Here is a 129,619-nt window from a genome sequence, read left to right as displayed (position 1 = left end):
AGCTAGACAAGTCAGCAAAAAACCCCAAAAGCAAAACTACACCAATGTACTGTTCACCCCCTCCATACAATTCAGCTTCCAGTAAATAATGAAATCCACTGAACAATAAACCAATAGTCTTGATTCAGCTCACCAATTCCCCTGACACCTGTCCACCACAGACTTCAACAACTTTTGAAAAATCATTAAGCATTCAAAGTCAGAAGAGAATTCAACCATTCCAAATTTCTTAATTTACAAAATCCTCACCCAAGATGAGTACACAGTCCAATTCTCTAGAGAAATAAACATTTGCTAGATGTTTTATTCATACCTTTTCCCCTAGAAATTTCAACCAAACCACATTATTACCTTTTTGGAACAGTATGAATGAAACAAGTCGTTAATTTTATATAACTCTTTGGAATGCAATTCTTTCAGAAATCAGTTTTTGTCATTTACAAAGACGCTCTCAACAAGAGGTCTGCATTCAGCTTTGCTGGGTCTTCCCACTACAGTTATCTCAGCAGCTTCATCAGTTGCTTCCTTGGCAGGTTAAGGCCAATAAAGCCTAATGAAGGACCAGCTCCACGCTTGGAAATAAAATGTTTACTAAATAGGTATCTACTGACAGCACCTACCCTGGTTGCATCACTTAAACACCCACCTGAGGAATGCACCCTCCCTAACAATCAACAGGTAGACTTTCATAGGGCAAATAACTGCATCTAAGCAAGGAACTCTAAACCGAGTTTTCTGCAGCGCTCTCACAGCCTCTCTCCACTGCCCTAGAGACTATCACTGCAATAACTTCACCTTCACCTACAGGATAACCAGTATGTATTTCTAACACACTATTCTAGAAAACCTGAAACAACAAAAAAAAACCCCAAACACACCCCAAAAAAAGGGGTTGGGGGGCGATATTTAAGGATGCCTAGAATTCTAAATTACTTAACATTTCTTGGAAATCAGACTTCTTTTGAAGCTGTATTTTTCATAAAAGCCTACTAGTGATATTTAGTACTATAACTAGATCATATATATTACTACTGTATCTTTGGTGCTCAAGTGGACGTTCCAAATATCTTCCAGTATGGTTTTAGAGAAGACATTCCTCACATTCCTGTACATACCATCTGATACCCAATTACTCCATTGAAAATTGTCTTCGATTCGTGTGTCTGACTTTCTATCTCATCCTAATCAACTTACCTTCTTTTCTAAGCATTCTGCAAATTTCAACTGCTTCAACAGCTTCTTCTGCTTGTTGCTGAAGCGATTGTCCTGTTCTGCACTTGTTCCCTAAAGCACAGGAAATAAGATTTTTAGTCTGTATGACATTCAACTATCTTCAAGTATTAGTTTCCCATGTATTTGCACTGGACAGTGCACAGCAACACCAGTCACACCATTCTGTAAGCAAATAAGCCTTTTCAGGTGCCTTTCAATTTTAGCACTATAGTCTTCATCTACTGATGAAGATTTAGGGGTAAGCAGGCTCCTGAGCTCTACAGTGACACCTTAATCACATAATCTCCCTGGCATACTACCTACAAATTTAAAAGTACAGCAGTATCAAATTGCTATGAAAAGGACTTATGCTGGAATTCACAAACTCCTCAGAAAGAATCAGCTCTTTTTCTGTCCAAGAACAAAAACGTCTTATTTGTATACAGTGGCATCTATGAAATCTTTGGCTAAAATTCTCTGAAGCAAATCAGCCAACATGGAGTCAGCAAGAGTACGGAATACTATTTTATTGATCATGCTCCGTTAAAAGTTCACCAACTCATTCCACTTTCATGAACAGAAACTATAGGTTAATTCATTTGGAATTGAAAGGCTTGGAAGTCCAGTTCTGGAAAATGTACTTGCACAGAAGTAAACAGAACCACACATGAACAAGAGTATGTGCAGAACTGCATCCAAATACTGATGACCTGTTAATGATTCAAAACAAACCCGCGGTTCACACGTGAAGTGAAGTTTATTCAGGAAACCAACCTGACTAATGGAAAACATGAGAATTTAATACATGCAATTTCCTATGCACGGAAGAAGGGGCTGAGTACCAGCAATAATATAAGCTGCTAAGGAACCAAAAGAGAATAAATAAGAAAAAGCTCAAATTCTAAGGTAACCTAACCACTTCATTTGATCAGAAAGTACGTTGAATTAGCAACGTAACATGCTACGAAGTCATCAGATATTGAAAGGGAACAAACTGTTAACATTCCCATTTGTTATTCTGGAACACGTTCTAAAGACTGATTGTGGCACAGACACTTATCAGGATTAAATCTGTTTAAAAGCCTTTATAATATTTGCAGTCCACTGTGTGGCTTACACATTAGCAACACACGCAATAGTTGTCAGATCATTCACAAATTTAATGTTCTCTATTTTTTTTTTTTTAATTCTGTCTTTCACAACCCAGAAGTGAAATGGAAAGGAATGAAATTTTTCTTACTCTGCTTGTAACACATGGCAAGCAGCAAGGGTAACCAACCAAGACACAGAGCACTGTACCACAAGAATTTCAAGGCAGAGACAAAATAGTTTGCACTGACAACTTTACAGAAGTGCGAAAAACTGAAAGAATTATTACTAGCAGCTTTCTTGATAAGGTGAGTCCAAACTGCTGCTCTGCTGCACTTTTGTAATTTCCACAAGAACTTCAGTTTCTCCTGAACCCAGACTAAAACCACGCCAGAACACTGTTTACAGCCCCATTTCAGTACCACGTTGCTTTTGTTTTTATAAATAGCCACCTTTCACAGGCCAGATTAAAAGAATATTAGATTTCTAATTCAGTGTTTTCAGTCCCAGTAATTCTGCTGACAATTACAACTACTTGATTTGTAAACTTTTTAACAATCGCGTTAGACAGAACAAGTGTAGATTTAACTTGTAATTATTTTTCTCAGGCTAGTATGTTAACACAAAATTGAATTAAGTGACGGGTTATGTGTGCCCTTATGTTTTAAAAGCATCCTAGTTGCAGGAATAGAAAATAATAGGGCTGAACAGGTGAATGAATCTTGGAAAATTAAATTGGTTTTCAAAATTGTCAAGGAACCCCCAAAAAATAGGTCCATTCTGATTAACGGGAGAAAAGGCTGAAAAGAAGTATACCCTAGGTACGTTGCTGTTTAATAGTCTCTGCAGAAAGTGCAGCACAGCTGTAAGAATAGAAAAGAAAAACTCAATGATTAAAAAAAAAAAATCAAAAACCCACCTAAAAATAAACCATAACTTCTTTTTGCTTTGAATACACTTAATAACCTTCGTGTCGCTATTTAAAAATTACTCTCTAAAAAAAGGGCAGTTTTGTTTATTTGTTTTGAGTGTAGATACCAAAGCGCCTTTCACTGCAAAATCCGGTTCACCTCCCATCTGCCCCTCGGCCTTTTCTCCCCCGCTTCCTCGCATTTAAGGCCCGTCAGACGGTAGCTCGGGAAGCAGCCGTGAGACAAGCCCGCACAGGGCAGGCCCCGAGGCGGTGGGACCCCTCTTCCTCCGGCGGGGACAGAGGCCCGGCCGCCCCGAGGCCTAGCGCAGGAACCGGCGGTCCCAGGCCGCACCGGGGTGCCGGGCCGGGTCGGGCGAGCACGGCCCTCGGGGGCGGCGACGGAGCCCGTGCTGCGGGCACGTGTGCCCCCGCCGCGCACAGAGCGGCCGCCCCCTCCGGCGAGCCTGGGCCTGGGGCGACCGATCCCCTCCGGGCCGCTCCCCTCCCTCTCCCACAGCCCCACGGCGCCGCGGCCTCGCGGATGGGCCGAGCCGCACCGGCCTCCTTCCCGCCGCCATTTTCTTAGCGGCGGCTCCTCACAGGAGCCTGCGCAGGGCGGGGGCGGGGGGGCACGGCGGCGTTCCTCGGAGGAGCGCGGCGCCAGCGGCTTCGCCCGCGGCGGCGGGGCCTTCAGCGGCCCGTCTCGGCCGTGCAGCCCCCGCCGGGGCTGGCCTGCCGCCTTCCTCGCCCGCCCGGCCCCCCCTGAGGCCGGCACTTACGCGGAAGAACCCCGCGTCCATCTTGCCTCCTCCGCCTCCTCCTGGTCGCAGCGCGCTGCCGTCCCGGCGTGCACCGCGCGCCCGCAAGCCCCCTCGCACGCTCGCTGCGCCTGCGCGCGGAGGGAGAGCGAAGGGGCGGAGCCGGGCACTCCGCAAAGGTTCTCCGGCGCCTGCCGATTGGTGGCCGCGCCAGCGGAGGGTCGGTGCGCGCGCGAGAGCCGGCCAATCAGAAAGCGCGGCGTTCCACCAGGGTGAGGGAGCGGCTGTCAGACGTCCTTTCACGGCGCGCGCGGGGGGAGTGTGAATCCTCCTCTCGCGAGATGTTGACGTTCGGCGGAGTGGCCCGATGCGCGCGCGGGGCGCGGGTCAGGTGACCTCGCGTCCTACGGCGCATGCGCGGGCGGGTAACGGCCGGGGGCGCCTCCCTCCGCCTCGGCCCCGCCAGCCGCCCTGCGCGGGCACGGCGGCTCCTTCCCGGCGGCCTTCCCTCGGGAACGGCCTCCTCGCGGCGGCTCGCGTTCTTCCTCGGCAGAACAGGGGTCCCTGGGCCGGTGCGGCCCCGCAGAAGACGGCGGGACCTCGGCGCCACCGGGGCCCGGAGGGGTCACTGCTGTGAGGGGCCGGGACGGCCAGGCCTCTGCCCGCTCCGGCCCTGTAGCCCTGGCCTAGCACATGAGCACCACGGGGTGGTGGGTGTTCGCCACTCTGCCCGGTCAGTGAACGGAACGGGCTGTGTTTGGTTACCCTGCCCAAGCCGTCATGAGCAGTCTGGCCGCCGTCCCGCTTAACGATAAATTGGCGTGTGTCTTGTGCAGGAGGAACTCGTGTGTGGCACGTTACCGAGCAAAAGAGATGTGAGAGAAAAGGAAAGTAAAGTCACGGTTCACTGGGGTTAATGCAAATTTATCCAAACAGCCCTGGGCTTTATCTAAAAGAAAGTCATACCTCCTTTATCTTTAAAAAAGAAACACTAGGTTCCTTTAAATAAAGTTAGATTATACTTAAAAGCACAAGAGCTGCTTCCTGCTTTATCAGCAGTCATTAGTAACTCACACGTGAGAGACACGTGGTTTTACAGATGATTTTTTGGAAAATAAATTGGTTATGGAACTCCGGAAACAACCCGAAGAACATTCTTTTATTTTATCTGCAGGCTTCCAGTGATCATACCTCTGCATTTTGCACAGCCAAACGGGAGAGCGTTCAACTCGGCTACTTAACGCTCTTGGCACCGTGGAGTGAGGGGAAGGAGGACTGGGCTGGGGGTGCAGGTAGTTTCTGAAATTCAGTAAGGTTGGTAACTGAACTTGGAATTACTTTATGGTTTTCTCTGTTGAGAAATACGAGTTGCAGCCTGTAGATGGGAGGAGGACGCTAGGTGGAGCTGCGTGCTCTCTGCTGAAATGAGGCGGGTGACGGATCCAGAAGGGGTGAAAGCTGCCTTGCAGAAGTTTTGGGAAACGGGACTTACCCAGAAGTGAAAAATTCAAACATTTTACTAGTGTACTTGCATCAGTAAAGTGCCAACTGTGAGGATCCAGCGTGCTGAAGCCATAAATTCTACAAGACTTTTAGGAGCAACAAAAAAAATACTAATTCTTGCGAGACCCACTGCAGACCGACTATTGAGCATGCCCTTAGAGAAAAAAATTAGCGGTGTTTCATTATATGGTCTGCAGACCAAATGGTCTCATTGTCACTGCTGAATAAGCCCCGCTGGTGTTTTGTAAAGAGAGAAACTTAAGCAAAGAACAGAGTAAGGAACTAGAAAGGGTTGCTTGTATCACGTTGGTGAGCAAAAGGTCACTGTGCCAGTAAGTGTTCAATTTTGTATTAATTTGCAGAGCTTTATGGATCATCTCTAATCAGTTTGTGTGAATCAGCTAATGCTGATTAATGCAGTTACACTTACATTGCCTGTTCCCGCCGTAGGCTTACATGGTCTGGGATTTCTTTAATAGACCAATTTGCAATATCAGCTTTCAGTTGTGTTTTGTTTGGGTTTTTTTTTTAACGAGCAGGTTTACCTGATGGCAAGTCTGAACACAAAGGCAGCTAAAGGGGAGCTTTTTCCAAAAACTGGGGGTTTGAAAGTGGAAGCCGGGTGCCTAGACAGGGCAGGTCGAATCTGTGCGAAAATTCTAATATTACAGGACCAGGACAGCATGGGATTGTTCCTGGAAAACTCTTAAATCCACAGCAAATTACACAAGCGTTATAGTGATAGTGCAGTGGAAATAGAATGATTTTTGTTTCTTAAGAAGGTGATTTTGCTTGGTCAGCATAAGCTCTGGATTTTGCTGTCAGGAGTCAGAACGGATGGTGGGGGCCTCCCAGGCTGTGCCAATATAAGGCAAATTTTACTGGTAAAACAGCACGCTTTGAATTTTTCAGATTAAGCAATGCTAGTGTGGTCAAGGCAGTAATTCTCCTGCCAAGAATAGTAATTCTACTAATCTAGAATTGCTTATAGAAGTATTGCTTATTCTGCTTCAGTGAAGCAAAGTGAACTTCATTGTTTTGAAATTCTGTAAATGGAAAGTAAACAAAATTTCCTGGAAGTAGATCTGGCTGGTAACGTTAAAAAATAACAGTAAGATGGGGCTTATCTTTTCTAAAGATCTTGATTTTGATACAGTGGAACATGCTCAGAAAACATCCTTAGCTGTCCAGAGATAGGAACAGGAGGCCAAATCCTTTACATTTTTAGAAAAAAAATTAAATTGGCACCTGCAGTCCCTTCTGAATGATTATATCAATCATTCCTGCCACAAAAAATAAGTTAGAGAACTAGGACAAGTAAAATATTTACAACAAGATGTAGAAACTTCACAAACAGCTGTCTCAATATTTAGTTTGGAATTCAAACTATGCTCCAGTTTCATACAAAAAAAATTGCAAAGTAATTGAATTTAGTTTCTGCACAAAAATACCAGTCAGTAAAAATGACCTGTTCAAGAGCTGCATTCACATCTTGGAAAAAATATATCAACTTACCACACCGGTCCCTCATCACTTTACTCTGAGAATTGGTCAGCTTTGTTTTGGCATCGCGTGATTTAAGGATGTAACTATTGGTGACGAGTGACGGTATTGGGAAGAACAGCAAGTGAACCGCTGCAGGACAAAAAGCTTTAAAGCTGGAGGCTCTCTGTGATCAATTCAGTTAGACAACAGTAACTCCTTTCTCTACAGCTCCCAAAAAGGAGTTAAAATACCCTACTGACAGTTTTACTAAGGTCTACGAATAGGCTGGAGCCCTCTAACGCCCGCCGTAGCTTGGAGCTAACTGCTGGCAGTGTCTCTGCAAGACACACACGACACAATAAATCCAGACTGCAACGGTACCGCTGTATTCGCTTCACACTCACTCTGGCCGTTCAAGTGAGTGGTTCCGTAAAATTTAAGAGGTGTGTGTCAGAGAGTGGAGCTGTTTCTCAGAGCTTCACGTACTTCTATTTAAGACAAGGTTTAACTCCCCAACTTCTTCCTAATCCTTCCTAGCTGTCCCGTCAGCCAGCGTTTCAGGGCTGCTTTGATACGCACACTTGAGACAATCAGCCACTGAACGTCTGACAGTGCTGCTGTGTGTTCGCACTCAGTGGGCTGTGAATATCCTTGGGAATTTCTTTGTTGCATTACTGTACACCCACAATAATCACGCTTGCAAAACAACATCACTTTCGGTTACTTTCTAGAATAAAAAATTGCTAAAAATAGCTCAAGCCTAGTCTGTGTTAGAGAACAAAGCATTTCAGGATGCGAGTTGTACACAGTAGCTGTATAAAGCCTCGCTTGCTTTATACTGCCTTTCTATGCTTACTTCTTCAATTAACAAACTTCTCCGATTTTGTGTAAGACAAAACATTCTAACGCAATTCCAGAAATGAACCTAAAGCGATTCTTGGCATGAGAATGAAAACCCTTAGACGTTGAGTTCATTTGGAAATGGAGAGGTTACCAAGTTTATAGAAATACTTTAAAAATACTTGAAAATAAAAAGTAACTTTTTCTCTTTTGTCTAAAACCATTCATATGTGGCATTAGAAACACGAAAGATGAGTAAAGATAAATACAGTTTTGATACTTCCTGTACTATCCATCATGTATAAAATAGACTACAAACCTGTTTCACATAAATCATAACAAACCCAGGTTCAGCCTGAGCTGTAGCTTGCATGTCCAAACTTTTCTTCCTGTTTATCATCAATCATTGCCAAACAGAAAAAGCTCAAACTCTCCAAGTAAGCAAAAGCTCCACAAAATGCGAGTGTGAATCTTTTCTTCCAACGAGTGGGCTTGGTTTATTCGGTTTCTCCATACTCAGAGCTCTGTAAGAAGGCTCTCTGCGTTTCTGATGATTTGTATGCCTCCACCAGTTGATTTCAGTCATATGAAAAGTGTCCAGAGCTTTTATTTTTCCTCCCAAAGAGAGAAAGCAGGATTAATTATATCTATAGACAAAATAACAGCTCATTGCTATTCCAAACGCAGCATCGCTTTGCTGAGGAGTCCCAGGTCCACATAAATAAGAATTCCATCTCTCTTCTCTTGGAGGACGAGCGTTCCCAGTTACCTGTTCTGCATGTGGATGTCCACAGGTATGAAAGTCACCGTAGGGTGCTGCGACATGCTGTTGCTGTTCTGCCCCAGAGCAGGTGGCATTGCTGTTTTGGTGGTTTTGGGTTCCAGCTCCCGCTTCACTCTCATGCGTCTGTAAAGGTGAAGATAAAATTGTCACCAGAGCTGGCACGTGTTGTGGTCTCTCCCATGGGAAGGTTCCCATGGAAACAGGTTACATCAAACAGCTCCTCAAAAGTCAATACAAGCCAGGATTTCATCCCAAAGATAGTGAGCGGCAACTCAGTGCTTCTAGAGCAGGTAAGCCTAACCCAATGCCCTGAAAAGTGAGAAATCGAGCTCCTCTCTGGCAGCAGCCTTGATGCACACTGCAGACCTTTCCTATGTCAACAGGAATCCCTAAAAAAAGCTTCCATCAAGCGTCCTCCATCAAGAACCTCTTTCTGCTTCCTAGCAACTCAATCACAGAATGCTGACGGTGAGATTGAGGACGCTTAAGTCAAGCACATTATAGTTTGGATTCTCCTGGAAGGTTTCAGCAACAAATACTGAAATGGTCTGTTAGATGAGAGCACACCTAACAGTGATTTTGGTTCATCTTGTCTCGCCTTAGTGAAGTACAGAACTTGGCCACATACCTGTTATATGTTTTCAATATGAGCAGAACCACTGTAAAAATAATAATCACTCCTACAACGATGGCAGCGACTATTGCTCCAGAACCTAGCAGGGAAGCGGAAAGGAAAAATGTCTTATTTACAAAGTTGTCATCGTACTGTTTGACATTTGCTAAGTTCAAGGTCCATTTAAAAAAAAAAAAAAAGCATCACCCCACTATTTTTCTTACTTTGATAGAGACTTTGTTCTTGAGACTTTGTGGTCACATTTACTGAGAACTGAGTATTATTGATCAGCGGTGCGGCTGTCGTCATCTTGATTTGGCTACAGAAGAAAAAAGGAAGAGTGAGTTCATAAAATATTAACCAAAATTTGACAGCACGATTCACTGATAATTAGGCAACAAGCCATTAAAGATTCAGAGCTCACTAAGTGCAGGCTCACTGAACTGGGGTTCTTAATATTTTCTTAGTGGTGAAAATCTGACCCTGCTGAAGTCAATGGAAATTTTGCTACAATCTAGTCTTGAGCAATTTGCCTTACAATATACGCTGCTGATATTAATAGGATAAGATAAGATATAAACACAATAATGCATTGTTACCTATATTTTATTGCTGTTATACAAGTTTTGGATAAATATATATTTTAAATGCTTTAGGATTTTAGTTTATGATTTCAGGCTGAGATTCAGATCACTGAGCAAATAAGTGTGAAGAGTAATATGTCTTTAAGGAAGGAGAAAAAGTCAGCACAGAAAGGTTTAAAAACTCCTTTATAGAAGAGAATTTAAAGTAGCTTCATTCCTCTAACATGGAGAAGAAAAAACATTTAACCCCCTAACTTGATGCTCCAAAAGTTCATGACAAACAACGGCTATCCCATGACAGAAAAAAAAAAATATTGCGGTGTGACTGTGACAGAAAGTTGAGGTGAGTTCGGACCAGCACCTCCCTCATGCCAGTGTCATTTCAGGTCTATTACTGGAAGGGGACAAGCCTGCAAGCGGATAGCTGAAAATATGCCTGCTCCGGCATTTTGGTAGGATAAAATTCTAGATCTAGAAAGAGCAGCCTGTATGTTTACTGATTTTAAAAGCATTTTCCAAATGTTTTCTAAATGTGAGTAGTAACCTTAGCCGTTAAAAGACTTGTTCAGTCTGAGAAGGGTGTGAATACCACTTCAAACAGACCTCTGAAACCATTTCAGCTCCCAGCTTCAGAGAGCTAATTCCCTCAAACTATCCATCGAAAATTAAATTATTCTGCAACACCTGATACGGGAATTGATTTTCCCGTTTCAGATGCTGCCCAGTACACACACCAGCCAGGACTCTGCTCTACTCTGTTATACTCCATTAGGATATTGCGGACCTGTGGCATGTTCTTAGTAGCCTTGATTTTACAGAGCACAGGCTATAGAATAGCCAGAAAACTACTGAGTGGATAGAAATCAGTCAGTAATAAAGAGAAGTGCAAATGTGAAAGGTGGCTCCCTTCCCTTCCTCCTTGTTGAGGCTTTCCTGAAGGTTTCTGCAAAGTAGCATCCATCAGATAAAACCATGTAGTGGCAGGGTACAGGTTTGGGAGGCAAGGAGGACACAGCTCTGATTGCTCTCGACAGGCAGGGTGTTGTTTCGGGGCGGGGAGGTCGGTACCGGCGTCAACACACGATGGGTACTTGGGAGCATATACGGGGAACGAGGGAGATCAGTAACCAGCGGGAAGGGAAACGGTGAACGTCTGCCTGGGTATGAAGGATCAGAACTGCAAGGTCAAGTCATCAAATACTTCGAGCCCCTTAAGTTAAAAAGGTTTGGGTTTTTTTCTTTTAATTTAAAAAACAAAAATAACTCTGTCTCCAGTCTGTAACTGGGTCATCCTCCTCTGACTGAATGATTCCTTTGTTTAGCCAAGGCCAAGTTAATTCAGCGACATGATCATCAATTGTAGTCGTAGACCTTTCCACGCTGAAAGAAATCTTCTGAGTTTAGAGGTTGCCCAGCCTTATTGTATAGCACAGCGAAAGGATTTACACACGCCTTGGAGGAACCTGTGAGAAGCACCGAAGCTCGGGTAGCAGCGCTGTCCCGTCTGTCTCCCCACCCATCCATTTGAAACCACGCTGATGAAGGTTGAACCATTGGCAAGCAGAGGCTGAAGAGACTCTCCGTCACACCGCAGGCTGGGGAAAGCTGAGCAAGTATTCTGACTATGGACACAATTCAGAAAAAGCCATGTCCAACTTCTACCTTGTTGCTCCTGACTAGGAGAGCACAAATTCCAGATTTACAGAAGCGTTTTTCTCCTCCTCTGGCTACTAAAATAAAAATCCCAAATAAAGGCAGCTGAATATTTCGCTATTAAGCCATGTAATATTCATACTTACTAACTTCCATCTGGTTCAAACCACCTTGGTAATGGTGAGCTATTTGTGCATGAGTCACCTATAACTAAAGAATTTTTATTGTCAGTAAAACCGCCTGTTTACAGAAAGGATGAATTTATCCAACAGGGTGTAACAATCTAAGATGCAATTTGAAAAATGCATCAAATCTTTGTTTTTCTCCATTGTATAGCAAGTAAAGAGGTCCAAGGTCTGCGTCTCAGGCCAGGGTGGGAGGTACCAGTCCTTAGTTCTGCTGTTTTACCTACAGCAAGTCTCGGCTCCATTCCTCACCTATGAATCAGCAGGGTTACGCCTGACCAAGCCTCTGCTGCGAGACTCAAGGACCCAGCAAAGTCCAGCGAAATCCATGGGAACCTACTGGTTTCGGGGTATTGCAGGCTGGATCCTACTCGGTTTTGAAAAACATCTGGAAAATCAAGAGTGCTCCATAAAAGCTCTATAGCAGGGGAGAAGAAATGGACTTTGATACAGCAATCACAGGACATTCTTTCTTTATGACACACGGCAAGCACTTCCCCCTGTGCACACACACCTGCCTGGGGTTTCGAGAGCCACTAATTCACCCGTAGTTCTCGAGATTGGGGGTGGGGGCACACACTGCTGGTTATTTTTGCATCCCCATATTATGGAGCTGGAAATGTTTCCATAAAGTTAAGCTTTGGGCACGTTTCCATTTAAAACACCTTTGCAGATACAGCGTATGGGTTGTTTTGGCACGGGGTAGCAATGCCCCCATTGATACAGCCATCCTGCCTCCCCCGACCCCGTCGAATTTCAAGCTGAATGGCCGTGCTCATTTACAGCGAGGGGGGGATCAGAGCTCATCTGTCAAGCGGCTCCTGCAGCACTCGGCAATTACCGGAGGGGGGTGACGGGGAACAGAGGGGTTTGTTCAAGTTTTTCCAGGAGAGCCAGGTCCCTGCCAGGGAAGGCAGGTGCTGGGTAGGAAGACACACAAATTCAGCGCTTTCCCACCCAGAAAAAGGTGGTCTGTGCATCAAGCTGTGTTGCAGGCTTTAAACGAGACACAAAATCAGCTATTGTTTCTCCAGCAGTAATAGATACTAGTTTTGACCCAGAAGCTCGATTAGAGAATTCATTCATCCTTTCAACTGCACTGCTGCACAGGTAGCATTTTCATCTTACATTGTGGCCAAACACAGGCTGAAAACCAGGTGATTTTTCCCTCCTGACTTATCCAGGTCTAAGGTAGAGCACTGCTCAGAGCTCTGCTGCTCTGAGACTTGATTCCCTTCCCAAAAATGTCAACAGGGCAGGGTCTTAAATCACAAAAACCATTAAGGGATGGGACAACAAAACCCAGCACTGGTTTGCTTGATTTCTGGTTTTCTTTCTCAGTATACCGGCCATGACAGCTGCTAGGAAAGGGAATATTCTCTAGAATATTTAGAAATAGACTGGAATTTGGGCTCTTCTCTTCCTCTTGCAGATGTGTAAATGCGCAGTGCCATGTGAGAACCATCTTACACGATCGAAAGGCCACTGAGAGCTGAACGTACATGAACAGTACCAGGGTGCTGGAGCTGTGTGAGGAGAGGCAAGTTATCTGAGGTATAAAGCATTAAAACGCCAAGATGCCATCGAAGAAGCCCAAGCGGCAGTCAGATCCTATTAAATAAGACTTCCTACCACATGAGCAGTAGATGTCCTGACAGTCGATCGCATCTCAGATTCATTCTCTCCTGCAAGAATTCCACACCACAGACCCATCACCATCCTTTATCCTGCGAACAAAGAGGCTGAGGAGTCGGCTGCCGTCCACATCCACCCTCCCACCGCTCCGAAGGAGCTTTGTGCTAAGGCACGTCTGTTTGAGGCTCCGCTCAAGCCATTTGGGCTCAGCTCAAGCCATCTGGGCTCAGCTCAAGCCATTTGGGCTCAGCTCAGCTCACACATCAACCTAAGCAGCAAACTCACTCCCATCCAAGGGAGAAATTAATCCTTCTAAGTAAGTCCGGAGTTTTTCTCCCATCCTAAAAGTAACGGGGCTCAAGAGCGAGGACCTGGCTTGCGAGCAATCCCCAGAGGAAGCGGATGGGTGTTTCAGCTCCGCTCCTGCCTCCACCCGAGCAGCCTGACCTTCCCTGTCTTTGCATCGAGGTTCACCTTGTCTGATCACGGTGAACACCGAGTGCTTTGAACCTGCGCGTTTCATTGTTCCCTGCTGTTTTCCAGCAGCGGAGGAATCAATTGAGCATTCATGGCACAGTGCGGAAAGGAACTCGGCTTATATTTAAGAGTCACAAACTCAGCTTCCATTTAAGAGTCACAAACTCAGCTTCAGCTCCCCGTAAACTGGCAAACCATCCATCTTCGATCCAAACAGCTCACCTTCCAGCAGCATCGTGAGCCATGAGAACCGGGAACATCGCCGGGCGGTTAAGGCAAACTGTAATTTCAGAAAGTAATAAAAACACAGTGTGCTTCAGTGAGACCTGAATGTGCCTGAATTTACCTTGCGAGGCTCTAAAGAGGGAGGAAGGAGGAAAAAAAAAACCCAAGTTGAAACCGGCTAGCGGGAGTTAAGGCATGAACGTGGCCGCAGGCAAACAACCCCGCTCTGTATGGAGCCTGTGTATCGGTACGTGTCCTGATGTCAGACCAGCACCTTTATGTAAGCATTTGTCTCAGGCTCTGGCATGAGCTCTCCAGGTTTAGTTGTCGTTAAAACACATATTAAAAGCATTTCATTTCCTTGCCAAAACAAAGTTACACAAACTGCGGGCAACTCTACTGTGCAGTAGCAGCACCAAGAAAAAAAACCACAGTAATTCTACCTGCGTGACTTGCATCTTGAGAGGGGCTAAAAACCCACAGATGGCAAGAACTGAGGAAGTGAAGGCAGGTCCCCAGAAAGGAATGCCCTTGTTTCGAAAGCTGTGCCTGGAAATATGAACCAGAAAGACTTTGTCGTTGACTTGCCCAGGAGCAACGTCTAAACCGGACCGTGAACTGCAGATTTCCCAATTCTTATTTTTTGCCTTAAAATGCTGGGCCACACACATTTCTCCTCTCCCTTTGTCTGAATGAATTTATTCATGGGAACTGCAGGAACTCCACCACGTTCAGCAAAGTGCATCCGCATCGTAAAAACACTCAGGGAAGGTCTTCAGGGAAGGGCTGTCTATGCAGACAAGCCAGGGTTTGGAAGCAAAACAAGCCAGAGGTATTTTCCCACTGGTTACAGGCCAGGATCTAAGGCACACTCGGATTAGAAGACTGGCTTAGACACTTGTGAAATATTTATCAGAACCAGGATTTGAACTTCAAATGGAAAAACCCCACCGTGCCACCAACCGCCCTGCTGAAGTTCCTGCAGCTCAAAGCTTGCGCTGCTCCAATGTAACCTCCAGTCCGGTTACAAAACCCTTCAGTGGGGTCTGTCAGGCTGAGCTCAGATGCCTGTTGTTGAATTTTTTATTTTTTGAACACCCACTAACTCGCCCTCTTTCACTGACGAGCGTCGTGTGTGTCACCCAGAGCTCCCCACTAGCTCTGGCCGCTTGTCTGGGATGTCCCCTCCTGGACCCAGGCACGCTTTACCACTTGTCTAAGTTTCCAGGCAGACCCGCGGAAGTCGGGATGCATAAAACCCCCTCCATCCATTTAGCATTTAGAAATGCTAAATTTTAAACTAATACATCATCCAAAAGAAAATGGCCCGTTTAATGTGCTGTGATTCTATGGTACGGCTCTCTAAAAGACATTTACAATAAATCATTTGGTCCAATGGTTGCATTTGCAGAAGATGGAGTTACTTCATTATTTAGATCTGAAGTGATCCATTTAAGAGGAAATGGAATAACATTTTAAAACAAAACTGCCATTTACACGCAACGCACAGATGATATATCAGGTATCAAGAGAGACCTGGGAGCAATTTTGCAGCTTATTCCTGAAAGGAATGCTAGAGGTTTTCTTTTGTTGGCAGCTTTTTTTAATTATTATTAGAAGGCTCTTATTCTACATTTTTAACTTATGACTGTACACACACGAGATGCTAAATTAACCAACTACGAGTGGTGTAATCAAGAGCTGGCAAATAAGAAGTCTCACGGGACCCACCTTATTATAACGAAGAGGGAAAGGTGCGAAAACTTGCTTGGTCTTTTTTTTGGAGAAAGGATTCCTTCCTTTCCAACAACACGGAACCTCGTCTCAAGACTTAAAGCAAAATAACGCGCAGACCGAGCACACCCATTTCAGGTTCATGAGGGGGTCCCCAAGGCTCAGGCAGTGTCAGTAATGTCTCTTGTTTTGCCCCCGCACTCAGGAAAGCCTTTTCTAACAGTGCAGCACGACACACGAGTGATTTGAACCTCCTTCGGGGCCGGAGCTAGCTCACAGTTCTCTGCACCGTGTCAAGACCACGCGTCATTTTTTTCCTCAGATACGCTCTTCCACCAGAAGGCTTTGTCCGAGCAGATATTGAGGGTTTTCCACCCCTTGGTACCTGGGCATCCTCCATTTCAGTCATCACAGATTCCGTAGCTCTGCCAGTACGGCTGCACATCTGGAAATCTGGGCTGCATCCCCTGTGCAGCACGTCCCACGCTTTCTGGGAGGGATCGGATGAACTTCTGTATTACATTTTACAGCAAATGGGGATAGATATACCACTGCATCCCAGAAATGCTGCTGATGTGCTAGAGGCAGCTCACATGCACACAATTCAGCCAGGAAAATCAACACGAGGGACACGAGGGACAGCCAATTCATAGTACAGAACAAAGCCTGGGGCTGATTCCCAGCTCATCTGGACTCAGCAGGAGCTGGAAGCCCCTTCCGTGCACAGAGATATTAGCAGCACCGTATTTCTGAGCGGCAGCGCCCAGCAGTGCCTGGCAGCATAATTAACCTCTGATTTGGGAATGAAAAATGCGGTCTGGTGGATTACAAGACTCACCACAGCAATGGGCGAAGAAAATCCACCCGCGCTCACGCACTTAAAAAGCAACGACTCTTGCAGCAGGTAGAAAGCATCACCGGAGCCCAAAGCCCAGCTGGGCTCCCCAAACACGACGCTTCGCTTGCAGGAAGGTGGCTCTGCCCACTCCACACCGATAAGGTCCCACGCACCGTGCGTGCTCCTGGGAGCACTCAGGTGGGGGGCGCAGGAGGGAAGGATGTGTAATTAGCAGTTAAATATTACCCAGAAAAAAATTATTCCGAAAGAAGAAAAATACCTCCGGGCACTTGTATGAATCTCAAGGCAGGAATGACTCGTGGGGGAGGGTGAACGAGACTCAAGGTGACAAATTTTAGAAACCATCAACGTGTGCACTCAAATGGAAAGCAAGAAAATTAATCTGAGCTGAACCCGCGGTTAGAGTCTGGCAGCAGTCGGTGGCATCGAGTCACGCATCCCTCAAATCGCACTACCCAACAATTTGTCTCTGCTGTTCAAAGAAGTCCCAGCAAAGTGCATGTTGGTGGCAAATTCAGTGGATCTGGACAAATAAACCACAAAAAAGCAGCTTGCCCCTGAGGACGGTCTGCTGCTGTTCTTCCAGGGGAAAATCAACCCTGCTTTGTGCGTGTAATGCTCTAGAAAAGGCCCTCTTACTGCGGGACTCATTGCAGCTCTTCAGCAGTATCTTTGGAAAACTCCCTACAGCTTTTCAGATTCCTAGAGAAGAGAGTTTAAAAAAACCAACATTGCAGATTCAGCAGTGGTTTTGCAGAAGTGATCACCAGGCTGTCTACCTTGCTGGATCTGCCGTTTACTGAAAGGCTGGAGCAGTTCAGGAGATTACACTGTTGTAGAAATCCTCTCTCACCTGGATTTTCCATCAGGGCATCTGCTTTACTCCGGGCACAACCCATAAATGCTCCAAAGCAGGAGAGAGGGGATTAGGGCTGAAACTCTGAGCGTGGGAATTGCAGCATTAACCCTTTTATTTAAAGGTCAGAAACAGGCATCTGTCTGAAAGTCCAGTATTAAATGGAAGATCCCAAATAGTTCCTAATGAGAAAGGAAGAAAGCAAAAACCTGAACAAAAACCAAGGAACTGTGATTTGGAAAAGGAATCCAGGAAGGGATTGGTTTCATTTAGGGCCAAAGTTTTCAATAAACTTTAAATGCAGTATGTAACTACAGTCACTTAGAGAAAGAAAACGTCCCACCACTCCCAGACCAACCCCCTGACTTCTGGGCTCTAACCCAGACTGAATTGGTCTGAATCTGCGTTCCTGCTCTGCAGCGCAAGGTGGGTTTTCTGCATGCTCCCTAGAGCTCCCGAGCTCCTCAGAAGAGACAAGGCAAATTTTGCTCGGGGAAGAAAAAGAGGAACCAGCAACGGAAAACAGAGGAGCATTTCCCTGCTAGTCCAGAGCTGGATAAACTCACGTCTCGGTGTGGTCTTGGACCTTCGAAACATCACCACTCCGGCCAGCTGAACTGCTCTGGGAGACAAAACATTTCCCTTTGCTCGTCAAAACTTGTGTCACAAAAGATAGATATTGCAGCTCTGCCGTCCTACAAGCAGAAGTCTCCACCGAGCCGAGGACATGGTCCAGACATCAAGACCCGTGTCACCACTCGGTGTCTGTAGCCAGGCTTGGCACTTGTTGACAGTGTGACCAGGCAGAACAGGAACACTCAGGAGGCCCTTACACATCAACCAGGAATCTGGAGAACCCAGAGACGAAGAGCAAATGGCAGGGGAGAGGAGCCGGAGCGGGGCGAGGACGGGCTTGGAAATCCCGGGAACAAGCTGCACGGTGCCCTGTGGATGCCGAGCCAGGCAGCGGCTTGCCGCTGCAAAGCGCTGCAGGACAGACGTCACACCTCGGCCCGGTTCTCACGGGCAACTCAGAGGAGAGGAACTCGATGGCCCGTTTCGTGTTACTGGGACAGGACCGATAGAAACCACAAAAACAATGTCAAAGCATCGTATCCAGCTGGAGAACAGCGTGAAATTAATTAACATCAGTAGCACAGGGCAGATCTGGGCTCCTGCTGTGGCATGCGGATCTGGAATCAGATCCAATTCCAAAGTTAGCCAGAGTTCAGGGAGTTTTTATATCTTGTCTGGCCAGTTTGCATCCCTTCCCTGTAAAGGGTTGGCCGAGTTACGTGCGTGCAGCAAAGCAGCTTCCCGTGGTGGTTCTGACAATGAAGAACAAGAAGGAGGTTTTTAGAGACACCGAAATATGTTCGTATAACCGTATGGTATACACACAACCTCGGCTCCCCCAGGTATCAGTGACCTCTCGTGAAGAGCCCAGCCCAAAGGGAAGAGGGGAAACCCAGTAGAAACATCTTGTGCTTTGCCAAGCCATATGGGAACTTGTCTCACGGGACAAAGAGCTGCTAAAATACCTCAGCCACTTGCGACAAGAGAAGGAAAAAGGAGTTACCTGGAGCAAATGAAGACTCTTAAGGACAATAACAATCAAAAAAAGCAGACACACAAGTCAAATGCGTTGAAATCTATAGCATATCCTTTACCTTCCTTCCCAGCCAAACCCAACCGCGGCTGGAGTCCAGTATCATTTGTGAATGATTTCCCCAAACCAGGACTGGGATCCCAGGCTGGAAAACCACTTCTCCCAGTTCCCATACCATCGCACACCTCCCTGGCCAGTCCCTTCTGTTCTCCGAACCCTCCATTGCCTGCGGGCAAGTCACTTACCCAATGGCACGGAGATGCCAGGAACAAATCCAGGGAGGAAGGCAATCCCAGATGTGCCCTCGGGCACCCCTCGCTATGTCCAGCGGAGCCAGAGAGATGGGAACAGCTACTTCGGGATTTACTTACACCGAGATTCCCATGGGACAGAGCAAACACGGTGGCTCGCACTGTGACCCACCGCCGGCTGGAATGCGTTCACACCCTGAGCTCCTTTCACGTCAGAGAACGGCTCTCTGCATTTATCGGCACAAACCGTAGCACGTGAATCAACACGGCTCCTGTGTGCTGGCAGACGGGTGTTCGTTCTTCTTTTCTAAAGACAAATACATTCGCTAGGTCAAGACTTTTGAGGCTTCCATTACAAACTTGTAAGTAAATAGGAAACTTTGTCCTTCCAAGTAATTATTTGGGTTTCTATTCTGCTCCGAGCAGAAGCACGAAACAGCTGTGCAGCACGCGAGGCTGCGGCGCTTTTGGATCGGCACGGCAGATGATGGGCAGCCCCAGTCCCCCAGTGCTGCTGCGACGATCCAAGGGCTCGTTTCACCCTCCTCAGCCTGAGCACTGCCAAATCCCACCAAAAATCACCTTCTTTGCAAGCGCGCAGTTGAGCGGTTAGATGTTAGGTGGGATGAACCTAGATGTGTGTTTGGTCCAGGGGGCTGTCTCCATCCAAATGGGGGGATGTGATAAAGGCAGAGCCCCTTTCCTCTGCCCCCTCGCCCAGCCTGGCACTTGAAGCAACCGCACCATCCACCTCGTAGCGGGGCAGGGGGATCCCCAACTGGTAGCTGCCCCCGAGCAGCTGACGGTGAGGAAGGACCAGGGCCCCTGGAATTAGGTTATAACTTTGTTGCTCCATGGTGGTGGCTGTGAAAACATTAAGCTGTGTATGTCAGTGGGAAACTGGATGACTCAGACATCCCAGCAGCTTTTTTTTTTTCTTGCTTTCCTCCTCTGTGATCTCCATTCACGCCTCGTATCATCTCTCCCTGCAAGAGGCTTAACAAACACCATAGGCTTTGGTGCATCCCCTGATCTCCGTGACTCTCAACAAAAGCAGCACACTCATCCCCGCCACATTTTTCTTCCTCTCCCATATGCCCAACAATAGGCCAGGTCAAGGCTAACTCGCCGGCCCCCAACCCCCTCCTAACACAGCCGCTCTTCAGGGATGCTGATCCCAGCCTGGCACAAGGGCATGAGATCCCAGCAGATGAGGTATCACCCTGGCAGATGCCAGCGCCCCGCAGGGTGTTCAGCATTGATGCATTTAGCCCGTGAGCAGAGAGGTGCTGATCTGAGCCCACTGTAGGCGCTCGGCACATCACTCGCGGGCTTCTCCAGCTCCTTTGTGCACTAAATCCTGACTGATTCGTTGTTTATTACCGTAAGTAAGAAGAAGAATTTAGTGTAACTAATAAAAGTCACGCTTGCAGCAGCAGCAGACAGATAGGAGCAGGGCTGGACTGGAAACCTTCATGAATTACTGCCAGCAGAGGAGCTGAATCTACTGCCAGTGGTGGATTGGAGTTTTAGGACTGTTGTCCTCTGCCTGCAGCTCACACGTGTGGTACAATGCGCTCCCCAGCTACTGGAGTGGATCTTCTGCAACTGAAGCTGTTCATCTACCAGAAAAATGCAAAGCTCAATACTCTTACAAGAACCTCTTCAAATTTCATATCCTTCAGTTTTTTCTGTATGAAAAAATATACAGAGAATTCTGTATGCAATATAGCAATGCAACTCCTTTCACTTCACAAACAGCAGGACGAAGGCAGTCGCAAGATTTCTTCAAGCACTGCATATGCAAACTTGTTGAATCGTTGAGGCACATTCCCCTCTTCCAAGAACACTGTGTAGACAAACACGGACCCCCCATCAGAACCGTTCAAAGCTCTTGGCAAGCCCTGGGTGTCTAAACCTGGCATCCACAGCCCAGTTACCTGTCCACACAGCAAGACAATAATTCTTACGGGGCCATGAAGTCATCGATTACCGCACTGCCTTTGTCTTCTGGTTTCTAATCACTAAATCAAACCCTCCTGCCCAAACGCTCCACCCAGCACAATGTATCACATTAGTGAAATTTGTTTATAAAATACTACGCTTCCTTTAGCAAGGACTTCCTGGGGCATTAAGTACATTAATTACCATGAAAAACCCGAAATCGCAGTTCAAATCTGTCAGCAACTTCAGCATGTTCCCAAATAATGAAAGCCGTATAGTTTTGTTCTGTGCTGGAGACACTCAGCGAACTGTAACACAATGCGCCCAGCTTTCTAGTTCTTTTCATGTTAAATATTAGCCTGCCAGCCCTTGCTAGCACGCTGCTCAGCAGATTTTAAAAAAAAAAAAAAAAAAAAAAAAAAAAAAAACCAAACAAAACAAAAAAAAATCACCAACAAAACATTATTTGTGGTGCTGGGGTTGAACAAGGCAGGAGAAGGGATCAGCATGTCCACAGGGATGAAAGGACGCTGCTAGCGAGGGAATAATCTCCCACGCAGACACGCAAACTTCTCCCGGGGGGGAAGCGACGCGCCAGATCAGTTCCAGTCCCCGTACCTTAAAGGTTTCTAATTAACGAAACAACTGCTAAAGCAGCAGTTTAGCAGAAAACCGTACGATGACATCTGCTCTGCGTTTCTTTCTGGTTTAGAGTCACCGATAAAGAACTTTGCTGCGTGCAGACGCGTTTACAGTCAGAGACCCGGAGTAACCCCACCGAAACGACTGTTTACAGCCATTGCACTGCCAGCAGAACGTAACTGAATTACAGCAGAAAAGCTAAATTTGTACCAGTTCAAAATACATACGCGCATATCCAGCCTCCGCAAGCTTCTACCCGCCCCGCTGCCGCGGCTACTCACGGGGGATGCTGCCGGCTTCAGGAGCTCAGCCCGGGCCCCGCTTTCCCGCAGAGGGGGCGGGCGGCCGTTCCCCCCGCTCCCCGCCGGGGCCGGGGCTGCCGCCGGCTCGGCCCCCGCCGTCCCGCTCCCTCCGCAGCCAGGCCCGGGCGGCGCCGGGGCCGGGGCCGGCTGCAGCCCGGCCGCCGCAGGTGGTTTCCCGCGGGGCCGCCCAGCCCAGCCCCCGGCGCCGCCTCCCCGGCCCGGCCCGGGTGGGGGGGGGTGGACGGGCAGAGCCCCCGCTTGCGGCCCGCAGCCGCCCTGCTCCCGGCGGGGCTGGAGGGAGGGACGGGGAGAGGGGCCTGAGGAGCACGGGTCTGATGGGGAGCGGCTGAGGGACCTGGGGCTGCGCAGCGGAGAGGAGGCTGAGGGAGACCTCATCGCCCCACAACTGCCTGGAAGGAGGTCGGAGCGAGGGGGGGTCGGTCTCTTCTCCCCAGTAACAGCGATAGGACGAGAGGAAATGGCCTCAAGTTGCACCCGGGAGGTTTAGGTTGGACATGAGGAGAAATTTCTTCACCGAAAGAGTGGTCAAGCACTGGAACAGGCTGCCCAGGGCAGTGGTGGAGTCCCCATCCCTGGGGGTATTTAAAAGCCGTGTAGATGAGGCGCTTAGGGACATGGTGTAGTGGGTAGAGTGGTGTTGGGTGGACGGTTGGACACGATGATCTTAGAGGTCTTTTCCAACCTTCATGATTGTATGATTCTATGACAAAGCCCAAGTTGAGCAGTTTAAGAAACAAACCCGGCGCCCCAGCTCAGCCCCGCTCTGCCGTGAGAAGAGGGAGATCACCTCTAACCTCGCAGCCGGCACAGACCACTGAGGGACGGAGCAAAAAGAGCAGCTGCTGCCTCCTGAAAAACCCGGATCCAACCCTTCTTGAAAGAGCTGTGCACGTCCTCTTCTTGGGACCGCTGGGTTTCAGTTCCTTACTGCTGAGGGGTTTCGTGGGGGCAGGCGGCACCCGATCAGGCCCCGCTGGGCTCCCAGCTCCCGGGGAGATCTTCAAAGCTTTGAGAAACAGCCTGACTTCTGGAGGACTTCAATGCCCAAAGGTCTTCCAGGCACTTTCGGAGAAGAATCCCAAACACATCCATCCCAAAGCCCGAACAAGTGGTTTTGTCTACTCATTAGTAGGATGAAAAGGATCAAACTGGAAAGGAATCCGTGGCTTTAACCCGTACTTAGTTGGCTTTATTCTGCATTTCCCACTAACGAGTGGGGAAGAAGCCTGTGACCGCAGTCCCTGTCTGCATTTTTGATGTGGAAATCACACTTCTAAAAGGGATCTGTCCCCTGTCTGGAGCCTGATGCTGCTCTCACCAGAAACCAGGAAACCACATTAACAAGTCTGCAGCCCTTGGTCTGGGTTTTATGATCATTGAGCTGCTGTGAAGATGACGTTCCCCCCCTCCTGCATCTCCACTTCCCCATCTGCAATGAGAACTAACACCACCAACCTCTCTTACAAAGCAACCTGAAACATATGGATGAAACCTGCCCGTTACAAAATCCTGCCTCGGGAAGGTGGCAACAGGGCACTTCAGAGCAGTCCATAAATATTTGTAGTGGATTTCTTGGGAAGACCAGAGCTCCCCAGCTGCCATCGATGACTGACTTCACTAGAGTGAAGGTTTGACTGTAAATGCATCTATAAATTATTGGGTTTTGGTGATTTAAACCTGTGAATCCCCAGACCAGACCTCGCCTGAGCTGGCATAGACTGTACTGAGATAACGACTTCCTAACTTCTTTTCAAGACTTTTACAAGTAACGGTTCATCAGCTACCACTGGGTTGTGTAACTAGATGGGTTTATCTGCATGTCTCCTAATGCGTTCATCAGAAGACGGGATTTCCGCATGCTGCTGGGCTGGTAACGTGCCCCTCCAGCGCAGCTCTTCTGCTCCTGCCTGTCTCTGCTGTGTCGTGTGGACGGCAAAGCCCAGGGTGGGGTCTGGGCTGGCATCCTCGAGTTTTGCTTGAGTTTGAAACTGGTAAGAGACAACCAGTGACATTAGCATAGATCCAAGATTTTCTAGTACGTTTACAGCTTCTCTTTGGGGACAGCTCTAGGGAAGCTGGGGCTCCTGGCAAGATGCGTTTCAAATGCTTGGTTTGTGCCAGCTGGAGCAAGAGAAGTACGGATTGCTGCGCGTCCCACACACACCTTCATGCAAGAAGCCGGGCAATGACGGGCAGCTTCTCATCGAACCCAGCGGGGAACGGTGCATCGCTCCCCAGCATCCCCCCCCGAGGGCACGCTCGAACGGCTGCTCCGTCCCTCCACATCAGCATCTCCTGCAGCTCCCCGGGGCTGAGCTTCCTCCCGGACCGCACCTTTCTCACCCTCCAAACATGGGTGCCTTGCACTTCCAGTAGCCCGGAGGAACAAAACTTGTGCTGACTGGTCTAAATGCATGAGTGGAGCCATGGAGCCCGGGTATCGCAGCCTCTGCAGAACCCCAGCACGGGCGCATTTCTCAGGATTTCACTGATAAGGCATTGCTAAAGCAAACAAAGCTCATTAATGAATCACTGGTGGACAGAGGCAGGGCTTGGAGAGAGAGCACCGGCTTGTTACTGCCGGGTCTGCCAGCGGGAAAGATGAAAAGAAAGATCTAAAGGGCAAAAGATTTCATCTCACACTTGAAATACTTTTCAAAGCTGGAGAACCTACTGCTGACAGGAGCTGGCAAGCAGGTGCCTTCCTTGTCCACCTTTAAATTAAGCCTTCAAAGGGAGGACCAGAACTTCTCCAGCCCACAGCTGGGGTTAGATAAGCAAACAGAGGAAAGATAAATCAGGAGCTGGCTCCAAAAATCAAGAGCTTGTTTAAAAATCACAAAATTTAGAGTATGTATCAACATTCACAGGGATATTTCCTTCTAGTGTTTAAATCACAGTTTTTTCCTTTGCAGCCATGAAGGAAAGAAAAAAACAGACAGAAAAAACACCAGGTAAGGTTCTTGCACAATCACGTTTCTCCAGAAGCTGCTGCTTTAGAGAAAGCACCAACTGTGACTCACAAAAGACGGCAACCTCAGGAGACCGCCCCATCCCAGGCTGCACACGCAGCCTGCAGAGAAGTCAGGATTAAAAAGGAGGTGCTTCCTTACCTTGCAGCTCTCGGCTTCTTCCTCTTTGAGAAATGCTTCATTTTAGGTTATTCACGAGGCGGTGGAGGGGGAGTGCCCTTGACAGATCTCATGGGAGCAAAGAAGCCACGATGCAGCACTGCGAAGCGACCACCACAGCAGGGAGTGGGAGATGGCTCATGCCCAGCTGGAGCCAGGCAGTTCTTCTGCCAGGACGCTCTCTTCCCATCAAGACCCAGTTATAAAAGCACTTCTAGTTTCCCTCACTTACGTACAGCAACTCAGTTAAACATGGTATCTGACGCCACATCTCACTGCAAATGTACAAAATCTCCTTATCTTGCTTGGGCTTGGGGCTGTGCTTTCTGCCCAGATGAGGAGCATTAGTGTCTAAATGCAGCCCTTGGCATTACGCACTCTTTTCAGTACAAAATAAGACATCCTGGAAGCAGGAGATATCATTAATTCCACTCGATTCACCACGTATTTTTCCACTCTCTGAAATACCAGATTGAAATTGAAACCATCTTATCACAGGGATGCTCTGACCATCGGGTACACACGCACTACCAGGGAGCGACGGACCAGAACCAGTGGGGTTTTGGGTCTCTGCAGCTCCGGCTGCGTAACGTCTTTGGTTACTTGGTGCTTTGAGCTGGGAGTCGGAGCAGAACACAACACTCCTAAATGCGTGCGTTTTCCCCGATTTGCTTATTCAAGCTGGCTGGAGGAGGCAGAGAAAGGGCAGCAAACGCATCCATAACCTACAGCCCACTTGATCTAGCTCTGGAGGAGAAATACAAACACTGATCAGGTACACAAGTGTCGCCACGAAAAGCCATTGATAAAGATGTCATATATAAACCTAAACTTGCATTGATAAACCTAAACTTGCCTTGGTGCCAGTCACCTCAGTGCTTGCACCAAAGAGAAAGCAACAGCCACAAGTTCCATTTTATAAAGCTGGTGCTCAAGTCGAAGTGAAGATTGCAAGAAGCAAACAAAATAGCACCTATCATTGCAGTAAACAGATATTTATCTCCTAGGAAACATTTGTGTTTTCCTAATGCAGGTCTTGCTTCAGTTTGGTGTTGACGACTGACTGCTTTCTACACTGAACCCCAAGCTGAGCCCCACAGAACAAAAACACAGAGGCTTTTTCACCAGAGTTTATTAAGAGTTTCAAGATCCAATTATTTAGCAAAATTTTTTTTTAATAGTTACAAAGACCCCCATTAGTCACTTCCAGCTAAATCCTTTTGCCTTAATCACACTAAAACCCTGTGCAGATATCGCAGCTCCTTAAAACCACAGATTGAAATCTCAGTGAGGATTACTTACCATTCATCTTTTCGAGGGAATAAATTTAGTTTGATTGGTTTCTGTACAAATACTGCCTCATCCTGCATAAACAAGAACGAACATGAGGCTCTCTTCTGGGAACAGGAGTGGTATTCCACTGCACACTTTCCCTGGGTTGTGTCTCTCTAGAGTAGAAGGGGCTTCTTTCAACAGCGTGCACTCATTAACTTGGAAGAGGTATGAATAGTTACGTGTACGTTAACAATAATCATAGTCCTAACTCAATTTAAATAGTACAAGAAAGGAGACACCAGCCCCCGTGACTGTCAGGCAGACCCCATTAATGTGGAAAGAGGAAGAAAGTTCTGTATTTTCACCAATTTCACAATTGTCTTTGTGAATTGTTATGAAAAACAGAGTAGCGAGGTACATCGTAAGCTCTCCTCCAGATCCCCTGTTCCTTCCTCCGGGATGAAACCAGAGCAGGTCTCCTACCTCTGGATCTGGCGTAAGGCACAACCGGATCCCAAACAACCCTCAGCAATGGAGTCTGCGCTGCTTGGCAGATCCCCAGCCTTGCACAGAGCCTACCAGGCAAGGTAAGACTCAGTGCCAACGCCTTCCTGCCTACCTTTGCAATAAACCTTCCAGAACATTTATAAGCTTACACAAATACAGACAGCATGGCTCACCCTTACAAAGCTGCAAGCGCTCAGAGGTTGGATTTACCCAGACGCGTGGGCTCTTACCTTATCTTTCTCCTCAGGGAGCTCTTTGCTGCCTTGATAAAGCTGCGATTCAATTCAAGGTGAGTTTTGCAAAGGGACTGAAATTTTGAAGACACCCACACACTTAGCCCCCCTTGTCTCCAGTCCACCATCTCCAGGGCAACCTGTTGGCATTTCTGCATTCCTCGAAGAGAGCTTCGTGGCCTTTGTTGCTACCACCAGGAAGAAAGTGAGGCCATTTCAGCTGCCTGGTGAAATTGTGAAGCTGGAAGATGTTGCACGTGCAGGAATTTCTTCCTAACAAGGTTCCAGAGCCTGGATATCAACAGATGCTTACTGGAAGACCAGCTAATGCTGTATAAACGTGACTCTAGTATTAAGCACTGCTAGCCTGATCACTGACTCTGCGTTGATAACACATTCTGAAGGTTCAGCCGTCTCAAAAGCATTGCTTTCACTGCATGCAGTATTTTATATCAGCTCAGTCAAAGCTCTAGACAATAGCATTTGTGGAAGAAGTTGGGATTGTTTACCAGCATTAGGCTTCGGACCTCTAATTTCTCATTTTCTTTGCTCCATTTCTTCCGTTACTGACAGTTCCATAGATGGAAAGAAGAATTCACAGTTTAGACAGAAAAGGAGAGCGCTCAGAGACCGAGCGTAGCTCAGCTTCTATGCTTATGGAACCAGCGTAGCATTTTGCAGCACAAAAGCTTCTCAATCTCACTGTTCTGGAGGTCGAAGTACTTTTTCATGGAAATAAAAAACAGAAAGAGAGTATTTAGCATAACCTTTGCTCGGCTGAGCTGTCAGACACCTCTGACATCAGAGTCGTCGTGACAGTACAGCAACTGCACGTAGGTGCCATTGGGGGTCAAACACGGAAGGGATGAAACGAGCCAGTGAATGATTCAGGGCACCGGGAAGAAGCGTAACAGGTACGTGGACGACGCTCTGCTGTGCGTGAGAGACACCACAAACTTCACAGCGACAGCAGGACAAATGCAAACGCATTAAAAGTTAACAGCTCTTTCCACCCACGTGGGCTGGAGAGGAATCTCCCTGAAGCAGGAGGAGGTCTGGAGAAATTCCAACCCCATCCAGGGCCAGTACTCTGTTCAACGCAGAGCAGTCTCTCTCTGGTGAGGACAAAACATGGGAGGCAGAGTGATTCCCTCCCCTCCCATCCCTTCAATATTGCTGAAAAATAGTACCAAGGCTGCAAGACCGTCAACTGCAACAGAAGGCAGATCATGTCCTTTCCTTGCAGAAATCCACGGCTGAGTTTGAACCAGGATTCAAATCTCCCGATTCTCACTGCTTTGTTCTAAACAAGTACGTTCCCTTTGTGGCAGGTACCTGAGGAAAGACAATTACATCCTCTCCTTTCAAGTAACCCACCCTTGCAGCTTCTGTATGAAAAATCTACGTTCGAAAATAAGTACAGAGGGTCCCACTGGAATGAAATCGCATACAGCAAAACAAACTAGAGGAAGCCAGTGTAATTGTTTCCAGGCATCACAATGTGCTAAGTACCCTTTCAACTATAAAAAAACCCCCACCTTAATTTATTAAGTGCCATCTCTGCTACAATGCTTGGGAAGGGGTGCGAACATCTACAATGAAGCCAAGTAAAAGCTCAATAAAAGCAAATGTGTTCTCTAAAAGCCTATGTGGCAAAAGAGAAGGAGGGTGTGATTTTCCCAAGCACTTGCTTGGGAAGAAGTCCCTCACCAGGTCCTAAATTTATAGCCTTTATACTATTAGCTATAGCCATACACTGGGTTTATACATGCTTATGCATAAAGCTCTGCTTTCAACATCAGTTATTCAGTTTACAGGTCATCAGCTACCAATCCTGACCTTCTCCCGTTAGCAGTGTTAGTGGAGGAGCGAACAAGATACTGGGATGCCCCAGAACAGTCATAATGAAGCCAACGAATGCCAAAGGACCTGACGTAACTCTCAGTTAGAAACTACAGGCCCAATTTGCAGCCTTACAAAAAACATAAGGAAGTGACATAACCTAATAATGTGTTAAGTCTCACTGAATTTATACATCCAGCTTACACTTCCAAGTAGGTTTGGTACTCCTGGATCATGGGGTCAGTTCACAGCACCACTGATGAAATTTGTGGTTTGCCTGCAATTAGAAGGGCAGAGAGCAGAGCAAATATATTGGAACTGTCTTGGAAAGGAAAAAACAGACGTATTACAACAGATATCACGACCGACTAGAAATTCATTATTATTGAGTCTAGAATTGTAGTATGAAATCGGGACCTCGGTACTGTACACGTACCGACATTCACAAAAAAAAATTACAAACCATACCTGCACGGGGTGGAACTGAACTGCAGCGGTGAAGTGCCCTGCCCCAGCAGAAGAGCACATCTAAGCCTGGTTGCCCTCCCTAATCCCCGCTTGCTGTGCCATGTTATTCAAACAGGAACACGGTCATTGGCTATAGAGTCAGAAAGCATACAGAATTTGTTATTTTTATATTTTATGTAAGAGAGCAAAACCACAGATTGCCGTAAGTATCTCTCCCACTGCCTCACCCTAGTACTGCTGACATCTGGATTTCCGTTGATTCTATAGCTGGAATACGTTCGCTTCACCAAGGAAATCAAACATTCCCTCCTACAAGCCTGAACATGCCAACACGTTAAAATGCAAGAGACCTTGTTCAGAGGAGGATTTTAACACATTAGTTAACATCTAAAATACTGCGTGTTTTCTAGTGTGACCTAGCGCAAATACAACTTAAAGATAAAATACATAAACAACCAAAGCACAAGATACCACCCTCTCTCCATGGAGGTGGGCACCATGACACCGACACGGCATCTCCAGCCTCGATCTTTAGGTGAAGGGTATGGAGACATTCAAACAGACATTGTGCAAGCCTTCCTCACGCTGTGTGATTGATGTTAGGAGACAACCCTGTAGTCACACTCACTCGCATTCCAGCTCGGTCAATAGCTACAGGAGAAAAAGTGTTGTATCTTGCTCAGAACGAAGGAAAACAGCTGCTTAAGCACACATTCCTCCGAGGTGTCAAGGACCACAGGTCCCTCCCGCTGACTTCAGCCTCACCATCCAGCTCCGCTGGTGGCTCTCCGCACCTCAGGCTGACCTTCACGCGTGCGGAACAGAGAAGTCCCAGAACGATGTACTGCAGGTGCCGCGCAAGCCCACACAGGAACAAAGACTCACAGATCCAGCCAGGTGTGCGCCTCCTCTTTGGTTTAGTAAAGGAAATACTTCTGCATTTTTCTCCAAGGGAATGAGGCTTGGCCGTGGTCTCTTTCCACATTAAAAGCACACTGGACCATGAACCCCTCCTAGCAAGTTTTACACATTAAGTGAAGCAAGTAATTTTACGCTTACCGGGTTTTGTTTCATAAGACAATCTTCTGTTCTGGGCTAAAAGAGATCAGTAATCCAAAACCAGACAAAAATGGAAATACAACCTTTCAGGGAATAAATTAAGCAAGAGACGTTTTATGCATGAGGTCGTTCTGGCGGGAAGCAGTTCAATAATAAGGTAGAAAGAGAACAAGACGCAGTCATCACAGGATTGCAAAAATAGGGCCCATTCTTAGCTATTATACAATAAAAACAAAGTACCCCCGGCAACTTTTTCTCCAGAATACACAAGCAGACTGCCCAAAGAAAAGACCATACATTTTTTCAGCTGCTTCTCAAGAAGAATGCTTTAAAGGAATTTGGGATATTTATTTACACAAAGCGCAAGCTCAGAAAGGACTAGGCACAGTTGGTGCCTCTGTGCAAGCCTACTTCTAAAAATAGCACTTCAGTTAGTAGCAGGTCAGTGATTCAGAGAAACAGGTTCTGATGGTCATTACTGAATCATCACGTGGAATAAATAAAGCAAACTTGAATTTCATTCATTTTACAAGGAAGGCTCTGCCACCCTGGAGATTATGGACAGAGTGGAAGTGGAGTAGAATCACTTCTGATACTGATCGATGGCTAAATTCAAGTTTGCTTTTTGTAAAGCTTCTGCTTTGCCTCCTCCTTGCCCACCCACGTCAGCACTTGCAAGTAGCCAGCCACCTAATTCCCTTCAGCTCCTGTGACCCCCTGCCTTCGACACAAATTCTGCGGCAGACATTGTGCTAGACAAAGTCTCCCATTATATTTGCACAATGGGGCCCCTAGGCACTGTCACAGAAACGAGGCATGGCTTCACATACAGTAAAAGAATGTGATTTTGTAGCATTTTTAATATAATTCAATTATATTGCACCAATGTGTGTTAGGAGAAGGGCACGCAGCCTCCCTCTACTGGCTAACACAAAAAACACTGCCAAAATTTGCCTGATCTGTGAGAGAGACGGGAACCTAGGAGCAAAAGCACGTGCAGTGCAACAAGCAGGTGGTTTACAATTTTGTGATCAATGCATGCACATTTTGTGTAAAGTCTGACCATTTCCTTCCGTGGAAATGGGTCTTTGGAGATTTTTGAAAACAAGTGATTATTTATCTTTATTACGACAAAAACTTTACAGAGCCCAATACTGCAACCCAAACCGGACATTCTCTCCCACAACATCTAAGCAGGTGTCGAACTCCCATTCAAAATTAACGCGAGGTAAACATCCAAATGGAACTCTGCTGTGCTGGGCACCCAAAACCACCATAAAAACCTTCTCAGACCCTCCTTCAGCCCAGCTCTTCCCAGGATTTTTCTGCTGAAATCCCCAACTTCTTCAGCACTATTTTTTCCAATAATTTGCTTACGGAAAACCATAAACTATCTTGACTGTTCACTCAATTGCACAAGCATACAATACTATTAGAAAACTTATATACCAAACTTGGGCCAATATGGAATACAATTAAAAAACCACATGTGAATGGCACTGCATCATTTTTATTTTAAGTGTCTTTACACAATGAAAGATGTTGGAATGCAAGTTGTTATACATTTTACACAAGATACATTGACAACATTACTTGCTTGATTTGCCTTATAAAACTGTTTCTGAAGGTTTTCCACTTATTCCTACTTACAGCAACTTCTACAATGGGGTAGAAATTAAACAATTAACAAAATATAAACACCACAGAAAATCCAAAACGGACTTCCGGAATTTTAAAAATACACAAGCCTGATGGACAATACAAGTTTTTTGTTGTGTGTTTTTTTTTTTTTTAATAACATGGAACAGTGAGACAGAGAAGTTGGACTTTGAGTGAGTTTAATACCTGAAGAGATACATAAATATCACGCCTGTGGAGGCAAGATGAACAAAAACCATTTTCCTACCTTTTTAATAGATACTATTCCTGCCTTTGGAACAGGGACCTGCCTGCAGGATCCCATTTTGCAACTTGAAGCTGGTGGCAGGAAGGGATCACGAGCTGGCACAATACGGAGTTGAAAACTACCATGCCCGTGCAAATTCATGACCGCTACTTTTTCTCTCTGCCGTCAATCACGTGAAAACACTTTTGAAAATTCAATAAACACTTCATGTAGAATTAAAACACACTAAAATGAATTTGAAAAAGGCCAATTTCTGAATGATTTATATGTATGAACATCAGCAGCCTGGTTTGTTCACAAATCATTTTATTTTTTTAAATAGAAAAAAGAAGAATCTGTCTAGACTAAAAAAGGCTGGTTATAAAATAGCATAAAAGCATAGGAGCACGTGTCATTATACCGAGGCATATTCTCCTCCTACTAAAACACTTAACACAAGATCACAAAATTAAAGATCTGTATTTTAAAAGATGCATCCTGGTCTCACAAGTAGCAGATGCTCTATCAGACAGACAGGATGCCACACAGAAAAAGTCTTATGAAAAACAGCAAATAAGGGCTGAAACTGCATAAAAACTGGCTAAGCCAGGCAACTGATTGTCTTAAAAAAATACAAAACAGACTGGAGAAGTTTAGGAGCACAACTTAAAAATTACCCTAGATGTTTTATCTCCTAACATAATTTAGTCATAACATAACAGTCACTGAATTTATTTATAAATGTAGGCCATCTCTAGGACTGTAGAGGAACAAACATTACCATATTTTCAGAGAGGATCAGAGACAACACATTCAATAGCTGAATCCGTATTTCACTTTACATATTGTAATTCACTCCTAATTAGGTGTCAGTGCAAACCATTGTACCTATCGGTGTACGTACCATCACAGACAGTAGCAGCAGTAGTGTTGGCGACAGACTCGGAGTCTGTCTTGTCAGTGGTCTGTGGTTCTTCCTCCTGTATTCTTCTCTGTGTAGTCAGCAAAACTACCTGAATTTAGTTCCATACGTGTATTTGTGCCTCATGTCAAATTAAAAACACATACTTGGCGTTTCTGAGAAAAGCAAAGATTAATCTTCACCTCAGATTACTAGCCGGGAAGGAATTTTATCATAAAGAATATGTTTCACTTGCATTTAACAGTGTATTAATTGGAAGCTGTTGTACCAGTACAGATCAGCTTTTCATAGCTATACAATGAACTTTCTTGAATCCAATCGTGACAGTAAGTAAGATATTATTTCAGCACTTGGTACATCACACTGTACAGTATAAAGAAAAGGGTAACATCTTAAAAAAAAAAAAAAAAAAAAAACAAACAACAAACCACAACCAGACTTCCTATTTTTCACTATTCAAGTCAGGTGGATTTGCTACACTTGGGGGACTAGTCCCTAAAATTAAAGTGCTTTTCAGAGCATTGGCATCCAAAATCTTGAACATGAGAGACAACTACAAGTAAAATCTGTTGTCGCTATACATAACATATAGCAGCAGTACAGACATCAACACATGTACTCATTAAGTGTCTGATTTTTGATACTATCTTGAGCATCACACAATTTAACAGTGCATAGTACCCCCTACCTCCAGTGTACAATCAAATGCTTTAGATTCATTCAATATTGTTGCAGGTGGCTCTGGACGCCTTGTCTGCATGATCTTCTGTTTGGGATTTTTTATTTCATCTTCCTCTTCTGTCTCACTTTCACAGACATGGACGACTACACTAGGTGTTGATTCTGTTCCTGCATGAAGCTCGTACTTCTCCCCTGAAGAGCAGCAAACAAAAATCATGCTAAGAACATCCCCAAGGGAAAGCATTAAGCCACTTTATCTCAAAAACTCCTTAATAGCTACAGTAACACAATCAAATATTCATTTATTCCCATCTCACCTTTAATTTGCTCAACTTCCACACTTCACCAGACCTGTTAAATGTTTTAAAATAGTCCCTGTATCTGTTATACTGTACTTTGAATACAATCAATCTTTTAATTGGTATTTAAGGGAAGGAAGGGAGGGATGTAAAAAACTGTTGTGGAACACTGAAGTCATCAGAAGACAAGCAGTGTGCAAATTTTTAAGTGACATCATTTATGCTGTACATTAATATGACGTTTGTAAGGAAAACCTACAAAAGCCTTTGAAAACATTAAGCCTCCTGATTCCCTGCTTTTCACAAAAAGCAAACAGCATGTTTCCTAGGAAGGCTCATAAAGAAGTTTGACGATTACACACAAAAAGTATGTATTAGCATCCTTAATAACTGGAGCTGTCCATCTGCAAGAGACTGAACTTTTCATTCCTCTTCTTGTTTGTTACTTAATACTGAGACTATGACAAAATTCAATAAATGGATGTGATGGAGCTAGTACCACACGATCCAGTTCTGTGCTATACTTTCAATCAATTAAAAAATTACGTAAAAAAAGTAATGAATCACTTTATTCAAGTAAGAAACATCACATCTTTTCTCACAGAAACAAAACACCTTTTCTCACAGAAAGAAAGATAAGTCGATAAATTCCCTCGATAACTATTTTTGACGTTAAGTAACACAACAAAAGCAGGTAAATATTCCTACCTGGTCCCAACTTGGAGACAGCACAAAGCAAGTCATAGTTTATCAGGGGAGTTGCATCTTCACTCTGTTTCCATCCAACTGGTGGAGACGCAGGTGGTGATATCAGGAACTGTTTAACAGGTTGTGGAGGAAGGAGGTAGGACTTGTCGCCTATTTCACCGGATACCTGTACCTGAAAACAAAAGCCAGGAGATACAGAATAAGATGACAAATTCTAATTCTCTTTTTATTTAGTCTACTTCCCCAATAATGCATGTCCATTCTCTGTATTAGCCATGCTTAATTCAGCCTAGCTTTAAAAATAAAAGCAGTACAGCTTTTGTCAGTTCTTGGTATGACACCTTGGAGAAATGCTGCAGGTAAGAAATTGGCCTGTGTAAGTGTTGACAATGTAGCTGTATATGACACAGGCAAGCTGCTAATCCAACAAGAAGAATATGCCTGTAAACCACCTATTATAAAGAGATCTTTGGACCCACTTATTTTCTTTCAGCACATTTCTGTTTATGAGAAAAGGTTTGCGTTGCTACACAGCGACTGTTCCATACCAGTTACAACTCTGTAAGCTTAAGCTGAAAAGCAAAACTGTCCCCTCAAGCTTGAATTTCTCAACGAGTGAAAATAATACATCTCAGTGTAGAAGAATGAGGTTGAAGGTAACCTCAGGTATTTATCACAAATGAAACTCATGGGCAAAAGTGGAACAAAGAAGAAACAGGGACACATTTTAGTGTTCCGTAATACCTGTGCGAAGTACAGCTTCAGCTTCTTTCCGTTGAAGTCAGTTTCATGCAGTTCTATCCGGGCTCTTGCTGCTGCCTCTGGATTGCTGAAGTTTATCCTTACTCTTCTAAAGCTTTTAAACAACTGGAATGTAACTCGATTATCGTAGACTGTGAAAAGTGCTTCAAATCTTTCCTAGAGATGAAGTACAAAGATTCTCTAGACACTAAATGAACATTTTCACTCAATGAAAACACACTTTCCTTTCACTTTCCTCTCCCAAATCCCAATAATTTCTTTAATCGCATTCTAAACCTGCACATTCCATACTTCCCTCGGTTACCCTGACCTGAAAATCTGTATTCAGTGTAGTACTGCTTTGTCTCACTATTCAAATCTGAACTCCAAGAGCACATTGATGCGAACAAGCCCATAAAACTCCTAATACATAAACTGCCACCTAGCGACAGCTACTCAAAAGTGCAGATGTCAACAAAAATACTGGTACTTGCACATGATTTTCACCCAAGCATCTCCAAAAATACTAGGCAAATCACTTAATTTTTATATTATATAAACTAAAGTACTGAGTGTTTACGGAAAATGTCAAAATTCTCAGGATGAATGAATAAGATTACTTTGAAAGAGACAAAAATCTATTATTACTAAAAAACACTTGTTCACAAAAATAAAAAACTGAAAAAACCCATGTTTTATTGAATATGGAATCTTATCCACAAGTTCTTTAAAAATAATAACTGCATTGTTATGAAATTCAATCTGTTTTAATTTACTAGTTCTCTGATCTACAGGAGACCTAATTTGCAGATATTTCTTTTTTTCCCTAGTGCAATGCACTAGGAAATTTCCTAGTGTAAATTTTCATTCACTGTAAAAAGACATTAACATCAATAGATGAGAAGTATGCAAGCAATCTCTTTTCAATTTTATTTACTATGTTCTCATAATATTCAGTTATTTAGAGAGATCTACATAAGCAAATAATGAAAAAGTATTCCTTTTCTGCTTAAGAACTCTTTCCTATGACAATAGCTAATTTGCTTGATTCCAACAGAAACCAATCTCTTTACAAAAATCCTGTTGATGCCTTCATTCCTGTAAAAAAAAAATCACAGGATGAGGGGCTTTCATTTTAAATAGGACTGAAGAAATGATGCCCACGCTAGTTTTAACAAAAATATTATTTTCTTGCACAATTCTCTCCAATCTGTACAATGTCAAGGTCTTCATTAAATCAGAAAACCTGTTTCTTCTGCACACTGGCCAAATTTTGTACCTGACAAACATAAAACTGCAATCTAGTGATCAACCCTGCAACTGAAAATGATGAAGACAGTGTTCCAATCATGACATTACCCTCAAAAGATGAATATTTGAGAAAGACAGATGTACTTTTACTCTATCTGAATTTTTCACCTCTTGCTGTTTGAACTAAACTTGAAAAAACACTTTTAGATGCTACGTAAAAGACAAAATTATTAAAAGATGTATGCCAACTTAGACATCTTACAGTTTTTCTGTAAACATACCATGTATTTAACCTACAACACTTAAACAAAAGTGGAGACTGACTGCATTAAATTCAACAACTTAAGAGTCAATTCAACATTTACTGTTAAAGTGTTGCTTTAACAAATCATCAGTAAAAACACAAATATAGCTAGAAAATGTAAAAAAAAAAGGATGAAAAAATCAGAGAAGAAATAGAACCTAAGCAAAATGCTTCATAAGAATTAAATATACAAATTTCCAATCAATACTGTCTTTTTAGCCTTTTCTCCTCGCCAGAATATTAATCATTACTCACTTATGTGAAGTTTCACAAATGAAAATGCTGAGCATAAAATATTTGTGCCTACATACAGAACCAGGCAATCTATTTTCTACAGTTGTAGCTACTACAAAATCAGGGGAGAGGAAGATTGATTTTGATAGTCTGCTTGCAAGTGCTGCTAGCTTTGCTAGCGTTACCAAATGAACTAAAAGAATGTTGTACCGTAAGTGCCATCGAACATCCCCCCCAAAAACACCCACCCCCAAACCACCACAAATTTTCAAATTGCTTTCTGTTCATGCCCAGACAGCACAATTTCCATTTGTTTCATTAACTGTTTGCTGTGCATTCAGCCTTTAAAAGAAGATGTAGGCAGAAATAAATCAAGCCATTGAAATGTGTGTCCAGGGGCTGACTAAGCTGAATTTCATAAAGCAGATAAAAGCCATATATATCAAAGCACCTCTATTCTTCCGAGCACAAGGAAGAAGTCTGCATATTAAACGTTTAATTTATAGATTATAATGTATAATTCTGACCTATTCTAAACTAATGTCTTGGCTATGACAATCAGCTTGGATGAGCTTGCTGACAGTACACTCAGTACATTTTACAAACTATATTTGAAATGAAATATTTAAAATTTTAAATTTGTGGTTAAATTTACAAGTGGTTTGATGTGGCAACTAACTATCCCAGTATCCTTACAGAAAAAGCTAGCACACCTCCCTTGATACACCTCATATGCATGGACGTACTGTGGGAATACTTTCATGGAAAAAAGCAAATATGCATTAAAATGACAAATCACATGTAGACATGTGCAAAACAATTTAGCAAGGCAACATTTCCAGTGCACAATTTCTATACCGGACACACAATGAATTATGGGGCACTATTTCTGTAGCATCAAAGTTAAATTAGTGCATTAGTTAAAGTTCCATTGATTAACTGATGCTTTACTACCTTCTTCCAAAGGTAGTAACCACTGAACAAATGGAGTGCTCCCTGCTTACAAAAGTCTTTTGAACTAGAAGCTGATCTAGTAGAAACAGTAACAATTTAAATTAGTCATCTCTGAGTTAAAAATTTATCTAGAAAGGGAGACGTCATCTTCCATTTTTTTTTTAAATTAGATGACGTATGATTTACATACTCTTAAGCATTGCCTGTTTTGTTTTCCAGTAAAAACAGCACTAATATACAAGGCTAGAAATTAACTCTTCTACTGGCATACTTAGGCTAACAACAACTCATGTTCTTTGCAGAAAAGCATTTGACACCAGGCATATAAACAATGGCTAATGAACTGTATCTCATTCCCTCTATAAAACATGGGAAAGAAAAAATAAAGCATTGCATCTGAAAATAAGCCACTAAAGACTCAACAGCCTTTCCTGGCACCTTTCTTTCGTACTCATAGGGACACAATTACAACAAACTACAAGAGCAACAGCTCTCATTGTGTAATATCCTCCTCCCTACCCAAAAGGGGATCTGTAAGCTGCTTTACAAACTGTTTACGTGACACCACGTGCATGTTCTCAACCGATCACTGTTCCTTTTCTTTTGCATGTACTATGTCCATTTGTTAGGAGCACTGGCTTAGGAATTCAGCTCACAGTAAATATTTGAAAGATTGATTTATATATAAGTACACAATTTAGCAACTCTGAGGCACAAGCAGCATTTCCTATTTCAACGACACCTTTCCCTCAATGTTGGAAACTTCTCAGCAAAACCATAGGCTTCGTAAGTACTTTTGTAAACTGAAACTGAAGAAGCTGCAGACCAAAGCTTTCATATCAGCCCCTCCTATTTTCCCTCACTCATGTAGTGTACATAATTATTCCTGGTGCTCTCGGAAACAAAGGGAAAGCATAGATTTGACTGAATACAAATGTTAATAAGCCAGAGAAGATTTAGTTTATTATCAGGTCTTTTTAAGCCACTTTCAAGGTGTTCCAAGTCAGAACACACATCCTGCAAATTTATAATGCTCTTTTAACAGAATCCTTGCCTTGAAATAAAACATTTAAATTTGCTTTCAGATTTTATTTAAATCTGCCCTCGGATTTGGTACCTTGGATAAAAAGAAAAAAAAAGAGAGAAGAGCTTTTCATGGGCAAAGCACTGTACATACATTAACAACTTCAAATGCCAGAAAAGTGTAGTATTATCTGCTCTTTGGTAACCGTATTCATTCTGATCTGAGCTTACCAGGTAAATACTTTGGGTTGGTGTCCCCCCCCCATTTATAATATGCAGTAATATTACTGAATATTACTGAAATACTGGACTGAAAATACTGAAATAACTGGACTGAAAATCCAGACAAAAATGTTCAATAGCTGTATCTATACATAAAATACTATACCCCAAATATGCCTCTCTCTACCTTACCTTTTCTTCCTGTACCTCAAACACAGCTTCATGAACACTGCAAGCAAAGAGTGAGGTAGGCAAGTCACTTAAATCCATCATCTCTTCCAAATCATCTTCATTTTCTCCAAAAATCATCTGTTCTTCCTCTTCTTGGTCACTGCTGTAGAGGTCTGACTGGCTGTCACTCCAGGACTTCATAGTATCTCTGAGCATCGTTCACCCAAAGCAACTCTTCTTTATGTTCCAGTTTCTAGTAGGGGTCTGCCATTCCAAAAACAAAACCAAAACAGAAAGTGAAGATACCACATCTTCTTGCTTTGACTGTTCTTTAAGGCAAATAATTTTACAAAAAAGAATAGAAATCAACATGAAACTTGTTCTCTCATCCACAAAACAGAAGCACTGTATCCCATTTCTGTAAATGGGATAAAGACGCTACTGTTCAATCTATGAAAAGGAAGATAAAGTCACTCAGTCAAGTAAATGAAATTTCTCCTCCCTTTACTCTGACATAAATCAAGAACTACAACACTGTTCTAGAAGCTTTTCTCCATGACACAATTTTCAGTTAATAGCAATTTCTTATTTAGTAACTTAAAAGCACTTCCCAAGTAATCAGAGTAGTCTTCTGATATTTGAAGGAATATCTTTATTTCATCAATGGGAACACACGTATACAGCAAAGCCAAATCATCCGTCCAAAGCCCCTCCAAGCCAGCAGCAGATACAGGAACAAAACCCAGGATCTCCTAATATGAGGACATTTCCTGCTCCTAAGCACTGGAAAATGCCTTCCCCATAGGTAAGAGAGTATCTATAGCCTTGAGTAAACATGTCAAGGGAGAAAAGTGCAAACAAGCAAGAGGCTAAATACAAGACTTCAGGTAACAAACTAGTTTTTACACAGTAAAGAAGATTTTAATAGAGCATACCTTTTGCCACCTATTGCTGCAAAAATCAAGAGGAGGTTATCACACTACTGTATATTCTAATGTAAATGATAGAAAACATGTAACTATACTACATCTAGATTTGGAGGGGGTGTTAATTTCTGATATAACACTAAAAAAAGGTAAGTAGATATATTTTGTTTCATTGGCAATTAAGTCATTTGAATATTTGCTTAACTAGCTTATTCTTTTGAAGCAGTCACTGAGAAATGCCATCAACTGAAACCAATATGCATTAAAAAAATCCATAATAAATCCATGCTCACTCATGGGAAAGTGTTTAAGACAACTTTTCTAATTAACAACACGCAAACACTTCAACACTTTGTACTTAAGGAGAAACAGCACATGAAAATAAGAAAAAAGGATTTAATACCTATTTTAAGTATTTACAAACTGCTTAGACACACACACACGCAAGGTGTGAAGTTAAAGGAGTTAAATCAATGTAACCTCGGTGTGGACGCATAAAAGCTGTCTGAAGCAATGTGTGCACATGCACACGTAACTGCACCAGTTCAATGTCACACCTTTAGTCAAACCATTACAAATTCATGCATAGACCTGGCTAAATTTTCCCAGCACAGCAAGTTTCAAAATTTTCACAGAAAACGCTCCTCAGCATCACAGAAAGAAGGATGTAAATGCAAGAAAACATGTAGCTAGTGGAAACCTAATTTTTTGTGCTCGCTGATTCATGCAAGAAGGAAAGAAAAAAGGAAAAGAAAATATGCCAACACAGTAAAAACAAAAGCCACCATCTGGCGTGGCAGCACAGACTCAAAGAGAGTTCTGGGCTAATCAATCCAACATGCAACAGGACACAGACACCTACAATCAAGCCAAGCTACGTGCAGACAGAATTGAGAGCAACATGCTAGCCTTATCCTGGTTTTGGTCCTACCTCCCCAAGCATCCCCCTCAGAGAGGAGTACGGATCACAATAAGAAACACCTAACCCACACGTGACTGCTCCAAAAACCGGGTTTTCTGACAAATCAAAGAACGAAGAGACTTGCAAACAAGGCAAGAGAGCAAAACTGGCACAGAAAAGGGAGAGTTTGGAAACGCTGGCATGTAAATTCAAAGATTTAAATTAATCGTGAATAAGGCAGGAAGTAAGGTAACATACAGATCAACATAAAATTTGGTCAAGTTGGCTGCATTATGAAGAGCTTTGAAAAGTTCAGGCTGTCTGAGCCTCATACACTACAAAATGAAGTCAATAAAGCAGACTGCAGGGAGGCAAAAGCATCAAGAAAATAAGATTAACGGAGTGCACAATTACTGTGACTTACACTGTGCCTGCAGTAGTATTCCTCTCTTCATTCTGTTAGTACTGTGGAATCAGACATCACAATTAAAATGAGAGAGAATTTAATCCATAGATTATCAACCGAATCCATTACTCCTTCTTTAAAGTTGTTATCATCTACTATGTGATTTAAGGAGCTGCAATCTGCAGACTGCTAACACCAAACACTGCAGTGACCACAGAGACGTTCCTCCGTTTGGTATGTTAGCACAGAGGAACAGCACTTCAGGAAAAAATGAGGAAAGAGATGGACAAAATGAAGGCAGATCGAGGTTTTAATTTATACGTATAAGACACCTGAACTCTACATTTGTGGCTAATATTTCTGTACCATGAGACTTTGTATAGGCTCCTTGAATAGAAACCATCTTTTATACACCAACGAGAAAAGTATGCAAATATCTGCTTGAAAATAAAATGAAACTGGTACTGTTAAAAAGAGCAATACAAGACATTTTCTAGAACATCAACCTAAAGACATAAAGAATGCATTGTGGGGGGAAAAAAAAAATCCCAGTTTTTCCTTCTTTTGCCAAATTTGTTTAAGGTAATTCAGAGAATTAAAATTAAGTTCAAAGTTCTAGCATGAGGAGGTTCTAAAATTTTGAAACTGTTATTTTGTATTTTGGAAAAAGATATCCATGTTATTTCCATGTCTGTTTGGTGTAACAGAATAGGGCAATTTCATAAATGAAAAGGTGACAACATACAAAAGATGGAGCAGTAAAAGGCAAGAATGATAGCCAGGTAAACAATACCATTAAGGAAAGGTCTTTGCCAAATCAACTTAGGAACCGGAAAGGGATCAATAACAAGCAACTGAAATGTTTGCAAACAAATGCCAGGAGCTCAGATATCACAGAATACCACACACAGTGTAAGAGAGGATGGGAAGAAAAAAGAAAGGGAAAAAAGCCAACAAAAAAGCCATAAGATCCAGCTTCTTTTACGATTTAATTTATATAACATTAAACGATTCAAGTAACCTATGAAGTAGACAGAGATAAAGTGATGGCTGCAAGGTCACTATGATTTTCACCACGCATGAACTGGTCAACAGACTAAGTGAAACAGTCTAGTTAGCATCTTCACATTAAAGACATTAAACCTGCAGTTCCCTACATCTTTAGTCTTCTGCATCCTGACTCATTTCATCCAGTTCCATGTGAAACAGGCAATCAACAACTACCACTGTCTACCTGTGTATTCCCACCCTCAAAATGCATAAAGATTAAAACAAACTACCAAGGCAGGATTGCTCAGAAACAGAGCTGAAATGACAGCCCTGGTGATCCTTGCACCTTAGGCCTGTCTTCTGTTCACCGAAAAGATCTTCCCTGTAAACCTTTTACAGTGTAAATACCCTTGATATGAGGAAAACACTGCTTTTTGCTCAATGGCAATTTGTGGTATTATGAAACACATCAAATTCTGCATAGGCATGCATTATTGCACAGAAGAGATGCTCTTCAGATTTGTAAAGAAGTTTAAGAATCCTGATGGAAAACACACAGACCTGTCTAGGCACACTGTATCCAGCTTTGCACACAGCAAACAGCCTCACTGGCTTCAAGTTTCATTATATATGAATTCATTCAAATACAGCAATAAAACGTTTTACTCTAAGATATTTTCTGCTCTGTAAAAAGGCAGCGGGTCTCAAATGATGTCTGTAAACGATATGGGAGAGCTGGGGCAGTTTAAACCTCCCCATTGCCATGAAGTAGATTAGATTTTTTTCCTCAACTAGTAACAACAATTGAATTACCAGAAATCATCTTGTTCCTTTAGAGAACAAGAGTAGAAACTTGTACACTATTAAGCTGCAGAAGACAACGCAGTTATTCCCTTGAATTCTTGCAAACAATCTGCAGGGAAAATGATTTAATAGAAGCAATCTTAGTCAAAGTTAAGGAAACATTTCAGCAACAAGATCAACAGTTCTGTATAATTCACAGTGTGGCATTTCTTGCTAGAATAAAAACAAAATCTGAAAAGCTTCTGTAGAGAGCACTGAGCTACAAAAGCTACTTCAATTATGTTTTGTTTTTTAAAAATTAAGAATGCATCACAGTTCTAATTTTTTTAATCATAAACCTACATGGTTAATTTTAGTTTTTTCACAAATTACTTGTTTTTCCTGACTTCACCCAAATCAGTATCAAAACACCATGGTTACTGAGCAATGCAAGAATATCCAATAGCTTCCCTGAAATAAGGATGAGACAGGTAAGACTGATGTATGAATGTTAATTAAGAAGCACTGTTAGACACAGTACTGTGAGAAGTGATATTTTAACAGATTAGGTAGAACTATTTTACTGTGCAATTATTAGAAAGCATCAAAATCAGAAGAAGAAATAGTCCAAGCTTGACAGGTACACCGATGTGATTATCAGTGCAACAGCCAAACTGCTCTGCTTCAGTTTCCCCTACGCAAAAAGGGAATTACTCACTTACCTCCTTGGAAAGGCAAGAGGTACCTATTTATAAGATAGTCTGATATAAATGGAAATATACAAACGCCACTCATTTATTACAATCAGCTAATTCTTACGATAATATTAATTGCAATAAACAATTCAAAATTATAAGCAAATTCTTTGTGTAGACAACTCACAATAATAAATAGCAAGCTATTTGATCACTCGCTCCCTCTTAGATTTCAGATTTAATGGCAGGACTGAAAGGATCCCAAGAACTAAAGCCACTTAGGTAAGTCCTTTTACCAAGTCCTTCGTTTTGAGAATTAATACCTGCTTATCATTTAAATACCAGGTGACAGGTACCTCTGAAACAAATCAAACTCTTCAACTTCATACAAAGCTTAAGATTTTCCAAAAGCAAACTGTGGAAATGCAGCTTCTGCCACTGAGAGCTTCAGTTCTTCATCAGAGCATCGGTACAGACAGCGCTGGTATTTTTACCTTTCCATCGTCTGGACCCCCCAGTTCAGGCACTGCTGAAATACGAGCAGCTCACATTATCACATCCTACCGCTTCAGAGAGCGACAATCAGATTGCTTCCCGAAAATCCTGAATACAAGGACTAAAAACGGCATGACAATTTCTACATAAACAGCCAAATCTGCTCTGAGGAGTTTATAAACTCGGGCTCAATCCTGCAAACCCGCAGAGGACTGGTCTACCCAGGGGAGCAGCCCTGGGCAAGTTAACGGGGGGGTCAACACCCCAGTTCAGAGTTAATACGCCATGTGATAAACACGAGGGTGGAGGCAAAAGACCGCTCTGGGATTATTCTTAAAAAAAAACAAACCCAAACCCTCTATATCTGCCCTAACGAGCAACTGTTAAAGGAGAAAACAACTTGGCCGCCGCCGCTCCGCCCGGCCGCCGCGGAGGGCGCAGGCAGCAGCACCGCGGGACGGGCGGGCTCGGCCAGGCCTCGCCGCGCCCTCACCCACCCGGTACGGGCGGTGCTCGGCGCGGCACAGCGAGCCGGGGCCGGGCCGGGCCGGCTCACCTCAGGACGGGACTCCCGGCGAAAGGGCGGCTGAGGGGACGGGGGAGCAACAGATGGCCGGCGGCGCTGGGGGGAGGCGGGCGACGCTCACCGTCTCCTCGGCGGGGATCCCCTCGGCAGCGGCGGAGAAGGGTCGCCGCGCAAGGGGCGGCAGCGGGAGCGCGCACTCCCCGCCGGTCGTCGTGCGGAGCGAGCGGCTGCGGGAGGGGAGCGGCGGGAACGCGCCTGCGTGCGCGCCCCCCGCCTCCGCATCGCCTCAGGGAGCTGCGGGCGGCGGGGGGGTCGGTGACCCGGATGGAGGGGGGGCGACTCTGCGCATGCGCCAGCCCCATGCCCGCACTGAGGGGCAGCGGTGGCTGGCGGGGGGGCGGCCATCTCCTCACTCCCCTCGGCGTGAGGGGCTGCGTGGGGTCCCGTTCCCGCCGCCCGCCTCCCCTCACGCAGCCGCTTCGCGGTTTCTGCGACAGGTTTGAGGCGTATTCCGCCCCCATGGCGTCCAGGGGTCTCCACAGCAAAGGGCACGAAGCGTTTTGGGGAAACGAACGGTGTTTTACACGTATCGATCCTTGACGAGGCGACGGGCCTCCGCCGTCTGCCTGGCCTCGAGGAAAGGCTTTCCTGAGTTCCCCGGGGGAATGACGGAGCTCGGAGAGATGAGAATCGACTCAAAAGCAGCGAATTGCTCTAGGAATGGCCTCTGGAGAAGCGGTCGGCGGCTGAGTTGCCTGGCAGAGCCGAGGACAGAGGCCTCTTCCATGTTTTTAATTAACAGCCTTGAAACACTGAGACCTGACGGAGCACTTCGGGGTGTCCTGGCAGGACGCTTGGGTGACCTTGAAGGCTAAAGCCAGAGAAGAGGACGTGGGACTGACTCTGGGAGCACAGCACCCGTGCCGCGGTGCGTTGTGCTGGGCAGATTGCTGCTGCGAAAGGCCCACGTACGGTCCTCGATGGCGGCCGAAGTTAATCGGTTTTACTTTGCAGTTGGCCTCGGCTGGCGGACACGCTCAGGGCAGTTGCCAGATGGGAACAGTGACAGTTTGTGTCCCTCGTCTCTCGGAGTAAATCATGGCTTAATTCAGCGATGAGATGATTTGAGACAATGGTCATCTGAACTGTGTGATAAATGAATGCTTGTGTACATTTACATCTAAAGAAAGCACAAACCAACATCCTTTTTTTTGGTTGTATTCAGTTTTCCACAAAAAGCACACAAAACTCTCTTGAATTTCACTGACACAAATACTTAGTTCAACAGTTTTGTCCTCACTTGGAAAGCCGGAAGACAGGATTTTTGACATAAATACTGAAATTTCTGTGGTTGAAAGGCTTTCTTCTAAGGTTTAGGTACAGAAAAAAGGCAGAAAGTAACACTAAGCTGGTCTTCTTTACCAGGCTTGTAATTTGTTTGTCCACAGTGCAGACCTTTCCCTCGTAAGAAAACAGGGCATAGCAGAATTCACTTTTAGAAAGGTAAGATCAGTCTTACCTGTCCAGATAAGGGATTCAATGCAATTTAGATGCAGTGCAAATTTAGGCAGTAATTGGTTAGTCTCAATTACCTTAGCCTTTTCTTGCTGCAATCACATGCTTTATTAATTCAATAGCATGTTCTTCCTCCCTGGCCAGCAATATATTCTGCTTTAAAACCACAAACTCCCAACATTTGTGTCCATTTCAGGGACATTTTAAATACCCTGTCTTTTGTAATAACACCTCTTTTGTAGCATGCATTTCTGCAACGATCCCGACATCTGGCTTGATTGCCACCTCTTTATATTAGCACTTAACACAATTGTCTCTGATACAACACACTAACCCTTAAATTATGTACATTAACAAAGTATTACCACATTTATCAGAAACTGTGGGGCTTACGTATGCTGCTTCTGCAAGCATTCAAGAAAGCGCTAGCCGGTGTTTTAATACTCGTGTCCAGGGACTTCTTTGAAGTGCAGTTTTTAATAGCAGTGCGTAAGGCTGCTCTTGGTGGTGGTTTTTTTTTTCCCTCCATTTGTGGTTTGGGACCCCAAGAGATACATTTAATTAAGAGTATCCTGAGGGTTATCTTCTGCTTATCCCCCTGGACTAAAACCCATATGGTGAGTGTTAATTAGGTTGGCAAGCATTCGATTAAGCTACATTGCCAGTATTCTAAATTTATGACCGTCTGTATCTCTTAATGGCATTGTTAGGAAATGCCCTTAAGCTGTCTACTCCTGCAATCAAAGACATGATATCCTCTATCTGAAGGATGGCATCTCCTACAGCGTAGCGTTCCCAACTAGTATTAGAGGTCTTCGCTGTCTCAGAGAAGCATGCTGTTGTCTCAATTTCAGTATTGAGTTGGCAGGCATGCAAAAATCATGAGTCAGGCCACCAATAATATAATGCTTTTGGGCTTGTGATTTGGCTCATCTTGTGTCGTCCCCCCCCTCCTTTAGGCTATACTTGGATCACATTTTCAAGCTCTTCTCTGAAATAATGAATGCTAAGATTTTTTTTTTAAAGGCCTGTAAAACTAAGATTTTTATTGTCATCATGCAAGTAAATTGCATGACTCCTAAAGCTGACACCAAATACTTGGAGACTTACATAAAATGGCAAGCCCTAGTCATGCTGCAGTCCCAAACATGAGTTGTAGCAATCTGCATTTCATTTACAGGTATCCTGTTAAAAAAGACAGTTCTTTGAATGCATGTAGTACTTATGGTAGTAAACTAAATTCTTTAACTTCTCTCAAGACATTTAAGGCTGATTAAAGCTATACAAAGAGTATAGAGCAAGCCAGAATACTGTAGGTTTTACCACAGTCTTTTATTAAGTTTCATTTCCAAAGGTCTCACCTAAAAGACAAATAGAATTAAATAGACATGCAACATTGCTTATGAAAAATTAAGCAGTTATCCTTATAGTCCAATACTGTAAAGCTTGATTTATTTACACATTTTAACGTGAACAAGAGAACATTGTAGGCAGATCATTTTGTACATTCAGCCAACATAGGAGCTGTATTCCACAGCATTAAGTTACATGTAAGGTACACTCTGAGAACGTATTAAGTGCTCTGGTGCATTGAAAAGCCACACAGTGGAGGCAATAGATGTCAGTTCACATTCAATAAAGAAGCTAGGAGATAGAGAGTCAAGGAGCTATTCTACCAGTTTATAAATGAGACAGCAGTCAGTTGATTTTTGTGCACGCTTTTTCAGCTGTTGATTATGAAAAATGCTGCACATTTGGAAATCTAAGCATACTCTGCCATTTACAGTGCCCTGCCTCTCTCGGGATTAGCCTTGGATAAACTGAAGTTTTGACATACACATGTTAAAGTGTGCTGTACACCAACAGATTATTTTTCATGCTGCAAGAAGGACTAGAATGTGGCACGGGGCTCCTCTCCTTTAAATCTTCACGTGCTGTTTAGCTGTAAATGTTTGCTGCAATCCCGGGCACAGCCATTGTCACCTTAGACCAACAAACATTCTATAACAAGTATAGACTTGGGGGTACAAATAGCTTCCTGTTGTCGGCTTGTAAGGTCTGAACAAGAAGGGAGGTAAGGAGTTTATTTCAATCCTGAGCTATACCCTCCCGCTGTTAGAAAGAGTGCAGAAGTCCTACAGTCAGTTTAAACAGATGTTTCGCTTCTAGGAGCCCGTGTTCATGCCTTCTCAGCAACAGAGATGGCAGCTGTAAGACTATGCTGAAGAGCAGAAAAGAAAATCTTTTGGAAGCTTGGGAGAAAGAGCAAGAAAGGGCAAAGTGCATAAAATACAAAAAACTCCACATTTTAAAATTCAAGTATTGAACATAGGCAGCAAGCAGGAGCGAGGTGCAGTCTGGCAGTCCTACTACCATGCTTACAGGGGCTAACACAGACGGGCAAAAACACAACCCCTACAACGTCAGTGCATTAAGTTGAGGCCTATAGCCCAAGGAACACCTCAGGCTCTACTGATGTGGCACAATGGAGTAATCTAAAATATTGTGATTTATGTACTGTAGAAACAGACATCGCCTCCCTTGGAGCCCTTTGTCAGGAAGTTTCCAAAAGCAAGTCTTGCTGCAGGTAAAGAGAACTGTCATTATTAAGTAGAATTATTTAAACACACACAGACTGTGTAAATAAAACATGGTTATATAAAGCTTTAGAGCAAGACTCTTGCCTTTAGAGTCTTTGAAAGAAAAGGGCCAAAATAGCACAATAATACAAAAGCTCAGGTTATGGCTGGAGGAAATTTCACTCAGAGCAGAAGACAGCCACGCGCTGACAACTGAGGGCTCTCTGGCAGAGAGGAAGGTCAGGCCAGGAGTCAGTCAGTGCTCAGGCTGCAGGGCTGTGGAGAATCTGGGCAGCTTACTGCAAAAAAAAAAAAAAAAAAAATCACTAAATCGGGCCAGAGAGCAGCCAACAAAAGAGCAGTACAAGCAGGGGCTCAGCATCAGAGTAGCTCCCTCCCCCTGGCAAAGCACTCCATGTCTGTCTCTCATGATGTCAGGTCCCATGATTAGGAGAAAAACCTAACCAGCCATTTGCTGGCTACAAAGTCTGCACACCAGACAACTGCAGTTTTTTAATACTACTGAAGAACTAAGAACTGAGAAAACTACCTTCTGTTACACACAGGACCATCCTAATAGTAGAAGTCAACAGCAAAACATTTAGGCGCTTCTGATTATTTTATACCACAGCAACATATGTAATAATTAAACAGAGAATATCACCATGTAAAAAGTAGAGTTTGTAGCTATGGATGGTTTAGCACAGCTTGTTTTAAAACAGTATGTTTCTGTGGCTTCAGAACTAATAGGTCAAAACAGCTATTGCCTCATTGATTAAAAGGGAAGAGATAAGAAAAGCCAGCATTCTTGTAGCCTTCACATTCAGCCTCCCCTGTATTACTTTGTTTTGTATTGTTAATGAACAAAAGCTGCACATAAATTCACAAACAATTGATTACCGGGGATACAGAGCCAAAGGTAGTAAATCAGTGTCACTGCAAATCCAAGAAGATTAATGTTCTGGCAGTATTAGCCCATTAACATTGTTATCTTACTTAAACACAAAAAGTATTGAGGGCAAAAGAAAGGCTGTTATTTCTTGAGGTTTCATAAGCTGTAGTGTACGGGATGCCACTGATAAGATCTGAATTGTCAGACATGCCAAGTTGGTGAAGAAACGTCACATATAGGTACACGTACAGCCACTAGGCATCTACTCTTTGGGGGGGAAGGTTGTAATTTTTCTAAGCTGCACAAAAATGCCAAAGCAATCTCAAGTATTTCCAGATTGAACTAGTATTTATAGCTGGCAAAGCAAACATACCCAAAAGAACAGTTCTGTTGTCATATACAATAGCAAGAATCTGGAATAACTATATACAAGTCAGTGGAGTTCTTGGGAATTTTTGGTAGTGGGAACAGAAACTGGCCATGAGTCAATTTAAAAAAAAGAAAAAAAAATGCAGAAAGCCACTGTAGCAAGTCCAAGATCCACCCAAACCCCTTGGTACAGAATAACCACTTAAAAATGTGCAGAACACAAGCACTATTCATTTCAAATAAAGTCTTCTAAGGTCATGGAGACATTCCACTACACATACAGTCCAAGACACACGGAGTAGACTTAAAATTCTGTTTCCCAGCAAAACAACTACTTTAGAGAAGATGGTGATATCAAAGTGCCAGTGTAACTTGCATATGCCAGTAAATATTGTACTTTGTCCTTTTCACTTCACAAGTTTCCTCCCCCCCTTGTGTCTATTCTCCCTTCATATCAGCTTCTAGCCATCTCTCGGAAGCTGGAAAGATAAATATCATGAGTACACAATGATCCATTATTCTTACAGTCCCGCGTGCTGGACTGTGCACACTTCTTTCTTCTTCTTAGGTCATTCACAGTATAAGACCAGTATGGTTTTTTGCCTTTTTTAAGGAAAAAAAAAAAGGGGGGACCCCAGCCTACAACACCTAGACTGAGCTTTTTAACTAAGGAATGTCAACACATTTAAGCATTTAAGAACACTAAACAAAGTCGGAAATCCTGCCTCAACCAGAAAGAAAATAAAAGTGATAACAGAAGTAGGACCTCATCAAGAACTGCAAAAAATTCCCACCAGATACCAGTCATGTTACTATTTTCATTGCTTCTTGTTCTTGTACTTTACAGTGTTCCCTCTGCACCATTTAATCCAACTTGAAGTCCTGCTATGAAACCAGAAAACTGGCAAATAATCTTTGTTCTAAGCTGCCATATAATCCAGTGGTGCTACAAAAACAATTCACATACTCAGTGCATAGGTTCAACACTAGTCAGAGAACAGTTGTACAGGAAGTGCCCAAGATTCACGTTTTGAAGGAATAAAGTATCTTGCTTACTCTTAAGCAAATATGCTGCTCTAAAGACACAGTAAGTTTCAGTATTCGTGCTGGAAAACATTACATTTTATTGCCACGTTAAGGTAGTTTGGTGGTTACGCTAGAGACATGAGGATTTGCAACTTTTCTGGAAATCCGTCACTCTCTCTATATAGGAAAGATTAAATCCTGCCCTCCTCTCTCTGTGAGCAACTCCTGAAAACTTCTATTTGGAGGTAAGCCCACTCCCAGGAGGACTAAAAATTGCACTGCCACTTCTCTTCCCACAGCTCTGCATTTTCACAGCATCTGCTATCTTATCGGTTTCATACTGTCATGATACTGCACTCACCATTTCACGCTTCCAGGCAGCAGCCTTCAAAGGAGAACTGTGATTTACTTCTTGCTAAGACGAATGCTTTCAACTTCACAACTATAGAGAGTTGTTTATTTTAATAATCAGCCTTGAAATAAGTTTGAGACAAGCTTTAAACTATATCAAGGTTGGCTTTACACTTGCTTATATTTTAATGGGTAAATAAATAAAGGTCATACTTCTGACGATTCAAATCAGTTCCTTAAAGGTCGGTCACTCCTTTTTGCTGTGCTCCAGCACCCGATAAGGTGGAGCAGAAACTCCTTTGGAACCATGTTGCTCCTGCACGATCGGCAACGTCGCTGGAGTATAAATTTCCGGCATGTTGTCATTGTTCTCTAGGGCACCATAGGAAAAAGAAGCTTTGAGGTCAGGCTGAACTGCAATCCCTTTATCGTGCATGTTCTGCATGCCTGAAAAGAGCAAAGACAGAGATTAAATGCTTAGGAACAAAAGTGCATTCTTCCTGCACTCTATTAGATCAGCAAATTATATAGTCTAAGGGTTCGTGATATGCGGCTCATCAGTTCCTTAAGCGCTAAATGAAAGACATAATGTTTTTCTGCTTAGCACTAAAGTAACTAATGAAGAAATAAGCTTCAAGTGAATGAGGGATGGCAGTCCGTTATTTATCAAGTGCTGCATATCTTTTATACAGCTCATCAGAAAGAGAGTTTAGCTGTACTTCCCAAAAGAAATTTCTGCTCCCCCTGGCCTCCACCTCTTGCAAAATACCTCAGTCTTCCCCAATAATCAGTTCTTCCTGCTGCATGAAGACCAAGCCCAGTCCCAAGCAAATGCTCAAAACTAGTTCATCTTCCCAGACAGTAGCCAACTGGACAAGCTGTTCTGACAAAATCTGACACCCCCCTGGTGCCAGAGGGCCCAGAATAAGTGGCATCCAAGTGGCACATCACCTCTTCTCTGCTTCATGCAAAACAGGCATGTACCCCCCACAAGGCTCAAACAAGCAAGAGAAGGAAAAACTAGAAAACAACACAGCTGCCTGATGTATCCGGATAGTTAAGAGAGCCTAAAGCTTGAGCTTTCACTGTGAAGCCCAACACTCAGACGAGAAAGAGTGATAAACAACTGTATTTTTACTGTTACCTGGCATAGCATCCATTGATATGTAAGGTTCAAACGGTACAGATTTCTTCCTATTTCTTGTGATCAGGAAGACACCTAGAAATGCTATGAGGCATCTGAGAGAGAAGACAAGATCTACTGAGATAACTATGAAAAGGGAGAAGAGGTAATATTGCACGTTGCTGCTTCTGAGTGCCTATCACGTAGCACCACAAAGAATTCAGAACTGGAAGAGAAAGATCTGTGAAGCCAGAATTACAGGGAACTGTCTCAGCTGAATAACTCTCTTCAGCAGTATTGAAATCCACCTAGCAATCAGAACAATTTCACCTTTTCTTTATCAAATGGCAGGGAAAAGTTTTCACATTAATTAATTAATCTTAACTAACTAAAGGGGAAAGGAAGCATATCAAAATTTGGGTTGCTTTGATGAAATTCCAGGATTTAGCAGCCTGACCTTTGAAAGGTTTCCCATAAACACATTAACAACTGTCGATCTTGATTTTTACAGTATGTTGACAGAGAAAAGCACAGTTCGTAACATTAATCTCCCAATTGTTTTTTTCTGTACTAATCTGAAAGACATTATTATAGGGAGCGAATCACATCAAGACACTGTACTAGGACTAAATACTGAGTTACACAGCAAACGTTTTACTGATCATATCTGCATTGTGTGAGTGCCCATGCCCTAAGAAACAGAAGTCCAGAAGTCCAGTCACAGTTCAGTGAAGGCTCGGAGCAAAACCCGAAATAGATTCCCTAGAGGTGCCTTCTTTTGGTTATTCTGCAATTCTTCTACATTCACGAGCAGATAGCTTGAAAAATAGCCCATATGCTTCAACATCCAAGCTGATCCCCAGTACAGTCAGTAAGGGATTTAGTGTTTAATGTTGTACAATTACGCATAACGAAGTGTTATACAATTCCTCTAGAGCATCTATCATCACCCAGACAAGATACTGAGCTCTATGGGCCATTGTTTGCTCTAACAGAGAAAGTGCTTTCAGTTTGTCCTCCTCTCAAGAATGTATGTACCTCTAACATACATATGGAGAGAGAGATTGATATGTATTTTTTAGATTTTAGTCATATGAAGAAATACTTTCCAGTTTTCTATGAAGGAAACTTTAAACACTTACCCAAGCGCAAACATACATATATGGAGAACATCTTCACCAGTGAAGTCCAAGTAAAAAGTTGCTCCTTTAAAAGGAAATAATTCATTATATCTTTCTTCCCAGCTTACCTGAGCAATTAGTGCTACATCTCCAGCACTAGTCCCTCCAGAAACCAAATCATGCAAGATTCCTATTTTTACAGGCAGCACCTTTGTTTTTTTTATGATCTTAAAATAGAAGATGGCCTGATTTCTACCTTAACACAATTTATTGACAAATCTTTTAGAATTTCATTACCAAAAGAGTTATACTGGTGTAACTAATATAGATGCAAGTAAATCTGTACAGCGGCACAGCAACTAGTACAAATCTTTCCATATTGGGGTAGGGGGTTGTGAAGGAAACATTGCTGGAACTATTGACAAGCGTCCTTGGTGTCCTGGATGTCAACAGGACACGCATTCTGGCTCCTGCTCTTTACATTTCTAATTGAAGTAAAGTAAATAAGCTGATGAATCTGAAGCAGCATATGGCTTGGAACATGACAGGAAATAAACATTAGCCAAAGAGTAGGCCATACTCTCTCTCATGACATTGAAGAAGAGCATTAAAAGGCAATGTGTAAATTACAGGGGAAGCTATTGCCCTTATATACTTAGAAAAGCATTACTATTTACACAGGGTTTTGGGTTTTTTGTTTGGGATTTTTCCCCAGTTTGCTCGTATGTCTAAGTGAGGAGAACAAAACCTTAAAAAGGTTGCTCATCAGGTTTGAAGCCTAAGGGGTTTAAAATGCTCATCTTTGTTCGTGCAGACAAAGCTTTTCCTATGTGGGCAAGGGCTGAAATTGGAGTAAAGTGTTCAGAAAGAAAAGTGCCTATAAAGTTGTAAGCAGCTGCATTCTTGATACAATGCAAACAAGACTATCAGGAAGAGAATTGTAACACCTTTGTACAGAGGAAGCAAATATGTTTATATACTGTATCACATACATTTTAACAAAATCTAGATAAAATTACACAAAAGGAGAAACTTTAGCTGTGTATTCAAGTTGCACATCTAAGAGCATACATCACCCTCCTCTTCTACACGCTAACATGGTATGAGTAATACAGTCTCAAACGTAAGTTCCCATGCACTTTAAACAAAATAACAGAACTTAACAGAAAATTTTAACACAGTCTAATGGGATAATTCACATTTTTTGAAAGAAAAAAGAAACAAAGCCAGCTGCAGAAGAGAGATGACAAGAAAATACAAGTCATCATTTTGCCGAGTATTCACCTTCCTCATCTGTAAGTGAGGATTATTTTCCAAAATCTTTTGCCCTTCTTTTAGAAAGGACCAACACACTCTTGTGCACTGTTACCTGCTGTGATTGCTACTGTTGTGGACAGGATATAGCCGATGCTGGCAATCTGAGATGAGTCATACAGCTGTGAGGCTTGAGCTAAAAATCTGCAATACAATGACAGACAACACGGCTTGATTTGGGAAGGATACTCAAATTGTATAGCAGTTATCATGGACTGGTATAGGTCTCCTTTTTGGAAACACCTTTCAAAAGTGATGCATAAATTTAAGAAACTTTATTCTCTTTCTCATTAAACCTGCAGCAGCATCCCTTGGAATTCATATAAATGATAGCAGAGTAAGCCTTATGGCTGTACCGACTAAATGCAGTGAAATTACTGCCACTGACCTTAGGGCCAGAATGCCACTCACATTTTGAATAGCTTTTTACCCCTGCTGCTACCAGCTTTTTATGTTATTACAAGTACAGAAGAAAAAAAAAAAATAGACACATCATCATCAACACTGATTCTGCACTTTGATTTTAGCCAGTGCACAGATACTGTATTCGATTTGCCACCATTTCATTCCTAACATTGTTTTGCAAATACTTGAATGATGTATAAATTTGGGATTAAAGCTACTTGGCAGTGTCACTACACAGAAAAGCAAAGAACACCACTACCTCAGGCTCCTGTGACATGGATTTGAGGACAGGTCACAGAAGAGAATGGATAATTCTTCTCCTAAAATCTAAACAGCATTCTTGGAATGGATACCAAACAGCCCACTAATTACTGACCCACTGAAACCAGCACAATTATAGACAAAAAGAGAGTGAATGTCTTACGTTGCTTGAAAGATCGCTGTAGCAATCATGCACACCAACATGATATAAAATATAGGGTAGTCGAGTTGTAAGTTTCCTTCTATCGAGACAACAATCATGCCTGCCACAGCCTTCACGGTCACAACAGTCATGGAACCTGTGAATGTTTACCAAGACTCAGCTGAAGCACTGATACGTGCTCAAAGGGACACGAACGCTGCACATTCACTCCCTACATGACAGGCATCTGCAAACAAACCAAAGATCTACAAGAACTCCGTATTTTATCCCCAACTCTGCCAGTTTTATTCCCAACAACTTCACCACAATGACCTTCTCCCCTGGTTTCAGCTGGGATAGAGTTAATTTTCCTCCTAGTACCTGGTATAGTGCTGTGTTTTGTATTTAGTATGAGAGTAGTGTTGATAACACACTGATGTTTTAGTTGTTGCTAAGCAGTGTTTACATAATCAAGGACTTTTCAGCTTCCCATGCTCTGCCAGGTGCACAAGGGAGGAGGCACAGCCAAGATAGCTGAGCCAAACTGGCCAAAGGGATATTCCATACCATATGAAGTCATACTCAGTATATAAACTGGGGGGAGTTGGCCAGGGGGCAGCGATCGCTGCTCAGGGACTGGCTGGGCATCAGTCGGGGGGTGGTAAGCAGCTGCATCACTTGTTTTTCCCGGGTTTTGTTCCTCTCTCTCTCTCTCTCTTTGTTTTTCCTTTTCATTACAATTTATTGTTGTTGTTATTATTTTATTTCAAGTATTAAACTGTCCTTATCTCAACCCACGAGTGTTCTTACTTCTGCCCTTCCGATTCTCTCCCCCACCCCACCGGGGGGGAGGGCAAGCGAGCAGCTGGGTGGCGCTTAGTTGCTGACTGGGGTTAAACCACGACACCTTCAATAAATCACTTAACCTTTCTGTATCACGGTTCCCTTCTCTACAGGACTGGGAGCATTTACTGGTTTTTTTAAGTGTTTAAACAGTGTTGTGCAATCACATGATGGAAGGATACAAATTTTCATTTCTGATGCCATATTGGCTTCGTTAATAAAGCTAAGGAAGCTTTCAAAAAGGAATCAGAAGGAGCCTACTTCCTTTCCATTTCTTGAAAGCACAAGTCAGGGCCATTCAGAATTCAGACAGTTGCTTTGTCTATGATTCACGCAGCCTCTGAGGCGTCAGTTACTGAAATCCAGCCGCAAACAGTTCAAAAAAAACAAAAAGACGACAAGACACTGCAGTGACTGAAGTTGCATAAATAGCAAAAATTGAGGGCTGTGACATAGATTCAACAGCACGTCAGACTGCATCACTGCCTTGCTATTATTCACTCTTTTTAAAGTTTAACTGATCACAGTTTCTTAAAAAAACAGATTAATGTGGAGAACGGTACAAGTGAAATCCTGGCCTTTCCAAAGACACTGTAGGATCCCACTGTAGGCTATGAGGATATCAAAAGCACCATTTGACCCCATGCCCAGAGGCTCTCCCAATTTAAATAGGGACATACTGGCATGGCAGAACATTTATCATTTCTTTAGCCACACAGCAAATCTTCCCAGAACCAAGAAAATTTTTGCAGGTCAAATCCTTTCTTTCATTCACTGAATCAGCCTTCCTTATCCATTGAATAGATAAGATATTGTACCATGCTTTGCATGCACAGATTAAAATTAAGAACACTAATAAATAAGCTGCACTTTCTGTATTTGGCAGATTATTCGTCCTTATGGGAAATAAGTCTTAATTGTTCAAAGGTCATTTGCAAAGATCCTAAACATCACTGCAAGATACTAGCTTTATGTAATTTGTAGTAACATTTCTGGAATAAAGGGGTGCATTTTATGACATTAATTAGGTCAATATAATGCCCTATAAGACATAGATGCCTCAGTTTACTGTAGTTTACTGTTATAAGCCAGAGTCAGAAGATCTTACAAGTCCGTATCAACTTACCCAGCAAAGCTACCAGCAGAAGAATAACTACAATGTAGTTTGCATTTTTCTCCTTGTAAAAATATAGTAGCAGGCAGAATATGATGATCTCCACAAGCTACAAAAGATAGAAATGAGAATATTAAAAGATGCGGGGTGTATGGGATTGGCAGTAAACGGCATTTTGAGCCAGCCAAACATTAGAATTACACAAAAGGGCAAATCAAAAGAAAACGAGGATCCCACACAATTATAGATCAAATATAGCATGATCTTAGATTCTAATTAGATGAGATATTCAATAGCTTCTTGCAGAACAGGAAACATGGGACACTTTTGACATTATATTCATGGCAGAGCAGCAGATCAAATAATCCTGACTGAATATTCACCTCAGAGATCTCAGCCTACTTTCCGTAATGAGGTTCTTTAAGTGATCCCTGCAACACACATCTTATTTAATGGCCAAACTTATCTCCATTAAAAAATGATAGATTTCAGTTTTTTTCAAGATTTTCAATGAGAGGTTGATGGCTCCAGAGAAAGTCAGTCTAGAAAAAGCCCAGATGCAAGCACAGTATTTGGACACCTCTGGAACAGTTGCTCTCAGCTGCCACCAGTACTACTGCCACAGGCTGAAGCTGACAGGTCAGGGAGAGAGCAAGCTATTTTAAAACTTTTCAGTTAAAGGTATTAAGGTCCTAACAGAATAATTCACAGAAAGAATAGGAAGGTTCCAAATTGTGCATGCAGGTATCCACAGGCAATGTGGAACTGACCCTGGGAAAAGCTGGCATAGGTTCATTAGCAAGTACAAGGAATATTGCTAGTAACCATAAGGAAAAAGTAATGCTTGAAATGAAACTCCCAATCCGGCATATAGCAGAAAACTGTCCCACATTTTATGGGCCATCTTACCATATACAACAGAAATGGCCAGCTCACTAAATGCCTAGTGATATTTTCTCCTGTCATCTTCTCATGACTATTAGGTCCAAATGTTATCAGCAGATAAGTTCCAACAATTGCCAAACCACAGCCTACAAAGGACAAAACATAGCGCCCTTCGGCAACCAAAGGACAAAAAAAAAAAAAAAAAAAAAAAGAGAGAGAGGACAAAGTTAGTGGGTTAGTGTGGATGCATGGAATTAATATCGCACATGCACAGTGACCACTAATGACATCATGCACATTCCTCTGGATGACTCATTCCTCTGCCCTTCATGCCCCACTTTCAAAATATTAGAACCAAAAAAACCCTAGGCAATGTGTGTGCTGCGACTTGAGAAAAAAAGCTCATACCAGGTAGCATCTGCTAAACAAGTAGAAACTACAAGATCTATATCTGGGGCTTATCCTGCCTGGCACTGCTCACAGCCCATTTTCTAGGAAATGGAAGAATGAACACCCCAGTTCTGCAAACACTTGCACATGTATGAAATTCAGCTGATTCAGTTGTGCCTACGCTATTGCAGAGTCAAGGTCCTAGGCTGCAGCTTCAGCCCAGAGAACCATGATTCTCAGATCCTGCAAACAAGCACCATTTCCATGTATTTCTAAAGATCTCTGAGATTCAGATGATTCGGCACAAGTCGGAAAAAAAAACCCCAAAAAATCCATTTTTAACAACAGTGGATGAGATGACACATTTCTTCGAAGAGGTACTATAGCTAATGGAGATCTTGCCATCCCTCTAATTACGATTCTTGAGAGGACATGCTATGTGTCGAATGGCTTGTAAACAGAGAGGAAAAATGAAAAGGAACTGTGGAACTTACTCAAAAAATCCTTGGGCTTCCATTTTTCTTTAATAAATATAATTCCTATGATTGCACTAGCTATAAAAAAAGAAGAGAGGAACAGTGAATTACGTATCCGCCCAACGATCAGCAATCTCACACTGGAAGGCACACAGACTTGTATGGCCGTTGTCTCCTTCCCCCTTACCTATAACAGACACTGCACTGAGTGGCACAATCAGTGAGAGAGGAGCAAAGGCATAAGAGGAAAACACTCCCAGTTCTCCCAGCACCAGCAGAAACAGTCCACACCACCATGTCTTGGTTTTGAAGTAGGCTCGGGGGTCTTTGGAACCTGCCAGTCGGATGTGGCTGTATTTCTAAAAAAGAAAATAAAGGCCAAGAATTTTTGGCATGCTTGATGCTTTTTAATGCAGGATGCTTGAGGCAGGATCAATATTTGCTTCATGATACTCACCTGAAGGTTGAGTGCAATACTGATAACAAGATGCCCAAAAATAGCTAGTAATGCACCAATCAAGTTCTCCTGTGAAAACAAAGTAAACACACAGATATTAAGTTTAGCCACTGGACCCTGAAGGAAGTTGGAGCTTTTTACACAATCTGGAAGAGAGCAGACTTTTAAAACAGTTCCTAGATCACCTGTCAATAAAATCTCTGTTTATCTTCCTCCCTTTCTACATGATCTAGGGCAATTCAGGTAAGTTCCCTGTGGCTGCGTTCCAAACCTGTGAAACTCAGGTGAAAGAGAACCCTTCCTTAACAGACACTTTCTAGAAGAGACTTAAATTAGTGTGCATATATTTGCATTCTTTGCAGTTCCTCCGAGGGGAAGAAGATAAAGCTAAACACAACGACTCATTCCCTCGTTCTTCCCTTTGAAAAACTCTTTTCATGAGGATGTTTGTTGCCCTGGAATTCAGCAAAGTATGGATCAGGAACCTCTGCATTCTGCGGGTCACATTTTAACAACTATTCTATTCTTCTCCACTTACAACATCTGCTGGTTCAGTAGGTGATTTAGCCCATTTGATGAGGCAGCCCAATTATCACAGATTTTATGTGGCTTTTTATATGAACCAGTTATTCCAAAGTAAAAGGCAACTGGTAGCAGCTCCTAGCAAGCTCCCAACCCCTTCTACATTAACATTCCCAGCTCAGCAATAATTCTCACGGTCTAAAGACAGAATTTGAAATAAAAAAAGGATGTAAAGCAGGCTGAGTCACAAAGGAAATGTACATTAGGAGTGAACAGAAGAGCCTGAGGCTAAGCCAGGTCATTTAGCATTTGCGTTCTTCTAACAACTGCCTAAACCTCATTAAATGTCATTAGCACTTTTCATTTCAGTGCAGGTCTCCAAGATACAGTGGAGTACTTGCTTTGATTGATTTGGGATAACCGAGCTCACATTTGTGTTCCTCCCTTAACAGTAAATATACTATCCTTGATTTTCTCATAAATAGTAAGACAAGGACTTTAAGACTTCAAGTTCTTATCAGTGGAACAAAAAGCTCTTTATCAGGATTTATGAAAATAAGATTCACCCAAGCAGTTTCATTCAAAAACACCCTAGAGATCTTCCCACAACAGAAGTTGGCAGAAAAATGTCACTGTGTGATCACAGATGTAGCCAGAGAAGCTCAGCACAGTTTACTGGTTCAGCAACTAGACTTTGGTTTAGAAGACACAGAGGAGATGGTGCCTCAGCTGAAAAGCTCCTAAGTGCAGCACAGTTTGGGATTGGCTTCTGAACTGTGAGAACTTGCAAGCCAACATCAGTCTGGTCAACTTTTACAACGCGCCTAGGACTGTGTTCTCAGCAAAGTACTTTCTGCAGTGAAAAAAAGCCCTTCTTGCTGGGATTTTCTGAGCACCTTCAGAATCAGGGATTCAGAGAAAATTGATTTGGGAGTAGCTCCGTTCCCAGTTGGAGTACAAGGAGGAACTACAGCAACATGTCCTACCTCAGCTGCAGGCTCTCTGCATGGCTGTGGGCTGACCCACCTGAAATTCAAGCCCTTGAATATACAGCAAACCAGAACATCTGATCTCAGTTACTGATGTATGGGTTAGTCTGAAAAGGCACCTAGCAGAATTTATTGCACCTAATCACCTTTAGACATCCACATCTTTTAATTGCGAGTCCTTTCCTCACTTAGTCTAGCTCTTCAAGACACAGAATTTCTCCCTCTCTCTCTCACTGCTTGTATACACAACATATAATACACTGGGCCTCCAGGCATGGCTAAATACAAAGACAGTGCACTTTCTGTAAAAAAATAACCAAAATACAGTGGCATTATCAGTTTACTTGAATAGTTAGGGACTTCTAGGGATAGACTGGGGTAGAAATCTGACCTTGTAAGAAAAGGAGTCAGTGTGTGGCTGCACAGAAACCGCTGGTGTGGCCAATGGGAGTTGCTGAAGTTGCAGATTTGGACTGTTGCCTCCTTCCATTTTGGTTGATTGGAGTGTTTGCTTTTCAGCCTCTGATGCTCGAACTTCTCTTTAGAGAAGAGACTTGGACACTGCTGGAACCGCCTTATCTGTAACTTCGTACCACTTCTTCCCATCCATCCTGTTTTGCTTGGACAAGCCACAATTAGTTCAGTGAAGCACAAAAAAAATTCTTTGTAGCGTGTCTGCTGCTTGTCTTCCCCCACCAGACTACACTGAGATAGGGTAGGCACCGCAGGCAGAAGCGTAGATAAGCCAATACTTCCAGCGAGTCAGTGGGGCAGCAAGGTTATATTCCTCTCAGGTGATACTAAGAAAAAAAAAGAAAAATATAGAATTAGGTCAAATGAACTCAATGGTCCAAAACCTGCAATGAAATCCTGCTGAAAGATAGGCCACCGAAAACTCCCAGGAATCAAACTAGCAGCTGCACATATCAGCAGAGAAAGTAGAGTTTAAATGCCTTCTCACAAAGTCTCACAGACAGAAACTCACACAGACCTTGCTTTACAAGAGCTCGCAAACTAGCTTGGCCCCAAGGTGACATATTCAGCTGGCATTTAACATCAGGCCTTGCCATTTGGAAAGCTCTTATCAAAAAGTCTCTGAAGTCCTCCAAGCCCTGCTTTTAATTTCTCTACTGCCTGCGTACCTCTGTTGTTTGTTCAAGATGCGGCATTACATTAGTCATGCCATTCCCACGTGCTGGGGATGACAGTGCTGCTCTTCACGCAAACAGAGGTCATTTCAGTGTAATTGCTGTGAGCAGAGTTCAGAGGCTAGATTCCTTAGAGCCAGACTCATTACAGGTGTCTGGAAAGCACTGCACGCAGGAAGCCAGTCTGAGGTCCCTGCACGCCGTGACAGCTCCTTTCGCCAAAGACCTCAAGGAGCATCAGCATCATTCCCCTGCTTGGTACAGAGGGGGATGCTGGTGTATAGACATTGCAGGGGTGTGATCCTCCCACGTGACACGTCCTTCTCGGTCTACTCAAAGACCACCTGAAATGGTGCAGGCCTGTGGTCACACCCTGAGGGAGCAGGACCCATCCCATGCTCAGGCCGTGAACTTGGCCAACCCTGGCCTGCGAGGGATGACTTTAACTCATGGGCTGTCCCAGTGCCTCCAGCGTGGGGGAGACAAGCATGACAGCCTAGCCGTGAAAGGGCAAAAACACCCCGTTGTGAGGGGAGATGGGGGGCAAAGCCCCCCCATCGTGAGGAAACCCTGCCCGGGCAGAGCAGAGCCTGGCCGAGGGCAGCGGGTGTCCTCAGGACACCCTCCCTGGGTCAGGCCGTCCTGCCCAGCCGAGACCCGCAGCCGGACCCCAGCGGCAGTTTGTTCCCGACAAAAACCCTTCGGAAAACCCGCAACGCTGAGGGGGGAGAGGCGGCCTCCCCCGGCGGCCCCGCTCACTCACCTGCTCCCTCAGGGAGCGCCCCGCGCACTCCGCCCCCGCCGCTCTGCGCCCATGGCCCGAGCCTTTGGCCCCCACTTCGGTTCCTGGCCGAGAGCCGCCTTCGGTTCCTGCCCGGCCCCTCCGATTTGCCGCCAGCCCTGTCAGTCCGGGGCCAGGCCCCGGCTGCCGGCGGGGACTGGCTGCCGGGCGGGGGTCGGGCCTGGCCCAGCCTATGGGCCGAGCCCGTCTGAGGCGCTGGGCTCTGCGGAGGCGGGAGGGAGGAAGGAGCTGGGTTCCGCCGCTCGCTTCGGGCGGGGCGGGGGCTGTGGCGGCGGCGGCGCCCTGCTGCGGGCCAGGCCCCTCCCGGAGCCCCGGTCGTGAGGGGAGGAGGGAGCGCTCCCCGGCCCAGGGCTCCAGGGACAACCGCGGCACCCCACCTTCACCCGGCGGGGCCCATTCCTCCCTGCCCGCCCCGGCACGGCCTGGCCTTCCCCGCCGCCTGCCCCGTGTGCGCGGCGGCTGCCCGCCCTGGGGGCGCCAGCACCTTCAGAGCCGCCTTAAGGCGCATGCGCAACGAAGCGCCTCCGAGCCACCTTAACCAACCGCGCATGCCCAAGCGCGCGCACGGCGGCTCTGAGAGTTCGCCTGTGATTGGGCGCCTGCCGGAGGGCCCAAAGTAACAGGCGCAGTGATTGGAAGAGAGCTGGGTCGGCCGTTGTCTCGGCAACCAGGTGTACGCGTTCCCTCGGCCGCCGGTACCGCCGAGGGTCGGAGCGTCCCGAGACTCACCGGCAGGTACCGGCAGGTAGAGGCCGCGCCCGGCCGCACCACGCTACCTTACCTGGGGTGGGGGCACCCCCGGCGCGCACCGCGCTGCCTCACCCGGTCAGGTACCCGCCATTCCCAGCGTGCACCGCGCTACCTCCCAGGGCGGGCTGACGCCGTTCCCAGCATGCACCGCGCCACCTCACCTGGGCGGGGCGGGGCCGTGGCGTTGTTTCCTGTAGCTCCACAAAGGGTTCTGTCAGAAACAAAATGGTGGTCCTAGAGAGTCGGTGCGTTCGGTGTGTGGTAGCTCTGTGAGATGGACACCTGCCTTTCCGCAGATACTCATGGATGTTCTGAAGGAGCAAAAGGTACAACAAGCAGAAAAGCACGTAGTGAACAGGAACAGCGCTTAGAATGGTCGTTTCCCAGCTGAAGAAGCCATGCAAAGGTTTTTCTTTCAAAGCACAGCAAGGGTTTATTAGTGAAACCAATCAATAGGAGGTGGCATCCGGAACAATTCATATCCACAGCGAGTTGGAGGTGTTTCAGGTCCAAAATTGCTCTCCTTGGGGACAAACCAGCACAAGGGACTAAGAAATGCTATCAAATCATAACCCTCCTGTTGCTGTGTGTTCTGCAAGACAGTGGGAAGTCTGCTGTTTGCTGCCTTGTAGCACTGACCGCCTCCTTGTCCTGTACAGCACCCCTGTAAGAGCCCTGCCCCTAGCAACTACTCGGACCTCCTCCCTGCACTAACCTTCCCTCTAATTGCAGAGCTCATCTTAAGAGCTGTACTGTCCTTGGTCAGAAGCACACTTACATTTTCAATCACCTTATATTTAAACTTTCCTATTGCAGCACTATGGCCAGTGCAGCTCTGTGACTGATGGTAATAACACCAGAGCTTGATTAGACGAGGTAACAGTGTTCTTGTCATGATATGTCTGTGAGAGACCACACAATTTGAAAAACTGTAGTAGCTTCCACCTCACCATCTCTTGGCAGTCAACAACCCCACCAAGACAAGGCCTTTGATTCCAGGCCTGCAAAGCGCAGCGCTTCTTGGGTGGCACCGGGCAGCTTAGGGTCTGATTTTGGCACAGCCGGGGCATTCCGCATCTTTCCTCAGATTTTCAGTTTAGAGAGGGTCAGCCCGGAGAAGTGAGTTGTTAAGATGCCTGACTCAGTAAATGAGGACAATCTGCAAAAGTGATTTAACAGCACTGAGTCACCCTTAAAGCCCATTCATCAACAGTAGTGCTTCGAAGTGCTTTTTTTCCCTTTGCTTCTTAAATAAAATGGGGAAATTAAATGCAGAAATGACTGCTGATTTCTTGACTTGAATACTGCATTAATGTTAGGTTTGCCTTTAACTTACCCATCCTATTTAAAATGAAAGCTGGCGTTGTAGTTACGTTTCCTGTATCTCCATATTCAGAATTTTGTTATCATTGGCTGTTCCTTTTAGGTTTCAAGATTTGCTTCAGTCCTTATAAACAGCATAGGAAAGTAATCTCAAACTCAGAAAAAAAGGGATTTAATTCTCAATCAAAGAGATTTCAGTACAACCAAGTGAGTAACAAAAATGTTTGAAGTTTATGTCTTTGTTTTGAATTTTTTGCAACTCATAATGATCCTGTTTTGTAACAAGAATAGCAACTAAGTGTAGATCAAGGTTGTTAAATTAACTTTGTAATCACAACTGATAACAGTATGAGAAAAGTGGTAATGCGATATTATTGGTTTAAACCTTGAAATTACTCCACATATAGCACCCTCGTCTTTACCATCTCCCCATCTCTCACCCACCCAGCTTTGGCCCTGGTCCCATTTCCAATCTTCTTGAGCTCCCCAGGACACATACATACATGTTGCATTTCTTCTGGAATTCAGGAGCAAATTCAAAGAAATCAGTGGAGTTAATGCTTGTGTAGTGATAGCACAAGATGACCCCTCCTATCTTCACTCTGCTATTTTTCACTCTGAGCCTTCCCTGGTTTGTAGGAGTTACATTGGTACATCTGTTATCTGGCCAGCAGAGGGAAGCAGAAATATATTTTAAAACCTTACTGTTTTCCCAGCCTGCACTATGCAGGGTTCCTTTTCAAGTCCAGCCAACACTCACAGGTGCCAAGGGCCTCCTGGGCTTTCTGGATCCAGCTTTCAAGCTACTTCCTCTGCTGGTGGAAAGAGGATGCCCATGGCCCCTGCTGACAGTCTTCTGCTGTCTGGTGGCTACGTGGTAATCCCAGAACTCTGAAAATTAAGTATATTAAGAATTTCTGAAACTTTGTGTACTGGGTATGTAAAGTAGGTAAATCAAGGAAGTATTTGGCATCTTCTCTCTTTCTTCTTCTGCCCTTGGCATCTTCTCTTTCTTCTCCTTCCTTTGATCTCTTCATCCTTGCTTGTCTCTCCCATCTCAGTGATATCAGGAGTGTATTATCTCAGGATTGAATAACAGCAATCAAGGACGTAAAGGACAGAAGATGAGGGAAAATGATCAAGGTAGAGACGTTGCTTAAATACCTTCTGTAGGCGCCATCAGTCTGTCTGGTCAGCTTCCAGGAGTTCCAGATGACCTGATGCTAAGTTCTGACTAAAAGAGAAGAGGCAGAGTCTTAAGGTAGCTTCACAAAGCACTCCCTTCCCTTTGAGAATTTCCTGCTTGAAGGGCAGAGCAGGCAGGAAGCCAAACCACAAGCTACACAAGGGCTTGGCTGATTCTTTCTTAAGCTTTATCCCTAGAGAAAAGTTACTGCACCACGTAGGGGAGGGGAAGCATTAACACTAGACCGTTTGGGGGCTGCTGACTTAGTTTCCTCCATCAAAAGCACTTGACTGTGTCCTCTTCAGCGCAAGCCATTTTGGAGCGCATTCCTTTAGCAGGGTAGTCAGGAATAAATGCCAGTACATGAAGTTTACCCACTTATAATTTAGGCAATGTAAAGCGCTTACTTGCTTCTTACTACCTGACCTAGAATACCTAACAGGTGAGTTGACCCACTTTTGTAACTCTGCCAGTTTACCACTGTCTTCACACATCCCTACGGGTCCCGGAACACTGGAGTTTGCAGGGTATTTCTGACGGACTTACCTCGCAGCTCAGTGCCCCCTTACATTACTAGAATATGATTCAAAGCATTCAAAGGGCACAGGGGTGTGCAATCACTTTAGCAGGAGGTAAATTTCCAAGGGTGTGTAGATGTCTAATCTCCAATTACTTTCAACAACACTGAGGTGATGATGGGCATGCCAAACCCAGAGCTGGATGCATTGGATGGGAGAAGGGCTCTGTAGCTGTTTCCCTGACACGTGCTATCCTGGAATGCGCTAATCGAGAACGTGCTGCCGGCATAGTAACTCCCCTCTACGGGGCAGGGCTGAGCATGGGACTCTGTCCAAGCCTCAGCAGGCTGGTCAGCAGGAGCAGCCAAGCCTGGGCAACACCAGGGAATGGAGCTTGCAGATGCAGTTTTTTATCAGCTGCTTTGGAAATCTGCTGCAATTTTAATAGCCAGTTCTAGCAAATTGGACCAATCTTGCTTTCCTCAGCACAACCCTCTTGTCCACGGAGCACAGGGTGGAGAACCTCAAGCACGTGGCAGAGCTTCCACGTGGCAGGGCCACGTGGAGATGCAAGTCGAAGACCAGAGCAGAGAAGTGTCTGTTCTGCTTCTAGTTCTGGGGGTTGATAAAAAATAGTTAGCTCAGGATCCCTGCCTGCTCCATATGTGGACAAGCCCTCAGACCACATCTTCAGAAGTCTCCTCCTGTGAGTTTGGCATCCTAGGAGCATGACACAGGGCCTGAACTGAAACACAGTGTACGTCAGAGCAGCTCTGCTGAAATTCCCAGAGTTGCATCACATACCTCAGCTTTTGGTTTGTCCTAAAGTATTTTCCTACAAAGAAAAATATGTAGAAAAGATTATTTGTGACCATCTGCTTTAGAACTCAGGTGGCATTTTTATGAGGAAGGCCAAATCTGGAAGGATTACATCTGCAAATAACAAGAACTGGAGACCTGGGATCTGATTCCTTGCAACGCTCTTCCAGTTTTAATGGAAGTGGCACATATTTGGGTTTTATTATTTTTAGCACTGTAGTAGCGCTATTACGCTTGCCCATGCATGTAGCAAGAAACAGCTCAGCTGCAGTGGAAAAACAGACTGGTGAAGTGATTTACCCATGATCTCACTATAAATCAACAGCATCTTCTCCAGTAGACAACAGCGCCTGCCCGCTCCCATCTATTCTTCCCTTTAGTCTACTCTTTTGCAAGACCAAGCAAAGCAAGAGCCTCCATTCTTCTCCCTGCCATTTCTGGTTGTTTCTTAAGGGGGAGCAAGTCATTCCAGGGTTGCTGCTGCTGTATGGCCATCAGCACAGGTCCTGTCTGGATGGTGATTTTTAATCAACTATATACTTGCCCTATGCAGGCTTCCATTTCCCCACTTTTAACCTTGCATCTTTCCTGCTCCTTCCTGATCCTGCAAAGACTTATACACAATCAAATCCCTTCATTCAACATCATGTCTTTGCATGAGTGGAATAATACCCAAAGTACTTTCTTTTCTACTCTCAACTCCACATTGCCTTGTTCTTCACTCCCACGCATCTTATTCTCTTTCCCTCACTCTTATGCCCGTGCTATTTTTTGGGGGGCATCTGATCATTGTCAGAATCCAACTCTGAAGTCATCAAAACAGAAACTAAGTCACTTCCGGTATATTTTCCATTGGTAACTGGCAGACAAGACAATAAATGAAGTTCACATAATGGTAGAATGCTCTCAAAGATCAGAAACTTCAGCTCTTTGCATCCTACATACTGGAATCATTTCACATTTATGTTACTACAAAGTTATTTCTTTCACCTTGTATGGTCCCAGATGTCCCAAATCCCACTTTTTTTTGGGGGAAATTGGCAGAAGTAGGGCATGCTACCAAGGACATTCAGCACTTCATGGGACCAAGCCTGAAAAGCTGGAGGTATCATGTACAACACAGGCAGGTTTTGATTTATTTGGCTCTATAAATAGAATCTCGCCCAGCCTTCTTTTTGAAAACCCCAGAAAGAGAACAGAGTCAGGAGAGGTGTGGTGACTGCAAATAATGCATTCTGCCCACATGCTGAATTAATGAGGTCCAACTCAGATGTTACAGGAGAGATTTTAGATTTGCTGTGGCTCACAGTCTATACAAATTGCCAGGTAGACAGTAGAGAAATTTGATCTTCCTCATACTCAGAAATATTCGGTTTTCCATGCAACAGGAGACTTGCATTAAAAGATTATAATTTTGAAACAATGAAAACGTCTACCTCAATGCACAATTACAATTAAAGCGTAAAATTTGGGGGTGCAAGTGATGGCTTGGAAAATGATACCGGAAATACAATAATACCGTCATTTATGCTGCTGGTACACCTTCAGCTGGAATGTTATGTTTAGTTCTGGCCACCCTAACTCTAAAAAAGGCTACGGCAGAAATAGACTTAATTTAGAAATAAGAGATATGATCATTAAAGTCCCAGTAAAGACTGAAAACACTGAAGATGTTTAATTTAGAGAGAAGGCAAATAAGATGGCTTGAAATGCATGTGAGATAATTAAGAAAAATGAAATAGTGAGCTTCTCCCATATCATATAAAACAGAAGAATATCAGCATAAACTTAAAACCCAATAAATTTCAATTTGAAAGAAGGAAGTAATTGTACAAACAGTGTTCATTTTCCATTTGTAAACTGGGATGGTATTTACCATGAAAGATATACAAATAAAAAAAAATAATTAATAGTTGTTCATTTGTGGAACTCACAGCCATAAGGGTCAGTAAGCGAGGTTTAAAAGTTGTTTAGATACATATGGACACATGTGGACTGTATGGACCATTGTTCTGTTGCAGCATCACTGTTCTCAGAGTTATTCCTAAAAGAATTGGTGTGTTTTGGTCGATGCTCAGAAAGATGAAGAGCAGGGATGTACTGGGGAAAGGAGCTGTCCTGTTAGCATCGGTGTGAGCCTGTGCCTGTATGTCATTGTGTTTGCCCCGGGAGAGAGTAACTCATACAGCTTGGTCAACATGTGTGATATTTCTCTTGCTAGAATGAAAACCCAGGCCCAGGATTCTATAGTGTAACTCATCTGTCTGCAGAGATCAACAGCACCTCATTGTCAAAGAAAGGAACTGGATACTTCCCTTCACTGGTAAGAGGAAGCATTTTATTTCAGACTGATTTCCAAAGCTGCTAAAGTCACCTAGTGCCTTTGTATTGACTTCAGTGGACTATGAATCTAGTCTTTAACTGACTCTGTTGACTATGTCTGCAATACCTATTTACTGTTGTATTTGGGATGTTTCTAAAATCCAGTCAAGAAGGAAAATAATTTCTCATTGTCAAACAGTTATAATTAAGGTGGAAGTCCAACAGCTATTTTAAGCTGCTTTTTCATATGCTCTTACCTTTTAAATTTCTACTGGGGCTGAAATTTCCTTTGCTCAGTCTCACCCAGAGGTGGCCCGTTTTCATTTTGCATGAACCCTTTCAAGGAAAATTGGCAGAGCTGTTGTTAAGTTACCAAAGTGTAAAGAAGGATACAGACACACAGTTTGTGGACTCATTTAGAATATTGTACTAAGCTATCTGAAATTCATAGCTAAAGTGGATAATTTCAGGATCTGTTCTCTCTAACACAAGACTTAAAGGTTGTCTTTAAGGTTTCTTTTGCAAGCTGATGAGCATCTCCACCCCAAAAAGAAGAAATCAATGAAACTTAGTACCTGAAAAAGTCACTCTTGCCCCCATTTCATCTCATAGAACTTGCAGCCATCAATTCTGTATAGCAAAGTTTCTACTGTTTTTAAAATGCGAAAGGTGATTAGAATTACATTTGGTAAATTCCAGGCCTCAGTTACTTCCCAGTTTCTTTCCAACTCAGATACTGACAGTTTCCTTGCTCCCTGTGTTTCCAGGTTCCACGCACTGCATGTGAGAAAATCTCCAACTATCCAGCTGCAAATGCCTACAAGATCTTGCCATGTTTCCAGTCCAAGCAAGACTTTAGCAAGGGAAACTCTAGCATGTTTCAACAACCCATTGCTAGGAAGATTGAGAAAATCCCCACTCCAGCACCCAATCAATACTATGTAAGGAGATTTGGAAGGGAGGACAAGGGGGGGCACAGCTAATCTCTAATGTTTGTGAAGTGACGTTTGATGTTCCAGAAAACACTAGAACTAGCTGTAACCTACCTAGTTTGGGTACAGGTCTCAGGGTAGCTGCAACAGCCCAGAGCTTTGCGCCAGGTGCTCACCCTGTGCCTGATGATTTTGAGGTCTGTGCCACTGTGGGCAGTTTGGCACCAGTATCTAAACGAACGAGCACGAAGCGAGGTCAGGTATTTCCACATGACCTGCTGTCTCACCTCTGATGGTGCTGCAGATGTACCCTAAGCTGTTGTGAACCTTGAACACACATCGGGCGGTAACTCTTCAGTACGAAGGGAGGAAGAACACATCCCTGGCCCTGGGACAGCAGCAACCCCTGTCCTTGCCACATCACTGGCTATGATACTGAAAGACCCCATAGCATCCCACGAGTTTTCATCCCAGAAATCCGACCTGCATTGGTTGGTTATAGGGAACGTTTGCCAAGAACCTCAAGGCAGGTGAATGTTACATCTTTAACAGGTACTGGGTTTTGAGGTTCAACCTCAGAGCTGGGAATCAGGTCTGCGTACGTACAACTGATGTAATTGACTGTGCCCTTCCACTTGCTGTGGAGCTGTGCCAGTTTATATCAGCTGAGGACCTAGCCTTCAGGTTCAGTTCCTGAACCTCCTGCTGATTCACCCTTGTGTAAGTCACTTAACTGTTCTGTGCCTGATGCTCCCCACCCATGCCACGGTGACCAGGCTTCACTGGGGTGTTGTCAGCTTTAGTCCACAGGAATTCAGAGTGTGTTCTGAGATATGGAAGATGTTAACAAAACACAAGTGTTATTAACAATTATCAGATAGTTTATAATAATATACACACTGCTAATGGACTTTCCTGTCCCTTCAATGGTGTCTTGCTGTAGCTGTGATTACTTTTGGATTGTTTTGTTATTCTTTAGAGAGAGTTTTTGTCTTTTTCTGCACAGCATGTCTGCATTGCAGCCGTTTCCTAGGAGCTGTCCCCCTTTAAACTGCACTTTAATGCAAGATACATCCACTGTGTGGTGAGGCAGAGCACATTGACTCTTTATAATATTTGATGACTTTGCATAGCTGTTTAAGGCAGAATGAAGATGACACAATTTAATAAGTTTAATAAGTTGCCACTCATCAGCTGAGACATCTTAACTGGCTGCATGCATGTTCTTGAAGCAATTCATGCTTTTATAAAGTAATTTGATACAGTTTAAACATCAGCAAAGGTGTTTTAAACAAACATGTGTTACCTCACAATTTGGGTGTGCAAAGAGCACACGTACAGAGTTACCAAGACTCAGCTGACATGGGGTAATCATGTTCGCTCACACAAACTATACGCTAAGACTGTGAACTTTCTTATAATGACTCACTCCAACTGAGTATCTGCCCCAGCATGTTCTAAGTTGATTAAACTAGTTTGCAGGCCATAATTATTTTCTATATCATACTATAATGGATTCGCATCATATTATTTTTAACATTGTAAGAATTTGCTTCTGGGAACGGCCTTCTTGAATTAATCACTGACTCATGATTTACTATAGGAGATAATATCTCACCTACAAGAAGCAGAACAGGAAACTATCTATTTAAAAGATGGCAGTGTCTGATAATTTATGACTCTAGACAAAGAGACATCTGAGAAGAAAAAGAAGGCCAGATCCTGCAGTCTTTACATGGTCACTGCTCTCACTCAGGCAAAAACGAACTTTTGTCTAGTAACTGGAGGATCTGCTTTTGAGGCAGCGACAGCTGAAACTTGACAAATATTGGAGAAAAAAAAAAAGAGTGAGAAACAAGAAAACAGTGTCCCAAGCTGTCCTCAAAGCTCTGGGACCAAACCCTATATTAAAATAAAGCCAGTTAAACATCATGACTATTGTAGGCATTTCACTAGCTGAATATAGGAAACACAAGAGAAAAACAGGGAAAAAGCATCAGTCTTTTCATGTTTGAATCTTTTATGCAGGTTTCTTGCTACCTCCTCACTCTTGTGCCTGAACTCTTCCACTTATATCAGTGAATTAGCCTTGACTGTTAGATGTTTTCTTTAACTATAACCTGGTTAGAAAAAGTCAATTTCAGCAGCCAACAATAAAAATCTTTAAATCCTGGAGCATGTTCCAGGAGGTTAGGCTTCATCTTGGGAATCTGAAGAATCTTTCCCTTTGTCCCATGTCATCGTGATCTATTCTGTGACTCTGGGTAACTCATATAACCTTTGGCACCATAGTTTTTTTGGCTCTGTAAGGAGAGCAATTCTCACTTTGAGTGTGAGGCTCCGTAGGAGCTGGGGATGAAATGTGTTTCTATGTGTATTTTGTAGCAGAGCTGCAGTGTGCACCGGGGCAGTGACTGCAGCAGGTAGCTGAGCGCTCCAAAAGAGCAGCGGGACCTGCTCCCCCAGGGACTTTTGGCACCTCTGTCCAAGTTAATTAACCCGGGGACCGCTAGTAGCATAACAACAGTGCTGCACACTGAGCTTGGTGCAAGCTGCAGGAGGGCACAAACACTCCAGTAGTTATCTGCAGGCTTGAACGAAGTGAAATACAGATTCTTCAAGTCATCCTTAGCTCAAAGCCATCAGCCCACCCTGCAGTCCCGGCAGCAACAGCCATAGAGACATCTCCTTTTCTCTGTAGTGCTTTCCAGGGGCTGCCACGCAGATGCCCCTTTGGTGTCTTGGCAGCCCCACCTCAAATTCTGTGCTCAGTTGGTGACTCGAAGAACACCGGACACTTAGAGCTGACGTCGGAGGAGTCTGGAGACAGCAGTTAAACACACAAAGCCACATTTTCTGCAAGAGTTTCAACTCCTCGGCGTCTGTGTAAATGCAACCTTTACATGCTGGGCAGTCACAAAGAGACCTGCCTACAATTGGTAAGCACTCCCAGATTTTGGCCCTAATACTGCCTACAGCTGTATCATTAGAATCACTCACAATGGAGACAACTGGATTTTAAATGTGGGTTTTCCTTTGTTGGTAATTACCCACAGGTAAAGTCAATTCAAAGGCATTCACAAGCCCTTTTTCTTTTTCTGAAACAGACCTCTATGGATTTCTGCAAGCAAAGCAACAATGTTTCTGGCCAGACAGTGTTTGTGTCCAAAACCACAAGAGGATTAAATTTGGAAAAATTTGGAAAATGGCCTTCTCCATGTACGTGAGCCTTGAGCTGGGAGGAAAGATGTTGCTTGTGTTTTTGGTTCTGATTCTCCAGGGTGCAGAGCACCATTGCACACAAATTCAGGTCACCCAGAGCTTCTTAAGGCATGTTAGATTTAAGCAGGTGTCAGGACACTGGTGAGTCTCCTTTCCAAGAGCTGCGGGTAGGTCCCTTTGAACCTCTGCTGAGACAACCATCCGGAAACCATTCTGACAGTTTTGAGTAGCCGTAAGGAATCACTAGAACACCCCACAACTCAGTGTAGATGCCAGAGGCTTCAGGAGAAGCCACATTAGTGCATAATGTACCAAGCTCCACAGTACTCTAGCTGCAAGAGAAGTCTACTCCTGGCCCGTTGCCTGGTGAGGTTTGAGACCTGGAGTGTGAGGGCATGTAGCTTTGTAGCTTATCTTACAAGTTATACCACGCGTGAGTTCTCCTCCTGTTTGTTTGATTCTTTAAAATTGCTAATATCTCCATTTGTTCCTATGCTCAGGACAAAGTTTAGAGTTGCCTTATCAGTGTCCCTCGAAATAAGCTCTGCCCAGGACAGCACGTTTTAAATCCAGAAGTGATTTCCCCACACAGTCCTGTTATACCGGTTCTTTTTCCTTCTGTTACATTCACTGACTGATGCACTCTCTTTCCTCAGTGCCACTGTTGCGGCCTTGTTTGGTATTTACATCCCTTTCCTGTTTGTTTTGTAGGTCACTACAACATCAACGATTCCCTCATCAAGGTGTCTCCCAAGGGTATAACATCTTGCTTCAAGTCAAAGATCTCCCGCCTAGCAAGGATGGACAGATTTACTCCAGAGCCTGCAACCTATCAGCCACATAAACCTACCAAGGAAGCAAAGAAAACTCCTTTCAGGTGAGTGCAGCCTGGAAGACGTGCCACTTTCACGGGACATACGAAAATACGTCAGACAGCAGAGCGATCCCGCAGTGTCCCACTATATCGCCTGGTCCAATGAGGCCAGTTATTGCCACAGGTTTACAGGAACTGGCTCCGAGGTGGAAGTGTTACAGTGCACTGCCTTGAAGGGGAGTGTGGGTTGATAACACCCTGGAGCAGTGTATCAGAGGTTCCTTTATCAGATGATCTCTCAGACATTTACAAACAGTAATTAAATACTGCACCACCCTTATGATGTAGGGGTAATTTCTTATCCCCATTGTACAGAGCAAGAAGCCAGAGCACTCATGACCTGGAAAAAGATCCTTCACATCCCAGGCAGAGGCTTTAAGCACGAGGCTGTGTTTCTTTTGCATTGCCAGTGCCTAATCTCACCCTCAGAGGAGCACACAATCTGGGAACCACTGGGCAGGAACGGTGAGGGATGCTCGTGGCTGCGCAGCAGCTCAAGGAACCTGCTGGGTAAAACATGGGCATTTCCTCAGCCCTCGCTAAGGCTGGGAATTAGAGCTGGAAAGAGGCTTGTAAAGCTTTCAAGTACTTCCTTCAAGCTAGAACTGCCATTCCCACGTATTCCATCCTACCGCTTGTTTCAAAGAGATTAAAAGGCATGAAAGGAAACTCCCTTCTCCCAGGCCCTCCTCCCGCTGTGGTATCCTTGTGAGAAGACAAATAAATCTGCCCATCAGCAAATTGTTCAAGTAAATTTATTGTCACCATGCAGTGACGTTGCCTGGCCTAAGATTAAGATCAACAATAAATTCCTGACCATGGAAAAGAATGAGAACATGAGAAAGCCCACGGCTCTCCTTACCCAACAGGAGTATCTTTACTACATCTCTCAGCAGTTGTATCTTATAACAGGGGTTTTGTAAAAAGAGTGGGAAGCTGAAGGCTGGGAGGGAAGCAATGCCAAGTGGCATCTGATAACGACAGAGGGCTAGAGGAAAAGGCAAATTAAATATGAGACGAGAAGATCGCCAGTCTGTATTATCAGAAAACACAAAAACACTCCACGCCCAACTGCTGGGGTTAGAGCCTGCTCCCTCTCCCGTTTCAGTCAGTGGGAGAGAATGGGAGGAACTCCCAGTTGGAGTCATTTGGCATCGCTGTCTTGGTTTCAGCGCTATCTTGCTCTGGAGTAGCTGAGCAACCAGGTCTCTACAGAGGCTGGACCACTGGCAAGTCTTTGTATTTTACAATAAACAAAGCGGGCTGTCTATGGCATTGCAATTGGACCCTTTTTTCCCCAGATCATTTCCCAAAGATTTTGGCTTAGGAGGATAAAGCATCCACCTCCCCAGGGCACTTAACAGAAACCACAGCTTTTATTCCCAGACATAAAACCCCATCAGTGTGGGACAAGTTCCTTAAATTTCTTTTTCTCCTGACAGACAGAAATTCTGCTTGACTCTTTCTGCTCCAGCCATCCCACCGTGTAAAGATCCTCCGTCGCCTGGGCCTGGGCAGTACGACCTTGTAGATTACAAAGGGTGTCCGAAGCAGGACTGCTCGAGTGCTGTGTTTGTCTCAAACACAGGGCGATGGACAGGGAGCGGATCACAGGAAGGGTTCCCTGGGCCAGGTAAAAATAAGCATTGTTCTGAAGTCCTCACTACTAGAGACAACAAAGCAGAAATGTGACTAAACAGCGCTATTGCCCACTCAACAGGAAAAAACCGAAGCACAGAAATCAGGAGAGCCCACCTGCAAAGGCATGTGGACACCTGAAGACACACACCATTTCTAAAAGGCACTTAACTCAGTAGCACAGGGCATGTAGGACCTTTTGTGAACAGGGGACAGTAGGTTTATGATGAGCACCAAGTGTCTAAATTCTTACAAGATCAGAGCATAGCGTCTCCTGACACCTTTACAAGGTCTAATATCATTGCAGCTCTGGGCTGAATGGTCTCCAAAGGGTCACACAGCAGCAATGTGGCTGAAGCAGCACTAGAGTCCTGACTAGCAGCTCTTTATCCAACTTGTTCATCCATACTTTACAATATTATTTTTAAAGACAAGATTGAAAAAAGCATGTTTGCAACGTAAAGGCCATTAAAGTAGCACTGACTTCAGTGCATTTGACAAACAGGTTCTGTGAGTTCTGCTGCATGTGTAAAACTATCACATAATTCTGGCTGTTGGTACAACAGACATTTCACCTGCAATATTTTTGTATTTGATTGGAAGAGAGGAGCACTTGCAGGGAGAGAGGAGGAAAAAAAAACGGAGGGAGTGGAGAGAGCCTTTCTTACAGTGGAGAGAGCCTCTGTGCCCCAGCTGGAGAGCAGCGTTACAGAGCACCTCAGCACAGTCTCCTCGGTTTTATACCCCTCTGGCTGTCCTGTCCTCCATAGGCTTCACCGGAGCTTTCCCGATGTAAAGCTGAGTAAAGTGGGAGAAGAAACACATCCTGCAGCTTGTAATCAGGAAATGCCTGGTGAAGCGGAAGGAGGGACCCACCCTCAGTGAGGAATGGGTTAAACACACCGCGCTGAGTTACGGTGACGTGCCACCGGTCCCTCTGGCCAGGACCGGTGGGCAGCTGCCCGACCCCTGCAGGCAGTGGTCACAGCTCCAGTTGTTCCTCAACGGCAAAGGGACAGCTCACACAAGGAACAGTGCCGAATTTTGACCCTCTCTGATAAGAGAGAGGAAGATGCAGGGACAAATCCTGCTGCAGCCTCCTCGTGTTGCGCAGTTCTTGGCGGCGTGGACACAGAGCTCATCATGGGGTGGAGGCAGAGCTCAGCTCAGCCTGGGCGGATCGTGTCCCTCAGTGCCCGTTGGCTAATCGTTGCCAGGCGCAAGTAACATTATTTTTTCTGTTAGTCAGACTCATATTTCTTGCCCTGTTTATTTCTTCTAAGATTCTTAGGCCCTTCTGGGAGGTTACTGAAGGGCTGGAAAAGCAGACATTAGCAATGCTGCTATTATTTCTAGTGTTTGAACTTACCCAGCTGCAGATTTTGTACCAGCCACAGACAGCGAGAGAACACGCTGGTGCCGTCCGTCTCTCCGGAGCCCTTGTGGTAATGGGCTTTCCTGGAGCCGTGTCCGGATCGTATCCCAGACTTGCAACGTACTGCGTCAACGTGCCAACTCCCCGAGAGCTGTTCTGCTGACTAAGCTAGGACAAGATCCCCAGCCAACGTAAATCAGTCCGTTTCAGTTAAAGGAACAGAGCTAGGCCAGTTTATTCATGCTGAAGATCTGGCCCGCAATTGTTAAGGATGGTTAGCAAATTAATTAAAGAGGAAGCGAATGGGCTAGAAATACTTTCTGCAGAGGGTAGAGAAATGCCCTGTTTCATTTTCATCAGTCTTTTATGCCAATTTGATTAGAAACCCATGCAATACCATGTCAGTGCATGAAAAGGACAAGGGGACACCATCACCACAGACATAGCCATCCAGGCACTCTTCGCTCTGTTGCTAGGAAAAAACCACATCTCCTTTCCACTCTAGCCTGAGAAGAGGGGAAGAAAATTCCACTGGAAAACTCCCAGTCATGAGATTAGAGGTGACTCGAGCCCTTTGCCCACAAGAACGCACAATACGTGCAGAACTATTCTGTACTATACCACAACGAGCAGAACTACAGGGAGGCAAAATACTTCACAGTTAAATCAGTCAGTGGCTGATGCAAAGCAGCAGCTTTATTAAAGGCTGGTTATTCAGCAGTTGTTGATGCCTGGGCTGTTTGGAGCCAGGGTCTCCGTGTTTCCAGGAACTCTGGGTAGTCCCTTGCACAGGAATGACAGCCAAATGTACAATCAAGACAACCCTCGATGTACTACAGGCAGCCCGAAATCTGTGCACACCAAATGTTAGCACTAAACTCTAATTCTGTGGCCAAGGACACTTTCCAGCTGAAGATACTGGGACATTCACACAGGCTGAGGGTTTTCATACCCATCTCACTGATCAGAAATTTAGTTATACAGATCCAAGGGACTCCCTGAGGAAATAGGTGAGAAAGCAGCGCGGAGGGGACCCTCCTGACTTCGTTAAAGCTTTCCACACTGTGAAACAGATGCAGACAGAGTTTCATTTTCCTCTCTCTTTGATCCTCTCCGATACTCAACCCAGCACCAGGGCATCTCCAAACACAACGTGTGGGTGTCCTAACAAAACACAGGATGCTGTTTTTCCCTTTATAGCGATGGAGAACCACACCACACACCGAGATCCTCAGCTGCTTGGTCGATGATGCAAGGAATGAATAAGCATGAATAAAGACACAGAAACTGGGTGTTATTTGTAGAAGTGAAGAGCAGAGCCCTCCACCCAGCGCTGGGGATACCAGGGCTCTTGCACAACTCAGCTCACATGCTATGTTTCTCTTTTTTATGCATCTCTGTCATTGCAGGCACTTATTCACCCAGAGCGCTCGGGAAGTGTTCCTTCATCTGCAGCCGCGGGAGGAAGTGGCTCCCAGCGCTGTGAGCAGCAGAACCCGGACACCAGAGCAGGGTTCCTCAAGTGGGACTTCTGTCAAACTCTGCAAAGCACACGCCGACTCATAGCGAGCAGTCCTGTCCTCGGCCTGCCGCGGTTGGCTGGCTGATAGCTCAGCAGCTAATTAGCGGTACTTGGTACTGTGTATTGGAAGGTGATCATTAGCTAAAGTGGATTGAAAGCTTCCAGTTTTGTAGATGTTGAATAATTACTACAATTAATGGGAGTTGCAAAAAACCTCCTCTTGGTGCTTTCACCTGATCAATCAAAGAGTAAGCAGGTGCTGGAGACTGAGCGTGCCCATAGGAGCTGTTACCCTGGCGGGGAGTCCTGTCTTACCAGGGTGGAAATAAGTGAGAAGGGCAGCGCGGGCAAATCCCGCACCTCTGCCGCTTGCTCGCTCAGAGGATGGACATTGGGTTCGCCACACAGCGCCAGCCCTCAGCGCAGCTGAAGGACAATGCCGGTGCAGAACGTGTGCCAAAGCTCCACGGTGTGGGGGTGCGTGTGCCCAGACACCCCCTGCCGCCCACCCGCTACCTTTTACAAGGCAGTTGACTTGAGCGTTTCTGACTGGAGTCAGCACAAACCAGCTGCCGACTGTCCAGAGCAGATTCCGCTCCAGAGGAAGCCGCTCTCATTTGTCAGCGCGAGCCCTTTGCAAAACACAAGTGGGTTCATACTTTCACACGACCTTTGTTCGCTCGGAGGTGAATCGCCTTCATCACTCGTATCTTAATCTTCAAAAGGAACTGGTGGGCTCCGGGCAAAGAGTCAAGAATGCTTTCACATATTTGGGAGCTCGGCTTTACGCAACCTCGACAGCAACTCGCCTTTGCTGGAAGGGATGAACGATACTGAGCCAGTCAGCAAAACACCCACCCTCGGCAGGGCTGGCAGGGGGCGGTGACTGCCTCTGCTCTTACGCTGGCGTGAATCAACCGGCATTTCCCTGCACGCAGCGGAGTTACCGCGATTTAAAACCTGACAAAGTCAGGATTACCCAGAACCCGCACAGAAGAAGTACCTGGTCCTCCACCTCCACCCCATGAACAGAAAGCCGGGGGGAAGTCATTTGCGCGGTGCAGACACGCATAGCAGGGCAGTTCTCACCCTGCAAAACTTAGGACAGGTTCGTAGCCAGTGTGAAATGGATGACTGTGAAACCCAGCAAAATTCATCACTGTTCTGCTGGGAACCTGCAGTTACGATGCGAGATGATTTTTGCTGTCATAAATTAGGAGTAATGCTGCTAGAATCAATGGAGTTAGATTAGTGTAACTGAGAAGAGAATCAGACGGGTAGTGCTGTGTTTGCACTGGTAGGAAGTTAGCCCCAAAATCAGACTTTTAGAGCAACTAATTGAGGGATGAGCGGTCACCAAGAGGCCATAATATTGCGTGCACAAAAAAGCCCACAGTCGCCTGCAGCCCTCCCAAATCTGTACTGCACGGCGAGCAAGCTGCCTCCACGAGCAGGGAGCCTGCGCCAGGGCAATGGCAGCTCACGGGGGAGAGCAGCAGCACCGTGCAGAAACCTAGAGCGAGCCATTGGGGTACTCCCAGCTCCGTCCTTCTGCTCTTTGTACTGATTCCTTGTGTCCAGGCCTCTCCGACGGCGTGGAGGACGCGGTGCTTCCCCTGAACCACCTACCCCCTTGTCTCTAAGGGGGCTGGGTGCTCCCTCTCCCACAGGCAGCAGGAAACCTCTGTTCTTACCTCAGCAGCTAGCGCTTGTCCACGTGGTCAGGCAGGATCGGTTCACCCCCGCCAGGACCAGCCCTGGGGAGGCAGCGCTGGCAGGGTGCCCTGCGCCTGGAGTCCTGCTGCAGAGCTCTCCCAGAGAGGAGCAGAGCCCCGGCGCCCGCCTGACGCGTCAGGGTGACGAGGGGATCCGTAGGTTTCACAGCCATCGACACCAAGTGTTGGGGGATTCTTGGTGTGCCTGTTTTCAACTGGAGCTGAAATTCTGCTGTAGCAAGACTGTAGGCACGGCCTTGCAGAACTAACACTGAATCAGAGAAATCCTGCTGAAGAAGGAGTTTATGATATGAAGGAGTGCAGAGTGCTGGGAGAGATCTTCTAAGGTTGATAAGCCTTCAAACTTATCTGAGCCTCATCTTGAGGCCCTCCTCATTGTGATAACAACACTTAAGTAATCCAAAATTCACCAGCCTGATGCATTTCAACATTTCAAAACCCCCTTCCCAGTGGGAGTAGAGCTGCGCGCTCTTCCCCAGACGTGGGACTCAGGTGCATTTCTCTTTGACGTGGACAGGAAATGCAGAGGATGAAGAGGGAGGAGGCACGTCCCCGGTTTTCACTGGTCAGAGGATTAATGAGCACATGCAGGGCTCCCCCTGATAGTTTTTTACCTCAATGGGAAGCAGCTGCAGACAATTTTAGCACAGGGGACACAGGGGTGAAGGATGGGAGGTTGAAAGGTAGTGAGGAGTTTAAACAGCCGGTGCAGCACATGTGGTAGAAGGTGGACAACCGGCCATCTGACAACACCGCCTCGCCAGAGAGAGAGAGGCTGAGCTGCTCCTCCTACGAGCAGAAGTAAAACAGGGCATTTCTTTTTGACTTGCGTAAAATTCCACCAAATCTGTGTAACGTAATCCCTCTGTCAAAAGGATGTGCCTAGAGCTGCTCGGTAACCTCCACCCGCCCGCAGCGCTGTGACGGCACGTCTGCAGCAGCCGGCGCAGAACCGGGAGGGAGAGCCCAGCGTGCTGGAGGGGAGGGTTTAGGAGGAGTCGGGGCGCTGGTCTGCGTGCACAGGTGGAAGCAGTAGCTGCAGACGTGAGCGGATCGGCAGCGCTTGCGGGTCTCTCACTCCCTCATGGAGAGACAGTTCAGACGGACAGACTCCTCATGCTGTTCAACAGCGTGCGGAGCAAAACCAACCTCGAGTCCTTTCTGTGCCTCCAAGGTCACCTCCCTGCCCTGGCTCCTGCCCGGCCCTTCCCAGCTCCAGCCTCCAGAGCTGGGTGAAAACAGTTCACTTTCCGTCTTTGAACCTTTATTACTACAGAATATCCAAAACAACAAAACCAACAACACAGTTACAAAAGGAGTTCACGGAGAAATGTGAAGCAGCCTATGTTTGAAATGCTCTGTGTCACTGTACTGAGTCAAATATAAAACAATGCATATTTATACATATATAAAATATAAAAGGAACAATACATCAGAAATGTATAAACAAGGGCTATGGAGGCCTTTGTGGTATTTACAATCAGAGATACGGCAGGGTGGGGGGCATGGGAGCAGGCAGTGTCCGTTCAACAGTGAGTTTTAAATGCATCTGTGAAAGTCTCTGTGGACAGAGCGAAGCTCAGAGCTGGGCTCAGCCCTGCTGGAAATGGTTTGAAGGTTCTGCATGACTGATGGTTTGGGAGAAAGCCAAAGCCTAGGGTTGGATCAGTCACGGGCCAAGGCAAACAGCGAGCAGAGGCAGTCCCCTGCCTCTGCCCAGGCTGTGACAGCCATGTTAGCGTAGCTGCGCATTCCCAGCTGTGAAACAGAAGGTCAGGCCCATCGCCAGAAGGGAATAAAATAAAATAAAATAAAATTAAAAATAATAATAATAAACTCAACAGAGAGAAGTTCCACGTTCACATCGATAACAGATCTTCCAAGCAGTCTCTGGCCCAGCACCGCGAGGCTGAGGCCCTCCCCAGAGGCAGTGTATTCAAGTAAAGGCAACAAGTTGAGGCACTAGGCTGAGTTCTGTTGGGTCAAACTTGCCGGCTTTGAGAGAAGTCCCAGTAAGTGCTGCCTACGGCTCTTTATAGCTCCTTGAGGATGATCTGGAACTTGTCCTCTGCTTCCACCATGTCCAGGAGAAAGGCCATGTGGTTGCTGTAGTGCTGGATGATGTTGTTGTCCATGTTCACCAGGATCCTACGGGAGAGGGAGAACGGCTGGGTCAGATGCAGCACTTTGACAGGTTTGCAGAGCAGCTGCGTCGGGAGGGCTGGACATTACTGCACCCTCAGGATTCCCAGTTGTGAACCGGGAATAACATCACTGACAAAGCCTCGTGGCACGGGGGTGGCCCTCTCCAAAATGTCTCCACACAAAATTCCCATTAAAAATTGCTTTTACTGCCCTGTAATTGATCAGCGTCGCGTTACCGCAGCCGCGCTCCTCGCTGCCTGCCAGCCGGGCGGGTTGGCCGCTGCCGGGCTGCTCCAGGAGCCGCAGCGCTGGGCAGGCACAAGAAGGCACTGCAGTGTCCACCTTACCCAATTTGAGGGGCTCAGCCATGATTAATTAATTAAAGCCACGATACAACACAAAGGAACATCCTGCAGAGCTTTTCGCAATTCTACCCTTGACATGCCTAGGCCCAGCGTTTGCTACGCAGGCAAATTAGTCTGGATTACGGCAGGGTGTGAATTTAGAGCAAAATTGCTCACTCCTCGCTTCTTGCCTGGGTGCTTTTAGGGGTGCATTATTCTGAACAAGCTGAGACGGCTTTGGGAGTAGATGGAAGTGGTTTGGAATAGGACGCCTTTCTCCTTTCCAGAACAACCTCCCATGCAGACGTGCCCTGAGCATTGCCTGGGAGCCCTTTCTGCGAGGAACACACACAGGCAGGCTGAGCGTACGCAGCCAGCTGGGCCAGCCGGTGGCGAATTCCTCCCTGTGCTCCAGGGCGCACCTCCAACCCTGCTGCAGATCACACAGCTTCTCTGACCTGGAATCAATTACGTGGAGACACGGGGAGAAGGAAACCTTTCAACAGCTGATCTAAACCTGAGGCTGCGGTTCTGTGCCAGGAAGAGCCCCTCATTATTGTAATGGAAGTAACGGGGCAGCTTTGCATCACCCCACTGTGTTCCCATAAATCAGATGTGAAATTTGTAACTGTTTGGAGGAAACAAAGAGAACAAATTATCTTTCTTTGCAGAAAGCACATCCCCTCCAGGTTCTTGCTGGGGTCATTAATGGGGCAATAGCATTAATTGTGCAACGCTCCACAAGCCAAGATTAAAAACAAGAAAAAGAAAAGGCTGAGCATCTAACAAATCTAACAGTTTAACAAGCACAAACACGGGGCCCGGCGGCCCTCCGGGGAATGCCTTGGAGGTCAGTGCAGCCACACTGGGTTGCAGCGACTGGCTCCTGCCCGTTTGATCACAGCGCGTACGGGCAGGCTCGTCACAGCCCTGGCCCGACATGCCCAAACTTCAGAGGTGAAGGTGGGAGCTCCGTCCTCGTGTCCAGCCTGTTCTGGTGTCAGCTCTGTCCCAGGGCTCAACACCGCGCTGCCTTTCAGCAGCGCACAGAACACTTCACCAACACGCTATTAATTCTGTCACGGCACAGTCGGGGAAGGGCATCCCACCCAGCACAGGGGGAGGCTGAGACACAGGGTCTGACACTGTCCAGGGGTCTTCCCGGTGAATCATAACCTTCACGGCTGCATCCCACCTCCTGGCACCGGACAGGAGCGGTGCTGGGGCTGCCTGGGGGCAAGGGGCCCAGGTCCCCAAGCCCTGGATCCCAGGGAGCCTGGCATCCACCAGGTGCCCCTGGAGAGACAGCCTGGATACCCAGGGGTGGGTTGTCACAAAAGGCCTTGCAACAGAGCTGCTCCAATTATCTCTGGCTATCTTAGTGCAGGAAGCCAGAGAAGTCACCTGTGCCTCTTGCTACCGTGCTTCCATCTGATTTCTCAACCACAAAAGATTCAAGGGAGTGTTGATTAGGAATCTAAGCCCTGTATTGTTTTTCTAGACCAAACCTCACCAAGATACGAAGTTACTTATTATTGCTCTTGAGTCACCCTGAGACGAAGTTCATCTGAATGAGCTCATCACACTAAGAAGGCCCATGGCTGATAGTAGGTCCTCACCTGCTGTAAATCCAGGTAGTACCACTGAGCTTCACTAGTTTACACCAGATGAAGATCTGACCCTCAAGCTGTAATTACCAAGAGAGGATTGTTTAGGGTGGAGCAACAGGAGAAAATTATTCAAAGGAAAATTAAATATGGGGGAGCAGGAAACAGTGTCTGACCCTGCCATCTAGTAGACTGGAGAAAATCTTGTATGTCGCCCACACTTCAGCAATAACCTATGGCATCAGTCGTGTCCAGCTTTCATTAAACTAGGTGTCAATTTTATTTTTTTTAATCTAATTTCCAGGTGTTGCCTTTTCTTTTCATTAGAGACCTCTTCGCTCCTCCATTTTGGGGAAAAGATGGAAAGGACATCTGCCTGTTTTCCCTCCCAATCATTATTAAACAACATTCACTACTTATCAGATCAAGTAATGAACAAAACCAAAGCAAAACAAAGTAGAGGTGGCCTCTCCCCTGAAGCAGTGCCATTTCCTGGTCCACCTGCAAACTCATCAGTGCTTGGATCTCTCTTGCCACGCAGATGCTCACAGTCAGCCCAAGCTGGAGTTGCCTGAGAGGAGTTGTTGTCTGATGACAGTCTGATGACCTGTGATGGCCACATCACAAGCCACCACCACAGCTGACACACCTGAGTTCTGGCTCAGTCCTGAAGCTGTAATAATAAACTGATCACCCCTGTTCTTTGCAGTTGTTCTTCTTCGAGATCAGACTTGGGGCACTCTCTGACTGAAGGTGTATGGGACAACCCCTCTCTTGAGGCCGCCAGTGTTGCTCTTTTTCTTTGGGGAGAAAATTTCCATTTCTGGGGCTAGTGGATGAGCAGCATCTGACAGCACTGAGGGCCCCGAGTCCAGGAACAGGTGGAAGAGGCTCCTGACAAATTCGGATACCTCACTATGGCCCATCCATCAACTTAAAATTAGAACCATATCTAAAAACCCTCCTAAATGGGGAAAGGTTGCTCAGTTGTGGATTTAGAGGTGAGGGGGTTGTAACAGCTTCCCAGTTCAGTGACACCACATCACAGCATGGAGGAGAAACCACTGCCTCTCCTCCTCCCACCTTGCAGCTGCCTCCAAGCCTCACTTCAGCTCTGCTCCCCTTGAAGCAAACAGGCTACGTCCCATGGGGATCAAGTTATGGTGACACCAAATGAGTTGCAAGATCCCATCCAAGGAGCTTTAGACTTTCTCATCTCACTGTCACCAGAAAGCAAATGCAGAAGCAGAACTTTGGACTAATCCTCAGCTCCCAAGGACTCTGTTGCTTTGTTTTGTTACGCAGAGGACCTCTTCGGGGGACCGTGCTAGTGAGAGCAGCAGGGCTGCATAACGCAGGACCTGTCATCAGCCTCGCTTTTCTGCCTGTCTCTCCCCATGCTCAAACTCTGGACCAGGGCCAGCAACAACAATGAGTTCATCTCCCAGGCAGTCACTGCTGCTTGCAAAGACTGATTATATCTCACTCGCTCTGCAAGAAGGGCTCTGGATTTAGCTTTATGAAAATAAGCTTGGGAGTTTATGAGTCGTTCCTTTTCCATCAGCTGAAGGGAGAACTTGCTGCCAGAGATGGGGACAACCCAGAGGGAGTTCTTAGTCCAGAAAACATTTCTGAAAGTAGCGCTTGGCTCCACATTAAGACCACTGCCCTCCACGGAAGACTCGGTGGCTGGTCCTCAGCTCGTGCAAACTAGCTCCGTTCCCTCTCAGCCGTGGGGGAGATCGGTCACTAATAAACCCCACGTTGAAATCACTTGAGAAGCCATTTCACATTTACTGCAAACCTCACCTGTCACCCCCTGTAGAGTTATGTCTATCTCCCAGCAGCGCCCGACAAGTGTCTGCATTTCTGTACTGGGGCTGCACAAGAGCCACCAGTGCCCAGAAGGATCTGATCCATCACCTCCCAAAGCGAGCGTGAAGTTTCCTATTGACTTCCCTGGTCTGGGGATGGGATGGCAAAGCTGGGAACAGACTCTCCCCTTTCAGATCTCCCCTCTTCTCCACAGGGGTGCCCGTGCTCTTATTTAGCCGGTACAGTCTCTTTCTGAGCCAGTGACGTTTAGGCACTTGGTTTGGAGAAGCAAACATTTATACCTCTCTGATGGCAGTAAGATAAGTTCTCCATAACCTCAGGCTTTTAGACTGAGACACAAAGGATCACCCATTAAACTACCCAAACAATTCCTCCTTCCTCCAACTTCCTTTTCTTGGGAGACTTTACACTCCAAACAAATATAATACAAACAAGCATTATCCCAAATCTTTAAAGCCCGGAAAGATCCAAGTTTTATATGCTCCAAATAGCACAGACTCACATGGCTTTACTTTTTATTATCTTGTTAAAATGCTATTTCAGCCTATGGCAGGGTACCAAAGAGACTGGGTTTTTAGAGGCACAGCATAAAAGCAGATGAGAGATTAGCTTACCCTCTTTTGCATTTTTTGTAGACTTTATAAATGCTTTCTTCAGGAAGCCCATATTTTTCTGAAATCTGTGAGAGAAAACATGGCAATTCTTTGTACTTGTAAAATGAAATTCCTATGATAAAAATCAAAGATTACGCTGAGCCAGGGGTAGTCAGCAGCAAAGGATTCCCCCTCCCTTCTACTCCAGAAAAAAAGGGCCAAAGCAATGATCTGACCAGGACAATTTGAACTTGTCTGTGACTTGCAGTGGGCAGATGGGCAGGCTGCAGCTTGGCCTTGGTTCTCTTTCTGACGGCTACTGCCAGGCCAGGAACCTTGGGGAATAATCTTTGTTTTCTTTCTCTCATTCCCTGGCCTATTTGGGCCTCGATGCTTCAACCTGCTGGGCACAGAGGGTGCTGAGCTTTTCCTTTACTGATGCAAAGGTGAGAGAAACTACTGTGTCTACTGTGGATGCATCTGACTGCAGCTTATGCTTAGGTTTTAGCTGATCTGCAAAGCTTTCCGGCAGACCTCTCCTAGCAAGTACAGTTACGGTCTCAGGATGACAGGAGTTTTGTAGCTTTTTCACAAGCATTTTCTGTAGAGGTTTTTGACTCTTTGTGGTGAGGGATGGGGGAGGGAGAAGATGGCAAAGAATCCTCTGTGCTGACAATTTTCAAACTCTCTATTTTTAAAAGTTTGTAAAACCAACAGAGCTTAAAGTGCAGCCATAAAGCCACCCTGAATCTGGGAGGTTTATTGTTTCCTTCCCAGCAATCTCCAAAGAGAGGTGGGTTATCAGAGACGCTGCTGATAATCATCACAGAAATATGTCTGTGTGCTCCTCAAACACAACACAGGGAATTCCAGCATGAGGCCAAAATTATCTTCACATTGCACATCTACAGCCTTGAGAATGGAAAGGGTGTTTTACAATGGAAAATATGAATGTGTTGTCACAAGAGGAGACTTATATTATGATCTGAACAAAACATCTTGCCATAAGGTGTGTTCTTCCCCGCTGCAGCACTAACAACACACAGCCCATGCCAGGAGCTGTGGGTAGAATTCACCTGCTACTCATAATTTCCATTTCCATGCTCAAGAGAAAGCAGACATGAGAGATAAGCAGTCTTATATCCAGCTTCCTATATACCAAGTACTATTGCCCTTTTATCTGCAGTTTGTTCGTGTGCCACAGTTTTTTGATAACACTTACAGCTGTTCTGAGGCCCTGGAGATCTGGTGTCTTCAACATGAGAGCATCAAACACTTCCTCTGATTCCCTCCGCACGTACAACAAGACTGAAAGAGATAAAGCACAGCACTGAATCAGGGCTCTTTATGGCATGTTCTCCGAGGGATGTCGCCTCATGCAATTCAAGATCCAAGGTTACTTGAATCAAATAAGACACTACATTCAAGATTTCCAATCCCAGGGGTTACCTCTCTGAGGATCTTCTTCCTTGGTTTGTTTTGGAGGTATTGGATCAAACTCATCTGTGAATGAGGCACCACTCCGTTTCAAGGGCAGCCTAAGCAAAAGGAATACCATACTCTCAAGAGGACAGAACAATAGCAGCGAACAAAACAATTCCAGCAATTGAACTTTTGATTGAACAACCAATTACTCTAACAAACATCCAGCAATTAAATATCGGTTTTGTAATTACGGCAGCAGTGTCTACCAGAGTTGCAGCTTCCTGCCTAACGCATACAGGGACATCAGTGAGTGCAGGCAGTGGTTTTGGTATCACATCATAAACAAAAGCCTTTTGCACCTTCATTTCATTGTTTCTCTATTGATATCACTAGACAGTGGATTAAGCCTAGGGTAACTACTGGTTCTCCCTACTCCAGACAAGTGTGATTTCTACTTCATTCCAGTTTATTTTACAGCAGTATCTGTCTCTGATTACTTGAACCCTTCAGTAATAGTTCTGTGATCTTTTCTTTCCCTCTTTCAAACATTGTCTCAATAAGAACAGCAGGACAGTCATGGACCACACTCATGCTGGAGTGGCTCACTGATAGGGAAAGAAATGTGTCTGTGTTTCTGCATCCCTTGAGTCCGTCCTAGGCCAAAGTTTAACGCGTATTTTGACACTCAAGGGCATCAGGGAGACACTGTGCTGTGTTATTTTGCACCTGTAGATATATACTGCTTACGGATATCAAACAACCATGACATACCCAAAGAAACAGAGCAGCTGATGGATGGGAAATACAAACTGCTGCATCCTTACCTGTTTGCAGAGTTGGGAACAGCAGGAGGGAGCACCTTGAAATGGAAAGGAAACATCGATCTTTTAGTTTGCACAGTATCATTATGTGCCAATGAAGCAGTCCATCATTTTTCCTACGCAATTAAACCCAAACATCTGTATGTGTTTCTTAGATTAAATGAAACCTGATATAAAGAACCTATCTAGATTCTCCTCCTCTGCCTAGAAGAGACCTGAACACATATCTAGCTAGGCCCAAAAGCAGGTCAAATCTCTCTCTGCTTGGGATCACGGACCAAGTTTCTCAGTGAGTTCTTTGGTTGTAAACCAGATTCTTCTACTCCCTGGTTTGATGCTGACGCATCAGTGCAGCAGCCACTGCAATAGGATACTACAGTATTGTCACAGATGGCTTTTTCCCCCTTTCTGACAAACTGAGACAGTTGTTTCTTGAGGCAATACTGACGAGCTCTGAAGGACGCTGGGTCTAGGTTTCCTCAGGCTCAAGGGGATAGAGAAGGGCAGAGGACAAGTGAGAGATGTCCCACACATGCAGAGACTGATATGGTCGCATTTTTCTATAGTTTACTTTCTGCTGATATTTTTGCTACCACTCCAGTCCTCTGTGGAAACTGCAGGTGATACCTGTAAACCACAGGAATATCTGGCTGGAAGGAACCTGGAAAGGTTATCTTGCCCATCACTGTTGCATGACTATCTAGGCCACTCCTGACAGCTACGTCTTCAAGTTCACCACATTTCCACAGAAGAATTGTGGTTTGGTTTTGTTTTTTTACATAACACAAGACATGTCTGGGGGACTGATCAGTTTGGAAATAATGGGGGTGACAGATAAGGGCAACAGGTTGGTTGATTTTTGAAAGGACTTACCGTGCCACACCTCTGCAGGTTTGAAAAATGGACGTTGGGGATAAACAGGACGGGCTGGGTTTCGAGGTCAGTCTCTGGCCTCAGGAACGTGATTTCATTCCCTCTGAAGCCAGAGAGCAAACAGCCTTTCAGACCTACAGATGGAAAGTCCAGTTCATCTCAGTTCAGATGGCAGTTTAAGAGGCAACTACATGCAGAGAGGGAAAGCGCCTGCCCAAGGTCTCCCAACAGAAGTATTAGAAAAAAGACAGGACCCTGCAGAACCAGGTCTTCACGGCTCGCCCTGTGCTGTCTCCACTAGGGAAGGCTCCCTGCCAAGACCCCAAGAAAATTCAGAAAGGCTGGTTAGGATTAATAAAGGGCTTTGAGAGTCTTGGTAGGAGACCAGGCGAGGACCTGACTGACAAGCTATTTCTGAATGGTGCTGATTTCATCAGGCTTGGAAATACCCAGGGCCAGATCTTGGGGAAGTTAACGGACAAGCCTACATGGATTTCAACACCCTTCGGATCAGGTAACAAACACTAGCACTGACCATTGTTATTGGAGTCCAGGCATTTTCCTTTCCTTCTAAACTGTTTCCTTTCATCATCCCGCATTTTCCTCTCTGCTCCCTGTGGGGAAAATAAGGCAAATATTAGGACATTGACAGTTCTAACATTAGCAAGAGAGGGTTTACTAGCCCTCTCTGGGAGGCAAGCACATTAAGGTAAAGGCAGCCTTTATTCAAAAATGCTCATCTCAGAGACCTTCTATGGGCCATCCAGAACTTTCTGATACTTACAAATTCAAAAACAAAACCAAAATTTGCTTTTAAAAATGAAAAATGGAGACAAAAATAGCTGTGAGAAATTTTTCCATGGGAAGATATCTGAGGCTGGGGAAGAACCTCTAAGGAGATTCTCATCTCTTCTGCTGTTTAAAAACTTGTAAAAAATAGAGTTTATTATGAGGCACAATCCCCATACGGGGAAAACTTTCTAATGACTCTGTTCTACAAAGGCAGTGCAGACACATCCCCGCTGTCCTGTCTCACTCAGCTGAGGGAGCTAACCATCTCTACTCCTCAACCCTGACTTCTAGGCTGTTCTAGACTCCCCCAGCCTTTCTGTTTTTCCTCCTGGAGTCACTGGCCATCAGTTTAAAACTCTTCTTGGACAACCTGGTGGAAAAGCAGTGTTCTACCTTATCGCAGAATATCTTGATCTGGCAGACGGCGCGGTGCACCAGCTGGCTGGTTCCATTGCCGTAGTCGTAAGTGTCTATCTGGAGGTTGAGCGGGACACCTTTCACTCCTTTCTGGGAGGAGAAGTCAGTGCTCAGGCAATTCACCCCAATAAATACCTGCAAATAGGAACAGAGATTGATACAGCTTGTTGGTGCTGAAAACATTATTCTCCAAGAGCAATGAGAACAGCAGGTAGGAACAAAAGCAGCTCCTGAGACGTCCTTCCAACCCTCCCAGAGTCAGCCAAGCATGTGAGCTGTTGGTTTCCCACCTGAGCGCAACCACCAGTCCTTCCTAGCCACAGTCTCCCCCCACACCTATTGCAGCTCTCCATCTCTTTATTAACACTCCGGCTATCCACTCCCAACAGCTCAGGCAAGCGTCAGATGAGATGCAAAGTCTGCCTGGGGATGTTCTTGCTGATATTTCTGATCCTTCATTTGAACAAGGGACCCTCAGACAGCAATGCCCTGGAGGAAGGGAGGAGGGCTAGTCTACAGCTTTAGGATTTACAAATCATTGCTGCTAGTTAAATAACTATTCATCACACACTGGTCTCCTTATCCTACTACTCCTCCTTTAGGATGGAGTTACCTCCAGCGGGAACTTTTGAAGAAAAGCTGAGCACAGACATAACCCACACTGTATCTCCAAATTACCAACTCATTTGTGGGACCTTGAAATTTCCCCTGGACTCTGGGGACAGATTTGCAGCTGGTGAACTCCCACAGCTCCCTCAGCAGAGCTTTAGCTGAGGATTTCAGCCCTGAAACCTAACGTCAGATCTAGTCAGTACCTACATATAGAAAAGAAAACCACTTAACTGTGGTGTGAAGTTTAATTGCAAGAAGAGAAGTAACAGGTGCTACAGACGACGCAAATACCTGACCCCTCCTGTCGCGGCTCCCAGCCCTTGCAGCTCTCTGAAGCCTCACCTTTACCTGCCCCAGGCCAGTGCATGTACAGAGTTTCTGCTAAGAGTTAAATCCAGTTTTGCTGAGGTGCCCCTGAGGGCTTGCCACATACCTGACATATTTCCATTTCTGACAACTTTGCCTTGAAGACATTTGTTAACCTCTTGGGTTGTAAAAGACCAAGGTCGCCTTTGGGCTAAAAGAATCCCAAAGCAAAACAGAGTTTTCCCAAGCTACCAGCTTCAGAGAGATGGGGTATTTATGCTTTTCTTTTTTTCTTAGTTACTTCATCTTGTTTTACATGCTCTTTTCAATCCACACTAGATACAAAGTGTTAATGAGAGATTCTGAAGAGATGCAGAAGAGACAGCAGAGCTGGAAAGATGTTGATATAAGCTTTACAGATTTTAAGGTCAAAAGGGATCTTGTGACCTGCCTGGCTCCCTTCCACATCACACAAGACACAGAAGGGTGGTCAGTCATTTCTGCATCAAAATGCTGCCTTGAAAGGAGGGTCTTTGTTCCCTAAGCTGTGGTTTATTTAAATAGGCTTCACCTACATGTGAGTAGAGCCCTGATCTAGGCTGCCTGCTGCAAAAGGCTTTTTTCAGAGTTATCCATCAGCACTAAAAAAACATCTCTGAGCCAGTCTCAGGTGTACCCAGAGTATTTATTAGCTAATGGCAATGCTTAAACACACAGAGAAGCATGGTGTCCTTCCTCACTGTCCTGGCAGACAAACACTACCTGGGGCCACTGGAATGGAATTGTTTGGATTTGAAACTCTCTCTGTCTTTCAGCTGAGAAGTGGGGGGAGCACGCCTGGGCCATCAGAAAGGAGGCTACAGTTTTGCTGTGGACCAAGGCTTCCCTTCCCTTCCACAAGGAGTTTGTACCTTTGCTTCTTCGTGGATGTTCCACACGAAGGACAGTGCATTGTAGGCTAACTCCTCGATGTTCTGCACTGTGTTGAAGTTTTCTTTACAGTCAGCTGAAATGCAATGGAGAAGCAGTTTATACTCTGGCTGCAAAACTGGTTACATTCCCTAGGCTTTCCACTCCCCAAAAGCCTGCCTCTCACTGACCCCAAGGCAAAAAGAAGCCCTGTAATATAATAGAGGCCATCCTTGATACCACTGGATAAACCTTAGTGTGCATATGTAAGGGATAGGCCAGAAATGACTCAAGGATATTGGCTGGTGACTGCTATTTGAGTAGCGATGTTATGCAAAATCAATGTAGATTGCTTCTAAATTCAAACAAGCGTGTGTCTCGCTCTGAGCCGCAAGGTGCTCGGTGAGGTGCTCAGCTGAACGGACAAAACCTTTGTCTGGCCCAGTACTGTAAAGCCTGTGTGGTGGCAGTGGAGAAGGACAAGCAGTACCAAAGCCTTTCCTAGCCCAGATTCCTAGACTCCAAGAGGCCACAGGTCACATCTGTAAGAGCCAAAATAGTTTAGCAGTTTCTGTCTCTCTGACTGAGGCTCTTCTTTGATGTATCTTGGGCTCCTAACGCATGTCCCTACACTTAGCAAACATCATCTTAAACCTGCAAGAGCTCCTTAACCAGAAAGGATCTGAAGCCAGCAGATCAGCCTGCTCCTCCCTGCTTTCCCCCAGGCCAGATTCTGGAGCTTCAACTGTGTTATTGTGTATTGGAAACTCAGTAAAATGGTGCTAGAAATTATCAACCGCACCCAGCCATCGCAATCGGACAGCCCCGCTCATACCGACGTCAATGACTCTCTGCTTGGCCGTGGGCTGGCGGGAATGCCAGTGCTTCCAGAACTTGAGCTGCTCCGTCGGGATCTTTTCGTTGTCAAAAACAATCATCACAACACTCTGGAACACAGCGAGGATATCCCACATTAGTATACACAGCAGGCTACTGCTTGCTGCTCTCATTGCCCTTTCCATCCAGTGCATTCGTGCACTGGCCAAGGGCAGCTGAGCGTCACTGTTAATGTTGCATTGCTGGGGAAACTGAGGCAGGCAAGGGAAGGGACTTGAACACAGTCATGCAGGCAGGCAGCGACAGAGCCAGGAGCAGGACCAAGATGCCCTGTATGCCGCCTAATTGCACTGCCCGTGAGTTCCCACTGACTCCAAGGCATACAAGGATCCCGCTCTGGAAGAATGTTAGCAGTGCTGCAGCAAGTATTAGGCTGGCACAGCCTGAAAGGTCTTTCTCCTGACATTCCCAGTTTCAGGAATCCTGTAAGTCTTGAGATATCCAAAGTCCAGCCCCTAATACCGTTCAGGATTGGGAGACCAAGTTTCTTTGCTGGGAATTCAAGCTCAGCTTAGTCTCGGGGTGGCTCTGAAGTCTGGCCACACGTCCCAGGAGCAAGACAGGAACCTCTCTCTAACTCAGAAGTCTTCCCACCAGGGCCCCCAGCCAGCCATCAGCTAGGGAGGCCTTTTGTGCATCCTCGACCTTACTGTGAAAGGTTTCAACTGTCAGGTAACATGAAGGCTGTTGCTGTGCATCAGAGGATTAGCTTGCTATGAGTGAATCCATCCCATTCATCGCTTTAAGCCAACATGAGCCACAAAGCCATTACTCTTCATGTTCAGCTCTGTTCCCAGGCCAGTACAATTGCTGGATGTCTGATTACAGCATGTGTCAGCAAAATTGTCAGCTTGTCTCTTACCTTCACTTTATTTGAGGACAAGTGTAAACATTTGCTGTCTCCAGCTGTCCGCAGCGTGATGGGGTAGAACTGTCCTTTGTTGAGGTAGGCCATGGGAGAGTCCCCAGATTTGATGTGAATGGCTTTGGGTGACCCCAGAGTGTATTCAAAGTCACTTGTATGGAACAAAGAGAGAATGATGAATAAGCACACGCTGCTGTTACACTCCAAAAGCAAAACAAGAGACATGCAAGTCTCCATCCCTACAGGTTACAGGCACTGCACACACAGGAGTCTCTGCCCTATTCCCCATCTCACACGCCCCTACAGTTGTGATCGAGCACCTCCCAGCACAGCACATACTGATCCTCCCCAACACCCTGGCGAGCAGCAGTTCTCAGATATCCCTTTGGTTTTGGCTAAAACAACCCTGTACATTATTGTAACCAGTATTCTTCTGTGGATGGCTACAGAACCATTGCACAATCAAAAGTCTAAACCAAAACAAACAAAAATAGGTACCTGTGATGAGACTTTTAAAACATCATAAACTCAGATTCCTGTCTCCAAATTCACACCCATAAAGGCTGACCCAGGAAAACTGAGTCCTAATGGGTCCTGTAGAAACAGGAGGACCTGCAGGACACTGACATCTGCTTGTTTACCCAGGTGCTTAAAAAGAACTTAGAAGCCCAGCTTGTTGAACTCTCAGTATGGTGGGCAGCAACTTTAGTCTTTACAGAAAAGATTTGTAGTGTTACACAGAGGAAGGTGTCACTGTTGACAAGCAAATTTAACAGAGCAGCCTGATTTTCAAGAAACCCTGCTCTTTGGCTTTCACCAGCACCTATAAGCATTCAAATCGTGAGGCTATAGCTCAAGCTATTTTCTTCTGTGAGGAATCTGTGCAAGCCACCACCTGTACACAAGCCTTCACACAGACCCTTCAACTGCCCTGGAGTTGAAGATCATCGTATTCCTATTTAGTCACCAACCCATCTCTTTTTCCTGCTCCACCTCCCCTGTGATGCCATCTCTGAAGATAGGCTTGGCAACTCCTCTTATCTAGAGCCAGGAGAGCCAGAGAACTTTAGTGCACAAATAAACAGCAAACAGAAAGCCTCTCGCTCACAAACGCGAGCTGCTGTCTCTGTGAAAATCCCCACGTCTGACAGCTGAGTCATGGAGTCAAGTGACTCAGGAGCCAAATAAAAATTGGGAGGTGGAATAATGTTACCTACTCAGAGGTTTGATGCAGTATCTAGAGCAGGAAAGCTCTGCCTGAGAGAGGGGTGGAAAGGAGGAAAAATCTCTCTCATGTTTTAGGAAGGAGAGGCAGCAGCACCTTCTAAAATCAAGGTTGACTAACAGTGCTAAACCCAAACTGAGAACCTAAACTTGAGATTAGGAGGAGGCTGCTTATCACCCTCATCAACCATCACCCTCATTTTCTCTGTCATTTACCCCATTCCAAGTAGCTTGTGGAAAGATGGTGCAGCCACCTGGATCTATCTGTAGCACAGGAACCAAGCAGCGCTCCCTGGGAAGGGGCTGTAATGCACAGCAAACCCTCACATGGAAGACCTCAGTGCCACATCTCCCCTCATGCTGATGAGATGTGACCAGAGCAATGGAAGCCATCGGCACTGGATTTACACCAGTTTGGCCAACAGAATACAGTCTGAACCACACACCTCTCAAGCTAAAAACATGAACTGGCACAACTCCATCTAGTAACTTGAATTTAAGATTGTGTTTGACTCCTTTTCAGCAAAACATTTCAAACCCTAATCCCTGCTTCCTACTACAAACACTAAAATTCATCACTGATTTGTGTCTAAAAAGTCGTGGAACAGCAACTTGCTCCTAAGGCACCAGGGGGATCCAACTTGTCTCTGCAAAAGCATGAGATCTATAAGTTTGCAATGGTCATTGTCAAGACTGGTATTGGGGCAAGGAAAGAGATGCAGTCTTTCCCCGGGAAAGGGACACAGCCAAGTGCACTGGAAACCCAGAGACCATGGATTGGCAGTTACCTCTTAACACCGTCTGTAGCATAACTCTCGGGGCAAGGTGGCTCTGGCTGAGGTTTAAGGATATCACTGAAGAGTAGCGACTGTAGACAAGTGGAAACAAAACGGTCAAAAGTAGAATCTTTCATTCTTTGTCCATCCACCTTCTCCCACACATTACAACAGAGGCCACAGATAAAACATGAACCCTCATTTCAAAGCCTCATCCTACTTCCAAAACCAATGTACAACCCCCAACAATTCAATGGGAATGGCATCAAGCTTCTAATGCAAAAGCAAAGCTCCCACTGACTCCAGCATGAGCAAACCCCAAACTAGAGACAGCCTCATGCAGTACCCCCTGGGCTGCGCTGCCAGCATGCAACCCACTAACGGCTCTGACCTCCTGGGGATCCTCTTTGAAAGTGCTGTCTGGCTGCCACCTCTGCTGTGGTGGGGCTACAGGGATGGTCTCGAAGAGGGAGTTCAATGAGCTGTTGTCGTATACATCCCCCGGAGGGACCATGTAGTTGTCTGGGGTGGCATCCAGCTTGCTAGTGCCTGGTGGAAGCATGGCTGGCTTGTGAGGAGTAGGGACGCCTTCAAGACTTAAGCCGTTCTTCTTCTGTGGCTCACAATATTCTTGGGTCATGGAAACATTTTCAGACAAGAGCTTCATGAGATGGGCTGAGCCATCAAAGGATGCGATCTCTGGGTCGTACTCCATTCCGTGGCAGTGCCTGGTGGAGAAAGGGTCCGGTCTCAAACCAGGGCAGAAGGTGGACAACCCCAGCAAGTTGTCACAGCAAGAAGCAAGTGCCTTGATGTGCTGCTGGGAAGCAAACTGCACAGTCTAGCTGCCAGGTGACCTTGAGTCAGCTGTGTACATCTCCTGCTTGATACGGGAGATCTGACAGGCCTGTGGGTGATCTCCACCCACACACACACCTCTCAGTGCAATCAGCAAGAGCCAGAGGTGCTCAGCAGATAAGGGACGATCACTCGGAATCAGAGAATACGGTTTAGACATGGTTTGGGGCTGCAGATCCAGGGTCTACATCCATTATTTCTTTATTTAGGCTATTAAACTCAGAGCAGCAGGGACGATAACAAAGATAATTGCTATGTGGTCTTTCCGTCTTGGTTTTTTTAAGGCTTATTGACACTGAAAGTTGATTTTTTAAAAATGTCCTGGTTTTTTTTTTTTTTTTTTAAGGAAAGCTGATTCTTGTACAAATTCACAAACTCCAGGAGTTTAGGAAGCAAAACTCCCAGAGAACATGAAATCAGTGAAAAATTGACAGAGCTGCAGTGTTGGAAGTGAGGTGTATGGCCCAGACTTCAGAGCAGAAAAGACTAAGTATAGGCACTATCAAGTGATAAAGACATGTACAAAAATGCACTCCTCTCGCACACGGAAACCATCCCTTTGTGCAGCATCCCAAGAACTGGTCCCTTCTGCAGCAGGGACTCAGTGACCCTGCTGACTCTGCAGCCCCAGCTGAGCTGGGAAAAGGTGGCTTATTGCCCCTGTTACCATGCTCAGAAAACAAACCAACCCCCACATTAGCAACCCGCACACCTCTTGGCAGCATGAGCTACCCCCAAGGGAAGTAAAGCTGAACGAGTAGCTCCCACCCACTCTGCTTCGGGAGCTTCTCCTTCAGGTATGTGCTGAAATTTCCGTAGTTAATAAAAAACATACCACTGACCAGAATGCAGTGGCCTTTTAGAGAGGAGAAAACAGCTTAGCTCAGCTTACTTATGAAGAAGGAACGAAGTATCGTTCAAGAGCCTTATTCTGCCAAGTAGTTAAAAACAGACAACCAGAAAAGGTTGCCAAAGTACACAGTATCCAGGAAGGGGAACATAGTGGCAAATGAGCCATTAATTTAGTAGTTAATTATCTGAAAACCTCAAAGGACAAATGGGAGTCACTGGAAGAGAATCCTGGGAGACTGGAAGCAAGTGGAACAGAAATCCTTATCAGCCTAGTGAATGGAAGAGGACTTGGTCATTCCTTCTTGCTGCCAATGCTTAACCCCTTTCTCCTTTCCAATTGTCACAAAGTAGGAAAAAAAGCCAAATTCTTCAGTTGCTGCAAATCAGTGCAACTCCTCTGAACACAGCTAGACAGATCTTCAGTTGTGTAAATGGGTGTAGCTCAATTTATACTTGCTTGGGATCTGGCCTAAAGAATTTTAATATATGTCTCAGGGTTAATAACCTCCACTGTTGTTGGTAATAACACTGTGCTTTGATGTCTATTTTATGCAAGCTAAGAGACCCATCATGCATGCAAGCAGCTGCAGGAGAATTAGACAGCTATAGAGAGCAAAAAATGAAGCTAACCTCTTTCCTAGTTCATTGCGTCCCATCATACCAGATGGAAGAATCCTCTTCTCCTTTGGGACCTAGAACAAGGCAGAACAAAGAGTTTGTTTATGTTAAATTTTATTAATGGAACACAGAGGCAAAATTAGCCTTGTCTGTGTAGCAAGTGAAGGCTCATAAATAAAACACTGGGTGAATAATAAACACTGGGTGAGGACACAGGAGACCTGGGCTCTCTTGCTGGTTCTGCCGTGGATTCCCAAGGTAACCTTAGGCAAGCCACATCGTTTTGTTCTGGGAAGGACTTTCAAAAGCACCCAAGTGAATGGAAAGATCAGCCCTATTGGTTTCAATTAGGGCTAAATCATATCCATATTTCTTGAAGTCCCATCCTACAGCAACACTGGAAAAATGAAGATGCTAGGGTCTGCAAGGCACCTAGCTATTCCAGCTCCATGTCTCTCAAAGCATTCTGTTTCTTATATGAAAGCTGTCGGGTAAAAAAACCCACCATGCTGAGACTCAAGACACCCAGGTTCAGTTTTCCACCCTGTTCTGGGTTCCCTCTACAGTATAATGGTGTTTTGTGCCTCAGTTTACCATCTGGGCACTGGGGATAATAGTGGCACTCTATGCCTGGGGGTGTTAAGAGGTTCGTTGCATAAACAACATGGAAAGCTCAGGGGATGTGAACCCTCCTAAGGTGGCTGAGCACTTGTTCTACCTTCACGCTTCTCCTCTGGGACAAACTCCCCCAAGACACCCAGCCCCAATGGGAACGTACCATGTAGTAGTCATAGAGGAGGCTCAGGGCAGCCACGCTGTCATCATCTCCGTTCACCCTCATCATAGCTTTGGTGGCTGCGGTCAAGGGGTTCTCTAGGTAGGTTTTCCAGGCTTCATCTTCATTGGTATAGGGGAATTTCTGGAAGTTCATGGTGTCATTCTTCATCAGACGCACGGATCTAAAACTGAGCCAGACAGAGGAAACGGAATGAAGGATACTAATTTTCCACAGCAATTTCCATGCCACCCGGTTGAACACATGAAGGGCTTCCCAAAGGCACTGCTGGAATGGAGAAGGGATGCTTTCCTGGTCCTTAACTCCCAGAGTCTTTGGGATTACCATTTCTTCTCCCTGTAGCTATGTACAGGCAGCTATGTACAAAATTAGGCCAGAGTCTCTCTGGTGGGGCCATGCAGATGCTTCCCTCCTCCTGCCCCAGGGATGCAAAACACCACGACATCGTCTGCAACTGCTCCCTCCTCAGCAAGAACACGCTACCAGCCAGACAGATCATGCACCGTCAAGATGGGATGTTGGTCAGTAACTTGAATGCAACGTGATAGGGAGACTTTGCAAAATTTTTCCTTGAATTTGGAACTAAAGGCCAGTGCAGCCCACACATGTAAGTGATCACTCAGTGTTCAGAGAACTTGACCTACCCAGATGAAACCAAACCCCATCATTTTTCTTTGCTGTAGTTCATGGTTTTTAAATTTAGTTCCAAACTAACTTAGTTTTTTCTATCATTTGTATATGATTTTACTTAGAGGGAAGTAGACATGCAGTTCACAACACCCTCCCATCCACTAAAAAATTCCTGACAAAGGTGAGGCTCATGGGACTACGTGAGCTGAGAAGTAACATACCAAAATAATGCCCTGCCTGTCCTCTCTTCTGGCACTTTCTCCAGGTCTCTCCATCTTATGTTAATAAACTGTCAGGCACTTAATTATCCAAACATTGGTCATCTTTCCTTTTCCTCCAGCAAATCCTACTAGCAGCCAGCACAGAAGGGCCTCCATGCACTCCCTGGGTGCTCCGTGCTGCAGGTTCACCCCGCTCAGAGGAGAGGATGAATCAGGCCTTACTCCTGTCACGTCCTTCAGCCACGTGTATATGGTGTCACCACAACAGCTCATACTATCCATCATAAAAAACAAGCTTTGTGGACAGAAATTACTTTTTCATCAAAATGGAAACTTCCTGGAAGGGCAGACTGGTTTTTATTAGTGGAAGAAGTTCAAAAAAATTACAAGAAGAAAGATTTCTTTAAATCTCCAAAATTGCCAAGAGCAGAACTTTTTCGATTGCTGATTTTTTTATGGAAAGGCAAAGAAAATCTACAGGAATTCAGGTAACGAATGCTACTTTTAACGGCATTTTTATAAGGAATATGTTGTTTCCATTAAGCTACTCTTCATATGTTTATAATAAGTCCTGGTCTAGACTTTTAAGTGAATCATTCCGAGAACAGTAATTCCTCTTGAAAGGAATCTGGCATCTCTGAAACTCCCAATTATTGCTAACCACGACAGATACTGCCAGCCCATTTGGTGTGAGCTGCCCACGCTGACAGGGTGAAAAACCAGGTGCTCAGCGGATGCTCCTGGGCTGGAAACTGGAAGGGTGCGGAGGTGGACCTTGGATGGGGTAAAAGATGCTGGTCCATCCTCCCTGAAGCTCAGCTAAGACAGCTTCACTCCTGCACATGCACCGATCTCTCACACTGCCATGTCTCCAGCAGGCATATAAACTGCACATGGATAGTTTTGGTGATGCTCCTGGATCAAACTCAAGAGCTCTCGTTGGCTGAGCAGAGTGGCAGCCCTATAATGGCACACAGTCTCTCCCAGAGCAGCACCAGGGCCATCAAGGGCTGCCTCTGCCGTCCTTGTCACCTTTTTATTAAAGAATATGTTGCTTCCGCAGAGAGTCCCTCCACATCTGAGCTGCACAGCAGAGAAGCTGGTAACAGCTCTGCTAATGGCCTCAGGCACCCAATTCCCACTGGTTTCTATGCTCACGTGGCGGCAGGCGCCTGAGCTCAGGTTGGTACAGAGAGCAGCCGCTGCCATGTTACGGTTCTGGCCACCGCCAGCTCCCACCACGCGCTGGTATTACAGAGAAGCTGAGCTTGCTTCTCTTCTCCCTCGCATGTCGGGATGATGCACTAACACCAGTTTCACCCCGCGCATGAAACTTCACCAGGTGTTTTGCGAGTTTCGTTGTCTTTAGTGTTTCTCACGCAGCCCTCCCTCCCCTTCAGTGCCGCTGCTGTCTCCAAGGCGAGCAATCGGCATGACTCAGATTTCACTGCTGTCGACTTGGCGATGGGCTGTTCAGTCCTGTCTGGACAGGAATCCTCACCCGTTCTCAATCCGATCTTCTCAAGGAAGAATAGGCAGCAACAGAGCTTGCTCTCAGGGTGAGACTCAGCTCCTATCACTTGTAATCAACATAGATAAACACACCACGGTAAGATGTAGCAACAAAGCATTTAGGAGCTTAAAAAAAGCACAGATATTACAAGTAAAAATGCTTTGGAGCTTTCTTCTTCCTCACCCAAGCCCTCAACTGATGCACTCCTTGTATGACTCTGTACTGCCTCTCTGCCTTGTCACTTTGGCATGGCACAACCAATGTATTCATGAGCAGCTGATGGTTTAGCATTTTATCACCTGGTCTGCAATCTGTAGGCAGAGGGAAGTTGAGGGGAGGCTTGAGATCTCAACCACTTGCAGCTGTGTCCAGTTTATGAAGAATACAAACTTGCATTGGTCCCAGTGAGCTTGCACTGATTCACCCAGCTGAGGACTTGGACAAAGGTGGCATAATGGGGATCACACATTTATCCCACCTTGTTTCTTTTCCAGAATTTATATGATCCCTAATAGTCACTGAAATATATTTGAGTGGAGCCAGGGGAACCACCTCAGATAAAACTCTGCAGCTAGGACAGCTCTGCAGATGAGATGTAATGCAGACTCCATCCCATCTTACTTTTCCAGAGAGGTCTGCTCTGCTCTAACCCTATTCCAGAAGATCATCAGGGCTAACCAATATCTGAAGAAAGAGGGTGATTTGAGGAGATAAGCAGATATGATGACATGTTTAGAGGCACCTTTTTGACATCAGATGCATTTCAGTTCATGCAACTACAGCATACCATCATGTCAGTTTGCTTCTACAGCCTACTTCCATCCAACTCAGCATTAGCAATCTCTGTGCAGTAGAGATGCAGGAAAGAGACATCCAAATCCAGATCCAAACACACGTGAACTTTACTTTCATCACTGCCTGTGATGCCCTTTCCATGCGGCTATGCCATGTTTGTCCACTGCAAACTGTCTGCTCTCTGGCAAAACAAACTTTCCGTTTAGAGGCAGTCGCCTTGGTGCAGTGGCTCAGACAAAGCGCGGATCGGTTAGTGAAACACAAACACGTGGGACCAGCGGCCTCCCTTCTTGTGTGCACAGACTCACCCCGCTGGAGCCTCGGGGTCATGTGCAAAGCAGTGCACGATTTTGGGAAGGGAGCAGTCTATTTGTTTCCAAACAGTTTAGAATTTGACACAAGGTGATACCAGCCCCCTTTCCCCACTCCATCCCACCCAATTTCTGTTTCCCCTATTTATCTGCCAAGTCTACTGTAACAGTGGCCTCCTGATTATGAATAAACACTCAGGGCTATGCTGAAACAGGAGAATATGCCCAAAGGGTCTAGGTGGGGAGATCAGCCAAGCAGGAAAGAAACGCTTGTATTCCTTTTGCCTTTTGTTGGGATTCAGTGGGTGGTTTTGCCGGCCTTTAAGCTTTGTGTTGCTTGTCTTTGTTCTCTCCCCTATAACTGATTAGGCCTCCAACCTAAATATTAGCCATGCCAGATGCTGATGGCTACAGAGAAACATCACATTGTCAAAGGAGCAGAGAATCCATGGCAACCGGCAGCAGGAATTCAAAGCCACAGAATAAAGACCCTGGCCCGCAGGACTTCAGAGATACCCCAGGCATTTCATGCAGGGGCTTTCATTAGCTCTGGCTTTGTGCATTGCACTCACCTCCCTATTGAAATAACCCTGATGTTCCCCAAGAGCCTCTTATCAGTAATATGGGGAAGGATCAACACTACACTGGAGAGAGGAGGAGCGATGAAGAGCAGCATTTACCATGACTGCTTTCTGGGGTAGAGATTTTAGCCTGTAAACCAGGCCTCCTTGCCAAGGAAGAACAGCATCCCACAAAGTGGCCTCCTTACTAAATCCAAACTTCTCTGCTAAATTCTGATTTTACCCTATCTTTGCAAGTTTCATAAATAAGCACATCTGAAGACAATGTGACAGCACAGCCACCAGTAAGCATACTGTCACAGGCCCATTCACAGAGTCAGGCAAAAATCCAGAGACAGAACCAGGAAAAAAAACACCACAAAAAGTAACATAACAAACACATGAACTAATGATGAAAAATATTGCCTAGATGCCAAATACAATACAGTGTCGATCCATAGGCACCAAAGGCCTAGGAGGCCACTAATCTCATGGACCCCGACCTGCACTGCCTACAGGATTGAAATATTTTCTCTGGCAGCTGGATAACAACGTGGCCTCTGTCACTGGATTTCTTCAGGAGCATTTCAGCAGCATGATCAGCCTCAGGGTAATGCAGTATGTTCACTCTACACAACAGCTAGATGTTTCCTAGCCATCCCTCAGCCCTGTTTCAGCCACAAAGACAGCGCACTAACCTCTCTTTTTCCTGGAAGCACGTGGCCTGCGTGACACATGCATGAGACAGACTAACCCCATTGCACTCAACCAGAGACCCTGCACAGACGCACACCACCCACCTGCGTTTAATAAGTGCAGAGCCGGAACGTGCAATGGCTGGGATGGAAAGAAAAGGGCCCATCGTGAGCATCTTTGAGAAACGGCTCCTGTTTCCCAAAAGGGTGCTGAGAGTCCTCAGCGTCGATACAAGCCAGTGGTGCTCAGCACCACCCAGGAAGATGGGTTAGCCATGCAGCTGGCTCCGGCCATGCAGCGGGGAAGGTGTGGCGCTTCCCTGCAGGTGGGATGGAGGAGCGTGGGGACTGGGGCGATGCACCTTGTGCTGACGCTCAGGGAGACAGAACCCTGCCAAGCTCTTTAACTGAATCCCCCACCCCAACTCTCTTGCAGAGGTGAAACCAGTTGGAATGGTTTGCAGGCTGAATCCAAAGTGTCATGGAGCCAGACAAACCTTCCAGAGGCAGGCGTGACCTGGGTAATATGTAGGGAAGTCACCTGTCTCTTGGCCCTCTTGGGTTACTTACAGCTCTTTAGGACCCAAAAATCCAAGATCCGAGCTCAGTATTATTCCATTTTTACACCAGCCTAACTCCCCGCTTTTGAAGCTATTTATTATCACAGGAGGAGAAACTGAGGCATGGGGATTGACATTAAAATGAGTTATCCAAGGCTGCTCAGTGAAGATGAGAGAACAGAACCAGACCTGAACCTCTGCTATAAACCTCGCCAGCATTGGACTGGTTCCTGCCTTTCTAGCCTGAAGGGCTCCATGAGACGATTCAGTGTTGAGTGATGTTTGGGGGACACCAGCTGGTATTGTGTTTTACCTGATAACATCATCCTTGAGGTATCCACCCACGCAATCACATTTCATGATTTGTGCTTTAGTGCCTTCCCTGCCTAACAAAACAAATTACAGCACAGAATTAGTTTGCAGTTCAGGAATTACGGCTGATTTTTTCCAGAAGCAGTTTATGATGTTGGATGCTTCAGTTTTGAAGTGTCCGGAGTTTCAGAGTGATCTGCCTCCAAAGGGAGGACAGAAAAACCAGGCCCTGAACAGTGTCTCTGACTGAGCATCTGCTACCACCTGGCACTTCTGAAATACTGGTCTAAACTTCACTCCCTTTCTTATTTTCATTGTAGACAGATAAGGACACCTTATGTATACATGTGTTCATGAACACAAACCTTCATCTCCACCAACACATAACACACATACACGCACACTGCATTGAAGCTCCCAGTCCTTCAAACACCGTAAGAAAGATTACACACGATGAGAAGAGTTTCATAACTCCAAGAGTTTAGGTGCTTTCAGTTATCTCTTTTTGTTTTCAGTGCTTATGGATTTCCCCCTCAGCTTCCACATCCAAAAACCTAGCTACTTGCTATATTATTTTTTAATTCTCCTATATTCACTGACTCCAAGAGCTGTGGCTTTTAAATAAAAAAAAAAATTAAAAATTCACAGTTTTACTAGACTTGGATTTAAAAAAACCACAATGGTAGCAATAAAGGGATATGCAATCTTTTGCGACAAAGTTTGTTTCTTTATTACTGCTCTTCAAATAATCTGGTTTTAATCTAGTAATCAATTATTATGGGTTATTTGTACTGCAGCAGGGCCCAGAGGCCCTGACTGAGAACAGAGCCCAGTTTTACTCAAGTTTCTATACTTCCCTCATCACATCCTATCAGAGGATCCTGCAGTAACACATTAAATGTATTTCTGTGTGAACCTCAGCACCCATTTAAGAAAGTAGTAAGAGCAGAGATTAATATTAACCTCACAGGAGGTTTGCCACTTCAGAGTTAGGCGTTGAGTCTCAGGCTTCCTACGTGCTCTGAGAGCCAACAGGACAGTTCGGTCCTCCCGTTTTAGGCTGGGATGTGCTGATCTCTTCCTATTGCCTGCAAATTCAGTCAGCTAACAAACTTGGCACCTGGGTTTAAGCTGGCTGAAGGTGGGTGAGGTGAATCCTCCAGTGAGTTGCCCAAGAGAATACACGAAGCGTGTGTCAGGGCAGGACACTGGACACAAGCCTCACGTGATGCAGCTTCCTCCTCTGCCCTCTCAGACTCTTCTTGCCCGATGTCTGACAGTAGCTGTACCTTCTTCAGCTGCACCATGGACTATCTGCAGACCTGTGAGATAGCCAGGGTTGGCTCTCCCCTTTTGTCTTCCTCTTTCTTCCCATCCTGGAAGAACTTTTCAGGCTGGCCAGATCTCAGCTGCCCAGATCTCCTATAATGTGCTTGGCTGATATACTCTGTATGCACACCCTAATGTATTCTGATTCAGAGTATCCTGTGAACACATGTCCCCCAACGTCAGGCAAGCCTTTTGCTTCTTTGCTGTTCAATAAAAAAATAGCATAATGTGTTTCAAACAATGTTTTTGCCAAACAAATAACGATTCATCCCATTCTAGTATAACCCTATTAAACAACGCATTTCTGGAGAGCAAGCATCACAGCTCAGGCAGCAAAGCCAGAATGATGAAAAGAAACAAAAACTTGACACAGCAGGTGGCTGGCACCAGGGAACCAAGTACCTTGGTAAGCGACGCCTGCTCTTTTCCTCTGAACACTTGTCATTATGAACACTCTGGGGACAAGGACCGTTTTTGGATCAGAGCTACCCTCACCCATACCATAATCACAGCTACCAGCCAGAACAACGTAACACCTAAAGGAATAACAAAAAACAAGCCATCGCATTTTCTTACCTTCCAAGCCTTTGAAACTTGGGTATTAGCAATGGAGTCCCAGCCAGAATATAATCCTATGCTATATAATCAATTCCACTGATTAACGTATTTTTCAGCTGTTGCCTTTATCATCCTTGAGCACACGCTCTTCGAGGATCCCAGGCACTGATCAGGAGCAGTCTCCCTGCCAATCAGCTGAACTGAAGCGCTTGCAGGTGCAATGTAAGTGCAAGTGCATTCTCGGATGAATACTTTACAATGATCAACAATTTAAACACCAGACCGAACAAAGCAGGAGTAGATCCTCATCAGTGTAACCGTCTTTATTCTACAAATTTCTCTGGAATTATACCGATGTACCAATCAGTTGAAAATGTGACCAAAGCATCAAAGCAGAGATACTATGTAAATGTTGATTTATCTCTGCTTTGAGTCTAGAGTTTATTCAGAGGGCTTATACTCCTTTGTTGTGAATTGCATAGCAGTTATTTGATTGTTGTTTCTTTAATTTACAAATCTCTCTTTCTCTTTACATAACTTAAAAAAAAAAAAAACCACATCTCCCTTGAAAGCGTACCTTGCTTCAGCATGGTTATCCCTTGTGTGCTTTACTGCCAGGATTTTATAAAAGGGCTTTAACTTTTCATTCACCAGGAGCATAACTCAAGTTTTAATAACACACCTTATGCATGACAAAAATTTGCTTCTGGCGATCATGGTTTCGACCACAAAACCACAACTGGGAGTAACTCCTGGTTAACTCTTTCAAGCCCACGCATTGCAGAGTTAGACATAAGTTCAATTTAGAAGACTATGGAAATTATCAGTTAGAATATTTTATAATAGGCAAAACATCTCATTCTCTCATGCCACGCTAGTCTCTTCCCAGTCCTTTCTGTGAAATTAAAGCGGCAAAGGAAGAGATGAGATTATTCTCCCTGTCATTTTGGGTGACAGCATCAGTCCATGGGGATATCACAGCTCCCTTAAAATCAGCTACACCTGGGCACGTGTTCACAGCTCAGATCCATCCTCCCTGTGCTCAGCTTGTCGTGGGGGTTGTATAACGAACAACGGCTGTGCGAGACACACAGACAAGCACTGCTGCCCTTATCAGATCCTCCAAGTATTGCTCCTGAGAGCCCCTTCCTTCCACTGATGTCTACAAAGCTACACCCCGTGTGACTTCGGCCTGGGTGATTAACCAGAGGTTAACAGCTACTGCAACAGCCCCATTGCTCACATGTTGGGCTTTAGCAGCTCTTCACAAGGTCCCTCCTCCCCGGTGACACCCTTTCCCCTCACAGTAAACCCAAAAGCTGTCTGAGCGTTTCAGCTATGCCTTTGGTACCGCGAAGTTCCCAGCTCCCTTATCTCCTATCACTGCTCCCCGTCAGCCCCTGGGGAGCTTTCGGGTGAGGTACTCCAGGCCCATTGTGCTCCTAAACGGTCTCTCCCGGCGAGCTGGCAGTGCCTCCCCTGCCCCTCCGACAAGGCATCGGCAGGCTGCCGTTGTACACCCCGCTGCCGGCACTCCCGAGATAACTTTTTTCCCCCAGCTGTGGGCTAGTGAACTAAAGTGAAATTTTCAGAGAGATCTGCAAACGTGGCCTCAGGTTCAATCTATAGGAAAAAGTTGCACAGAGCCTTTTACCTCCGGAGGTACCCAAACACAGCCCCATACTGAGATCTCTCCCACAGACCGAGAGCAGACAGCAACCTCTGCATTTTTATCTGTCTTTGGAGTTGAGATCCGAATCACAAAAGGGATGCTGCTCCCATCAACTCCCCCTTTCTCATGTGAAAGGCACAGGGGTTAACAGCCCGTTAGTAAGAGAAGAGTCAAGCAACCATGTAATTCATCAGGTAACATAATGCCCCAGTCCATAATTAGTAATACATCAATCTAATTCTGCAACGCAGTGTGTACACACACAAACACTCTGTAGCATTTTGAGAGTAAACCACATGGCCTGACTCTTAAGTTTAAAAAGCATCAAGTATAAATTACTCAAAGAGTTCAGAAAGGGAAAATTTAAGTCACTGATTCTTAATCGATACAAGCATACAGATCACTGTATTTACATAAAATAATAATTAGTGCTGCACCTTTTCAGGGTTCTTAATTATTAAGAGATTAGCTGTCACAACACCTCTGTCAGGCTTGTAAACACATATAGGTATGTGGTTTTCTTTCAAAATACACCTTCTGAAACACCGTATCTGTACACAGATGTATATATGGACATATATTTCTTGATATATTTTATTATACACATTTATTTCATACAGGGCTATATACCTAGATAGCTTTTTAAGACTGGATTGACAGCAGCATTCACTACCATTGTTCAATATTCCTCCAGCCTTTACTACACCATGTCATACCAATATGACATCTGTTTGCTTTTATTCCAGAGGTGCGAGGCATGGTATGCTGTGCAAATCCATACCATCAGTATCCAAAGTCCAAAATATTTTGGAGGACTCAAGATTAGAAGCAAGAGTGATATGGGATCAACAAAATGTTAAGTGCTTTTTCTTGTTTTAAAAAAAAAAGAATATAACCAATCATAATTAATTGATAGAACTTTAATGTGAATCCATTTACTTTAAAAAAAAAAAAAAAACAACAAAAAAGAACACCACACAACAACCCCCGCTCCCCAAAAACCTAGAAACCCATCCAAAATTGGTAAATACTTTGGAAGGTATTTTCTGAGAAAAAAAACCAAACCATAGAATCACTGTAGCCTATGTTAGATTTTGTTGGATAGAGGTAGAACAGACTTGCCTCTAGATAGAAACCCTATGTGTCAAATTTTAGTCCGGGGGGGGGGAGAAAAAAAAAGGATCCTGATTTTAAACAACTCTGAAATAATGATAGTAAGAAGTGATTCCTCCCAAGAGCAGCAATAGGTTAATGAGGAACAGAAAGTCTGAAAAACGTTGCCATCCCATTCTTCTACTTCAACTTGCAAACAGCTGGACAAGGGGATTAAACCAAGGAGTCTAATTCATTCAGACCCAAAGCACTTAAACAACTCTCAGAAGAAACACTCAGCCTTTAGAGAGGAGTGGGTAAATAGAAAAAAAATCTCTACTTACTCAAGTTCATTAGACATATTTCCCCACGTTTCCAAATCTTTGCAGACAGTAAATTCTGATGACTTCTCTCCTCTAGTACCTGCTAAAGACAGACATTGCCTGTGAAGTGTTTGATTTATGTTGAGGTTTTGCGTACAGGTATTTTGCTGACAGGTCGGTCGGCAGGGCGGCGGGGATTGGCTGCCGGCACAGGTGCCGTGGGACAGGTACACCCAGACAGGTGCAGCCCGTAACCCTCTGCCTGCCGGCCCCAGGAGGCTGGAGGAGAGGGAGGGTGGGTGGGGAAGGAGGGAAAAGCCCTTGGGGGAAAAAAGATAGGATAAAGGAGTGGAATCAGTTATTCATCTCCGTGATAATTAGTTTCAGTTTGGTGGACGTGTTCCATATACGGCGATGCCAAATAGCTGTCATTTTTATGAATCTGGGGGTTGATTTGTCCTTTGCTGTTTCTTTATATATAAATATACAGACAAAAATACATACATATATATAAAGGAATAAATTAGGAAAGAAGAAAAGCCTCTTGGTTTCCTCTCATTCCTAAATGGTAATTGTACTGACAGGCTAACCCCTTCTTTCCTTTTCTCACCTTCTCGTAGCTGCTCCGTAGGTGTTTGGGTTTTTTTCCTCTTAAAAAAGTAACTTTAAAACCCCTAACTTCAGATGCCAAGACATGCAGCAAATATACTAGCTCAGGGAATCTTTGCATTACACGGGATATGTAGGGAAAACAGGTCTGTGGGATAACCTTTTTCCGTACCGTTCACGCATGCTGTCCTGCCTTCTGTACCGCAGACAAGAGTGTTACTCCAGCAGACACGGGATGGCAGCGGGAAGCCCGGACACACGCCGTTTGGGAACTGGCTGCAGGAATACCACCCAGGCAATAGCTCTGTAGCAACTCACCTGTAAACGGGGAAAAGATTTATGCAATAGAACAAAACTCATCATGGATTCAAGCACTCCTGTTGGATGGTTTCTGTCATCCGTGTTGCAATGAGGAGGCAAAGGATGGGCTCAGCGGGTGACTCATGTTGACTGGATGTGGAAGGCAGGAGAGGATTTTACGAGACAAGTTGGTACAAGCCTTAAAACAAAGCGAAAAAGAAAGGCTTCCACCACTCGTTCTCACCCCCCATCACTGTCTCTCTCACTGAATCTGTCCCACTCAGTGCCCTGGACCAGCAGGTGAATACAAGAAAGCTTGTAAGTCTTCCTTCACACACCAGTAAGTTCAGCTCTCCCAACTTGGTGGCAAATGGCCTTCCCAGCCCACTCAGGCAGGCATAAGGCATGTCTACACAGGCAGATGTGAAGACAGAGCATATTAGTTTGGGTAAAACACCTTTCAAACACATCTCTATGGCTTCTGGCTCAGCGCATGGCCAGCTTGGAACACAGGAAGAATGACTGTGGAGTATCTCCACTGGCTGATAAGGACGTGCTGGGCTGAGCTTTGCCTGACCCAGCCAGCAACTATCACCCTCCACTCTGCTGTGCAAACCCCTGCCTGCCAGGGATCTAGGGACTGGACAAAGTCTGTTTTCTGGGAATGAAAACCAAAGGTCTGGAGAAATGCAAACTCCATTGGGGATCACTGGAGAGCACCAGCTGCCAAGACCTTGTACAGCAGAGGACTGCAATACCCAAAAGTCAGCTGAATGAGGGCTGATGATCAGAATCAATGCCATAACAGACACCATGCAGTAGTGAGAGTACAAAAAAAGAAGAGGAAAGAACATGTATGTCCTATCCAGCCAAGGAAAGCACAAATCTTACGCAGCGGTGGCACTAGGTGATCAATATTCTGATTACATGTCTAAATTAAGGAAACCTTGATGACCAGAGTCGTACTCCTGGGTACTTGTCCTTTACCCGGATCCAGGCAGAGTATTTCGCTGACTCTGGGTAGTGCAAAGAGCAGCAACATCCCCTTAGGGGATTTCCAAGTTTCTTCTAACCTTTCACTGAGACTTACCAGATTCCAGCAACAAAAGTGAAGGAGGAGAAAACACTAGCTGGGGCAGACCATGCAGGGGAATGGCAGGGCACGGGATTCTGACCTCAGCGGTAAAAAGCCTGTGTCAAAGAAAAGAGAGGGAGAAATGTGTCTGGCAAAGCTGAGCAGTGACAAACTTTGCCTTAGTGAAAGGTGCCCTGTGGGTCTCAGTGCCACCACAGCCAGGCCAAATCCACCGCTGGATGGAAACATTCATGTTTTCAGACTTGGCCTTTTGCAGAACAGCAGAGATGACACTGGCTGCTGCTCTACAATAGAGGACAGGAGAAAAACGAAGCCATCAGACCCTTCTGCCTGCCTGGAGCTAAGCTCCATAACCAGCATGCTGCTGACTGCCTTTGGGGGTTTAAGCCCACCCCTGCTGCACTTGCAGCTCACGTGCCACAGCTCGGGTGGAAGTGGGGACAGCCAGGGCCAGTCTGGCCTTACCAGGCTCTTGGTGCTGCCTGCCAGTCACCGGCGAGGCTACATGCCCTGTCCTGCTTCAGTGTGTCTGGAGTCTGCCTGAGAAGCCACCATGTCCCTTGGGAAGCTGGGAAGGACTGGCAGAAAGGACAGAAACACAGATTCTCCTTTGAACAAATTCACTGGGACTCCAAAAGGACAGCTGTGACTGTCTCTCTTAGTTTTACTAATTCTGTTTTTAAGCGTTAAGTTTCTTCTTAGCTTTGTTGCCACTGATCCAGGACCCTATCTTTTTCCTGCGAGGATCTTACTGCAATGGCGGAGTGAGAGACTTTGCCAGGTAGGAAGATGCGTGCTCGTTCTCGCATACAGTCTTATTTCTTATGCAACTAGCTACGCGCCTACCCGCAGCACTGAGGCACTCTCCCAGCCTCCAGGAATTATGGCGCCTCGGTAAAATCGCTCACAGCGGAAACCAGCCCCTTTGCGTCAGTACTGTGGGGCCTCTACACATGTCTGTCGTCTTTATGGTAACACCAGCTTGAGTTTGCTCTCTCAGACATATTTTCAAGGCCAGATTAAAATGTTACCGACCCCCTATCACCAATGTTCCCACAGACAGGACCCTCCCAGCCTCCCCTGTGTTAGGTTTACGCTATTGCCAGTGAAGGAGGATCAGGACCACCCCAGCACACGCACCCCAGTCTAGGCGTGATGTGTCCTGGTGGGAAGCAGGGACAGCCGGCACTGCCTGGGCACCACGCTGCCTCCAACACCCGCCAGCTCCTGCCAGACGGGACCACCCTTGCCCTGTCTCTTCCATTCTCTTGGGCACCTTGTCTTTTTTGTGATCATGTATGTTTTATGGCGCCTGAGAGGCCTCCAGGCCTGGACGCCTAGACAATCCCTTTGACTATGATTTCGGTATTTTTAATTATTATTTTCTCTTTTTTTTTTCATTTATACTCCACCCTCCAAGAGTATCTGGTGAGGGGGTGGGTTAGAAGAAAGAGACCAAGAGATACATTCTCTATGCACAAAACCCTCCCACTTCCCTTCCACTCCCCTGTTAAATATACCTTGGAACAAAAGCCCTTTATGATGCTCTAAAAATAAAGCATGCAGCAGTCAAGACAAACTGCAAAGTTTAAAAGAGAGGGCCAAATTTTGCTCACAGCTACACCCTCTCTAAGGCAACAAGGTTGCACTTGTGTTTGGATTGTTAAACCCTCTTTAAACATCCAGGGGCAGACTGTGATTAGCTGCATTTCGTTAGCAAGAGATCAGCAGCTCCATGATTGAGGACAACATCACTCATCGGGTCTCCAGCCCTCAGATGCTGCTGCCATGTCAGGAGCCGGCTCGGTCTGCATCTGGAGGAGCTGCCCAAGGTGCAGCACGGCCCTGTGACCATGCCATCCTGATGTTCCTATTTCTCCCTCCACCACCGATTTGTGGTGTGACCTCGGATAAGTCATTTCACACTCCCTGTTCCCAGTCTGGCTTCTTTTCTGTATAACTTGTAAGAAACTTCAAAGCAAGGGCTTTTATCCCTTTAGGATACACGGCTTTTCCCACTGACAGCTGTCAAATATCCTTTCCAGTTGTCCTATGATGTGCCAGGAATTTCAGCTGTCTTTGACCAAAGGTTATTAAAACACTTCAACAATTAATACGCAGTAAGAGGAAGCAGCCTGAAGCAGGTTAAAGTGAGTTGTTTTCCAAAGGGAGATGTGGCTGCTTCAGGTGCTTTTCCAGCAAAAAATATAGCTTGTGCCATGTAAGTTTGTAGAAACCTTTGATATCCAGACCAGACACTCTTTCCCAGTGAGACTCCCTCTGCCTCCCAGAGCCTTTTCCTTGGGAAGGCAGAATAAAATGCTGAACTGGAACTTCCTTGGGCTGTAAGTCTTAGTTTGGCAGGACTGCCCTTTTGCTCTGTTTGTACAACACATAGCACAACAGAGGCTACAAAAGTCACTCTATAGCGCTATTGTCACAGTAATAATGAGGAAAAGGAAAAAAAATAATTTGGCCTTCTGAAGCGAGCGAGAGACAAACCCCTCACTGACCCTTTCCCAGCAGTTGTTTTCCAGTTAGGTGAATACCTCTATCTGCAGGGTATCGGGGAAGCCGGCTGGCTCTGCTGGATCCTAGTACCACTAAACAACATGACCCGATGCTTAAATGTCTTTTTAATAGAGTCAGGCCAGTTTGTTATTATCTGTTGTAGCCCACGGGGCTATAGGAAAATTGCTGTTGTCTTTATCTAGTTCTACCAGTTTTTACACAGTAACAAGTTTGGGTTGCAAACAACTGACCCAACTAACAGTCTTCAGGGCAGCCACCTTCAGTTTAAATAAACAAACATGACCCACCGTCTCAGCCAGCTTCTCTTCATGGAAGAAACTTCACTTTTTCTGAGCATGCTCTGACCTGAGCTTGTCCCGTGCTCTCACTCTGGAGCTGACTTTCAGCATGTGCATTTAGCTGACACCTATCAACCCAAACCCATCTAGAAGAAACCCACAGCGGGGAATGGACATGCCAGTTTAGGCTATAGAGGGAGGGAGTTGGATGGGAATGTCGCAAGGATGTCCTCCATTTCAGCCAAATTTGCTGCCCAGGCCCAGGCTTCCTGTGATATTCAGCTACAAATATGTACAGGGAAGGAGTCAGGGGAAGGTTTCATAAAGGAAAACTGGGTCCTTTTTAAAAGAGATTTCAAACTGGCTCCAAGTAAACTTTGTCTTCTAACTCCAGCACCTAACAGTGAGCACATGCTGCAGCTCTTCAGCCATACCTAACTCATGGGACTTCCCTCCCATCAACTCTCACACGTGCAACTTGAAACACAAAAGCACATTTCCTCTTGCAAAAAAACAAGCAGCTGAATTCCCCCCACCAGTGATTACCACACCAGGAGCAGAAGGTGCTGTCAATGACACCAGCAGTGCAAGGAAGGGCTCAGGGCTGGGCCCACAGTTACCGCAGTGCTGATTCCTCATTGCGAGAAACTTATTTTTAAACATGAAAACAGTTTTTAAAATGGACCAGATGCAAAACATCAGGTATTGCTCCCAACCATTTCCCCCACTGCTGCAGCCTGATCAAAGCTGCCTCGCTTCAGGAAGTTATCTGATGTCAGCCAGTGACGCTACAGCAGAGATGAGTTTGGTCTCAGATACCTCAGTTGACTCCATTCATCATTAATCAGCCCTTCATGAGTAGAGATATGGAAATGTCACTGGCAGAGGTGTCCCAAGCTGCTCAGAATAAATTACCCTTATCAGCCAGCGGGTAGATCCCAGCAGCAGAGATTGGGCTTGGATTCAGACTCCAGCTGAAGCACAAAGAGTGTTTAGATCCCGGTGTCTGCTTGGTTCACGCAGTTGCAGAGATGCCAGTTCTGACTGGAATCTAAACACGACACAGAAATGGGATTTCATTCAGTAAATCCTAAGTAGCAAATAAAAAAGGAAATATTATGAATGAATATCAGACTGTCCTGATGGACTATAATAAATCTGCTCAGGGAGCCTTGAAAGACATCTTTACGTGACAACTTAGTTTCTGTAGCTAATTAGAAAAGCTCAGGCCAGAGATACTTATCTGTGTGCAACATCTGGAACTCATAACGTCTCAGGTTTGCCAGCTTTCATGGTTTCATTACAAATCTGCTGATACTTGCTGTTGTTATTAGTTTATTTAGTTGCCTTTTTAAAGCCTGACTTCCTGTAATCACATGATCATGTGAAAGTTTTCCCTACATAAAAATCTCTGTCCTTCATGATCGTTGCAAAATGCCTCAAAACACAATCCCTATAGGCTCAGGAATGAAGAGACAGAAATGAAAATAACTCCCTCACACACACCACAAAGTTAGGCAATTTTAAAGCCAATCGTACATCTACCAGGGACCTGGCTTGTGGTTTCTAAGCCAGCTCTGTGTTTGGCAGGATCGTGGCTCATGACATATTAGTGCTAAGGCTGGTCAGTATTGGAATCATCAAAGCACTCTGCAAATTTTAATTATTTCTCACTTCTGTTCTACACCTGTCATTACTCATCTGAATCAGTCATGGGATACTGGTACAGGGGATGTTTTGGGATGGCTAGAATTGGCACACAGCAGCAGTCATCCTGCCTTTCTCTGTCTCAGCACTTTGGCAGGAGCTGACTTTCCCACAATACCTTGAGAAGACAGCTGTTGGACTTGATTATTTATAGAGAAGAGGAAGAAGAAGTTGGCTCTGCAATCTTGATTTGACTCTAAAATTGTCCCTAGAGTTGGGATTCCATGCTTGGATCCCAGGCCTGGTTTGGAGACACCTTCTGCTCCCGAAGCATTCAAATGAAAAGGGAAACGCAGAGGGAGGGGAGAAGAAGTGAGGCTGGGCAGGGGCTTGGTACATCAACTGTGGGAACTGAATCTCATTTCCACTAAGAAAACTGGAAACCCCTGCCAAAGGCCCTGCATGAGTCACCGAACTATTGTCTGGCTGGCTGATACTGCGCAGGTAATACAGCACAAACTTCTGAACAACCTCATGTGGGAGAAGCACCCGGTACTTGGAGCTCTAGTTCTCAGCTCTTTACAGGCAGGGAGGGATTTCCCTTTGAAAATCTCCTGCAAACAGGCCCAGTGTTGGCCCTGCTCCCTCCCCAAGGGCTCCAGCTTTGTCATGCTAACATGCAGCCATCAAAGGAAAAAGGAGAGCCCCCTTTGCAAAAATATGCGGAGCCCACAGTGTGTCGGATGCTGCAGCAAAATCCAAGCAAAGCTGGCAGTGCTGAAGCCTCCTATAAAAATTACAGTTCTGGGCTGAAGAAAGGGGAAACTTGAACGTTTGGACTTTATCTTCTGGTACAAGCACAGCTCAAGGGAGTTGCTGCAGTATGTCATCTTCGTCTGACAGCATGAGGGAGTCAGTGGCTCTCTGGCTCCCCTTTGGTGCTGCACACCACTGCTGTGACCGGCACTCTGCCAGCACAGAGTAACAGCAGGGAAAGCTTTATCAGGGGGTCATGGGACCTTCCGAGTCACTCCAGCACCCCCTCAGCTGCATAGTCCTCCTCCATCCACACCGGTGAGGATACAGGTAATCACAGCCAAGTATCAGGTCTTCACCTGCCAGAGCCCACACACCGCAGACCATCTCCTGCTGACACCTCTGTCAAAGAGACCAAAAGCTGCAAGGAACCTGGGCTCCGCTCTTATCTCTCCCTGACAGAGCTACAGTACACGAGCAGGACATGGAGGAGACCTGAAACTCCACCGGTATCGTCTCTCCCAAACATCCTCCCCATGGCTCTGAAATCTAGGAGAGAAAGAAAAATAGATACCCATCTACTCCACCCTCTGGTAGTGGGCAAGCTCTCTTCGCTTCCTAGCTAGCACCTCTCTATCATATTTGATACCAAATAAAGACCCACTTAATTCTGACTCACTCTACCTGCTCATATTGCTTACTTTTCCTGGCCAGGCCATAATCCAACATCTACGGTGAAAAATCTTGCCATCTTAAATGAAACCTAAATTCAAATCATACCAGTGCATCGCCTTCTCAGATAACAAATCTAACCAAACCTTGTAAGAACTTACTAGATTGTTTCTAGATTGCCCAGCATCTACGTCAAATGTATAAATCCACGAGGCTTCCTGCACAGCAAATCCAGTAGATAAGTTTACTTTTCATCAGCCTCTGTTTATCAGGGCTGGAACTCCCTTCTCGGGGCAGGTTGTTGGTGGGGGATTAACAGAAAGTTCACTGCAAGGTACCAGTTATCCTGTGGAGTGGAAAAATATCAGGTAGTTTTGCAACATTTAAAGAGATGCACCAAGAACGTCTTGGGTGGCAGTTGGCACATAAGGGCTGCTGGCTCTTAGGGGCTTGGGGATTTTCCTTCCTCATAGAAAATGCCTCCTGCAAGAAGCACATACCTGTTACAAAACAAACTGTCGCTTTAGCTTTGTTAAATAAATAAATAAATCTTCTTTTACTTCAAGATCTGAGAATCAGCCTCCCTTCTAAGCTGACACTTTCATATTTTCCCTACAAATATTATATGGCACCCAAATACCAGGCACTGAGGGCTAGGCAGGCCTCTTGAGAATGGGGTCTGAGCAGCAATGACACTCGTCATTGATATTCAGGGAGGATCTGTTGCCATAGCTTGTCTCTAAGGCACTGAAATGGAAAGCAGGAGACCAAAGCGCTGCTCGCTGCACATCAGTGTGCCTGAGCTTTGCCTCTCACAACCTTCATGCCTGTTGTTCCAGTTGGAGGCCTGTTTGGGCAGTCCCGCACTAAGCAGTTGGACAGATGCCACCCCTGGGGCTCTCATGGGATTTGCAGCCATGACCGTACTGCAAGTAATTTTATGCGAGTCTTACAAAAATTTGCCTACCCTGAGTGTCTAGTCACCCACGCAAACCACTAGTGGAGATGTGACTTATAGCAATGCATTTTTACCCCAGTTTGAAACAAGATCAAACAAATTATACTGCACCAGCATAAACCGTGTCTCCACTGGTTTCCACTCCACTGGAGCCGGAACTGGTACTTGTGGCCAAAACCCAAGTGCAGATGAGTCCTAAAAAGGCACAAAAAGGAAGCTACAATTTCATCTGAACCTGAAGGATTTATAACCTTGACAGCAAGACCTTTTCCTGAGCGCTCCTACAGTAGCTTTAGGATTAATCACTGCCAGTGAAATCAGTGCCTGCTACTCTGATTTTCAGCACAGAATGAAATCATTTTAGGATGAACTAGAAAGATCTAATCTGAGTCAGACCCAGGAGCAGCCAGATTCAGAGCTCAGAGGGGAGGCAAAGCTGAAGACTGGGTTCAGATGAAGGATGCCAGATGGCTGGAGAAAGCCTTGTTATCAGAATTTAAACATATTTTATCCATTCTTGAATAAAAGGTCGGACAAACGAGACATGAGGCTCCCGCCTGGCCTACCTGCCTCTCCATTTGGGTTCCTGCACTTGAAGGTGCTCAGCTGATGGGATTAATTGCATTAGACGACTACTTCACATAAACCATGCTTTGGAAGGAGTGGGAGAACCATAGATGGGGAAAACAACATAACCTAAGGAGTTCTCCTTGCACCCAGCTTCTTAATCCTACTACATGAGATGATATTTGGGGAAACGAGCCAGCCGTCTGGAGCTAGCATTGAACCGTGAGCGTAGACAAGTGCCAAATAGGGCAGTGCAGGGCCATTGTGAGCCTTCCCAAGGGAGATTTTGGATTGTGGATTGTTTTTTTCTTCCACACAAGGAAAAACTGCCTTTTGCAGAGCCTTGCAGTGCAAGCTGGCATTGTGTGGCAGCATGCAGGCAAGGGTATTTGGAGACTCTCCCCCTTGACCTGAGCATGACATTTGGCTGACATTTCTACAGAGCCCATCCCTGCAGTATCAGATCCTTTCTCCCTGTGATCTCCTGTGTCCTAAAGACTCCAGGCAGCTCCCCTGGCTAACAGGAACCCAGATCGAATTCTGGCCATTCGCTGCCTGAGGTCAAGCTGTAAAATGAACAATCCAAAATTGCCCCGAAAGGCAGATGTACTAATTAGAGAAACCTTGGGTGGCAGTTCTGAGTACGATGCTTTTAATAACTGCAGGGATGTTGAGAAGCAAATAAATTATATGATGAAAGTCTACCAGGCTGCAGAACCCAGATATGTAATAAGCAAGACTGGCACCAAGACTGAAATTTTGCCCCCTGGGCTTGGCATTTTGTCTGATTGCCTTTCCAGATGAGAAGGTATCTGGAGCTTCCGGTCCTGCCGACTACTTGGCAGAAAGGTATTTCTCAACAACAACCTGGGGAATCATCCTGGGAAGGCTGGAATTAGAGAGCCAGCACTCACTGGCACTTAGGGAAGTACGGGCAGGTTTTCACCAGGAAAGAGTGACCAAGGTTTCTTTCCTGACTTTTGGACTTAAAGTGGACATAAACCATATGGAAACTTTAAATGTGCTTAATATTGTAAAAAGCTAGACGGTTAAGGCCTTCAGTTCTTCTCTTTGCCAGGGCACAGATAAAGAGGCTCTGGCAGCTCCAGGGGTCTGGATTGCTCCCTGCCTGTGGCCTCTGATCCCATCGTTCCAATGGTTTATCTTCCCAGCGCTTTTGTGAAGCCGGGAAAACCTCTCCCCTCCTTACGCGGTGAGGTATGCCTTTACCTTGCAACACAGCATAGTGCAGAGGTCCCCATGAAAATGGAGACACAGATTGTTCACATCTGCACAGTACAGCCCACTCATCTGGCCTTGCCAGCCTAAAGCCGCACACCGTGGGTCACATGAACGAGGCTCTCCTGTTTCCAACCTAAGCCTGTTCTCCCGGCACAGAGGCCCTTGCAGGGCCAGTACACCCGAAATGCCCAGCACGGGGTCATACAAGGAACCCCTGCAGAGCCAGGGCCCCGCACACTCGATTGTGTGGCAGTGGGGACGGGAAGGACACCCACCTTGCTGCTTTTGACGGTCCATGGCATGCAGCAAGACTCCCCGAGTCGCTTCCCTCCCTCCAGCTCAGCGTGTTACACCCTCCCACGCTTCCTTCCATCACTCTGTGACCTCTTTGTGCCCTACATCAGGGCTATCTGTGCCCACCTTCCAGCTGTGCCACCCCACAACAGCCTGGTCCACACTCCTCCCTTGGCTGGGATCTGCATGCACCCATTGCCTCACCCAGCACACACCAGGAGCACCCATGGCCTTCACTAATATTGGGCTCTTCTCCCATAACCCCACCTTTGTGGCTTGACCAACAGCTCTAATAAATCTTGCAAATGAGGGTCCCCAATTACAAGAGGTTTATGGCTCTCTGGTAGTTTGCTTAGTCCCATAGGTCATCACAGCTTTCCCCCAGGGTGGACCTTGCTTGAAAGCAAACTCCCACACACATATAGACCCCACTTCAGACGTCTTGACCAGCAGAGACTCCCGCTGACAAGGAGCAAGGCAGACTGGAAATGTCTGCCCATCCCTAGCCCATAGCTGCCTGAGAAAGGAGGATACCAGTGTCTGTATCACACCTATAAGAGCTTCCATTCGCTCACAGGCTGCTACATGTCCCAAACAAGCCACACACAGTTATTTTCAATGGCAATTAAAGACTAGCTCTTGTTTCAAGGGCTGGACAATGAAATTGCAGGAAGAGCTGCCCTGACCAGCAACCATTATGTCAGTGAATACACTGGATTGAGAGATGCTGACGCTCATCTCGGCTCCAATTCACTTTTAATTCTCCTGGCCTGAAACCCTGCAGGAATAATATGGGGAACTTGTACCATTGCATGGGGATTTGGGAGCAGCACCTGTTTTAGGAATAATCAGCCCAGCAGGAGGAAAGTTCCTCTGCTGGTCTCGGAGTATTTACATTTTTGACCCCGTCTCAGGGTGATAATAGTGCACTTTGTCAATCTTGCACAAAACCTGGCCTGGCTCTGTGACTGGTTTGTCCTGACTCCTGCGTGGCTCTATTATGATTTTTCAAAAGACCTCCCATAAGGGTTAAATGACCTCACATTAGTGCTAATTTGGGGCTAACTTTCCTATTCAGCACATAACAAAGCAATTGGTGTTTACCCAAGTCCCATAAAGTGACAGGGACCACACACAACCTAACTGCACTCAGCCTGGACACAGACAAAACTCCACCCCAGCCCTTTCATAAGTATTGCCATTTTGTGAGAGAGAGAGGGAGGAAAAAATAAGAGAGGCTGACAGAAAACCTTCACCCAGCCCGTGCCCAAAGCACGACAGGCTTATTTAAGCACCCAACAGTCCACCTGAAGCAGCTCCACTGCTGTCCCCACGAGACTCTGCAATGGGAAGAGACAGTGGCCATCCCTTCCGTTCCCCTACGTGGCCTAATTGCAACCTGCTGAGTCACAGACCCACAAAACACTTGGCTGCCTCATTCCTTAGCTGCTTTTCTTCTCCACAGGCTCCTTGTGAATTTAACTCATATTAATTTGATGCCAGTAAATCACCCTGCACAGCTAATAAATCAAATGTCTCATTGACCCCGCTTCTGGGAAAAGGAAGGTTCGGCGGAAAGAAAGCGGCGCGCAGGCTGACTGCACACCGACGGCTGCGTGACTATCGCCACAAAAGGAATCGCCAGCCTCGTCCCCATCCCATCCACCGCTCCATGATTAATGGCAGCGCAAAGTAGGGCAGGCTGAAAATAACAACAAACCATGACTGATGTTCCCAAGCACACAGCTAGACACAGATCTTCAGCTACAGCGAATTGGTGTCACGACTGGAGCTGAACAGCACATTTTACGCCAGCTTGGCTTGCGCTGCTGTGGCGCAACGAGACCCAGCAACACTGGCCAAGGGTTTATTCAGTGCATCATTCCACTTCATCAGAGGCCATATATTTGCCCCCTTCCCATTGCAATTAAATAAGGACAAAAAAAAAAAAAAAAAAAGGGAACACAAACATGTTATTGGCCGAGTGAGTAAACATTTCAGGCTCTTTTGCAATCATTAATGATAGTACAAGGTGTGTGTGAACTTCCTGCACACTGTACTGCAGTTCATTCTGAATTCACCAATGCAATTAGGGTGTCTTTTATGCAAGAGCTGAAATTCGCCTAGATTGATTTAACGAGTATAATTTCCTCTTTGGAACTGCTGGAAATTAATCATCACTTCTCCAAGCTCCGTCTGGAATTCACTCCGTCAGCACAACACACAGCTATAATGGTGGCATCTAAAGAGAACTGCATGCTGACTACACTGTTGTTGACTTTGTTCAAGTATTTCCTATACTTAGAATGGGAAATATCTCAAATATGCAGCAAAGTCAACTATCCCAGCACAGTGCACACCGATTTTTTTCTCTAGTGACAACCATCACACAGACAATAAACCTAATTCTCTTCTTGCTCATACTAGTTTTCATTGAGGCAACAGCACCAACTTAATTGGATTGACCCTAATTTGCAGCAAGTGAAAGTGGCAAAAGAAACTGATGGAATATTTTAGAGAGAAATGAAATAAATACACCTAACCAGTTACATCACTAAGAAGCTACATTTGCACATAAAAATGACAATTTGTGCATGCGAATCAGGTAACTAGCCACCTAATTCCCTATTTTTATGGCTACCTGCCCGATTTGGGTGTACAGCTGTAGGATTTGGAGAGCTGAGAGCAATCAACGCCTCTGAGAATGTGCCAGTGACAGAATTATCTGGACTCCAAGAAATCTATTCTTTCTTGGCTGTTTCAAACTCAATGAAAATCTATAAATGGAGTCAGACAAAGAAAAAACAAGGACAACTTTATAGCGTACGGGGACACCGCTTAAGTGCCTAGCAGCTAAAAGAATAGAATGCTCTAGAAAGCAAACTGTTTTGTTTATTAAAACAATATAGCTTAAAAGGAAGAGCACTGAAGTAGGTGTGAATGAACTGCCCTTCTCAAAACTGAGGTGTGGCTGCTCCAGAGGTTTTCCCAGCATTTTGGTGTCTTTTGATGTAAACCACAGAAACTAAACTATATGAATTAAAATCAGAGCTCCTTAAAATTCACTAGTTCCAGGATTATTCTTGGGAGCTGACCCATCCCTAGAATACCCCACAGGTGTACAGTCACAAAGGAACTCACATGAAAGTTTGAGCAAGTCTTTGTTGACTTCTTCCACCCCAGTGTTGACCCATTTCTAGCCATCAGTAGTTTTCAACATTTTTTGGAAGAGAATCTCTATAGATTTTCTATTCTCCTGTATATAATGTTTAAACCAACTGACAATAAGCTTCCTTTTCTCAGTTACCATCTGCAGACCCACTAGAAGTCATGCAAATCCCCTAGGAGTCTGTGGTTAAGAAGAATTGATCCCCATCCCTTTATTGCTTCTCCAGCACATATCATACCCTTTACTCAGCCTCTTGGGAAGAGCCAGGACTTACTCCAGCATATTTTTTCTCTGGACAATAACAGTTAGCTCTGCCACAGAAAGCTGCATATTGGAAGTACTCTACAGGGACCATCTAATTAAAGATTACAGCATCCCTGGGAGATATACCAACCCATTTGATTCTGTCTATTGATAACTGGGGAAAACAGACTCGAAGCTGAAGTGTCTTGCCCAAGAACGCAGCATGAGAGAGCAGCGGAGCCAAGATAACAACAAGCACCACTGAGTCCTGCCACACTGTTTTCAGATTCTGGTTGGGACTAGGGAAAAAACCTCCTAAAATATTCCTTCTGCTAAGTTTCTGCCTCTCTTTGGAGCAAGGACAGCTGGAAATCAGATGAAAATATCTCCTTTTAGAAGACCTCCATCCAGTTTTGCAAATAAACAGATAAGCAGCCACCCTGTGGGGGGAAAAAAGGATAATAACTAGCTGGGCTCCAGGATGCAGAAAAGTGTGTAAAAAAAGAAAAAAGTTTCAAGGATGGCAAGATGGATGTGTAGAAGATGGAATTACAGACAGTCCTAATAAGGGAAAGTAGGGTTTGAACTTCCCGTGAAAAAGAAAAACCACAAACAAACCTGGGAGATTCTCAGAGCCATGGAGAAAGGCGTAGGGAGAGGAGAGGCGGGGTAAAACTGCACGAAGTAGGAAACTGCCACAGAAAACTTTGAGCTTTAAAAGTCTTCCCTTTTATCTAGAGAGCTTTGGGGTAAGAATGGAGCAAGAGGGAGTAATAAGCATAGGTGCTAATTGCATGGAGCATCTCCATGGAGCTTTAGATTAAAGACTCCAGCACCTCGGGGGGTGAAGGAATCTGTTGATCTTGGAGACAGTATGTGGGGCAGGCAGCTGCACCCTTTGTTACTAACCTGCCTCCCTTCCCCATCTGATCATGTAAATGAGAGCTACAAATGCTAGAGTTTACAGCATGCAACATCTGAGTTGGGATCTCTGGAGAGACAGGAATGGATTTATTTACATGTTCTGAGTTATCTCTGCAAATGATCTAACAGGGGCCCCTTCACATCTGTGGAGTCCTGATGAAAGTAAAAACATTGTACCCAGGTATTTCTGTTTGTGCTTGTGGCACTGAAGACAAAAAGGCCAGATTCTCTGCCTGTTTTACACCCCCTTAGCACTAGCATTCATTATAGTCTGCTCCTACGAAGTATGGCATGTCCTTGACAATGAATATGTGTTTTTCAGGGGAAGAACCAGGGGCAGATTCAGTCTGATTTGCCAGCTCTGCATCAGCTTGGCCTCAGATCTTCCCCAGATGCCAGCCCAGTATGGCTGCTGATCCTGACTCCCCTAGTGAAGCTGCATGGCAGCAATAACTTCTTAGAGAGGGATCTCGCTGCCATGGCAAAAGGCTGGGATGGTGGGAGAGTGGAGGTCAGGCCAGACTAGCGCTATTCCGGTGCTCCAAGTTATGGTGAAGCCCTCCCCATATCCCTACCACCAGGGCCTCGGGGAAAATGACTTCTCCACCTGCGATCCGAGAGTGGGTGAACCCGGTGCTTGGCAGCAAGGATCAGCCTAGGTAACTGTAATCCTATTTGGAGCCAAGAGGAAGGCAGGAGGGAGGACAGCAACCCCTCTGCTCTCCTTTGCCAATAGCAAAGAGGGAAACAATAAGAAGCAAAGCCTCAGGTGTTGGAGGAACAGAAATACTTTTTCTCCATAGACACCAGGCCTATTTGGCATAACACCCCCCACTCTGTGCGTGCACTGCCATTCCCAGGGAGATCCGAGCAGAGGAAAAGCAGCCGCAGCCCTCAGATGCAGTAGCTGTTGGGCTCCGTGAGTTGCCTGCCTGCCCTGAAATGTTTAAATACCTTCCCCTGCTGCAGGATGATGGTAGCCCAGGACTGCTGAATTCACCATTCTTCAAATGCTTCCATGCCTTCTATGTGGCTGACATTACCTCTGCATCGCTGAAAGATTTTGTTTTTGAAGAGTAGATGCTCATATATTAACCAAGCAGTCCTCCTTCCTGTCAGTAAAGCAAGCAAACTCAGCCAGTCCCTCACTGCTATTGCCAGAAGGAGAGTAGGGAAAAAAAAGACCAAAAAAAAAAAAAAAAAGCATCAAATAAACCAACCCATGAATCAGCCTCTGGAGCTATTTGTAACAGATGTACTGGCAGGTGTGTAATTGCCTTCCTACCGTTATCAGCTGGAGCTCACGCAGGCCCAGCAATCACCTGTAGCTCTGCAGCAGGGATCCCCAGGGAGCTAGCTTTTGCCTCCACCCCAGTGCACCGAGCACCTTCCTTTAATTAAGTGTTGAGCCTCTTCCCACCCGGGTGCTACCCTGCAGACTCAGCACT

The 129,619-nt window shown here is 45.3% G+C and overlaps 6 protein-coding genes across 34 annotated transcripts in view; 1 reads left to right on the top strand and 5 right to left on the bottom strand.

The window, feature by feature from the left end:
* SRRM1 (serine and arginine repetitive matrix 1) overlaps positions 1-4,106 on the bottom strand; it is a 19,245-nt gene extending 15,139 nt beyond the window's left edge. For 6 of the 22 annotated variants that reach the window (XM_075173409.1, XM_075173417.1, XM_075173412.1 and 3 more), the window contains exons 1-2: positions 3,994-4,106; positions 1,195-1,284 (exon numbers count right to left, since the gene is read on the bottom strand). In XM_075173409.1, coding sequence (XP_075029510.1) covers positions 1,195-1,284; positions 3,994-4,014 — 111 coding nt within the window. In that variant the 5' untranslated portion in view covers positions 4,015-4,106. Of the gene's footprint in view, positions 1-1,194; positions 1,285-3,339; positions 3,687-3,993 lie in introns of those variants that run through there. The other 16 variants (XM_075173396.1, XM_075173398.1, XM_075173399.1 and 13 more) reach the window with 9 other exon arrangements.
* Positions 4,107-8,389: 4,283 nt separating this feature from the next.
* On the bottom strand, positions 8,390-22,269 carry NCMAP (non-compact myelin associated protein). 2 transcript variants are annotated; one of them, XM_075173429.1, is made up of 4 exons: positions 22,133-22,269; positions 9,422-9,516; positions 9,213-9,297; positions 8,390-8,707 (listed from the first exon to the last, which is right to left on the bottom strand). In XM_075173429.1, exons 2-4 carry the CDS (start codon positions 9,504-9,506, stop codon positions 8,566-8,568), a joined length of 312 nt encoding a protein of 103 aa, XP_075029530.1. In that variant the 5' UTR covers positions 9,507-9,516; positions 22,133-22,269; the 3' UTR covers positions 8,390-8,565. The 2 variants fall into 2 exon arrangements, with proteins under 2 accessions (XP_075029530.1, XP_075029531.1); XM_075173430.1 differs by lacking the exon at positions 22,133-22,269 and having other exon boundaries at positions 9,422-9,608.
* A 9,910-nt stretch (positions 22,270-32,179) lies between these two features.
* Positions 32,180-46,104, bottom strand: RCAN3 (RCAN family member 3). 2 transcript variants are annotated; one of them, XM_075173393.1, is made up of 5 exons: positions 45,837-46,104; positions 40,106-40,348; positions 35,929-36,102; positions 35,185-35,356; positions 32,180-34,369 (listed from the first exon to the last, which is right to left on the bottom strand). In XM_075173393.1, the coding sequence occupies exons 2-5, from the start codon at positions 40,298-40,300 to the stop codon at positions 34,161-34,163; spliced, it is 750 nt and encodes a 249-aa protein (XP_075029494.1). In that variant the 5' UTR covers positions 40,301-40,348; positions 45,837-46,104; the 3' UTR covers positions 32,180-34,160. The 2 variants fall into 2 exon arrangements, with proteins under 2 accessions (XP_075029494.1, XP_075029495.1); XM_075173394.1 differs by having other exon boundaries at positions 45,928-46,086.
* A 2,530-nt stretch (positions 46,105-48,634) lies between these two features.
* Positions 48,635-65,018, bottom strand: NIPAL3 (NIPA like domain containing 3). 6 transcript variants are annotated; one of them, XR_012677198.1, is made up of 14 exons: positions 64,492-65,018; positions 62,972-63,380; positions 61,070-61,138; positions 60,800-60,971; positions 60,631-60,690; positions 59,771-59,916; positions 58,874-58,970; positions 56,926-57,061; positions 56,152-56,240; positions 54,804-54,867; positions 53,683-53,777; positions 52,752-52,985; positions 51,956-52,660; positions 48,635-50,199 (listed from the first exon to the last, which is right to left on the bottom strand). XR_012677198.1 is itself a non-coding variant. In XM_075173388.1 (13 exons), the coding sequence occupies exons 2-12, from the start codon at positions 63,068-63,070 to the stop codon at positions 52,786-52,788; spliced, it is 1,227 nt and encodes a 408-aa protein (XP_075029489.1). In that variant the 5' UTR covers positions 63,071-63,380; positions 64,492-65,018; the 3' UTR covers positions 48,635-52,660; positions 52,752-52,785. The 6 variants fall into 6 exon arrangements, 4 of the variants coding, with proteins under 4 accessions (XP_075029489.1, XP_075029491.1, XP_075029493.1 ...); XR_012677199.1 differs by having other exon boundaries at positions 52,549-52,660; XM_075173388.1 differs by having other exon boundaries at positions 48,635-52,660.
* A 451-nt stretch (positions 65,019-65,469) lies between these two features.
* STPG1 (sperm tail PG-rich repeat containing 1) lies at positions 65,470-81,069 on the top strand. Its single transcript, XM_075173872.1, has 7 exons — positions 65,470-65,606; positions 66,707-66,810; positions 71,348-71,449; positions 72,216-72,426; positions 76,314-76,479; positions 77,919-78,109; positions 80,899-81,069. The coding sequence occupies exons 1-7, from the start codon at positions 65,555-65,557 to the stop codon at positions 80,973-80,975; spliced, it is 903 nt and encodes a 300-aa protein (XP_075029973.1). The 5' UTR covers positions 65,470-65,554; the 3' UTR covers positions 80,976-81,069.
* A 3,711-nt stretch (positions 81,070-84,780) lies between these two features.
* GRHL3 (grainyhead like transcription factor 3) lies at positions 84,781-102,376 on the bottom strand. The gene is made up of 15 exons (XM_075173149.1): positions 102,296-102,376; positions 101,530-101,591; positions 99,581-99,917; positions 99,202-99,281; positions 97,187-97,340; positions 96,263-96,374; positions 95,430-95,524; positions 93,577-93,735; positions 92,927-93,005; positions 92,392-92,525; positions 91,522-91,556; positions 90,722-90,810; positions 90,495-90,580; positions 89,294-89,358; positions 84,781-84,895 (listed from the first exon to the last, which is right to left on the bottom strand). The coding sequence occupies exons 1-15, from the start codon at positions 102,359-102,361 to the stop codon at positions 84,781-84,783; spliced, it is 1,668 nt and encodes a 555-aa protein (XP_075029250.1). The 5' UTR covers positions 102,362-102,376.
* Between the last annotated feature and the right edge of the window lie 27,243 nt (positions 102,377-129,619).

Source organism: Calonectris borealis, chromosome 25, assembly GCF_964195595.1.
Source record: "Calonectris borealis chromosome 25, bCalBor7.hap1.2, whole genome shotgun sequence".
Lineage (NCBI taxonomy): Eukaryota > Metazoa > Chordata > Aves > Procellariiformes > Procellariidae > Calonectris > Calonectris borealis.
Note: the sequence above shows the minus strand (reverse complement) of the source record. Positions and strands in the feature narration are given on the sequence as shown.

Coding starts and splice junctions, on each gene's coding strand:
- GRHL3 (XM_075173149.1), bottom strand. CDS start 102,361: ATGATGAGGGTGAACGGAGATGATGACAGCGTGGCTGCCCTGAGCCTC. Junction 99,918..101,529: donor CGCAATGAACTAGGAAAGAG/GTTAGCTTCATT, acceptor TTTCTCCACCAG/GCACTGCCACGGAATGGAGT. Junction 95,525..96,262: donor GCAGAGAGTCATTGACGTCG/GTATGAGCGGGG, acceptor ATTGCATTTCAG/CTGACTGTAAAGAAAACTTC.
- NIPAL3 (XM_075173388.1), bottom strand. CDS start 63,070: ATGGAAGGAGGCAACAGTCCAAATCTGCAACTTCAGCAACTCCCATTG. Junction 61,139..62,971: donor CTGACTCCTTTTCTTACAAG/GTCAGATTTCTA, acceptor TTGTTTTCACAG/GAGAACTTGATTGGTGCATT. Junction 57,062..58,873: donor TCTGCTGGTAGCTTTGCTGG/GTAAGTTGATAC, acceptor AAACATTCACAG/GTTCCATGACTGTTGTGACC.
- NCMAP (XM_075173429.1), bottom strand. CDS start 9,506: ATGACGACAGCCGCACCGCTGATCAATAATACTCAGTTCTCAGTAAAT. Junction 9,298..9,421: donor AGAACAAAGTCTCTATCAAA/GTAAGAAAAATA, acceptor CTTCCCTGCTAG/GTTCTGGAGCAATAGTCGCT. Junction 8,708..9,212: donor ATATTGAAAACATATAACAG/GTATGTGGCCAA, acceptor TCACCTTTACAG/ACGCATGAGAGTGAAGCGGG.
- STPG1 (XM_075173872.1), top strand. CDS start 65,555: ATGGACACCTGCCTTTCCGCAGATACTCATGGATGTTCTGAAGGAGCA. Junction 66,811..71,347: donor AGAGATTTCAGTACAACCAA/GTGAGTAACAAA, acceptor TTCTCTTGCTAG/AATGAAAACCCAGGCCCAGG. Junction 71,450..72,215: donor CTGGATACTTCCCTTCACTG/GTAAGAGGAAGC, acceptor CTGTGTTTCCAG/GTTCCACGCACTGCATGTGA.
- RCAN3 (XM_075173393.1), bottom strand. CDS start 40,300: ATGCTCAGAGATACTATGAAGTCCTGGAGTGACAGCCAGTCAGACCTC. Junction 36,103..40,105: donor TTGAGGTACAGGAAGAAAAG/GTAAGGTAGAGA, acceptor CTTCATCTCTAG/GAAAGATTTGAAGCACTTTT. Junction 35,357..35,928: donor TGAAGCTGTACTTCGCACAG/GTATTACGGAAC, acceptor TTTTGTTTTCAG/GTACAGGTATCCGGTGAAAT.